Source organism: Oryzias latipes, chromosome 16 (genome assembly GCF_002234675.1).
Source record: "Oryzias latipes chromosome 16, ASM223467v1".
NCBI classification, from domain to species: domain Eukaryota; kingdom Metazoa; phylum Chordata; class Actinopteri; order Beloniformes; family Adrianichthyidae; genus Oryzias; species Oryzias latipes.
This window is the reverse complement of record NC_019874.2, coordinates 5,369,834-5,514,012: the sequence shown is the minus strand read 5'-3', so window position 1 is coordinate 5,514,012 and position 144,179 is coordinate 5,369,834. Positions and strand designations below refer to the sequence as shown.

The following is a 144,179-nucleotide window of genomic DNA, read 5'->3' as shown; positions in this document are numbered from 1 at the left end:
CACCAACGATCTTGCTTAAGATTAGGAAGTGGAATGACATCCAATATTATTAGACCTCATGTTCTTGATTTATCAGAGATAGTTACCAACAACGTTAGACTCTAGTGTCGGGGTCTGCAACTGGGAAAGAGCCTCTTGGGCTGATTTCTCTCTGATCAAAATCCTACAGGAGCCGCAGTTTTACTTCTCCTTTTAGGAAAAGATATCACAGCTCTGTATTTATGCTACTGTTGCTGTTGTGCTAAATATTAGGGGGTTAATGATTTATTTACTTAATTAATTAATCAATTTATATTCATCCAACCAAATCGATCTGTCTGAGGCACGTTGTTAATCGAATAGACTTACTATATTATTAAATAAAAATATTTCAAAATGAAATAAATTGATTTTTATCAATAATGGAAAATAAAATTTGGATTAAGGCATGGTAGTTTTGATCACTATAACTGAAAAAAGTGCACATGCCGTCATACCGGACAACACACACGTGATGGCATCAAAAAATAAAAATATTAAGTAACTAGTTTTTGTTATTATAAGGTGTGTGTGTGGGGGGGGGGGGGTATGAATACAATCAGAAATGCATCCATTGTCTAAACCCATAAAATCCCTTTCATGGTCATGGGGTTGCTGGAGCCTATCCCAGCTACTCATGGGCAAGAGCTGAACACACCCTGGTTAGGTTGCCAATCAGTTGCGGGGCAAAAACAGGAATGAAAATTTAAACCTAATTAAGTTGATTTTCTTGTTTTGACGAGTGACCAACAAAGGATCATCCCCCTGCAACACAAGCCAAAACGCCATTTTCTCATTTTAATTTTGTAGATGTGTCGACCTTCTTTTCTCTACTCATTACGCTGTCAACCTGAATAAAAAGAGGACAAGTGCTTTAGTTTTTTCCAATTATAAACAAAGTTTTGAAGAAGCATTTTACCAAGGTTTTGCTCAGTATTTGAAATCTATGCATTCTAATGATACACAAATCCTCTTGATTTAATGTCAACAGTGATGCACATAACTTTCATTTACTGTTATGGGAGCACCTCGGCCATAAACCCATAAACTTAACTAATACAAATTAAATGAATGCTAAATATAACTTTTACTTTTAAAAATGACCATTCTTTCATTTTTATTGTGCCAGAGAGCCACAGTGGAGGGGTAAAAGAAGCTCCAGAGCCTCAGGTTGCAGATCCGTCATTTAAGCTTACAGCAAGTTATACATTTTACTGCCTCTAGAGGGAGCCACACATCAGTAAAGGCTCACTTGGAGTTCACGAATGACAAAATGCATAGGAATAAAGTTGTTTCTCAGATGAATTGACTAATAAAAATGCATTACACCTTAAATCTATTCAAAATAACAAAAAATGCATGCTTATCCCGAGAAAGTGATTTAATCTCAACATTGCAGGTAACCATATTAGTGTCATATTTATTTCACAATTATTTTGCTGTTAGCAATGCTTTTACAATCAATCAAAAGATGATTGGAGTGGGATTTTAAAGAGATCAAAGTCATTCTACCCTTCCTCTCCTCTATTCTTGACCATAATTTATCATTTAGTTCTCCATGCCTCTGTTTGGTGCAGTGCGATTCATGTATTGTCACTCTTTCCCTCTCCCCTCCTGGGGAGTGGGAGTGCTTCCAGACTCCAGTTGGTTCATCCGTGCTCCAGTTCCTGACCGTTTACCTCGCCTTTGCTCCTGCTCCTACACCTGGCTGTGGATCCTGCCTCTGGCTCATCTCTGGCTCGTCTCTGCTCTGTACCTGACTGAGTACCTCGTCTTTGCTCCTGCTCCTACACCTGGCAGTGGATCCTGCCTCTGGCTCATCTCTGGCTCGTCTCTGCTCTGTACCTGACCGAGTACCTCGTCTTTGCTCCTGCTCCTACACCTGGCTGTGGTTCCTGTCTCCGGCTCGACTCGCACCCCTGACTGTCCCCCCAACCACGGCTGGATGAAGCTCGTCTGCTGGACTTTAAATGTGTAGTTGTAGATTTAGATAAGTAAATTCTTCTCTATGAGTTCTGGTAAATCGCCTGTCCGTCCTGGGGGAGGATCCCTCCTTCATGTGGGCACCCCTGAGGTTTCTTCGTTTTTCCGGAATCCGTGTTTTTGGGAGTTTTTTTTTTTAATATTGATTTACAAAAATGCATACAGTTTTTATACCTCAGGCATGTCTTCATGCATACAAACAGCCATGGCTACACCAACGTTAGTTGGCAGGTGTGTTGAGTCTGTGTTTGCTCAAATAGACCATGATGCTTCAAAGACAACATGTGAATCTTGAACCCCCTCAAACAGTGGGCAGCAGTGGGCAGCATTGCTGCTTTGAGTACTGCCTGTGTGACCCTGGTCTAAATGGGAGAAGATGGATGGATAGACTTTCTTAAACCTCTATTCAATTGTTTCCTTTTTTCTCTCCAAAGATGCTGCGCTCCCATTTGAGTATTGTCATCAGAGACACTTGATCAATATTGTGGTGACTCCTCTGACCTTAGGGTATGGAGTGACTTTTGTGCCATTGTTCCAAGTGCAACACTCACTGTTTTGAGTGTAAAACTTTAAAAACTGTGTGTGCTAAAAACGTTTTTGCGCTTGAAACAGAAAAATGCACTTCAAACTCAAAATACATTTATTTTATTTTATTTTTTATTTTCTGTATTTAATAAAGACCAAAACAAAACAATGGATCATTACATTTAGCATATCTGATGTCTGTATCACAGTGTTTAAAGCTTTTATGAGCTTTTACAGAGATAGTAAAATAGCAGTAAAAAGAGACCACCACAAGAAATAGATTTAAAAAATGACCATACAATGCACTCAACTCTACTTATTTACTTGCTTCACATGAACACATAGGAAATTTTTGCTGATCTTCTATTAACCAAGACTTTATTTGTTTTTTAAATGTGGACAGTTTGTTTAAGATTTCACATTAATAGGAAGACAGGTCCACAGATTGGCCCCTTTCACTGAAAAAGTATTCTGAGCAAAAGAGGTTTTATAAAACTGGACTTTGCAGTCTCCACTTGTAGTTGCTCTTGTTGATCGGGAAATTTCTACTCCATGGGTACCCAAAGTAGGGCCCACCAAAGGCTGTCTTTTGGCCCAACAAGTTGTGCCTGTAGAAGCTGCGGAGTGTTTAGTTAAAACCCCGTAACCTTTCCCATTCATTCATGGAGCGACAACGGCAGTGGCAAACGGATAAGAGGCATTTTAAACAAATGTGGGAGGAGGATTATTTTTCTCCTGATATCTCTTCTCAGGCTGTTTGTCTTTTTTGTCAGCAGTCCGTGGCTGTACTTAAAGAGTACAATATACACCGCCACTACGAGACTAAACACAGTTTTATCCAAACACAAAGGTGAGGCACAAAAAACAAATTCTATGGAGTTCCAATCTAAACTTCTGTCACAACAAGTCACCCTCATGATGTCCTCGGCAGCACAGGACAGCGTCACATTGGTCTAGCTACGAAAGTTCGGCGTTAATTGCCGAGAGTGGGAGATCGAGAGAAATTCAAAGAAAAATGTTACTAACTTTTTAGTCTCACTAATGTGTGTTACCTTGAAAAGTATTCCAAATGCAAATAAATAAACTAAACTAAATTCTTTATTCTGTACTTTTATTTCATGACATGCAAACAATTATTGTATTTGGCCCACGGACTGGGATCACATTTAGATTTTGGCCCTTTTAGCGGAAAATTTTGGTCACCCTGTTCTAGTTTACTAACAAATTTAGAGAGCGGCTGAGTTGCAAATCCAGTAAAAAAAAAATAAAAAACAGCTTTAAATGGCTGAAACAGATAACATTTATGATCCTATATTTACTTAAAATAAGACAGCAGATGAAGTCAAGCAGGGTTTTTAATTTATTTTTTAAGGCCTCTCAGTTTGCTTTTAGGTACTTTGACTGGTCAGAGACCAAACAGTGGTGCAGTAAGACAAGTGAGACAAATCATCTTAACAAAAATTGTACACAAACTTGATCCAGTCCGCAAGCTGGTTGAAATAAAACACCAATAGACAATGGACCATAGACCAATCAGCATCAACCCTCATGTTCATGTCTGTGATTGATTGCACACATTTTTGAGTTTGAAAAGCATTTTTCTGTTTCAAGTGCAAAATACTTTTGTGAGCATACAATCTTTTTAAAACTTTTTACACTCAAAACTATGGAAATTTTTTCAGTCATAATTCAAAGTAATATGAAATTCTCAATTGACAATTCAATTTGCAATTTGATCCTGCAATTTGAAAATGCACGATCAAAGAGAAAGCAGATTTATTAGAAATAGAAAAAAAAATCAAAACTCTGGAGGCTGCTGTTGCTGCTGCTGCACAGGAACACATAAAAAAAAATTAAAGCTAGTTAAAGCCAGTTCAATGACATCATCAATAAACAAACACAATTCCAAATACAAAGACTTCGACTTGAAAGACTTAAAAACGCAAAATAAATCTGGCCAATTTCTAGCTAATCAGCTTAAAATTAATTTAAAAAAATCAACCATCACAACTTTTATGGACCAGACAGAAAATGTCACCCATGGCCCAGTCAAGATGAATAATAAGATGAATTTATCAGAACAAAGCATCAACTAACTTCTTAATAATGTAACCCTACCCAGGTTAAATGAGGATCGAATCACAAATCTAGAATCACCGCTCTCATTGTATGAACTTAATGAAGCTCTGTTGCTTATGCCAAACAGCAAAGCTCCAGGCCCAGGTGGCTTTCCTTCTGAGTTTTATTAAGAACTCTGGGAACAGCTGGCACCAACGTTTTATAAAATGGTAACGTTTATCAAGGAGAGCCAATCAATGACACCTAACATGAATTCAGCCAACAGTCCTTCAAGCTATCGCCCCATTTCTTTAATCATTGCAAACGTATTTGCAAAGCACTGACACAGAGAATATATATAATTCACCTAAGGAAGACACTCAAGTGACAATGTCCGCAGACTTGTTAACATAATAGACTTTGCCGCCTCTAAAAGCCAGGAAATGACCATACTCTCATTGGATGCTGAAAAAACATTTGACAGAGTAAACTGGAAGTTCCTCATTGCTGTCCTCCATAAGTTTGGGTATGTGGAATTGTTCATTGACTGGATTAAAATTTTATATCACAACCCCAATGCATCAGTCAGAACTAACAAACAGACGTCCGACAGGTTTTTCCGTGGAAGAGGAACCAGACAGGATTGCCCACTCTCCCCCTCTCTTTTTGCTATATTTATTGAGCCTCTAGCTTTAGCTGCAGCAATAAGACAGCATGAGAGCATAAAGGGAATTAAAACCAAGCACAGCCATCATAAAATTAGTCTCTACGCAGATGACTTTAAATTTTTTTTTAAAGAAATTAACATTCTGTTAATGAAACAGCAGCAATTATTAATGAATTCTTTTCCATCTCAGACTACTCAATTAATTGGAATAAATCTGTTTTATTATCACTGAACAGTAATCCAGAGCAAAGACTCTCGATACCAGTCAAATCAGGCAATATCAAATATCTAGGTATTTATTTCTCCCCAAACTATCAGAACTGGTGCAGCTAAACTACACTCCATTACTGAAAAGAATACAGAACGATCTAACCTGCTGGGTCAGCTTTTGCCAAAAGTTAAATATCTCTTCTCAAGGATACCACACTAAAGTGGCTCAAAACATTAGACTCATCCATATCAAGCTTTTTATGGAACAATAAACCTGCAAGAATTAGTCTAAAAACTTTAAAATCTGCAAAAATCTGTGGAGGCTTAGAATTACCTAACTTCCACAAGTACTTTCTTGCAAATAGATTACAGTACATATTAAAATGGTTAAAAAAGACAACCCAGAAACCAACTCACGGTTGGATGTGGAACAGGCGTTATGTGGAAAGATCAACCTGTCAGATCTACCAATTATAAGCCAAGCAGTCAAAAAACAGGACTACTTTCCAAAGTAGTAATATAAACGCCACTTTAACAGCATGGTGGGAATTTCTTAAAGTGCCAAACTCCTCACTTTTACCGTACAAAATGACACCAATCTGGAACAACCCAGACATCCATATGAACAAACCAAACAATGTACACTTCCCAGCTTGGCAAGCAGGGGGCGAAACACTACTACAGCTCGTAACCCTTGTGCTATCCTAGACACTTTAACATTGGGAGTTGGGTCATCTAGACCCACTGGATAGTGCTCTGAACCTTTTTTCTTCAATGATTTGTGATCTTCACTGGTGTCCATGGATTACATGACATCTTTCCACCTTTATCCACCTTTGTCTTGGTAGGAATAACATGTCAATGTAAGGGTGGGGTCATAGGATAGCACAAGGCTTTTAATTAATAATGAAAAATTCCCAACACCCCAGGAACTACAAGAAAAACATGGAATAAGTAACTTAATAAGCTAAAATAACAGCAACTTAAATCTATACTTGCTAAAAAGTTCAATTACAAAGACAAGTTAGTTACCTCTTTGATTAATTTTTCAATGAATAAAACTCTCACCAAAATATACAAACTCTTATGCAACCTAAATAATAACATTTCAGTTCCGATAACAAAATGAGATGCAGACTAGAGCAGCAGCACAGATCATAGCTTCTGGTCAGAAATTTGTCTAAATAAAACACCTTAAAACTGACAAAAAGTCCAAACCTGCAGATAAACCATTTCAAAACTCTTCACAGGATTTACTACACTGGACAGAGGATGTTCAAGATGGGTCTCAGTAACTCAGACATACACTGAACAAAAATATAAACCCAACACTTTTGTTATTGCTCCCATTTTTTATGGTATGAACTCAAAGATGAGAAACATTTTCCACATACACAAAATAACCAGTTCTCTGAAATATTGTTCACAAATCTGTCTAAATCTGTGATAGTGAGCACTTCTCCTTTGCCAAGACAATCCATCCCACCTCACAGGTGTGCCATATCAAGATGCTGATTACACAGCATGATTATTGCACAGGTGTGCCTTAGACTGACCACAAGAAAAGACCACTCTGAAATCTTCAGTTTTGTTTTATTGAGGGGGTCAGGGGACTCAGACAACCAGTCAGTATCTGGTGTGACCACCATTTGCCTCATGAAGTGCGACACATCTCCTTCGCATAGAGTTGATCAGGTCGAATTATTGATGAAGGCGAATTATTTTGATTGATCACTCAACTACAAAAACCATCAGGACACATGTCCCATAATGCATTGTTTTGTAGTCATTTGGCGGCTTTCAGTCAGTTCAGTACTAAATTTCCAGCTGCGTTTGCTCAGGTTGGGGCCTTGCTCCCACCCCTTTCTCGTGATATTTTTGTGATGATTGACAGGTGATGTTGGAGCAAAAACAAAAATATACGTCACACACCAGGTGATCTGTGCAGCGTTGAGTTCACCTGGGTGATCTCAAACACGCTTATTGTGCATCTTGGCTGCACATATTTGGTGTCACCAACATAAATTTCCATCAGTTTTTTTATTATTTGTACTGTCATGACAGCGATGGTGCTGTCAGTTTACCTGTTGTTGCATCTTCAAAAGTGCAGAATAAAATGTGACACTGAATTAGAAACAGCACATTGTAATTTCTGCATCTATTATTAAAGTATTTATTAGTAATACAGTGGAAATTAGTAGATTTGGTTAGCATGTTGATTTACGGTATGCGCCCCTAAATTTTCTGGTTGTGCCCCTAAAATTTTCAGTTGGGGGCCACAGTGCTCCTAGTGAAAAAAGTTAGTCTGGAGCCCTGCATGCAAAAAGTGGGAAGGAATTTTGTATACATTTTGCTTTCATGCTTTTATCTCAGCAAAATTGGTTATTCTTGTGTCTTCCTATCTAATTTTAGCAGAAGAAAAAGCAATCCCTCAGTAGAGACCTTTATATGATGGCTTTTTTTAAATTAAAAACAAACTGCTAGCTGCGTTTCCATTATACATGTGCACAAAACTTTTTCAAAGTTCCAGAAATGCCATTAACAACCAAATTTAATTTCCAATAAATCATAATTATGTGAATAAACACAAACCAGATCACGCAATGAGTCAGTCAAAAACATGGCGACGGAGGTGAACAATACGTTAATTGACAGCAGATACATTCAGATTTCTGCCACGGCACTAGCGCTCATCATCATCTATCAAAGGAGATGTATTTTTTAGATCATTGAGCTGTGAGCTTATGTGGGAGCAGCTATGGATGAAACCATTTTGGGAAATGGTGGTTTGTGATTTTACAGAGGGATCCAACAATTCCACAAGACACGCTCAACTTTTGATAAGCTGTGAGATGCTGAGGAGCCTCTGGTAGCGCCCGCTGTGCAGTGCCGAAGGCAGCCAGTTCCTACAAAGAAATGTTGAATGTTGGTCACGTGACTCATTTAATTGGAAAAAAGTGGTTCTATTGCAGTTTTGCGAATAATGTCAACTTGGGTACGCCTCAAAAACACCTCCTCTAAGTGCAAACATTTTTTTTTTAGAGAAATGCTAGTTTTTTCTAGTTTCTCCAATTTCAATGGTCAATGTAAACACAGCTTTGACACACTTCTCAGCACTGACAAACACACACACACACACACACACAAACACAAAAAGATGTCAAAACAAAAAAAGGAAGAAATCACCCAAACCTTATCTACCTTCTTGAGCTGCCTCTTTGTGTCTTTTGGGAGACCTATCAGAATTAACACATTCGAATATTGACCTGTCTACGATTAAATTTACTCTTGTAGCAATAATAATAGCTAAAAAAACAATTTTCATGAGCTGGAAATCAAAGAACACTATAAACCTATCTTTATGGAAACATTTGTTTCTTGAATATATTTCTTTAGCCAGTTTATTACCTTCTCCCCCCGACACGACCAAACCACTATCAACATGGTCGGCCTTCATGGAGTTCCTAGACCAATATTAAGTTTCATCTGAGAATCAAATATGTGACTGTCATGTGCCTTCACCTTTTTCTCACCTTTATCACCCTGCTCTCTCTATAATGTCCTATTCACTTCATTTGCAGGCGTCGGTCTGATGGTTATGTGTAATCATTCTCAACTTTGTTTGTTTATTTGTTTTGTCTATTTCTTTATTTTTGAAACAATGACAAGATGATTATTTACAGAGTGGGTTCCAGGAGGGAGACCGTTATTGTTTTTTTTTTTTGTTTTGTTTTGTTTTTTCCAGTACCAAGAATACAATGAATGCATAATTATATATGTCTCGAGCCTTTCCGGTCTATCGATATGATTCTCTAATAATGTACCCCTAAATATGTATAGTTAACAGAATGTGTGACGGTTAGATCAAGCTTGGGGATGGAATTCTCTCTCGTTGCCCTTAGATCACACACACACACACTCACGCTAGCACACACACACACACACACACACACACCCACGCCCACACACACCCATGCACAGACACACGCACACTTTATGTGTTAGTATAGCTGTCTGTGTTTGTCAGATCTGTTTTTTCAAGTGTTCGCTGTTTTGTTTTGTGTTGTTTTGTTGTTCTGTTGTCTCACTTAAATAAATAAATAATAAAAACAAAATAAAAATGTAATTTCTGATTGGCAGGTAGTCCAGCATGCAACTCACATAAAAGCATAAAGGAAGTTTATGAAATGATTGTGAAATAAATGTTGGCAAATATGTTGGATTTAAGGAAACTTGACTGTCATATGCTGCCGGAAAAAGAGCATTTATTTGTCGAAATCTTATTTACCACATCAAAATAAAATAAAAATAAAAAAATAAAAAATAAAAAAAAGGGGAGAGATTGTGCAAGAAGTATGGGTTAGGTTTTTAGTTGACATGTAAAACTGTTACGATCTAATATCATGTGCAGTTCTGCTGGGATATTATTCTATAACTGAGGGAAGACCACGAAGAGCTTTAAAAACAAACACTAAACGTTTAAACATGCCGTTCTATCAGGAAACTAACATTCATTTTGAAGTGTATACATGAAAGTATATTCTTTCATGTTTGATAAGGCGTACCTCCAGACTGCAAACAACCTTTGAATGCCTCTGCCTAACACTGTAGTCATCAGTAAACAAATGCACTGATTGTGCCAGACCCCCACACACAGACATAGACGTGCCCACTCTGCACATCCCCACCAAAAAACAACAGTCTTTCATTTGATAATCTCGTTGGAACTCGTTTTCCTATTTGATTTCCTTTATGTCTGGGGCCAGTCTTGGTCATCTCTCATTAAATGAAGCCTGACTTAGTCAGGCTGGGATAAACACCTGCACATTCATGGAAGGATGAAGCCATAAAGATCTTTGTTTCTTATCTGTTTAGCCAGTTTTATTTTTATTTATGCTTCAAGTATCTGTTCTGCTGAGCCTGACTCAGACTTTCCACAGAAACCTGCCGTACAAGTGCAACAGTTCAAGAACATGGGGGATGAGTGGGGAGTGACTCGGCTGCTGCCACTCAGGGAGGTGGGCAGGGCTGTGAGGCAGAACCTGAGAGCAGCAGGTGAAGGAGGAAGTGGAGATATCTCTGACAGGAGCAAGGTGGAGGACATGGCCCAACCTTCTCTAACAGGAGCTCTGCTCATCCTGACACTGGTTCTGACTCTACAACCAGGACATCTTGTTGGGTCAGATTTTCTGCCAGTAGCATCGGCCCCTGGAGATTTTATTATCGGAGGACTGTTTCCCATCCATGAGGACGTGAACACTCAGAATAGATCCCTCAGCCCGCAGCCTCTGCGGTGCATCAGGTAAGAACTCCGTGTTTGGGGTAAACAAACATGAACAGTTTAGTAGATACACTTTGAACACAAAGACTCTTTCTTACAGAAAAGTTAACTCCACTGTTAACAGTTTGGATGAAGATAACAGTTTATGGATGAAGTGGGAAGGCTTCTTGATGGTCAGATAAATAGGACCACAGAAAAAACTTCGACACAATTTGTTTCCCAGTAATATACGGTTTGGGGATGAGGATTAGCTCCAGTGTTTGGGCTTTGGAAACTCTGAATTTTGTGTGACTGAATCCTTTAATGCTTGCAGAGCTCCAACACAGCTTTAGGAACATAGTCCTGTTCAGAAACTCTGGGGGTTCAGAAAGTCTCTCCTGTTCCTGCATTTCGACCTCCAACTAGGTTGTCATTCGGGTTACTGACAGCTGCAGATGGCACAAATTCTTTAAATTGATCCTACCTGGCAGTCCAGAAACAGTGGATTATTGGCCCAGTACTCAAGACCGTTCAGATCCTGGCCCCTCTTTCCTCTTTACTTGAACATGTTAGGATTCCTAGAAGACCTGCAGCTTTGGAAAATGAGAAACAGGATCCACATAAAGAAACGGAACCAGGAACGCTCTGTTCCACCCTGGTCTCTCATTTCAAAGCTGCAAGCAAAAGAGGTTCAGATGGAGCTTCCAGGGTGGCATCAGTGTCCCCTTTTTCAGTTGAGCAGTACAGCTAGCGGGGCTTCGATACTTGAATAAAAGATTGCTGTCCCCGCAGGTTTGAGGAGCGAGGCCTCACGTGGGCGTTGGCCATGGTCAATGCCATTGAAGTCGTGAACAGGTCTCCTCTTCTGACTGAAGCCAATGTCAGCCTGGGGTACCACATCCTGGACTCCTGCTCTGATGTTAGCACAGCTCTGAGGGCCACAGAGGACTTTCTCCAGCGGGGGGCTCCCCTGAAGCCTGTCACAGCTGTTGTTGGAGCCTCATTCTCTGAAACATCCATCGCTGTTGCCAGACTTCTCACACTCAACATGATTCCACAGGTAAGCAGTGAAAGGCATTGATGCAGCAGCTGATATACCACTGTGACACAACAATGCAAAGTACAAGCTGTTCTGATTCATGGAAGGCCCTCAGGTGCTCTGTTCCTGCACACATCTTACAAGGTTTCATGCTGTAACTCAATGCCGCTGTGACAAAGTAAATGTGGGCTCACGAAAGAACATGAAGGAGTTATGCTGATGTTGGCTTTATTGGAATAAAGCACAGTAATGGTCCAGAGGCTGCAGAGACCCCACTAATGCCCTGATGATGGCCTCTGAAAGTGTGGGTGGACGCTCTTCCTCAGAGTGCACACAAAGTCACATGAGGAAGCATTGCTTTCAACAGCCTGAGGATGCTCCAAAGTAGAGAACATAAGAAGGCTCTGATTTAGAGTGCACAATGACTGTGATTAGCAGTATATAGGGACGCAGAAAGTTTGGGTGCATATATTCAGCACAAGTTGACACTGATTTCAGAAGCATGAAAACCATGAGATTCAGGGATGTCCTGCTGTATGTTCTAGCTTAGAGCTCACCAGGACACTTGGATTTAAGGAGCACAAAGATACTCTGATCTGAAAGCATATAAAAACGGAAGTAGGAAAAAACAGGAGCCAATTAATTGAGCCACTGAGGAGGGAAACCGGAACTCAAATTCCTCTTTTCTCTATTTCTGGCTAGATTTACAGTGACTACACAAAGGGACCCAAGCCAGGTCCCATTACCTGCATTTCCACTGACTATGAAATTGCGCAAATTGGATTTGAGAAAAATAAATTTGCTCAATAGAAACACAAAAATTATTAAAAAAAACTCACTTTTATTGAAAAAAACTGTTTTTGAGGTGAATAGAAATTGATATTTTGTAAAAATTGCAATATGACTGGCTGCCTTGATATATATTGGGAACTAAAGCTGCTACACAAGGTCCCACAGCATCTCACAGCTCAAGTTTAGTGTGTCATGTGGAATTGATGGATCCACAGCTCCTCTGTAAAATCACCAAACACCATTTCCCAAAATGGTTTCATTCATAGCCTGAATAGTCTGAATAAGACGTCAATGTTTCCTTTGAGAGATGATGATGAGCGCTAGTGCCGTGACAGAAATCTGAATGTATCTGCTGTCAATCAAAGTATTGTTCACCTCCGTCGCCATGTTTTTGAGTGACTTATCGTGTGAGTTGGTTTGTGTTTAATCGCACATTTATGACTGAATGGAAACAGTATAATTACAACATTTTGTTTTTAGAATTTGGATAAGGTTTTGTTCATATGTGTCAAGGAAACACAGCTATTGTGCTGGTCCCAGGCCTGGGTAGAGAGGGTTGTGTCAGGGAGGGTAACCAATGCAAAATCTTTGCCAAACCAAAGATGGAAATTAGACCAATGATACAGAAGAGTGTCAGTTAAAATGAAAGAAAAAGGTGTACCAAACCGTGGTGAGACCAGCCATGTTGTTCGGCCTAGAGACAGTGGCACTGAGGAAAGGACAGATTGTGACATTTCTGTAAACTGGGCAGTATTTTACTGCAATGTCAGCAATAAAATATTGTACAAAGGCTATAAGGTAGTTTACTATAAACACCAAATAAATTGTGGGAATTTACTGTAAAATGCAATGGATTGTGGGAATTTCCCTTGTCCATTTTCTAATTTCACAGTTACCACGAATCCAAATATTTTAGAGAAAACGCCCACAAAAATATGGCCAATCACAAACAAGCATGCCAATATTCCTTCTGACCTACTTGGACTAAGGTTAACCTACTATAAGTACAAAGACTGTTTATTGTAAACAAGTTCCAAACATTGTTTAGATGTGGCATCACTCACAGTTAAAAAAATCAAGCTGACTGGACACATGCAATCTGATGGCCACATATTTTAGTAGTCTCTTTATCACTTCTTGTTGCTGTTTTCTTTTATGAAATTACCCATTTGATAATTTTATTAATTTGTGCACATACATATCTTCCTACTGAATATCAGTCTCACCTGCTGTCTACTAGCTAAAACGCTCTACAGACTATTTCCTATTCATTCTAAATTTCTACAGTAGTCCTGATCCACTGACCTCAACTTATTTGAACTACTGTCTTTTTTATTTATTTCTAGGTTGATTAGTTTCAGCTTCTGCTGTTTAGACATTACAAATACATCTAACAAGTTATAAAACAGAAAACAAGATACATTGTTCTGAAACCTTTAATTGTCAATTAAAGACTAGTATTAAAATACTCTAAATCAGCTGTGCTGTCCAAACTGGGTGGGTCACTCACTCATCATTGTAACAAATTTCTGTAAACTAAGCAGTATTTAATGTCTTAAAACAGCAATGAATCTGAAAAGGTCCAGTAAATGAAGGTGTTAGGGATTTTGGAAGAAGAGAATTCAGTTTGATCCTACTCAGAGATGGCATAGTGGTGCAGGGGTTAGTGAATTCCATTCTGGCTCCAAAAAATGAAGATCACAAGTTCAGTTCCTTACATAACTGAGTGTTTTACTTAACCAGTCTAAAAACATGCTTCACAAGGTTTGTACATTTGTCAAACATGTCTTAGTCCCATGTACTCTTACGGGGGATTGACCCTTATGCACTTATGATGTACAGGTGATGCTGTTGTAAGGTGCCTCTAGGTCAGGGGGCAGGTGGGCCGCAGTGGCTCAGGCAGTTGGCAGTTTGATCCCAGCTTTCCCCCAGTCAACTGTCGTTGTGTCCTTGGGCAAAACACCTCACCCTCCCTGCCACCAGTGTGGCCCCACTGGTGTGGGAATGTGCATGAAGTTCCCGGTGATGGTCAAGGCGCAAACTGGCAGCCACGCCTCTGTCATCATCAAGCTTGAATGAGGAGTAAAGAAATAATGGACACAGTGTAAGCACTTTGAGAGTCTGAAAATGTGCAGATAAATCAAATCCATTATTATGGGTCGTACTCTAGTCATTAGTGAGGCGCGAGTACTGGCTCATTCCCGGCTGCGGGCATTACCGCACGCATTGGGTAAGTATCTTCAGAACACAGTAGGACGTCCACACAAACTATGCTTTAATTGTTTGATTTCCAGTCAGGCTGCACACAGGAAGCACACACTCACTAATCACATAAACCACACTATGGGCCCCTTTCACAGGGTTCTGGGGGTTGAAGTAATGGAAAATCTGTATGACCTGCCTGTGACTCACCTGCTACACCCTTATTTACCCCTCTACTTCTATAAGTGTTCGCTATGACCTGTCGCCCGCAGCAGCCCCATAGAAAAATGTACAAGAACATCTTTGCTATAATGGTTCATCATAGAGCTACATTACAAGGTCTCTGAACTTGATATTGTATGTGAGCCACCTGTGTGCCCCATACAAGTTCGCCCCTTTTTCACCAGCAGACAGCCCATATTTACCTGTAAGGGAAAATGTGACTAAACTATTATCTGTGGTCATCTGGTTCAGAAGAGAGAGCTTCTGGACCTGCATGAGAGACATTTATTCATCCATGGAAGAAAACTCAGTTTAGGTTCTTAAGTCTGAAGGCCTCAAAAACCAAGATCAGGTAAGAATTAGAAAAGAACATTGAAGAGTAATAGAAGGCAGACTCTAAAAAATAAAAGAAAACATGCCATGTGCATTTCCAAAACATCTGCTAGATTAAGTTACCTTTGTAGCTTTTAAAAACATTTAATCTAGCTGTAGAGTCAATAAAATACATTGTGCATAAAATAAATATTCGACAAACAAGAATTAAAAAAATACACTAAGACATTTAACCCTTTACCTGTCTATTCAATCAAATAGTAGAGCACATTTTTATAACATTTTAAAAACATTAATTGTGTTGACAGCATGTTCCAGTTTATTATGCAAATTATATTTTTCTATGATTTTTCCAAAAACTCTATGCAAATGACAGGCAGTGTAATTTTAACATTTCACATAGTTCCACATTATTACGCACAACAGAGTTCCACAACATTTGATAGATTCGAAAGGACTAAAAATGGTCATTTGTTGCGTTTTCTGCATTAGGAGGTCACATTCACAGAAATCAATAGCTATTCTAATCAAAAACATCTTCATAGGTCAAGTTCTGTTTTAACATGGGACCCTTTATTTTGTAGCAGCTTCACAATTCGTGCCTTCAGGGAACTTGTGAGTTTTTGGAGAGTTTCTGCTTGAATTTCTTTGTGGATGTCAGAATGGCCTCCTTGTCATGGTTTGGGTTTCGTTTGTCTTGGTTTTTGCTTTATTTCTTGTTCTGTCATGTTTGGTTCTGTTTCCTGTTTTACTTTGAAAGGTGTTCTGTTTTGTCATGTTCCTGAGTTTTACTTCCTTGTCCTTATCTGTCCTGATCTTGTTCACCTGTGTCTTGTCTGCCCTGTCTGTATTTAACTGTCGTCTCTCCCTTCCTCTTGTGCTGGTCCATTAGCGTCTTAACGTCTTCATGTCGTAGCGTCATTTATGTCTTGGATGTTGCCATGTTTCCTGTTCTTGCCAAGCCACAGTGAGTCTAGTTCTAGTTTTGTTTCCTGCTCGGCAGCACTTTTTGTTCAATAAACCCTCTTGCCTTGGAACCGTGTGCCTCCTGCCTCTGCGCCTGGGTCCTACCTGCTCTCCAGCCCCCCCAACCCTGACACTCCTAGTGCTGCTGTTTGGATGTAAACGGCCTCCCACCCTCAAAAATATTTTGTTTGAGGATGCTCCAAAGGTTCTTAATAGGGTTGAGGTCAGGGGAGGATGGAGGCTACACCATCTGTTTCTCCTTTTACGCCCATAGCAGCCAATGATGCAGAGGTATTTCTTGCAGCATGAGATGGAGCACTGTCATGCATGAAGAGGATTTTGCTATGGAATGCATGGTTCTTCGTTTTGTACCACAGAAGAAAGTGGTCAGTCAGAACCCCCACATAAATGGTAAATGTTTTACACTCAGTGCTTTCTACCTTCCTCGAAGGCCCAAAGTGCTTTACAGTCACAAACCCATTCAACATTCACACGCTGGTGGCTCCGCTGCCAAACACTGGCGCCAACCTTCCAGAGGCAAGGTGGGGTTCAGGTGTCTTGCCCAAGGACACTTCGACTCATGGGTGTGCAAGGTGGGATCAATATTCCCATCTGAGGTCGACCAACCTACTGCTGCACCACGGCCACCCATACTGTTGTTTTCACACCTTCAGGGAGCCTGAAGGGATCGATCAGCTCCCTTCCCATAATTCCTTGGTATTGGTATTTTAGCAGCTACTCTCTAAATCCAATGAGTTTGTCTGACAGAAACCTTCCACACTCTGTCTTTACTTGCATGAACCCCTGTGTCCTCTGAATCTGCCACAAATCTCTTAATAGTACAATGATCACACTTACATTTTTGTAGAATATCCAAGATTCTCATACATTGTCCAAGGCATTTAACAAGTTAATGCTTTTCAGCAGCAGAGATCCTTTTTCTTCCCTATATTGCTTAAAAATGTTGGAACGACCTTCTTTAGTAGTTTTTTCTTTAATTGAACTCACCTGACAAACCAATTATCACACCCAGAGACACAATATCATCCATGACTTTAATTGAAAAACAAAGAATTTTATGTTTTTAACATTTCAATGCAATTTGCGTAGTAATTTGAAATGTACTATATTACTCAGTCATGGCAATAATCAATTGACAAATTTTAAATATATTTTCTTTCTTTGTGTTAAAGGGTTAAATGCTGTTTTATAAGTAAGTAGGGTGTTGGTTAGTAAGGTAAGAAGGGTCCAAGTCATGTGGTATATAATGAGACTGAACTGTAAACCTTAAAGATTAGGACGGCTGGGGAGTTCCTGAAAAATAAGAGCAGCGTGATTACAGGGACAGGTTAGGAGACAAGTGACGGAGTTCTTGATGATCTAAAGTTTCTTTGGGTTCTTTCATGGTGACGCATAGATGTGGCTATTGCAATAACCAATGTAAGATGAGACGAGTTTTAACAACAGAAGCCAATAAAAGCAAAACAGGTCATGTTTTTTAGAACAAACGCTGTCCTGGTTTTTTTGATAGATTTGTGAAAAAAAAAGTTTGTGTCATTAAAATGCAAATGTTGTGAAAAACGGAAGAAGTTGTCAATGTTAAAGCTAAAAGTTGTTAGGATTTTGTGACAGCTTGGAGAACAATTCAGATGAGCTCGTACTATCACATGTTAATGCTGAAAGTTCATTTGCAGCCAGGCAGTGGGTGAGTGTGGGGGGACTTGCAGCATTGATGGATCTGGTGCTAATGGTGAGCTGTGTGCAGTTTCCTTAGTGGTGATGAGAAACAGAAAAGAGCAGAAGACTGAGCTTTAAAGAACATTGTCATCCAGGTGTGCAGAGGAGGAGAAGAAGTTGCTAATATTGAAGAACTGTTTCCTGTTTATGGCTGGTGCTGAATAAGGATTTGAAGCAAGACAGAAAGATGGAGCAAATGCTCTGAAACGTGCAATGAAATCCAGACCATGGATTCCTGTAACTGATTTTTTTTAGTTTAAATGGACTTTATTTTGCAATCCATTCTGAAATGTCAAACTGCAAGGTCAGATAGAGGCCAGAGAGTTCCTAAGTTTTCAGATCAAGCACTAGTTTTTATAAAAATTCTAATGGGAGCCAGTTTATAAAAGGACGAAGCCAAATCTGAGAAAAGAGTGAATGAGGTGGGAAATGAAAGAAAGCCTTTGGCCAGTTATCATGGACTCTCAACGGCATGTGAACGTTTTAGTGTTTGAGGAGTTTTGGTAATGTGTGATGGCCTTTGAGACCGAGGAAAAACAAGTTGAATTTGTAAGCAATTTTATAATGAAGTCTGTGCAGGTCTGCAGATGCACACATTGTTTTTTGTCCAGTCTGGATTTTTTTTGTAACGTTTTGGACTGAACCATGGTGCTCCATGTGTGAATGAGACTGGGTTTGTCTGTGACCTAATTTGTTGAAGCTGGAGAAAAAAGAATTGTTGCAACAACTGAGACAGGTCAGAGAAATGATCAGACATTGATGGAGAGACCAATTGTTTGCCTGCATGGGGAGCAGATGAGAGAAGGATTTGAAGTTCAGAAGAAGAATACTTTTCATTTGGGCTTTGCAAGATAATCATGCCAGGAATAATCACTGGATAATCAGAGGAATCCAGATTGTGACTGTAAAGTTTGTGTGTTTACTTTACGTGTCGTCACTGAGCCCCAACTGATCTCAAAATGAAAATATTATTGAACCTTTATTGTGAGATTTTGATGAAATTTCTATTTCTGAGTTTAGCTGTTGAGCCATAGGATGAACAAGAAGCTCAAAAGTCTTTAGTCTGAAACACTGATATTGTCACATTGTCAACATTTATATATAAATAAATATTTTCCACTCCCCTCCATTAAACTCATGTTTATAAATCTGTCCCGGTTTTCCTATAATCAAAAGCATTTTTATTTTTAGTTTGGAAACATGGAAGTCCTGGGGTTCTCATCTGACCACTGAGTACTAAGTCCCAGCCTGTTTCTGCCCCCAGAGGGAGAATAAGAAAACCATGTCAGAGCTTTGGATCCGAAACCAAAAGTGGCAGGAAATCAGTCTGAGGTCCCAACATGGGTGTGGCCTGTCCTTTTTTTTGGTAAAAATGGAACAAAACATCTGAAAGCTCTTGACATCTCATTGACACAATACAAAAGAACTCTATGGTTGTAGTTTAGGCTGACAAGTATTTCCGTAGACTTTTAATTCTCCAGGAAGACATTAAATAGACGTAGACATTTAATCACATGTTTAGTTTTTTTTTGTTTTTTTTTTTATTTTAAAACCCAAAAAATAACATCCACACTTTTCTGTTCCAAAGATCAGCTATGCATCAACTGCTGTCATCCTGAGTGACAAGAGCCGCTTCCCTGCCTTCATGAGGACCGTCCCCAATGACGAGCACCAGATCGCAGCCATGGTCACTCTGCTCACCGCTTACAACTGGACCTGGGTGGGGGTGGTCACCACAGATGGAGATTATGGCAGATCTGCACTTGAGAACTTTGGTACTCTGGCTTCTGAGAATGGTATCTGTGTGGCTTTCAGGATTGTCCTACCCGAGTCTGTGACCAGCCATGACATCCAGTCTGCCATTCGTGACACAGCAAAAACTATTTACAACAACCCAAAAGTCCAGGTCATCGTGTCTTTTGCCAAACCCACTCACATGGTCTATCTTTATCAAGAGCTCAGGAATGAGATGCTGAGAGTGGGACAAGGCCCAAAGTCAATGAGGAGACTGTGGGTCGCTAGTGACAGCTGGGCATCCTCCAGTTCTGCAAGAGGAAACTTGAGTTTGGAGGAGATTGGTCAAGTTATTGGCTTCACCTTCAAAAAAGGAAACCTGACATCTTTTGAATCTTACTTGGACAGGCTGGGCTCAGGTGAACTGAGCTTTGATAGGAATGACCCCTTCATACAGGAGCTGTTTACACAACTCAATGGCAGCGGATACACAGACAGCGAACTGGCGTCCAAAGCAGCCGGCATTCTCAAACAGAACACACAAGCTGACACCATCTTCAGCATTGAACTGGCAGTGAGTGCCATCGCTGAGGCCGTGGCTTCCATCTGTCGAAGCAGAGAATGCAAAGGTCCTGGAGCTTTGCCACCCTGGGAGGTATTCCCGCTCACACTCACAAAAGTACCATTCACGTCTTAACACAGACAAGGCAACAGACACAAACAACATCAGCATTTAGGAATGGAAATCCTCACTTCATAACACTGAACTTACCATCCTTTGTAAATCAGATCATTTAGTGTTTCATGTAGTGGTTGCCAAAGTGTTTGCTCCAAACCAACTGGAATTAAAACTCAAACTGATCTGTGGCAGCTGATGGACATCATATCCACCTCCCAGCTGCCAGTTGGGAGGTCATCAGATAATCCAGCTAAAACATGTTCTTTGAATGAGCTGGCACTGTGGAAGATGATGCTGCAAGTAAATGAGGTAGGGCTGAAGATGAATGAATAAGAATCACACTACGAACACAGACATTTCTGTCAATTAGTCTAACAGTTTTGCTTTGACAATTCAGCCACAATGACCATAAATGCATTGGACTTATGTGTAGTTGTGTTGACTTGGTGTTATATCTTTAAATAAAGTGAAATAGATGCAAAATATTTTTTGTTGTATCAGCCAAGGCGTCTTCAAAAATATAAGCGCCATCTTATGATCATCATCCTATGATTATACATCTGCAATTAGTCAGAATATACGGAGACAGCTTTGATTGAAGGTTACTGGGGCATCAATGCCCACATGGAGCAGGTTTTCATCCTCACAACGACTTATATTCAGCTCACACAGAGCAGGTCTGAAGTCTCGCAAATGAACAGCTGACATCAGTTAGGATGTTCCACAGCTCGGTCTCCGTGAAGAATCTTGAGAGGAGAAGCTGACAGAAATGCGGAGAGTTGGCTGGTGCTTTTCTCAAATTCTGGAAATTTAGCAAACATGCCAAGGATTTTAAACCAGTAAACAGAAACGGCATGACAGGTGAATCGTGAAAACGATGACAACTGAAATCTCACAGAGATGATGAAGAAGTAACAGATTAAGGTCACTTAAACCAAGACCAGAAATGTTTCACTGTTGAAAACAAACAAGCAAAAAAAAAAACTACCAAACTGGCACATACCACCACAAAACAAGCTGAATTTTATTTAGACAAAAAAGAAACTGTCAACATGAAGATGTTTGCTTTTATCAGTTGATCATGAATTCATGTCTCTTCCTAAAGGTTCTGCAGGCTCTGTGGATGCAAGAGTTCACCCTCGACAACCATAGCTACAGGTTCAACAGCAGGGGAGACATCAACCTGGGCTATGATGTGAAGCTGTGGAGCTCGGACGGAGGCAACGATATTATCCTCAATCTCGTGTTAGAGTATCATGTGAAAAACAACAGCTTTACCAATGTCAACAACATCTTCATGCAGCTCCCAGTGCTCCAGGTAGGAGCCAGCTCTGTTCCTCCTCTGAGCGCAAAAACAGATGAAGTGGAATAATGTAATCAAAAGTTTTGTAAAGTCAATGAAGCAGGAACATTTTGAAAAGTAGCATAACTACAGTGTTTGTGTGCCTCTTCAGGACATTATCTCAAAATGTTCCAACAGCTGTGTTCCTGGAGAGTTCAAGAAAACTGCTGAGGGCCAGCACACCTGCTGCTATGAGTGTGTCAGCTGCACCGAAAACTACTACTCCAATGACACAGGTATGAGAGCCAAGTCACACTAGCTCATCTGTAGACATGTTTATAAGGTTTACTAACAACCAACCATATTGTGGGGCATAAAAGTATTTGTCAGACACCTAATCTGCAACTTGTCTTACTTGAAAAGATTAATTTGGTGATTAATGTTTATCATAGGCACACAAAAATCCTTCCAATCACATTATTTGATTCTAAAAAATCTATCTCCAAACAAACACAAATTCTGTCTGTGACAGACCTGTTACTTCTTCTTTAAGAAACTCTTCTATCCTCCACTGGTTACCTGTATAAAGACACCTGTCCACACCCTAAAACTGTCAGGAGAAAACCTCTCCACCATCACCAAGACCAAAGAGCTGTCCAAAGACACCAAGGACAAGATTGTTCACCTGAACAAGACTGGGAGGAACCAATAAGTAGCTGCGGTTACATTGACAAAATTGATTGCCATAAACGCCTGATCAGAGTAAAAATGCGTCATGTAAACACACCTTTCGGAATACTCTGTCCCGGTCAGACTCATTCGGATCAAAATTTCTCTCCAATCTATATAGTTGGATTATGCCGATAGTTGATCCGATCGTGGTGCATATGAACAGTTTATTCCGATTTTGGGTTTCCGGTATTTTAAAGAGTTCTGCGCATGTCAAAATAATTTATTCCAACCGAAAGTATGGTGAATGTAAACGTGTGTTATAATCGGGGAAAGTTTTTCTGGGTCCATGTACACAGTTCAATTCTAATCCGATATTTGATCCAATCAAAGATATTTTGCACACGTAACCGCAGCTTGTAACAGCACGCAGCTTGATGACAAGAGATCAACTGTTGGAACAAATATTACAACAGCTCCACTTGTCTCATATTAATGTCTTAACCGCCCTGTTTGAACTGAGCAGGAGGGTGGAAACTGGCAGAACCCCCAGGAGGTAGTTTAAAGGGCTTGTCAAAAAAGTTAGCCAGGAGTCATAAATGTGTAACTAACAACACAGTTGTACAAATAAAGCAACATGTTTAAAGTGTATTCAGCTCTGATATTTGTATCTCCTGCTCCCACAGACATGGACCTCTGTCTGAGCTGTGACCCCCGCACCCAGTGGTCTCCTGCGGGCAGCTCCACCTGCATCACCAAGGCCCTTCTCTTCTTCTCATGGAATGATGGCTTCGCCGTGGTGCTCCTAACCTTTTCTGCACTGGGCATTGTTCTGGTTCTGCTCGTTTCAGCTTTGTTCCTGTATCACCGTGACACACCGGTGGTGAAGGCTGCAGGGGGGCCACTAAGCCTCATCATGCTGTTCTCACTGATCCTCAGTTACATCAGCGCCATCTTGTTTGTGGGGCGACCGACCCACTTGCAGTGCAACGCTCGACAAGTGCTTTACAGCATCAGCTTCACTCTGTGTGTCTCCTGCATTTTGGTGAAGACACTGAAAATCCTGCTGGCCTTCCAATTCAACCTGGGGCCACAGGGGGTCCTGCGGCGGCTTTACCATCCTTACATCATAATCACCCTCTGCGTGGCTTTGCAGGCGGTTATCTGCATCTGCTGGTTGGTCTTCGCAAGTCCATTTATGCAAATTACCATTCAACCAACCACGCTGCTGGAGGACTGTCATGAAGGTTCATATCTTGCTTTTGGGGTTATGTTGGGCTACATAGCGGTGCTGGCATTTGTGTGTTTTATTTGTGCGTTCAAAGGACGCAAACTGCCCCATCAGTACAACGAGGCTAGGTTCATCACATTCAGCATGCTGCTTTACCTGATATCCTGGATGCTCTTTATTCCCATTTATGTCACCACCACAGGCCTCTATGTACCGGCTGTGGAGATGGTGGTCATTTTACTGTCCAACTATGGCATCCTCTGCTGCCACTTCTTCCCCAAGTGCTACATAATCCTGCTCAAGAAGGAGCAGAACACCAGCAGCGCCTTTAGGAAAAATCTCTATGAATATTCCAACAAAACCACAAATTCAGTAACTGAGAGTTCCAACTCCCAGTGTCACTTTAAACCTCCATTCATCCCTGAAATCACACCATCTTCTTTTCAGCCTGCTGTGACAGCAAACAACAAAGCGCCCCTGACCTCAAACCCCCAACACCAAGCAGGAAGAAGAAGCAGCATTTAAGGTCTGTTGGTATTGAAAAGGCTGTAGTAAAGGGACCTCTTAGAGTCTGTGGTCTTTCTGTTACCCTCTCTGTTTCTGTTTTCTCAGGAAAATCATTAGCTGTGTTGAAGTTGTGTCATCTTGGAACCCAACTCTTTGGCTAATTGTTCTAAGAATCTGACCATTCTTCTTAAAACTTATTAGTTTTTCCTGTAACCTGATTGTTTTTTCTTAGATCATGACTGGTCTTCTTAGAACATGTTAGTACTTTATAGAATGATCAACAGTGAAATGGAGGTTAAAGTCTAGGGCTTATTCGCCCCACAGACCCCAAACACCTCCCCCAGCCCATATGATACTTTACAAATAAACACATATTACACTTCACCAGCCCCTCCCTAGTCAGATGTGTCAAATGTCATTCAAATATGAACTCATGTAGGAGTTTAGGAGCAACCTATCTTCCACACCACACACTACACAGTAGTTTTGATGTTCTGAGAGTAGTTTATGTTTTGAGATGATATGGCTCACACCAAACAATGCAGCAAATTTATTTTGCAGAACACTAACTTAAGGTTGCCAAATCCGCATCAGTCAAATGTGGCATGCCAACAGGCACCTACTGACACTGTAGCAAGGCCCATCCTCAGAGGTGCTCATGAGACTTAACAAAAATGAACAAGCAAGCAAAAGTTTCCTTTAGTTTTCAAGTCCAGTTTAGAACAGGACAAAACCTGTGTGGTTGGCAGCTTTAACCCAATCATTTATATAACAGAAAAAGAATGACCACAGACTCTAATAATAAAAAGGCTATGATGTGTTACAGCTTTGATTAAATCACTGACCGAAGAGACTCAAAACTAGTAATCCGATGAAGAAATCACACTGTACAGTAAAAAACAATGCTGTGAAGGGCTGTGGCAAAGGAGGTCTTTCTTCCAGAAGATTTTGAAGGTTTGAACACCACATGATTTTTTTTAATGCACATTTGCACTTTAAAGTAAGTGTTTTTTTCTCTTGGCCATAGCAGCACAGTGAATCCCCATCTATTCTCTTGTGGGATTTGGCTTCATGCTCTATCTTGAGTAATATATGATTTTGTTTTGTTGCATTCAATCTTCCTATGGCTTGGAAATTATTTTACGTACAGCGGTGCTGATCATCTCAATTGATAGTCCGTTATTATAATTTGGAGAAGAGTATACTACAAAAAGGCCATCCATCCATCATCTGTACCCACTTAGTCCTGTACAGGGTCACAGGCGTTACTGGATCTTATACCAGCTGCCACAGGGCAAACAGGAGTGCCCAACTCCAGGCCTCAAGGGCCAGCCTCCTGCTGGTTTTCCAGAAACCCTGCCTTAGTTGCTGTTGATTACCTGGATCAGGTGTTTTTAGCCAATAAGGAGCTTCAATGGCAGGTTAGTTGGAAAACCTGTAGGACACCAGCTCTCAAAGGCTGGAATTGGACACCCCTACGGCCTAAACGGTTTCTCCAGTCCATCGTAAAGCCATACACAGACAATCAATTTCACACATATTGACTCAGGAGCCTATGAGGACAGGTGTTGAGGTGGGGGGGCAGAAAAACCCATGCATCCCCAGGAAGAACTGGCAATCTCCTTACAGAAAGGATTCAGATGGGTTTTTAATGGGAATTGTTGCTTTTGAAAATGCACAGGTTAATGGATCTGTTACTGCAATACCCCAGTGACATTTTGGAAATGAATTCTGTGTAATGGGTGTAGGTGTTGGTAGTGTCTCACTATTTCCTGGGTTTGTGTGTGCATGTGTGTTTCATTTAAAAATGATCTAAGTGTTAAAGGAGATGAAATGATTATCACACTTCACACTTCTGTGAATTGCTCATCATCAAAATATTTTTCAAGACTTTGAAATTAGTGTAATCTGTTTTTTAGTGTTATTACCAATCAAAGACACTCTGACACATCACCAACAACAATATAAGGTTGGTTATCCTCAAGTAACAGGGCTATAGTCAACCATTCAACTACTTACTGGATCGTTAATATTTACATCTGCTTACATGTCATCCAGTTTTGCCTCACATCTGGAGCTACCAGCACAAAATTAAGCGGTAATCTGCATCATCACTTAGAACTGAAGAATCTACTCAGATGAGTGGTATTCTTGATCAACTGGTATCTCTGCAGAACATGCATTTTTTGATAACATGACCTTATTTTTATATTTGAAAAAAATGCAAACATGAAAATGTTTTAAAATAACTAGTATTTGATGCACAATGAGATTTTACCCTGAGTAAAACTTTGATTGTTTTTTAATGTATTGTTTTGTACAGTGTCTGAAATATAATTTGAAATAAATTAAAACTAAATCCAAATGTCCAAGCGCTGGAAAGTTTTTGAAATATATTTTCTACTACAAAAATGTTTTACAAGTTAAGTTTTGTTCAAGTACAATTTGCTTCCACTGTCACCTCCACATGACCAGCTTGAGCAACAAAGTGACTGATGTAAAAACTTAGTGAAGCTTCTTATGGACTTATCATCCTGCACCTGAGTTGTTGAACTTTTGCAAAGATGGATGTGCATTTTGTGAATATAAAAGAAAAGCGTTTTGCCGATCACCACTAGGGGTGCGTATTGGCAAGAGTCTGGCGATACGATACGTATCCCAATACGCGCCCCGCGAAACGATGCGTATCCCGATATTTTACCAAAACACATTTTCTTTCTTTTTTTAAAAAAAATATGGCGTTGAAAAAACTCTACCAGAATTTCAATGTCTTCCACTGTAATAAAATGGTCAAATTCAACTTATTTAATGATCACAATGTTAAGCACTGCAACTGTATCTCATATATAAGTTGCGTTTACCAAAGCAAATTCATAGTGCTTTTATTTTGGTAACTTAAAATATGGAATAGGAACAGTCAACATTGTCTGATTTCCACTACAAAATATTTTTCAGTATAAGAAAAAACAAAGAATGAATGTGCCTTAACCAATAACTTTCTATGAGGCAGCATGACAGAATGAAGGAAAGTTGCTTTAATGTGGCAAAGGTACTTTGTTTACATATCACTCAGTCTGCTCTGCTGCATCTTTGCAGACACGCTTCTCACACGCGGAAGTAAACTAGTAACGCTCATCACCACGATGTCGGCCTTTTTTTCAAAGCGTTGTACACATCACTGTGGTCCATCAGGTCGCTAAACTAGAATCTATTGCTGGGAGGTTCTGCAGAACTTTAGCCTGCTTTGCAGATAGCATTTTAGCCGACACTAAGTGCATTAGCCTCTTACCCGCTGCCATGCTTCACTCGTAAACAATCCTTGTTTTTTTATGTTGCTGACAGCAACATGGCACAAAGTTTCTGTCTGGTATCCATGCCAAGTTAAAACGAAGTAGTTCATGTCTCATAACAATGAAACAAGCTGCCTCTGGCTGCAGCCTTCCTGTTGTCTTGTGCAGAGTAGTGCTGCTCAAAGAGGCTCCATGTTCTCTGCTGCCAACCAGCGGTCGGAGGGTGAAGTGGACAACAAGAGTCAGATGCTGAAGGACGCTCAGAAATAGTTAAATAAATATCGTCCTGGCAGCATTTTGAATCGATACAAGTATTGCCAAATGAACCATCGCGATATTTTGCCGAATCGATTTTATCTCACACCCCTAATCTAGCTCTATTGAGAAAGTGGGCATGTGTGTTAGCCCGGGGGTGGTGCTGACAGTGCAGACTCTTCCTGGAAGGGGCTGTTCTCATTTATCTTTGTCACAATTTGAGAACCCACTCATTTTTCGTTGGATTTTTCTGCGGCTTGGTCCTCCGAGGCCCACTCTGTAGTTTTGTTTGGACCTTTGTTTAAGTGAAGCTGTAGGGTTGAACTGCCATTTTCTTTAGTACTTGTTTTCTCCTGTTTATGTTAGTCCAGGGAGGTAAGAGTTTGTCTTAGTGAGATTTCACTAAGGTGGGGTTTTGTTTGTTATTTTGGCCTCGGTTAACCCTGAAGCCTTTTTGCTTCACTTTTAGTTATAGTTTTGTCACGGTACCCCCAGCCGGCTCCTCCTCCTCGTCAGGAGACCACAGCTCCTGCGGACACCAGCTGTGCCTCCTCATCCTCATCAGCGGCTGGACTCTTAAGGAGAACCAGGACCTGTACTCGACGCTAGTTCGTTGTACTCCACGGTGCTTCCCTGGCCAAATTCATGAAAGTCTCGTTCATGTTCTTGTTTTGTCGCCTAAACCTGCTTTGTCTTCTCACTACTCAGGATCCCGGTCCCTTCTGGAACACTCGGTCTGCTACTCACCTCTCCCGCTGGTTTCTCGTCCCGACGCTCCTCTGGCTCAACCTCTGGATTACAGTGTTCGCCCTCAAGAACCTCCAACCATCTACGACACATCCTTTCCTGAATACTCTGTTCTGTCTCATTAAAACCCTTACTAACTCACTTTATCGCCTGCCGAGTATCCTTCCGGGTTCCAGCATCTGGGTCTGCCACAGTCCGCTAGCCATGACAAGTTTGTTATTATTTTGTAAATCAAATAGGTATTTTTGTATGGAGTCATTCGTTTGATGTTTTTGTTAATTTAAGTGTGGTGAAAAAACATTAATTTTATGTTATGCCCCTCTAGATACCACTAGACCACAAATTGGGCGTAACAACTGTACAAGTACTCACCATTTACCATAATCAACAAAATACCTCGGGTTTTTTTTTTGTACCTCATCTTTTCACCAGTAATAATTAAGTAATTATTAAACATAAAATATGATCAAAGAACCTTGAAATACTTTTTACTTGCTTTTATTCGGATAATCAATTCAAACAGGTTTCATTAATACAGATTACGACCAGAGGACAGAAGAACTTCGTAACCCTTGTGCTATCCTAGGCACTTTAACATTGGGAGTTGGGTCATCTAGACCAGTGTTTTTCAACCAGTGTGCCGTGGCACACTAGTGTGCCGTGGGAGATGGTCAAGTGTGCCGTGGGAAATTGCCCTCATTAATCATTAACTGATCTAAAAACATTTTCCATCTCGAGGAAATCAGCTCTTTGTTCATCCAAACAGGCCCTGATAAAACACTGAGTATTTAGGAATATAAAAGATCTTAAAATTACTTTTTCTTTGTGTTAATTTAATTCTATTAAAGACATTTTGATAAGAATGACTGTACCACGATTTACCTGCAGCTATGACAGTTTGCGGAAAAGTCCCGCCCCTTTAACTGTCTCCGCCAATCATTATTGAAGGCTTAATCACATGTCATCAGTCTGACCAATCAGAAGTGCTTAAAGTCTTCCCTTCCTTGTTCTTAATTCTGCTGATAAAGTCTCTCAGTTCTAACATAAATACCAGCTAAAGCTCGTCTTTAGCGGTGTAGCTTTCCACAGAGTCCGGTGTCAGACCGTGGAACAAGTGAACAATACAATGAAGCTCAGAGACGCGAGTCTTTCTGCAAGTTTTCGGCAATTTTCACACTACATCTCCCATGATGCATTGGCTTAAAGGGCCAGTGTCCCAGCGCACGATGAGTTGTCCTTGTGAAACGTCTTGAAACCACAACAAACAAACAGTTTCTACATTTTCTAATTCAACTTTCATTTCATCTCTTAGAAAAAACAGCCGCAACTTCCTGCTTTTCCGGCCACAATTATCACAAAAATGCACGTGAGATTGCGGGCGGGGGGGGGGGGGGGGGGGGGGGGGGCTGTCGATCAATACAGACCATGAATTTCTGCTTTTTTTTTTTTTGGATGCTGGTGTGCCGCGGGATTTTTGTCAAGGTTAAAGTGTGCCGTAGCTCAAAAAAGGTTGAAAAACACTGATCTAGACCCACTAGACAGTGCTCTGAACCTTTTTTTCTTCAATGATTTGTGATCTTCACTGGTGTCCATGAAATCTTTCCACCTTTATCCACCTTTGTCATGGTAGGGAGAACACGTCAATGGAAGGGTGGGGTCATCTAAGATAGCATAAGGGTTAATGAAGTAAATTGTGAGAAACAGAAAAGTTGCCTGTTTGAAGAAGATAAATATTTGATTGTTTGCACCATTGTCCTCAAAAATTCTATAATTATTACATAATGTGATTTCCTGGATTCTTTTTTACATTCTGTCTCTCACAGTTGAAGTGTATCTTTGATGAACATTACAGACCTCTATTATCTTTTTAAGTAGGACAGCTGGCAGAAGCTGTAAGTTACAAACCCTTTTTTACATCCACTGTGCCAGGTGATCTTGCAATATGACGTCCAAGCCCAAGCATTCAGCAGGTAAACTCTCAGCATCATCTTTCTTTGACTTCCTGGAGACAATGCATTTTTTTGCTACATCATGCCTGTGTTGACTCCCCCAGAGTGACGGGGGAGTGTCTGTCGTTCTCTCAGAATGCTGACAAAAAGAGCTGTTGGCTGGTTTGTTTGCAGTAAACACTTTTAATCTGGGTTTGAATAAAAACTAACAAGGATGAGAAACAGTGCTGCGTTTCATCTATCATTGTTTCTGCCTTTATGACAACCAGACAGACTGGTTTGGAGCAGGGAATTTCAGATTGGACGAAATCTGAGAACACCTTTGTGTGCTCATGATGCAGATGAGCTGTTCACCTGCATGTTGTTGAGGCATTGGCTCAGTCTTTTGGGACACAAGGAAGCTGGACTTTACAATGAAAAAAGTATGGATTCAGAGAAAACAAAAGAGGGATGGACAAAACAGACAAAAAAACAAAACATCTGTTATTAGACAACAAGAGACATATTAGTAACGCTTTTAGGCGTTTTGAGAGGTCACATTTACTTTTTAAAGTAACAGAAATGCACCAAGTCAACAGTGATGAGAAGGGGTGTTAATGAGTAATTAATTAATCAATGAATCAATATATATTCCTAAATTCTAACCAGATCAATCTGTCTGATGCAAGATCTTAATCAAATAGAATTAAATTTACCCTTTTCCTTATAAAATTATTTCAAAATTAAATCAACGCTGTGAAAAACATTTTATGGCCAGCAGGCGCTACCCGCCCCCACAGTCCGCTTTTGACCTCACCTTACTTTCTAAGCAGCAGCTACACATCCCCATCCTCAGCCTTCCACCTCTAACCTACCTCCACCTGGGCCGCCCCGCTCGCTTGCTCTGCCAGACCCTGGGCATCGGAGCTCGCTCTGCCGACCGTGTGCCTGTCTAGCATAGCAAGTCAGCCCACTGAGTGCCCACTTGAGCCAATGTGGGCAAACACAGGTGGCGCCACCACGGAAACTGCGGACAAACCATTGGGGGCCCACTTTTTTTGCCCACTTTTAAACCAAATGGGGCCCGCTTGGCCTTGCTGGCAGGGTTTTGTGGCCAGAGAACCCTATAAAGAGTTATAAATACAACCATCATTCCAGTCCAATGTGTGGAAACACTTTGACTTTACCAGAGACATGTGACCATCCAGTGTGCTAGAATGTTCTAAGAATGTTCCCTTTGGATTCTTTGAGTGTGGAAAACAACAGTGGACTGAACTTTAGGAAACTAAAATGTGAATGGATTTGACATTCATTCTTGTTTACTTGTTTGTTTGGACACATTTAATTTACACTTGACTATCTTGAAGAAATCCCAGGAATCTGGAAACCTTCACCTGCACTGTTCAGTGACAGGTCCAGTACCATTCTCAGAGTCACACTGGCTGAAGTTTTGGCTAAAGATGTCCTGAAACCATTTGAGGTCAGTGAAACGGATCCATTCGTATTTTTCAAAATGAACCGATCTTAACTATGAATGGTATTGTCAATCACAAATTCTGATATAAATCATTGATCATTGTTAAAACGAATTGTTACACTCCTAATGATTAAGCCATGCAGCTAATCTTTTCTTTTATTTACCTTGGAGTAAAGTCTGCTAAGTAAAACACAGCACTTCCATTTTTTATGCAGACCAAGACCCACTATCTGTGCCTTGAATCAAAGCCAACTCTAAAGAATGACAGTACTCATAAGATGTGGATTTTGTTATTTAATTGATTTTTATTTGATATGATTTGATTTAAAATGGTTTATTTTAAGCAATCAAAGAAAGAATAATGCACAAAACAATGCAATCAGCAGTTATCCATTCATTCAAAGAAGTATCAAACAGGATAATTAATTTACAGTGCAATGCTTTTCTTATTTGGTATGTAATGAAATACGTTAAAGTTCCCTTCGATATTACAAATAATTGTTGAGTATCAACCCTATTTTCAATAGTTTGATATTTATTACCCAACAAATTAAAACAATAATTAATATAGCCTCAGATTCCATAAATAGATTGATAGTATTTCCATTTTTTGCTGCAGTGACAGCTGAACAGGGACTTCTCATGCTCCTCACTAGTATCTTGATGTTGTTCTGAGGCAATGTGTTCTGCTCTTCCACAAGTGCTACATGCAGTTCTGCCAGGTCACTTGGGGGTGGGGTACCATCATCCAAACTCTGGACTGAATGTTAATGCCTGTCCAGCCTGTTGCACCTCCTCCACCAAACCACGAGGACCATGTTGACCTCGACGTATCACTCACTTTGCCTTCTCCAGCAACGCTGACCTCCACCATTTCTATGCAAGGTGACCCGACACTCATCAGTAAACAGGATGGTCGACCAATGCTGCATTGTCCAAGCCACATGGTCTTGTGTCCACTACAAGCATTCACACCTTGGTGTCAGTGGAGTCACATGCAACGGTCGTCTGTCATTTCAATCAGTTGTATATGGTTTGTCTGGAAACCCTAGTACCCCTCACATCTGGTAATGGACCAGCAGCTGTGTGACATTTGCTAAATCATGTCTGAGTGCAGAGGTCCTCAGATTCTGGTCATGGTTGTCGTCTGTCACTGGCGGGGGCTCCACTCCTTGGTCTGATGCAAACTCTGCCTGCAGTTCTGTGTCTTGACACAAGTCTGCCGATGACACTTTGAGACTCACTAAGTTCATCTGAAACATCTGTCTACTTCCGACCTGAAGGAGCGCTTTTGGCCAGATGCTGCTGCTCGTCGGTTAAGCGATGTTGTGTGTTCATGGCTGTCAGAAGGATAAACATGGAATGACGTACTGGCAAAAATTAGCCTTTTATACCAACATGATGCTAAAATTGATGCCTTTTTTTTTTTTTTCTGGTTTTGACCCCAAGTAGGACACACCTAACCTGAAAATCTGTGAAGTGAAACAAACACTGTGTTTATGAAATCCACAGAGTTCTTTTTTTATAATGTCCCTAAATTCTTGTAAATAGTGTAAATGTTGCATTTCTTAAAATGACCACGGTCATTTTGTTTTTGTTTAATATGCAGAAATAGCACTGAACCAGAAGGAGTGGACACAAGCATATGAACAAACAGGTTAGAGCATGAGGCTCTGACATATTCATACAGACCTTTAGCTTCAGTTAGAGTGTTCCCGCACTATCATGAGTTCTTAACCAATCACAGGATTCATACATATCACAGGTAGTGTGAAGCATGAACTTATGGTTTAGGCCTCAGCGACACATACTGGAGATCTGATTTGGCTGCTGCAACTGCCTGTGCTTTGTTAAGAAAATGGAAGCCTTTTTAACAATTCAGAACATTTGAGGCTGATTTCAGACAGGCTGACAACACAAGCTGAAATGTGACTGGAAAAAGTTTTACTCTGACATCCAACACTGTTAGCAGCTGAACATATTAGATGATTTTATGCTTTATTTTTGTCAAAAAATATATTTAAAATTATTTTAATTGTACGTTTATTTAAACAACAATTACACATACATAAACAAACAAGGCCAGCATCTGATGGCCCACAATTGATTTATGAAAAACAAAAATAATAGTGGTTTGTAGATCAATTGGATGAGCCAAAATAAACAACAAATCGATAAAAACATTTGGAAACTTTGTGCGAAGGTAAACAAAAAAATTGATCATCGAGATGTATGTGTAATGTGTTATTTTTATATTGGAATTTTACAATAAATTGAAAATTTGTTCCTAAAACAATGTGTTGACAGTGCGTCAATAATATGAATTTTCTAGGGAGAAAAAACAACTAGTAGACAATAGGCCTCCTCAAAGGCAAAGCTAATGTTAAAGATGTTATTCATATTCAAAATGTATTAAAAAAAACTTTTTATGTTTCAATATACAAAATATAATAGGTTAGTTTGAGTAGAGCCCATTATTTTGATGAGATTATGTTTCTGGCACGCAGGTACTTTATTGTGAAGTTTTGTTTCGGAAGTTGGACCGGAAGTCCTTTTGGGTTTCGAAAATGAAAAATTGAAAGCTAAGCGGCAGAACCCGACCTGGAGCTAGACCTGAACTGGGGCCTGACCGCATGAGAGCAGCGGAACCGAGAGGGTGACCCCTAAAGAAGGTAACTTCGAGGGTTCGAGAGCGCTTACATTTGATTTACCGTCGGACGTTTTCCTCACCTGCCGGCGCGCCACTGCCGTCAAGCCAGCCGTCATTCAGATCTGCGGTGTCAACTGAGCCGCTCCTGAATTTTCACTGCTCTCGCAATATCAGCTTTACGGTAACAGAGCAACCACGGCTGAAATCCCTATTCGGTTTTCAAAATAATTTTACAACAGTGAAAAGTCAAATGAATGATTTTAAAAAAGTACACACTATTCTTATCAAATAAAATGTTTTTAAGAAAAAGGCTTTGATAAGATTGGGTGTTTATAAACATACTCCCAACCATATAGCCCATTCATTTATGTTAATGGTAAATGTAATATCAATTTTCACATGTGGACATGTTATGATGTAGGATTTTGTTATATTCAGTACAAACACTTCATAATGACGTATAGAAGTGTAAACTTGATCTAAATGTCAATGCTGTTTGATATTTGTCACAACATGGCATCTTATGACAGAGATGCAATGTTTGGGACACTGAAGTTGAATATTTTAACATAATCCCGGCAATCACCTCCTTTTTTTTCTCTTCAAAACTAAGTTAACTACACAGCCTGACATTTACAGACACTTTTACTGTGGAAATTTTGAGTAATTAATGTTTGAAATCCCGAATATTTTACGTTTTCACCAAGTCCAATCGTCTTTTTCTGACAAAGATGCAATGTTTGAGACATTGTAGCAAAATATTTTGCCATAATCCAGGCCATCAGCTCCTTTTATTCCCTTCAATACTATTTTAACAACACAGTCTGACATTTACATTCAACTGCAGTGTCTCAAACATTGCATCTTTGTCAGAAAAAGACGATTGGACTTTGTAAAAATGTAAAATATTTGGGATTTTAAACCTGAATTACTCAAAACTTCTACAGTAAAAGTGTCTGTAAATGTCAGCTGTGTAGTTAAAATAGTCTTGAAGATAATAAAAGGAGCTGATGGCCTGGATTATGGCTAAATTTTTTGTTACAGTGTCTCAAACATTGCATCTTTGTCAGAAAAAGACGATAGGACTTTTGTGAAAACGTAAAATATTTGGGATTTCAAACAAGAATAACTCAGAATTTCCACAGTAAAAGTGTCTGTAAATGTCAGTGAGTAGCCAACATAGTCCTAAAGTGGATAAAAGGAGCTGATGGCCTGGATTATGGGTAAATATTTTGCTACAATGTCTCAAACATTGCATCTTTGTCAGAAAAAGACGATTGTACTTGGTGAAAACGTAAAATATTCGGGATTTCAAACATTAATTACTCAAAATTTCTACAGTAAAAGTGTCTGAAAATGTCAGTATGTGTAGTTAAAATAGTCATGAAGATAAAAATAGGAGCTGATGGCCTGGATTATGTTAAAATATTCAACTACAGTGTCTCAAACATTGCATCTTTGTCAGAAAACGACGATAGGACTTTTGTGAAAACGTAAAATATTTGGGATTTCAAACAAGAATAACTCAGAATTTCTACAGTAAAAGTGTCTGTAAATGTCAGCTGTGTAGTTAAAATAGTCTTGAAGATAATAATAGGAGCTGATGGCCTGGATTATGGCTAAATTTTTTGTTACAGTGTCTCAAACATTGCATCTTTGTCAGAAAAAGAGGATAGGACTTTTGTGAGAACGTAAAATATTTGGGATTTCAAACAAGAATAACTCAGAATTTCTTTAGTAAAAGTGTCTGAAAATGTCAGTCTGAAGGGCCAACATAGTCCTAAAGTGGATAAAAGGAGCTGCTGGCCTGGATTATGGGTAAATATTTTGTTACAGTGTCTCAAACATTGCATCTTTGTTAGAAAAAGACGCTCAGTTCTTGTGAAAATGTAAAATATTTGGGATTTCAAACATGAATAACTCAAAATTTCCACAGTACAAATGTCTAGAAATATCAGTCTGTGTAGTTAATTTAGTCTTGAAGAGGATAAAAGGAGCTGCTGGCCTGGATTATGACTAAATATTTTGCTACAATGTCTCAAACATTGCATCTTTGTCACGTAAAATATTTGGGATTTCAAACATAAATAACTCAAAATTTCTACAGTAAAAGTGTCTGAAAATTGCAGTCTGTAGTTAAAATAGTCATGAAGATAACGATAGGAGCTGATGGCCTGGATTATGTCAAAATCTTAAACTACAGTGTTTTAAACATTGCATCTTTGTCAGAAAAAGACGATTGGACTTTGTAAAAATGTAAAATATTTGGGATTTTAAACCTGAATTACTCAAAATTTCTACAGTAAAAGTGTCTGTAAATGTCAGTCTGTGTAGTAAACTTAGTCTTGAAGAGGATAAAAGGAGCTGATGGCCTGGATTATGGCAAAATATTTTGCTACAATGTCTCAAACATTGCATCTTTGTCAGAAAAAGACGATTGGACTTGGTGAAAACGTAAAATATTTGGGATTTCAAACATAAATAACTCAAAATTAAAGTGGATAAAAGGAGCTGCTGGCCTGGATTATGGACAAAAATTTAAACTACAGTGTCTCAATCATTGCTTCTCTGATGCTATGTTATGACAAATATCAAACACTATTGACATTTAGATCAAGTCTACATATAACAAAATCCTACATCATACCATGTCCACATGTGAAAAATTAAATTACATGTACCATTAACATAAATGAATGGGCTATATGGTTGGGAGTATTTTTATAAACACCCAATCTTATAAAAGCCTTTTTCTTAAAAACATTTTTTTGATAAGAATAGTGTGTACTTTTTCTTCAATCATTCATTTGACTTTTCACTGTTGTAAAATTATTTTGAAAACCGAATAGGGATTTCAGCCGTGGTTGCTCTGTTACCGTAAAGCTGATATCGCGAGAGCAGTGAAAATTCAGGAGCGGCTCAGTTGACACCGCAGATCTGAATGACGGCTGGCTTGACGGCAGTGGCGCGCGCGGGGGGAATCTGTCAAGAAGAAAGCAAACAGAGACAGAGCCGTTTGTGTAGGTTCTAGCTATTTCATTTGTTAATATTTAAATTCATATTTTTACGGTAAAGCAGAGAAACAGAATAATTGTTTCATAATTGATCTCTTATTTTCTCAATTATTTTGAGGAGGGGGAGTGCAGCTGGGCTGTGCGTAACGGCCAGTTTTCCTGTGGCGTTCAGGAGTTTTGCAGAACCATAATATGCAGCAAGTCATCTCAAATGATCCATAATTCAATGATGCTGAATGTAAACGTTCAGAAAATGCAAATTAGCTGACAGTTTGGTCAGATTTAGCCAACTTCTCTGGCATAATTTGCAGTATTTTTTGCACCTTTAAGTCAAATTTACTACAAACAATGGTGTTATGTGCATCATCTAAAACCAGGTAGATTTAAATTCCAAATATATTTGTAAATGTTGAATCGAAATGTGTATTTCAAATGTTATTTTTTTGTATTAAAATACTAATATTAAAGACCCACTCTGATGAAAATTATGTTTTTTTATTTTTTATGTTTTTGTGGCATTTCTCTGATGATGGATTGTTTGCAGGATTTTTTTTTACTTAATTCGTTGTGAAAAAGCAGTTTGAAAAAGCGCATTTGTGACGTAGCCAAAAGGGGAGGGGCCCGGCCCTGCTCCAGAAAAAACAGGAGACTGCTGTGTGTCCATGTCATCTGGACAATAGGAGGTGATGAAAATGAAAAGTAATGCACTTGATCTGAACAGAACTGCATTATGACAAATAAGCAAATGTATAAAATAAAATAATTCAATACGAATTATGTACATTTGCTTCTTCCTACTCCTTTTCAAGCAGCACATCAAAGTCTACTTGAATGTAATTTATAATAATATTTAATGAATCTAAGTGTTTATTTTATGTATATTTTTTATAATTTCTTAAAATAAAACTGTCAATCTTCATGTGATGAGTTGATCTGATAGAAAAACATCTCTAAAGATAATGCTTTAGTGCAGTGTTTTTCAACCAGTGTGCGGTGGGAGATGGTCAGGTGTGCCGTGGCAAACTGGTTTAAAAACATTTCCCATCTCCAGGATATCAGCTCTGTGTTCATCCAAACAGGCCCTGATAAAACACTGAGTAGTTAGGAATATGAAAGATCATAAAATACCTTTTCTTTGTGTTTATTTGATTCTATTAAAGACACTTTGATGAGAATGACGGTACCGCGATTTAGCCACAGCTTCACCTCTGTTTTCAGAAACGTCCCGCCCCTTTAACTTTCTCCACCAATCATTCTTGGAGGCTTAATCACATGTCATGAGTGTGACCAATCAGAAGTGGTAAAAATCTTCACTTCCTTCTTCTAATTTAGTAAAAGTCTCTCAGTTCCAACAAAAATACCAGCTAAAGCTCGTCTTTAGCGGTGTGGCTTTCCGCTGGATCCGGTATCAGACCGTGGAAAAGGTGATCAAAATAATAAAGCTCAGAGACACGAGTCTGTCTGACACCACTACATCTCCCATGATGCAATGTGTTAAAGTGACAGCATCTCAGCGTACAATGAGTCTGCCCTGTGTAAACGTCTTGAAACCACAACGAACACACATCAAACAGTTTTTCAATCTTCTTGATGAAATCAGAGGTCAGAGGTCAACAGTTAAGTTCTCCTTCAAGGTTTGTGTTTATTAACATCCAAACATCCCAGAGTTTGGTCCAAGTCATCTTTCTGACTGAAAAACTTTTCTAATAACGTCTGGATTATTTTAGATGTTAAATTTAACAAGAAATAAAAACAACATTTAAGAAGCAGGATTAAGGTGAAGTGGCCAAAATACACATTAAACTAAATTGAAACAATTTAATAATCTAAAAAGAAATAAAACATTTTTGTTCAAGTTTTCAAAGACTATCTCTGATTAAGACAAAAGAAAAACTAATAAAACTTCAACATGTTCAGTTTTTGTGAAGCTACAGAAAACAAATATGTTTTTTTGTGTAAAATTTATCAAACATCTTGTGATCGATCATATTGTTCAAAAATTATAGTTGCCTTTGCACCAACATTTAAAAAAATATTTAAAAAAGAAATCACAATTTAGAAAGAATATATTTGTTTTTTTGTGAGGTTACCTAAAGTTGCATATTAATAAACTGAAGGGGAAAACAACTACCAGGGTAAAATGTCAGATAATTTAGTTGAAAATTATTACTGAAAACTAACTTAACTTTTATTACATCTTTTAGAAAAAAGAGCTGCAACTTCCAGCTTTTTCTGCCGCAATTTTCACAAAAATGCACGTGAGATTGTGGAGGGACTGTACATCAATACAGACTATGAGTTTCTCCTTTTTTTTTCTTTTTTTTTTGGATGCTGGTGTGCCGCTGGATTTTTGTCAAGGATAAATTGTGCCTTTAAGCAACAAAAACCAAATGTCTGAAGGACATAACAGCCTCAAACATTCAAATCTGTATTTCGTGTCTTTTCGATGCTTTTGTTCTTTGTGGTTAATAAAAGTTTGTCATATTTGTTTATTCAGGTATTGTTTGAAGTTGTGTTATATGTTTAGTAAACCCAACCCCTTTCACACTGTGGTTCACCTCCAGCCAATTGGGATTGACCTGACTTGGTGGAAGTAATTTTGTGTTTGGACGTCTTTTTGATGCATTACATATGGAGAAAAAGACAGTGAGACACAAAGACTGACAAAGTTGGCCAAAAACTGAATATTTACTTTCCGACTGATTGTTATACCTTTTTACCAACATGGGTTTTCAGCCAATACTGCTGTTACTCAATAATTGTTTTAATTTCTTTCAAATGCATCTCTCTTTTACATCCCTAACCGATACTGCTTTTTCTCTCTGTGCTTGGTTGATTTTGTGTATCTCTATCTTTTGCGTCCCTAGTTTTTCCATTGCATGATGTTGTTCTTGTGCTGCTGGTGCTGTTGTCACGGTACTGCCATGTTGTGTTTTCAGGCCTGTGTGTGACGATCATGCTGACGTGTGAGGTGTGTGGGGAGGAGCTTCTCCTGGAGGAGGACATGAAGACACACCTGCTGCTCGTCCATCTGGAGGCCGACCTGCACTGCCCCCTCTGCTTCCTGTCCGCCGTGTCCTACGATCAGCTCCACGCTCACATGTCAACGGCACATCCTGAGGAGCAGCACAACCACCCGAAACCTCTCAACAGCACTTTTGCCAGAACCAGTACCAGTAAAGTCCCAATGGGTCAGCCTGCTGGTACTCCAGCTGAAAAAGAGAAATCCATCAGAGCCTCTACTTTGGTGAACTTAAAACCTCAGGAGCAAGAAATCCCACCAGATCCGGAGCATGCTGGACCCCTCTCTGCAACTTTGTCTGCAGAGGAACCAGAAACCTCACAGGAGTCTGACAGGAACCAGGCCCGACAGCTGTGGAGTTCAGGAGGACGTCCTGGTACATTTCAAATGTTGGAGCACTCAGGAGAACCCAACCTGTCCTGCCCCATGTGTGCGCTGGTGTGCACGAGCCCCTTGGTTTTGCAGGAACACGTGGAGCTGCATTTGGAGGAGCAGCACCCAGAAAAAGGTCTGTTCTGAGCAGCTAACCCACCATGTTTGAAGATTTTCTTGCCATGCTGAAAACAATGTAGCAACATGGAGCTGTTCAGTGTGTCCCACAAGTACTGTTTCTATTTCCCACCAAGCAGTTCTGACTCAGAGCGTCCACCAACCATGTTAGATCTCTGAGGTGTTCAGAATCATCCTGAGACAAGATTGAGCTTAAATGAGCTCCTCTTATTAAAGAGAGGAGAGGAAGCTGCCCGGCTCCTTAGATACAAATATTCTGTTTATTTACAGGAAGACCTCTATTATCCATAATGATTTAATCCGAACAGAGCTGCAGGGTTTATGTCTGTAGTCAGACTGAATGTCACTGTCCTTTGGAGCCATGTGTTTCTTTGAATATCAGTGGGGACGACTTTAAGAGCTTCTTTAGAGAGAGAATTGCAGGTCAACCTCCCATCCACCTTCAGAAATAATTGTTGCTTTCTCGTCACTTTTGTCCTCTAGCTCTGACAATTGTTGTCTCTTAATGGAAATAAATATAAAAGAACAGCTAAAACATTCCATTTTCATTTTTGAAATTCTTTAGAAAAGCGTTACAAATCAATGATGTGACCATAGGAACAAAAACGTTCTCTTGGGTTTTATCTAAGATTTAGAGTTAAGTAAGCATTTAGAGTTTTTTTGTAAATAAGGAAACTTTCTCACACCTGAGTGTGTTTGGTCCATTCCTGTTAAAAGTTTACATGCTTTCTTTAGGCAACACATTCTGGCAGAAGTTTAACGTTATGCTGATGATTCTCAGCTAATACTTGTCTTAAAAACCAGGATATGTCTCCCAGTATACCAGGCTTCATGTATGTACTAAAGAGTTAAAGGCTTGAATGTTGGATTCCCTTGATTGCAGTAAAATCCCATTCAGTCTCCAGTTCTACTTTTTGAAAAAGGCTTGGGTCATAACCCTCAGATAAGTCATTCATATAGCGGGAATAAACGTTTCTAAAATGTCCCCCTTTTTATTTCTGTAATACGAAAGAATCAGGAACATTTGTCGTCAGGATAGCACAGAGAAACTTGTTCCTGCATGTGTTGCTTCAAGATACTGAATTCCTGATTGTTATTGTTCTACAATTTCACCAAAAAGCCACCCCCAAATTCTGCATTAAAGGTTTTCAATAAAAATGGCCAAACAAATCCTATTTCTCCCATTTCAGATTCCTTCATTTTGTCTGCCTGTTGCTGGCAAAAAATAATTCCAAGTAGGGCTGCACGATATGAGGAATACTCGCAATTTGCTATAGTAGTGATCAATATTGCGATGACAAAATAACTTGCGATACATGAACAAACAGCAAAACAACCAAAAACATAATTTCAGTTTCACTGGAATTGTTTTATATAAGAGTCAACATAACTTAAATCCTACTCCAAATGACCCTCATCTACATAGGAGGCGAGCATCTAACACAAAGGGCTTCATCCAATTGGTTAAATGACTCGTTAAAGAACATTTAACCATTTAGTACAATTGTCGCCGAATTTCGCAATATGCGTATTGCACAGCTTGATATGGCAATAACGATAAATCTGGGGTTTACTGTGCAGGGCTAATTCCAACCTTTTTTTTTTCAGACATAGAAGCTTTTACTGTTTAAACTTCACTGTATATTAACAAGCCCTGGGTTCCCTGGTTCACAAACCGAGCTTTCTTATCTCATAATCTTATCACAGGATTCCTGGTTGTTCTTAGAACTAAAATCCACTTTAAAGACTGACAGAAATAAGTATTTATCTCCTACAAACGAGAATTCTGTCTCTCCTGCTTATACATATTCAAAATATAAATCTTTGTAATGCACGGATATCGTTAACTTAGTGTTGGCCACGCCCCTACAGAAGCAGCTCAGGGCTCTGCATCTGTTTGCAGGACGGAGGCCGTGGGAGTGTCCCATGTGCTCAGCTGAATGCGCCGACAGTGCTGCGCTGCAGGAACATGTGGAGCTGCACCTGGACCCCTGCACAGGTGCATTTCTGTCATTACTGTGATACCTGTGTGAGTTTGATTGGTCCCTGAACCTTTAGCAAATCTGCATTTGTCTCCAGGACGCTCCAGCTCTGATCTAAGCCTGGCGGTCCAGCTGCAGCAGGAAGAGGAACAACACAGGAGGAGGGAAGAGGCGAGGCAGGAGGCGGAGCACTTCAAGAAGCTGCAGGTGACTTATGCAGAACCAAGCCTCTGGACCTTTGGTTCACGGATTTTTGATCACCGCGGTGATGAACCAGCAGGGGGCGCGGTGTTGCGGTTATTAACTGCAAACACCCCCCCCCCGCCAAAAACAAAATCCCTTGCGGACTCAGAACCGGGTCTAAAGTGTGTGTCTGAGCACAGCTCTGATCATCAGCACACACACACACACACAGCGGCGGTGTGAGCCTCAAAGCAGAAATGTCGCTCAGTCCTTAGAAACCGTTCAAACAATCACGTGGATTTGTGTTTCCAGTCGTGTCCCGACTAAATAAAGGCTGATGTTATTCCCACATGTTTACGTGCAGCCAGGATGCAGATTGCAGCACCACCCAAGCTAATGCTGTTAGCCCGTGTTAGCATACTGCTAATTCTGGCTTCTTTCCGGCTCCGCTCTTCAACAGAAAAAGCAATGACCACACGGATTACAATTAAAACAGGCGAACAGGCGCTTCATAATAATCGTAACATTACTAAAAGCACGTTTAGAAGATCGTCTCACTTATTACGGAGCTGACATGTCAACGTATATAGCCGCTCGGCGGAAGTCATATCCTCAGTCATTCCGGTTTTTCAAACCCTACTGCGCATGTGCGAAGGAATTTTTCCGACCGAAAGTGTGAGCCATGTGAACGTTTGTTATATTCTGAAAACATTTTTCTGTGCCATGTACACGGTTGGATTCTAATCCGACCATTGATCCCATCAAGATATTTTGCACATGTAACCGCGGCTTATGGTGTCTACTCGCAGCGTGGCGGGGGCGTGGCATCACGATGGTGTCTCTCCATCGGGATGTCAGTCACCCATCACGATGGACGATGGTATCGTCCATCGGCGCAACCCTAGATGGCGCTCCCCCTGGAGAGAGGGGGAGGAGCTCTGTCACCTGGAAGGATCTCAGAATGGAGTCACTGCTTGTACATCCTAGTTGAAGGAGGCCCCAGGAAAGCACCGGGACATGCTGAAGACTAGGGATGCCTCAATTCTTGATTTAAAACTGAGCCGTGGGGAATGTGAATAGTGCGTGTGTTTATGTTGAAAATGTTAAACACAAGTTGTGCACATTTTTTTTAGCGGGATTTACTATTTATTTATTTAATTAGGATACACCAGGCCTTAGTGTAAGAAAGTTTTTACTTCATAGTTACTTGCTTATTGGCAAATTAAAAGTATTTTTCTGATTTTGTTGTTGTTGTTTTGTAAAACACAAATCAAAGCAAAACAAAACCATGACCTAAAAATTGAGGTTTGAACTATGAGGAAAGCAGGTTGTTGCATCCCTACCGCTGGCCTGAAGAGGGAGATGTGGGCATTTTCTATTTGGCTGCTGCCGACCTCTGGGTAAGATAGATAACATGGATGATTCCTTTTTATGTCCTGGAGATTTCCTCCCTGGATCTGATCTTTTCCTAATTTCTGGCTTTATGACACATGAACATGCAACCCCCTGCAGGCTGATGCCTGTAGTCTTTGCTTGCAGCATCACGGAAATCAAGTAAAAGCTACAGCTTCTTTGAGCACGGTTGATTTAAAGTCTACATGGAGCGTCCTATTTTATAAAACCAAGCAAATTCTCTGTTTCCTGTCTCCTTCGAAGACCATCCAGATGATCCTGTGTTGATCTGTTGCACTGCAGCAATCGTGTCACAGTTTGGGCTTTCAGTTTCAGTCTCTGGTTCTGCTGACTCCCCAGAGGCGCTATGGTTTGGACGGGTCAGGGGGCTACCGCCGGCAGATGGAGAGGACCATGGAAAGGGAGGTTTCTCGTGGCCGGCTGGCACCCGCAGACTTTCACCGTAAAAAGGCTGACTTGATGGAGTCTCTGACCTCGGGCGTTGATGACGGCAGATCCAGAACCTGCGGTACGCTCCTGTGTTTAGCCGTATGTGTTTGGGGACGAGGGGCTTCTCCAGAAACCCTCTCCAGGGACGACATTTCATTTGGAAAGGAGAAGCATCTCACCACGGCTTTAGATGTGTGAGACGGAGCTCCCTCCGTGGCAGAAACGGCACAGACCTTTCCAGACATATGCAGAAAGATCTTTTTGCTGTTTAGTCCATCATGCAGACCATGACGGTCTCAGTTTGTAACAATTCATCCTCCACTCAGCGAGGGGAACGTCACAACGCCCCTCGCCCCTCGATGTCTGGGGCATCAAATATTAAGTCAATCTGCCCTCTAATATTAAGAAAAACTCATGTAACCGCTTGTTTGTGCAGCCCTCTATTGTGTGAGCGTGACAAATTATAAACTTACACGGATTAAACACTTCGCCCAACACTCAAACACCAAAAAACAGATTTCCTAAAATCCACAATATATGCAGAACCCAAAATTCAAACCCAAGTCCCGCAGTCTTGCTAACAAAAAGGAAATGTTCTGGAAGAAAATGAGTGTTCAACAGTCTGACATGTTTAGTGGGAGACCTCCGCCTCACTCGCTGGAACGCATTCCGACCGTCAATGAAGCTGCTGGTCGATCTGAGCTCTTGGGAAAATATACTCCATCAAAATTATGAGGAGAATAATCTGAGCTGGGAAAGATAATCCATCATACGAGATCGCTAGCTCCTTTGTGCTCCTGGTCCGCTGTCAGTTGTGCATTCTTTCTTTTTACCGCGCTCCCGCATCTCATTTAAAAAAAAAAAAAGGTGTGTCAGCCTGTCACCTGTCAGCTGGTCCCGTTCAACCAATGGGGTGACGACAAATACAACATGTGACCTCAAAAGTTCATTGACAAAAAACCTGTTAAATAAATCCACAAGTTTTTCCAGTTTCAGGTCATAATCAGAAACTGATTTGTAGTGGCAACCATTACAAGTTCCCCAGCCTAATGCACATGATCCATGTTCAAACTGGACTGAAGAGCCATTCCTGCTCTGCTACCTTTGTCTTAATGTGTTCTTGATAATCCTCTTTCTTCACTAATAACTTTACTTATTGTGAAAAAATGGCCACTGAATTGACTCATTTGGTTGGAGCCAGAAGTACGTCTTTTTCTATGGTGACATCACACTCACACAGTCCAGTTCTTCTATACAGTCAATGTATCAGGTTATAAGATTGATGGTGCGGGTCACATGACTGAACTGTGGGACGCTGTATGTGCAGGTGCAGTCGATGCCTTGACGGAGTATTATCGGACCCCGGCCTGTGACTGCGCCCACGTGTGGCTCTGTTCCGACACCGACCACTTTGGCGCATCGGCAGGAGACAAAGGCTGGGGCTGCGGCTACAGAAACTTCCAAATGCTGCTGTCCTCCCTGCACAGAACTGAGCCCTACGCCTCTTCACTTCAAGGTGCGAGTCGCCTTTGATGTCCTGACTGTCATGGTGCAGGAACAGTGGAGGTTGGACCGTGACTCCCCTTCACATTTCTGTCCCAAAGCCTCACAACATGCATCACAAATTAAAACCACGGAAGAAGTACGAACAGACCATGCAGAGAACACATAAATTGACACAGAACATGAACCGTGTGTGATTATTGGGCTGTGATTTGTGCGTCAGTTACGTAATTTGAATGCGAAACGTACGCCGTATACGGGAGATAAAAGTTATACATCGGTGGTTCATGCGTTAAAAGTCTGTTAGACATAGCCACAAATTTGTGTATCCCAAAAACCACACACAATTGCATAAGATTTACATAACAATTGCGGATAAACTACGTAAAACATGCATAACCTGCATAATTCTCAATAGACTAAAAGTCCGGAAATCATGTAAAGATCCTAAACCCTCGACAGACATCTGAGCACATCGACAGATAACTAACACAAGAAACACTTTTGAATTCCGTAAATCACGCAAGACTAAAATTTCATACGTGGAAAATGTACACAGTGGCTGAGTGACGTCACGTAGCCTTAAGATAACATTTCCTAAATGAGAGAAAGCACATAACTGACAACCTAAACCAATAAACTGAGGTTTTCATGTGTGCTAATAAATATTAATGTTATTGTTGAGTTTCTCCAAATCCACTGATGTCTTTTTGCTCGGCCAGAAAAGGCAGTTCCTTCTATCCCACAGGTCCAGAGAATGATAGAAGAGGCCTGGAAAGCAGGTGTGGATCCACAAGGAGCATCCCACTTCAACCACCGCCTGCAGGGAACACGGGCCTGGATCGGGGCCACAGAGATCTACGTGTTGCTCACCTGGCTGGGTGTCAGGTGGGACGGCAGCTCTTGCTCCATGTGTAGGCAATGAATTGTTGCTCATGAGCATCATCGCGGTGTTTACCTCCAGAGCACGCATCATTGACTTCCACCAGCCTACGGGCCCCGGGGACACCCATCCCCGGCTGTTTGACTGGGTCAGACAGTACTTCCTTCAGTCCAGCCAGAGCAACAGACTGCCCCCCAAGGTCATCCGAACCAGCCTGCCCCCACTTTACCTTCAGCACCAAGGTAAATGGATGGGGGAGTGTGTTCCAGCAGAGGCTTATTTACATAAAAAAAACTCCTTTGAAAATTTGTCACCACATTTGGTAATTCAGTTGTGAAGTCATGGTTGCCATGGTAACAGTGTTGTTCATACCTTTTATTTTAGCGTCTTTTTCCTCTGAACACCAGAGATGTTTGATGTTCACCAGAGCTCTTACACTTTAGGGTGGGGGCTTTATGCCCATATTGGGTAATTACAGCTGTTGGCTGGAGATCAGAACAACTCTGACTGTGGAATTCCTGTCAGCACGTCTGCTGCCGTGTGAAAAGTTAGTTGTCTACAGGTCAGGCTGTCTTCGTCTTTTGCTCGCGGTTGCCATCGGTGATCGCAAGAGATGCCGTCGTGGTTTCTCGAATTAATTGAGGAGTTTCGGTGTGTCCACTTTGGTGCTATATTTGGGTTAATTTGTCTGATTAGTGGTTCCATCCCTTCAGCTTCCTGCTCTGTCTGCAGGTCACAGCCGCTTGGTTGTCGGCGTGGAGCAGAGGAAAAGCGGCGCCCTGGCCCTTCTCGTTATGGATCCCGGATCGAAGCTGTCACTAAGCACTGATGCGGTTTCCGTGGCGATTCGCCACATCAGGAAGTTCCCCAGCAGCCTGAAGCACAAACAGTATCAGCTGCTGGCGGTGCAGGGGGTGCTGTCTGCAGAGGACAAACAGGTACGCTGGCAGCGCACATCCGCCATCACCTGTTTGATCCTGAAACTGCTCTGTCTCTGTCCAGGCTGCTGTCTTCAACTCCAGGACTCTCTGTGCAGAGAAGATCCCATGAGAGGCTCTCCAAGCATCTTTTTACTGATCACAGTCTTCATAATTTGGTTTTAGATGTTTTATAATAAATGCTTTCCATACAAAAGTGTCTGCTGTGTCATAAGGACCTTTAAAAGGATTTCCTTTTTTAACCCAAAAAATATCCGCAGTAAAGAGAAACTAAAAGACAAAAAAATTAAGTTTTATTTAGCAAACTTTGTTGCTCTAAAGACTATGTTCTAGCAGACAGACAAGGTTTTCAGGATTATAGATGAGCCGCATGTTTATCATGTAAAAAAAGTCAAATGCTTATAAATGTATCAAATTTCACAGTTTGCATCATTTCAGTAAGTTGCAATGAATAAATCCAAAAACTTTATTTCATAACTGTCAGACAACAAGAATAAATGCAACATGTTTTTACTCACACTTAGCAAAAACATAAACTTAACACTTTTGATTTTGCTCCAATTTGTCAAGAAATGAACTCAAAGATCTGAAACATTTTCTACAAACACAAAATAACCATTTTCCTCAAATATTGATCACAAATCTGTGACGGTGAGCACTTGTCCTTTGCTGACAAATTCCGGGTGTGGCATTAAAGATGCTGATTAGACGGCTTGATTTTTGCACAGGGGTCACAATGAATGGCCAATCTGAGATGTCCTGTTTAGTTCCATTAACCCTTGTGTTATCTTAGATGACCCCACCCTTACATTGACGTGTTCTCCCTACCATGACAAAGGTGGAAAGATTTCATGTAATCCATGGACACCAGTGAAGTTCACAAATCATTGAAGAAAAAAGGTTCAGAGCACTGTCTAGTGGGTCTAGATGACCCAACTCCCAATGGTAAAGTGCCTAGGATAGAAAGGGTTAACCTATGCTCTGGAGACTCAGAAAACCGGTCAGTGTCTGGTGCGACCACCATTTGCCTCATGTAGTGCTACACATCTCCGTAACCCTTGTGCTGTCCTAGGCACTTTAATATTGGGAGTAGGGTCATCTGAACGTTTTTTTTTCAGATTTGTGATCTTCACTGGTGTCCATGGATTAAATGAAATCTTTCCACCTTTATCCAACTTTGTCATGGTAGGAAGAACACGTCAATGTAAGGTTGGGGTCATCTAAGATAGCACAAGGGTCAACAGAGTTGTCGTTTGTGACCTGTGTAATGTTGGTCCACTCCTCTTCAATGGCTTTGTGAAGTTTCTGGATATTAGTATGCCCGCATCCAGAACATCCCAAACATGCTCAATGTCCGGTCAGTATGATGGGATGTTACCAGCCTCCAAGAATTGTCTACAGATCTTTGCAAATGGGGTCATGCATTATCATGCTTCTGCATTCTTGGATGTATGGCTCAACAATGGGTGTCAGGATCTCTTCACTGTAACTTTGTACATTCACAATGCCATAACTAACTTCTGTCTGCCCATACCATAACTCCACCGCCACCGTGGGCCACTTGATCCACAACACTGACAACGGAAAACCGTTCACACACGTTCTCTGCTCTCTGCCCTGAATAGCGTTAACCAGGATTCAAATATCTGTGAAGAAAACACTCAAGTCAGACATGACAGGAGTCGGGTCGAGACCCCCGTGAGGACGACGAGCATGCTGATGAGCTTCCCCTAGATGGTTTCTGGCAGTTTGTGCCAGCGGCTGTTCGAGTGGCTGGTCTCAGGCGATCTTGGAGGTGAACATGCTGGATGTGGAGATCCTGGGCTGATGTGGTTACACTTGATCTACGGCTGTGATGCTGGCTGGCTGTACTGCCAAATTCTCTAAAAACACCTGTAACCCTTGTGCTATCCTAGGCACTTTACCATTGGGAGTTGGGTCATCTAGACCCACTAGACAGTGCGCTGAACCTTTTTTCTTCAATGCTTTGTGAACCTCACCCTAGTCCATGGATTACATGAAATCTTTCCACCTTTGTCCAACTTTGTCATCTAAGATAGCACAAGGGTTAACCCTTGTGCTATCTTAGATGACCCCACCCTTACATTGACGTGTTCTCCCTACCATGACAAAAGTGGAAAGATTTCATGTAATCCATGGACACCAGTGAAGTTCACAAATCATTGAAGAAAAAAGGTTCAGTGCACTGTCTAGTGGGTCTAGATGACCCAACTCCCAATGGTAAAGTGCCTAGGATAGCACAAGGGTTCAAGATTGTCATTAGAGAAACCCCAGAACAGAAACCAAGTCACTGACGTGCTGGATTCTGAAAAGGTCACACAGAGCTGCAGTGAGAGCCACTTTCCACACATGGGGACAACCTGGAACAGTTTAGAACCTTGCCAGGAGTGACCCGCCGCCCAAAATACCCAAAGCCCATCTCTTTTTTGACAAAAAAACATCCAAAACTGTTAGACAAATATTCTGTGAACTGGGACAGAACAGGGAGTTTCTGGAAGGTGGGAGTCTGTTCCATCCGCACTAAAACTAACAGACGATTGAGTCAGACACAGATGTGGCGGTTTGATGTGTGGGCTCAAATGTCCTCCATCAGTTCATGAGAACTTTGGATTCTGAGGCAAGAATCAGGAGATCCAAGAATTCTGGTCCAAGTGTGGAGCTAACCCAGACGGAGATTCTGATTCTGAACCTTAACCCTTGTGCTATCCTAGGCACTTTACCATTGGGAGATGGGTCATCTAGACCCACTAGACAGTGCTCTGAACCTTTTTTCTTCAATGATTTATGATCTTCACTGGTGTCCATGGATTACATGAAATCTTTCCACCTTTATCCACCTTTGTCATGGTAGGGAGAACACGTCAATGTAAGGGTGGGGTCATCTAAGATAGCACAAGGGTTAAACTTTTTAGTACACGGAGTCTGAATTGAAACAAAAATGACACACATGAACTTTTCACTCAAATGAAATGACCGTTTTCATGGCGGCTGTCCGCTATGTGAGGCTCCAGGAGATCATTGACTGAAGCCTCTTCGTGGCACATCTGGACACTTCCCAAACATGGTTTCGACCACGTCAGAGACGGGGTAGGAATGGAGGAGCTGCAGCTCCATCCTCGGATGGTCATGATGAACTTCACATCTTCCTCAAGGTTGCTGGGAGTGTGTCCGCATAGCCCCCCCTTCCTGCAGGCAGCAGCACAGAGTTGAACCTGTGTGTGTGTTGGAGCATCTTCTGAGGGACTCATGTTCCCGGTGCATTGAACGCAGCATGCGGTTCAGGTTAGCTCCAAAACTTTATTGAGAAGACACAGCTTTCCAAAACAGCCAATCAAAACGCAGAGTTTCTTGAAGGCAGAAAATGGGTCTAAAGCGCCTGGGGTGGGGGGTGGGGGAGCGTGAGAGAGAGGGGGGGGTTTAACATGCATCATCCACATGGTCCCTGCAAACTGCCCCCTCTCCTCTTATGGGGGGGGGGTCTGAAACTGTCAGTGAATTCTGCAGCTAAAACACTTCTAACAGAGATCACAAACACCCCCCTCCCCATCTGGTAAAGGAGAGTAGAGGGTTGAGGGTTAAAAGCTGCAAATCTTTTCAGCATTAAAAAAAAAAGGTGACCCCCCCCCCCCCCCCCCCCCCCCCCCCCCCCCCCATGATTCTGACGGTTCATCAGACGGCCAACAAGATGCAGACAATCTTCAGGAAGCAGTCAGGGAACAAATAAACCGAGAACACAGTACTGGGCTGGTTCTGTCAGCCAACACAGGTCAATAAATACCAAATAAGAATAAATAAGGGGGGGGGGTTGGTCCTGCAGGGTTCTGACAACAGGAGGGTGGGTCAGCTTCACCAGCCGAACACAGTCATCTCTGTCGCACGCTGAAGCCGAGCAGTTGTCCAATCAGCAGATTACCAGAGTCTCTCCACAGCCTCCATGCGGGCGGGGCAGAGGTGGTGGGTGGGTGTGTGTGTGGGGGGTGGGGGGGGGGTCATCAGCTGTCCATACTGCAGCAGTCTGGGTAGGCAGAAAGAAGCGTATTCAGAACGTTCACTTCAAGCATCAGAGCCAAACACAAATGTTAGAAGGAATGAATGATGTCTCCATGGAAACCCAGTGAGCAGATGTTCACACAGTGCAGGAACTAACAGAGAAGATTTGCAATTAACAAAGGATCTATCATCATAGATGGTCAACAGAACCATCATTTCAGTATTGATAGGATAAAGCAGGAGCCAGGCTGCATCGTCTCTTTCAACAAAAAAATATTAAACCTTGAAGGCCCACTCTGATGAAAACTGTGTTTGTGTTGTTGCTTTTTTTACATGTTCTTGTGGCTTTTTCTCATAATGGAGGACATGTATGAAGAAAGTTCATCTTAAGATAGCATTTCTTAATATTTCTTTATTCAAACTGTGAACTGGGAGCAGACGAAAAAATGCTGTTGGAAAGAGAGTTGATTTATGACATGGCTTTGCTCTGCTGGCAGAAAAGCTGCCAACATATCATATATCTATTGCTTAGCATTTCTACTGACTCATATGAGAGGGTGATCATGCTCACACGACAAAGAACGTTCATAATTGGTTCAGAGACGGAACGTAAAACAAAGTATTACCTAAATATATAGAATACTTTTTAAATTCACACTGGGAAGGAATCGTTTCTCATAAATAGCATGTGAGTTTGGTTACCCCAAGTACCTCTTTCTTTCTTTCTTTCTTTCTTTCTTTCTTTCTTTGTTTGTTTCCCCCTCATCACTAGCTGAAGCTGTCCAACCAACAAATGTTCTTTTCCGAAATTCAGATAAAACACAGGTTGTTGTTTTGGTCTGGAAAACGTCAGAGATTCACTTGGGAACAATATGATCACATTGGATGAAATGAAACTTAAACACAGGCTAAACTAAATCTGTCGTTTCATGGGACAACCAGGAAGGCATCGAATCGGCTTGTTTATAACTTGAACAACTTGAAATAAATGTGATGAATTAATGAGGATTATCAAGGGTTTAGTTAAAAAAGGGTAGTAGAGCAAGACTGGTTATTCTGACAAATAGAATGACTGAGTAATAGCTGTTTATTTTTCTGTAGAAGTCAGAGATTTTAGCCTCTGATGTTGGCTGTTATTTGTTTGGAGTCATAGCTGGTCTGCTATGAAAGTCAAGATAGTAATGTTAATGTTTGATTTGTCTTAATTTGCTAAAAGATGCTCACACTGACACCTCAATGCATTTACCTGGAAATTCAGGCTGGAGCACTAAGACACAGGATTGCGCCCTCTTGTGCTTGCTTTTTTTTTTTCTATCGTCATGTCCATGGCCAACATCTCTTTGAATCCATCTCTTTACATCCAACAAAACAAGCAAATTTTGGACCAGAACCAAACAAAATACTGGAGTCTGGGAAACGACCTGCAGTGACCTGCTCACCTCTACAAACACACTCACTCCGACTGCACTCACTGATGTTCACGCTCGCATTGCCGAAGCCCTCCACCTCCTCCACATCCAGGAAGGGGGCGGGGCCCCAGATTCTGACGGTGCCGTCATCAGAGGCGCTGGCCAGCAGACCGGGCAGGATGGGGTTCCAGCTCACACAGTTGACGGTGCGAGTGTGGCCGGTCAGCTCTGCGATGGGAAGTTCGCTGCGGCGATGCCAGATGTAAACTTTATGGTCTGCCAAGAGACACACAGCTTACCGGCTGCTGCGTCGCTACAAGAAAAACCTAGTGGCTCCACTTGTAAACACCCACACGCATACAGATGTGCTCATAAGTTTACTTACCCTGGAAGAAAGGATTTCTTGGTCATTTTTCATAGAATATGAAAAACTTTGTTTCCACTCATAGTGATTGGGTGAAGCCAATTATTGTCCAAAAATTCTGTTTACCCTTTTTAAATCATAATGACAACAGAAATGTCCAATACGACCAGGTTCAAAAGTTTACTCACCCTGACGACTTTCTTCTGAAAACATGAACACAAGGCGATACAAAAGGATTTGAATGACACCTAAAGGTAACTATCCTCACCAGAGACTCGTTTGTTTGTAATCAGTGTATGTGCACATGCGGTCTCAGAGTTTCTGGGCATCCTTCACCCACTGCTGCACTGACATTTCTGGATCCTGAGCCATGATCCAGAAAGGAAAGAAAAGGAAAGGACAGGACAGGAAAGGACTCATGTTCCACTTCTTCATCAAAGTTTGTCCACTGCTTACTGGCGTTATCAGTTCATTGGATATCTTCTTGTTTCTTTCTCCTGTTTTGTACAGTTCACTTACCTTTTCCAAAAGATTTTTTGACGGCTGTTTAGTTTTCCTTTAGCTACCGTTCTAATCCTTTAATATCAGCTTGAGTTCATGTTTTCAGAAGAACGTCATCAGGGTATGGAAACTTCTAACCTGGAATATTTGGGAAGTTTCTGTTGTCATTATGATTTAAAAAGGGTAAACATAATTTTTTTTGACAATAAATGGATTTACCCAACCATTCACTATGAGTGGAAACAAAGTTTTGTGAGGTCATTCTTATTCTATAAAAAATGACAAAGAAATCGTTTTTTCCATTGTAAGTAAACTTATCAGCACAACTGTACATACACATGTGCACACAAATGCACAAACATCCATTCAAACACACAACACACACACGTGCACAGGCTGGAACCACAGTTCCAAGCTGCTCTTCTTCCTGTGCGCTTAATTGAAACTCATAACTGAACACAGTAGAAACTAAACGTGCTGTTGTCTTGCCTTCACTGCCACTCGCTATGAAGTCTTCATTGTGCCCTCCAAAGCAGGAATGGATGGTATAGAAGCCCTGAGTCACTCCCTGGTACTTCCTCACCAGCACCCTGTCCTGCAGGTCCCACAGATGGACTCCCTGCAGACAGGACCATCAGCTGTGCTGCCTCTGTGCCTGGTACAAGGGGGAGATTGTATAGAAGGTGCTCACCTGAGTTGCAACGTTGAGGAGAGCTAAGCTCCCAGTCTTGGAAATAGTGAAGGACATGATGGGATGGTCTTCCTGCACTCTGAAAAAAAAAGGTGCATCAAATCAGCACAGTAAGAACCAACACGGTGTTTTTGCTTGATGGATAATTCCATCAAGCAACTGTTCAGGTGCTTTGACTGCAGTCACAAAAGGTTTTCTTAAGCCTGATAACGCCGACAAAATTCTGTATTTGTCTGACGCATCAATATTCTGTTTAAAAGAAAACAAGTTCTGCTGCTGTATGACCTTTTCAGGTGTTTTCTCTGCCAGGGTTGATCCATAAAATTTTTTATAACCTTCACAAATCTTTAGAAACTAGATGTGAAAATGACTGATGCCCAAAGATTGTCCTCTATTGAATTTGCCTCGTACTTGTCCATTTACATTACTAATCACATCCAGTGATTAAGAGTGAGCAAAAGTCCATCATTTGACAGAGTGAGACCCTGAGGTTGAGCTGGACCTTTCTACATAGTTTTGTAAAAATCTTGGTTAAATGTGCTGGCTAACTTTACCATAAGACGTTTGTGAGTTGGTGCAACCTGACTCCAGGGTGAAGAGAACTCACATATTTCTGTCGGTCAGGTCCTCGAAGTTGTACCCTCGGATGCGCTGGTGAGTGTCGGATGCGAGAACGGTCCGGCCATCGCTCAGACAACCCAAACACTGCACTCGAACTCCCTCCCAGGAGTCCAGCAGGTTTCCATCAAGATCCTGGCAGTGACAGAATTAAGGATCCAGCATCATGGTCCTGACATCAGGCTCTGTATTTCTGTCTCCTGTTCTAATAGACTTATGCTAACCAAGGATTTGTACTTAGCTGAAACAACCAAATAAGGCAGAAGTTATTTTTCCATGTTGTTAGAACAGGGGTGGGCAAACTACGGCCCTTTTTAGAGCCATTATGCTGCTTTTTTAAAAACAGCGCACCCTGTTCTGTGTCCTGATTGGCTGGAGACCCTGTCCATCAATGTCCTCCGTGCCGGGTCTCCAGTAGAGAAACGCGGAGCTCTTCAGATCTACAGAAATCTGTGATCGATCAGATCTTTGTTTTCATTCTAAGATCCTGGACAAATTAGGTCCAGGTCTGTGAAGGTTTGAGAATTTAAACAGGAGACAAGGATGAAAATGTTCATGTCTGTGTGAGAAAAGTGTAGAAAGTGGTAATGAGGAGTTTTACTGCCATAAACATCTGTAATCAGACTGTGGATTTCACCGATCATGGTTATTTTTAGAATGTAACTCCTGCAATAAATGAGGAACTCTGTACTGCTGAAAAGGTAACACAGATATATGCTTAGCTGCAGCAGAAGTCGTAGAAATTTGCTTTTTTCATTATTACTGAATGAGAAACAGACGTGTAGGACACAGCAGCTCAGTTTTGGTGCAAACTGTGAGACTTTGAGGAGCTGCAGCCCTCAAAGTCTCAGTGGGAAAATGACGGGAGAGGATCCACTATTTATTGGTTTTTCTTTTTATTGGATCAGTATGTTTTTTCCTGCGGAGCCAGTTTAGCTCGTGCTGGTTTGCGGCGCTTTCCGTCCGTGAAACTAGGGTTGGAATCTGGGCTGCTCACTATTCCCTTCTCTGCTTCTGTGCTGGTCCCAAGCCCGGTTAAATTGAGAGGGTTGGGTCGGGAAGGGCATCCGGCATAAAACGATGCCAGGTTAACCATGCGACTCGTCCTCGAAAGAGAGGTTGTTTCGGTGTGGCGACCCCTGATGGGACAAGCCGGAAGAGGGAGAGTATATTTTCTTGACTTTTTGTCTTTGAGTTATTTGGTCTCTTTTTATTTCATAGTGTTATTTATTTTATTAAAAGGATCATGACTTATTAAAACTTTATTATAGGGCTTTACAATAAAAGAAAGATAAAAGAAGTTTAAAGAAATAGAGTTCTTGTGGCCTCACAAGAAAAAGTTTGGGGACTCTGCTCTAGCGTCTATGTGGTGTTTGAAGATTTGTTGTTTTTCCTTCTTCCTATTGTTGAAACTCCACATGAACGCAGCATTTCTCTAAGTTTTACATGAGGTAAATCAAGCCCTTGGGGCAATTGGCTCTAAATTGAGCCAAATTTTTAACCTAAAAACTCTAAAATGCTCTGGTCCGGCCCTTCTATCCAATTTTAGAACCCTATGTGGCCCGCCAGTCAAAATAATTGCCCACCCCTGTGTTAGACGAAGCTTCAAAGTAACACATTGTTTAAATACTTTAATTGTTTTGCATTTCTGTGGTCAACAAACTATTTTTCTAAAGTCTTGAACTACTAAGGTTCTGAGGAAATCAACACACAGAAATGTCCAAAAAAAGGTTTAACATTCACTTTCCCTGTGAGGGCTGAACTATGAAGAACTCATTTGAACACGAACCAACAGTGAGCTAGTGAGCGATGTGAGCTAGTGTGCGTGCTGCTCTGGAACACTCACACACTGGTAGAACTGGCCTCTCTGCCCACCGGTGACGAAGCGTTTGCCATCAGGGTTCCAGGCTACGCAGGTCAGGCTGTCCTCATGGGATTGGCTCATCTTTGTTCTTAACTCCCCCGTCTACCAAAGGAAAAACACACACAAAGGCTGCATGGAACTGAACAACTTTTATAGGCCATCAGCATTTCTCTTTCAGACCGCTGCAGATTGCACTTAGTTTCATTTGAAACACTTTTTCAGCTTCTTTGCCTCATTTACAACAAGGGAAGTACCATTTAATAAACTCCCTGTCTTGCATTGTTTTCATTATACACTGCTTGAAGACAGTTCCATGTCTGTTCTAAAGCCCTAGTCACATGCACTCGGACAGGGGTTGACCCGTACGGGTGCTGCAGGTTTTTGCGTTGTCTGGGCCCGTAGATGGTTGTGGAGAGGAGCGGCTGAAACGATCCACACGATCCCTTGAGAATCGTGTGGCCACCTTAACGGACATCATAATAACAGAACATACTTTTGTTGTGCGTGTGGGAAATATATTGAGACGTTTTTTTAAGGCAAATATAAGTTGAACCCACTTGTGACGTACAGGTGATGCTGTTGTAGAATGCCTTGGAGCCAGACTCTAGTTGTTGGTAAGTTGCGCGTACTGGCTCCATACTAACCGTGCAAATGCTGCATGCACAGGGTGTGTAGGTGAAACTTGAGAGCCCATAAGAATCCCGCAGGATGCTCACGCAAACAACACTGATTGGGTAATTTCCTAATTTCTAACAGTCAGGCTACACGCAAGGAGCCCACACTTATCCTAACTAACAGGCTCCTTGTTCCGCCCACAGGATTCGGGGGGGGATTGAAAAAAAATGAAAAATCTGGGACACACATGTGTCTCACCTACTTAACCCTTATGTGTCGTATTAGTGCTCACTGTGACCTGTTGCCTGTAAAACAAAAATGTGTACTAATATTTTAACTCTATGGGCTCACCGAGCGGTCTTGACCTAGATATTTCCTGCGGGCCACTTGCGTGCCCTATACAGGTTTGCCCATTTTTTGCCCACAGACAGCCCACAGGGCAGGTATAGCTAAGACTTAAAGCTTCTGCACAGGTGGATTGTACAGGAATTAGTTATATTTGAGTAGATCACCTTTTCTGTAATTTCCCCCTAAACCACGTACATACGTCAGTGCCTGCAACTTCCATTATCCTGACGTCACAATACATTTACCAGGCGCCCAAAATGGTCCAATCCATTTTAATGACACCCTTTAAGGTGGCCGGACAAGCCTCAAGGGAGCTGTAAGACTCACCTGCGCACCCTTTAAGGTCCAGCCGCTCTGGTCTATGACCCTGCTTGGGCCCAAGCAATCTAAGAAACCCGCAGCACCCATACGGGTCAACCCCTGTATGTATGCATGTGACTAAAGCTTAAATTGAAGTGGAAATCAGGAGAAACAGAAAGTGTGCTAAAATGCACCTGTACGTTCCATAGCCACAGCTCTGAGCAGTCATCAGGCCCACAGGCAATAAGGTAGGTGTCGTCAGGACTCCATGTCAGGTAGGACACACCGTAGGCATGGCCCTCCAGAGTCCTGATTTGCTTCAGCTGCTGTGTTTCCTGTGAGAGCACAGAGCCATAAGCTACACAGACATTTTACCCTCAAATTTGGGAAAGTCAGTTAGGGATCACTTACCATGTTGACCTGCCACACAATGACTGTAGTATCTTTGGAGCCTGTGGCCAGCTTTGTGCCATTGTTGGAGAACTTGCAGAACCAGACTTCATTGCAGTGTTCTGTCAGAATCTGCTGCGTGTAGCAGGGAAACTGTTTCCTACATACACAATGGCATGAGGTTACAATGGTTTCAACAGAAAAATTCAAAATATGTTCAAAGCAGAAAAGACACGTTAGACAACTGCTCTGAACATGCACACAAACCTGTGTGCATGAAGACTTAAGAGGGAGCTGGATGAATCTCAAAAATTGAAAAGACCGGAATAATAATCTACAAACTGTCTACTACCAGGAATATTGTTTTTTTCAAGTCAGATTATTATTATTACACCTGATTGAAGTGAGTGGTGGATCACAAAGCAAAGTTAGGACTGATGACTGACTGGACTAAGGGCCTCTTACATACTACTAGTACAACAAAAATCAGCTGATTCCAAGTCAGTTCTTAGTTGGTCAGACTCTGTGCTTCCAGATAACAGACCAACATTACGGGATCTAACCAGTGTTCACGCAGCTGATCACATCTTTCAAGAAAGGAAAAATGGAAAGTGTTCCGGCCAAACTCGTAAAAATCCTTTAATGTACTGTTCTTGTTCTCCTAAACTTGTCCCGACTCCCTCAGATGTCTGTTCATTAACAGGCAGAAAGAACTGTTTTGTATTAAAGGAAAATATTCAAATTCAGTTTATAAATTATTTAGCTGGGATCAACTACAGTGTGAGGCTCAACTTACCATTGATTTTCAGAGTAGCTATACACATGCAAAGGCATTTGTGATCATTTTAATGTTGGTGTGAGTGATGCCTGGTATTGGGCCACATTCACTGTCCCAAACCATCAATGTTCAGAGGGCCAAAGTTTGTGAACAGTGTTTTAGACCCAAAAGAGCTCTGGTACTTGTTAAAATCCAGTTTAGAACCACAAACTAGTGCTGAAACGGCTAATGGACAATTTTTGGTTCAGTATTAAACCCGCTGGGTCAGAAGGCATAAGAAGTCAGAGGAAACTAGACCTTGAAAGCCTCTGAATCTGAAGAAACCCAAAGGCGCTCCTCACCGACTGCAGCTGTGGTCCAGCAGCAGTGACACCGAGTCCAGCCCTCCATCCAGCCCTCCGTCCAGCTTAGTGTTATGGTACAGGCAGTGCTCTCTCTGCAGCTCCACAGCCTGCTTCAGCAGCGTGTGCAAGCGACGTGGAGGCAACATCACTGACGGTGGCAGGTACGCTGCACATACACAGAGTTTAGCAGATAACTCAACATGTGACCCTTATGTACTGCTGACTAACTGGATAGATTTTCACCATACAGAAGATGAATCCCCTACCCCACAGTGAGTCTGTTTTATTGGAAGGTCTTTCTATTAAAGCCTTAGTCACACACTCCCGCATGGGTCGGCCCATGTACAGGCTTTCGGGTTGTCCAGGCCCGTAGAGGGTTGAAGACCAGAGCAAATGCATCTTAGGGTGTATTCAGAAAATCCTTTTGTCTGTACCCAGTCTGCTTAATTTGGTCCCAATCGAGTCCTGAACCTTATGTTTGGCCCGTATTCAGACTGCCGTAAAGCAAACTTTCCTGTCCCCGACCACTGCTTTTTTACAAAACTCCTGACTTAAGGTCCCTTCAGTCATTGGCCAGGAATTACAAGGGCAGGGCAGTGCAACTAGAGGCAGAAGTTATAGAAGTCCTGCGCTTTGCAGTCCTTGATGGGATAATTCACTGATTCAAACTTCAACATTAGGTGCAACCCCTTTTACTTGCTTTTTTTTGGTACGGTTTAGTCATCCTGCAGGGCGGTTACCGGCAGGAAGAGCTGAGAAGGTACACTGATTAGTGTTTATGTCATATATTATCGGGAAAACAGTGAGAAACAATGTGGATCACATTCAGTTGTTTTAACGAGCCTGCATTCATCTGATCGTATTTCAATGAGTTGCTGTGTCTCATCGTTGTGGTGTTATGGCATTGTATTTAAAAGAGTTCTGTTGAGAAACTACAAGGTTGTTTTTAGGATGACGTCACAGCAGTGCTGGGCAGAAAAGCATGTAAGAAGCGTTTTCAGGTGTAGAAAAATAAAAGTTCTAACAAATGAACAGTTGAAACCCTTTTTTCTGTCTAAGAAAATGACAATCTTTGCTTTACATTTGTCGGCGGCTCCTTTTTGCTTCTTTCTTACTTTGCTTACATGTAAGAATGTAGCCATGAACACTGGCCACGGTGACCATTTTGGTTCAGTTGTTCCGCTCGGAGAATGGATTGTATTCAGACTGAGGAAACTCAGAGCAAACCGAAGCTCAGTCTGGTTGGAAACGAACCGAGAACACCTCTTAAAATGGGTCAGAGAGCGGTTGCTGGTCCCGGGCCAGGGTCCAGGTTCACTTGGCTGAATTCAGACTGAATATATATTTACTCCATGTTTGCGGATTCCCGGGTGTCTGGTCCCTAACCCCTACGACTACGGGGCAAAACTACATTTGCCACGACGAAATTAAAACGTTGTAATAATGACCCTGTGTTTTTGACACTGTTGCCGGTGAGATAACAGCTGGAGAAATGGGCAGCTGAGAGGATCATCGGTGCCCCCCTCCCCTCCCTCCAGGACATCTACAGCACCCGTCTCACCCAAAAAGCCCTCTGCATTGCAGATGACCCCACCCACCCATCCATCCCACAGCTCCTTCAGTCTGCTGCCATCCGGGAGGAGACTACGCAGTCTTCAGGCCAGGACCAGCAGACTCAAAGACAGTTTTCTCCACCAGGCTGTCAGTAAGCTGAACTCTCTCCCGGCCCTGCCCCCCTTCCCCACTTGTTGCCCCGTTGCCCCCCTGCTCTGCTGAACTCTGACACGCACACGTCATTCTACCTCATCAGCAATGAACTGCACCTTCCACCAGTTCACTGGTGCTGTAAAAAATGAAGGACAATACTACAGTCACTTTATTTTTTTCTCATTTTTAGTCATCACTTTATTTTTTTCTCATTTTTAGTCATCACTTTATTTCTTTATTCTATTTTATTCTGTAATTTGAAGTTAGATTCCCCGTTTAGACTGGAGTTTGAAGAGAAATGGAATTATGGAGATTGACAATAAAGTTTACTTTGACTTTACTTTGAATATGAGCGAGTGTCTGCTGAGCTTGTTAAGGAATCTTAATATCAAGTGTTACTGAACGTTTCTTACTTGATTTGAGCAGTGAGATTTAAAATTCTGTCTGGAGGTTTGGAACTCCTAAACGTTTCCAGGCTGTTCTCACATGACAGCTACAGTTGGATACGTGCCTTGCATTGTTTGGTGCGTAAATGTTATTCAGAGGGACAGCAGATGGAGATGAGCTCAGAAAACTCGAATCTAGTGCACAGCAGTGATGAATGCTGCTGCACAGGCTCCCTGTTCATAAGACTTTACCAACGTCACAAGTGTGTGTAGCTTACGTTACCCTTACAAGTACTGCCCAATGTACCGACCACACACATGACAATCATATGTTCCATTTTCATGACGTCATTTAAGGTGGCTGCAGGAGCCTTAAGAGAACTGCAAACCTTGCTCCCCTTAAGACTCCTCTGTACAACCCTCCACCGGCCCAGACAACCCAAATCAGCAACCCCGTCCAGGCCAACCATACGAATGCGTGGCTTTAGTAAATAAACTGAATTAAAGTTGGAAGACAGAGGTATAGATGTGGTCATGAGCGAATAATGCTTACGAAAAGATGCAAAAGGCTGGAAGGGGGCTGGGTTTGACAGACTGCACTCACTCTGCAGACGGTCCAGCAGTTTGGTTCTGGACGCCAAACCTTTCCCCTCCCACTCAGCTTTGGCCCGCAGGTCTTCTGCATGGCTGCACATCAGGTACCTACACAATACACAGACACATTAGTCTCACTGTGAGAAGCCCCCTCATTCATCCAGACCTTTCTAAGAAGTGATGATCTTGCCGATGGAGTTTGTGCACATTTGAGCGCCGGTAAAAGTTTTATATTTTTGTCCTATCCTGTTATTCAGGCTGTTTTTAAACAACTTTCAGTTGATCCATGATTTGGTAGAGACCAAACCTCTAACCATCTTACTGTCACGCATTCCTTAGAGCTTTTTAAGCTGATAAACATTTTAGATACACCTTAATTTACACCTTACTTTCTGTCTTTGTCCCTTCAACAAGAACAGAGCTCTGGTCAGTCCAGCAGGATTACACCCCCAAAGTATAGTAAAAATAAAATCAAAACTGATCTTTCAGACCATCTTTGCCTCCTTTGACATTAATTACAATTACGACACTGAGATACAGATTGTCATCTTTTCTGGACATTTAGTTTCATAAGAATCGTTATTCCAGTGTGCCAAAAAAATTCAGAACTTCTTGTTTTTATGTTCATGTTGCACTGAGACAGTCATACTTGTGATCGGGGAGATCCCTGAGTGTGAGATCACCTGATACAACGTTGTTCAGTAAGACAAATCTGCCATTCTCTGGTACCAAAAGAATATTTACACAGATTTTGACCTGAAAATGAAAACCTGACAAACACACAATCTCTCTTTGCTAGGGTCCACAGTCCAGGATCAGAGATACTTGTTAATTGCATCTGTTAAACATGCAAAATTATCTTTGTCCCACATAAAAACATTCCTAGCAGAAGGGGAAAAAAAGTTGGACTGTTTGCAACGACATGAGTATGAATGAACACAAGAAACCGGCTTGTGTGCATCTATTTTTAGCACGTCTGAAAAGCAGCTGGTAACTGACACAGCTTGATGCATAAATGGTTGAAGTCTTTTCTTCTTTGTTTTGCTCACACTTTACCCAGGGGGTAACCTGGCTAACAGGTTGAAGACTGGTGGACAATCTTTACGTTTACCAAATGAGCTGGTGGTCAACAGATTTTTAGAGTAGTTCCACAAAGCTGACAGTGTTCTTGTCCACTTTGTTTAATGTCGTGGTGATCTTAGTTTCTGTTCATGCAGACTCCAAACTCACCACTGCTTTGTTAGCAACGGTATTCTCAGCAATTCCTCAATGAAAAATGGATTTTTACTCCTGTTTTTAATTCAGTCAGCTTTCTTGGTTTATCACTTTCAAATACTAAACAACTAACTGCTTCTGCAGCCAATTCCACACTTTTTTACGAGGGATCTTAGTGTACATTTGAGATTTTAAACTAGATTCTGTCATGATTTTACATGTTTAATTTTGAAATTAAAACGGTTTCCTCCTCTGAGTTTACTGCTTTTATCTGTTGTGTGAAACAACAAGTGGCCTCCATTTCTGTGGACTGACCCGCTCAGGATGTGGATGCGTTCAGTGTTAAACTTCAGAGGCGTCAGCTCGGCTCGCAGCACCTGCAGAGCTTCCAGGACTTTCCCGTCTTCCAGAAACTCCAGGTACTTCTGCTGCAGGAGCAGAAACTTCATTCTCTGTGTGGACAGAGCAAAAGGAATTTGGAGGCAGCAGCAGGTAAATCTGTGGGAAACCAAATCATGCTTCTCAAAATGTGGCCATGTGCTTTCATTCAGGCCAATCCAACGTCCTAAAGATCAGTTCTAGAGAAAACAGATGGAGTTACAAAGGTGCATGTGCACACATTCTGTATCTGGGCACTAATCTGTTAGTAATGACAGCAGCTGCTCAACAATGCTTTAACCCAAACACACTCACCACAACGGCACTCGGAGAATGCATCAACGCCTTCAGCTCGTTCAGGTCACTGTCAGCCTGCAGAGGGCAAGAGCAGAGCTCAACACAACCAGTTCTGCTTCACACACAATCCAGAGCAAAACACAAACCCACAACAAACTTGCAAGCACAAATGGGTACCACAACAAAACACTATTTATGGTTTTAAATATGAGCATTAAGCTGCACTTTTAATTTTTCTTTAGTACTAGGTAAATGTAAAGATCTACTTTGTTACATTTAAATGCCTTAGACACAACTGCCCTTATGGGTGGGTATGGACAGTCTACAGGGCAAATCTTTACGGGGCACACAGGTGGCCCACACTAAAAAAATGGGAATTTGGTCCAGAAAGCTAACAGCAATTCAACATAGCTGACCAATTCACATCTGTATCTGCTGTCAGCTCTTCATTTGTTTGATAGAGTTAATGTTTAAACCTTCAGGCTTTTCTATAAACTTTAGTTTACTTTGATTTATCTGCTTTGATGTGTTACAGGTCATGACATTTTGAAGGAAGTCATTTAAACCTAAAATCTACAGTCTTTTGCTTCTTTCTGGCATTCACTAAAGGGACACCTACATATAAACATCTGACAGGATTACAAATATTATACCGTGTTCTACATTAATTTGGTCTTCTTCGATTGCTGGGCTTGACTGTTCTGTCAACCAGGAGTTGGTGTTTGGCTCCTCTGAAGTCTCTACCAATGCCCTTCTGTGTGTTGCTCATGAATTGACCCATGTGCCTATTTATCTTGGTTGCAATGATGCCTGACATGAGCTTCCATGTTGTGGACAGACAGGTTATTGGCCGGTAGTTGGATGGGACTGCACCCTTTGAGGGATCCTTCTGGATCAGGATCGTTCGCCCTTCCGTTAGCCATCGGGGTGAGTCCCATCCCTTAGCAGCTGGTTCATTTGTGCTGCCAGGCGCTCGTGGAGTGCGGTAAGCTTCTTTAGCCAGTAGGCCTGTATCATGTCAGGGCCCGGTGCTGTCCAGTTCTTCATACCTGAGACTCTTTCTTGGATATCTGCAACTGTGATGGTTACTGGATTCTGTTCAGGGAGGTTGCTATGTTCTTTTCTCAGAGAGACCAGCCACTGGGCATTGCTGTTATGTGCTGTCTCTTTCTCCCATATACTTTTCCAGGACTGTTCAGTTTCCAGCCTTGGTGGGTCTGCTCGGCTGTTCTGACCCTGCCACTGAGCGTACACTTTTGCAGGTTGAGTTGGGAAGAGCCTGTTTATCCGTCTGGCTTCATTGTCTCTTGTGTACCTCTTTAGGCAGCTGCTCAAAGCTAGGAGTCTTTGTTTGGCAGTTTCCAGTGCTTCAGGTATGGGCATCTGGCGGTATCTCTTAGGTACTTGCTTTCTCATTGTACCTCTTTGAGCCTCTGTCAGCTTACTCACATCCCTCTGAGCTTCCTTTATTTTGGCCTCTAACCATTGCTTCCATGGTGGGTATTGTTTCCTTCCATGGTTGCTCTTATAGCCAAGGATCTCAAGAATCACTGCTGCTGAAGTGTAAACCAGTTCATTGGTGTCTGTGATTGTTGTGGTAGGAATTGCCCTGTCATGAGTGTGAGAGGGGCGTTTTTATATATATATATATTTATATATAAATAAAATTTCAAATTCCATTAAATGTTTTTCCATATTCATTTTTGTACTTCTTGAACTCTCATATGTCTAAGTTTGAGGCTGCTAATATTTTCATTTTTATAGCATTGAAATGAATGATGCAGTGTGGACTTTTAAAATTTATTGTTAAATTGTTTAACATGACTCTGACTTTCACTTTAGTTAATGCAACAGTTTACTGCACTAGGGCTGCTAAATAACCTCGTCATACTCTCCCTCCCTCATGGTGCAGAAAGAATTAAACATAGTAGGACAAAATAACTCGGCAAAACACAGTTAAACAGCTAAACAACTAAACACATTTGGTCAAAAACCCACACTTAAACCCAGTTGTAGTTTTATTTACGCTTCCATAGAATTTATTAAACACAAAGAAATAGATATTAAAAAAGATTTTTTGTGAAATGCAGAATCCATGGTTTGTATTGACTGTCATATTTTGTAACGGTTATTTAAATGTGGGACTACAACAGCTGTAGTCTTAAAGCGAGGAGATAAGGACACGTCAAAACTTGCATTACTCAGAGAAAGAGTAATGATATGGGGGATTTCTGTGAAGTTTGTTTCATCAATAAGGAATTTTTGTCATGTTTTTTAGATTATTTAGGGTGAGTTTCTGAGAAACTGCTATTGTTTGTCTGAGGTGTTTGCTTGTATTTATTGACGGTCCCTGCCTGCATCTGCAGCTTGATATCAAGACAAAACTCCGGCTGGAACTCGTTTTCTGCATCACCTCAGACAAAAATAAACAGTTCTTCCTGGTCAATGGAACTACATCCAAGGTTTTTCTCTAAAATGTTTATGGATGAAGTGAGCAGGAAGAACAAAACAGACTGGTGATGTCGTGAAGAACACGTAAATAAAAGGGTTCACGTCTATGACAAGGACATGTTGTGGCTTCTCTACTTGTAGTTGCAGCTCATCTTAAAGTTCTTATGACCTGATGAGGTTAGTTAGTTTGAGATTCTTTGCTTTTCTGGTTCTTAAAAAAAACAAATAACAAAAATTACAGAAAAGATTTGAAAAAAGATCACCTGTGTTTTGTTCTTCTTCATAAACAAGATTTTTTTTTTAATTGAATGCAATGCGCTTCCATAGAATTAATTAAATACAAAGAAATAGATACTAAAAAATATTTTTTGTGAAATTCAGAATCCATGGTTTTGAATTGACTGCCATTTTTTTTCATTTAAATGTGGGTTAGAAGCAAGTTCAAATGATAAGAACTAAGTCTCGCGCAATTTTTATTTAATGATGCAACTCCAGAAAAACTTTAATGACTTATAATCGATCCCCCACCTTCCATTCCCAAATGTTATGCACACCAGTTAGTACCAAACAGTAGCCGCGGTTACATGTGCATAATATCTTTGATCAGATCAAAGATCGCATTAGATCGCATTACGAAAAACGTAATCCGATAGTAACAAACATTTACACGCGCCACACTTTCGGTCGGAACAAATCAAATCAGCAAATCAACAAATCAGCATGCGCAGAACTCTCTGAAAAACTGGAAACTACCATAGAAGAAGAAATATTGAGTTCTGTTGTAAACAAAGAAACCTGCACAATAGAGTGAGATGATCTAAACGTGATTTTTTCATTGCTGTCATTATTATTAAGGCTTAGGATTAGGCTAATACCTGCCAACAACCACATTTAGCCGTGGATGCTATCAAAATCCATGCGGCCAATGCCGAAGTCTGCATCTTGACTGAACATATGTCAGGAATAACATCAGCCTTTTTATATTTCTGGACACGATTGGGAACATGAATTCATGTTCATGTTTCCAATTCAATTGAAATTCAATTAAATTCAAATGACTGTTCACACGGTTTCTCAGGACTGTGCAGCATTTCTCCATTCAAAAGGCGCCTCCGTTAGCTCACACACCGTCCCAGAGGTGCCCCGCTGCTCGGAGACACGGTACTCCCGGGAGACAAGGGTCTCCTCAGTTCGGCAGCTCGCTCACGCAGAGCGGCGGGATGTAACACAGCGCCCTCCCCTGCCCGCGAACACAAAGCTCCGAGTCCACCTGCTCTTCTCAGAGACATGTTTTGCTCGCGTGGAGCAGGCGACCGGTCCAGTTTGCGCTCCAAATTCTCCACTGGAGCGCCAGACCGTCTATGCATGACGCAAAGCCAACGCAGTAGTGACCCACTATATGAATAAACTGTTTAAATGCACCACGATCGGATAGACCATCAGCATAACACACCTACCTCAATAGGAAAAGAAATTCTGATCCAAACGAGTCTGATCGGGGCAGAGTATTCCGAACGGCGTCTTTACATGACGCATTTTTGTTCTGATCAAGCGTTCATTCCAATTACTTTTGTCCATGTAAGCACAGCTAGTGCAGTTCCTCCAAAGAACACTGGGGGGCAGGTTGCAGCAGAAAGTTGAGTCCCATATTAAAAAGTCTAACTATGACCAAAAACACGATAGTTATAGTTACCTTCTCGGAGTTAGTTTCTTTGTTGATATTATTTTATTGATATTATATTACTGATTTAGGCTTGTCAGAAAGTAAGTGGTTGTCAAGCGGCTGATCGCTGGAAGATTTTTTTTGGCAAGTTGAGGGAACGCTCACTCACCTTGTCCCACTCTCCATCCAGAACGTGGTTCCGAAACTTGGTGGCAGAGGCATGCTCCAGGCGGCAGCCTGATTCCTTCATCAGTAGGTCCACGGTCTGACTGCAAACGCAGACACAGGTGAGGGTTACCCCCAACAGGTGACTATAGGAACAGAGGAACTCTGACTGAGGCAGAACCTCACTCCCAGTGGACAAAAGCAGGGACTGCACAAATACAAAAAAGTCTCTTCTTTTAAGTCCAACTCTGATTCTCTTTTGATCCACTGTAAAATTGTTCAGTGGTCTTTAAATTATGATGATGTTGTTTTTAGACAAAATATAAAACAATATGTTGTTTTCTAATACATAGTTTGTGGGCGTGACCATTGGCATGTAATTGGCATGTAGTGAGCCTTCCCTCATTTCCCATTAACCCTTTGTTTATGTGCTCTCCCGTAAGCTTACAGCCCCTCACCACCCTAAGCTAACATTAGCTGTGCAACAAAAATGGTGACCAATATTGCAGCTTTCCAGCCGTACAGTATTGATCCAGATTCCAGCTCAGACGAGGAAAACAAAGACATATTTGTTTGTCTGCAAGTGGATGCATCAGAATGGAGCAGAGCAGGGAGCTTGTGGCTCCAAGCGTTTTCAAATGTAGTAGCGGTTCTAGGCACGGGCCGTCCGGGCGGTGGCCTGGGGCGGAAAACTGAAGGGGGGCGGCACCGGCGGCTCAGCCCTTGTAAAATATTATATGCACCACTATTGGTTTACTTATGTCACAGTTTGTGAGTTTGTAACAGCCTGAACCTGGCCGCGCCGCCGCCCTCGCCCCGCAGCTGTGCGCTCTCCTGTCTTTGAGAAGTAGACACAAATGTGTGTGAAGAAGAAGGGAGGGGGCGCGGGGGGAGCACGGAGCGCCACCGCGTTTGCGCATGCGCAAAACCTGGCGGGCTCATCTTTCAGGGGAGGCGACGGTCGCGGGCTTGATGAAAAAAATAAAAGTAAAAACTGCGACTGCGCCGTCATGTAGCGAATCAGCGCCCCTGGCTATAGCTGCACGCGCTCCTGCTGGAAATGTGTGAAGAAAGGGGGGGGGGGGGGGGCTGCGGGGAATCGGTTCAATTGTGGGACGCTTCCAAATTAAGTGGCTAGGTGGGGACAAGGGCGGGGGTTTGAATCTACTTCATCAAACCTTTTTATAAGTCAGTCATAAGGTGACATTCTATAACCTACACTTTAATAAAGGTATAGAAAATATATTCTGCTTTTTGGGTTAATTTTGTGTGAAATGCCCAAATAAAAAAATGGCAACACAAAACAATGCTGTCACTAAGGTGACAGTTGGTTCAGTCGACGGACTTGATGTCTTCTTCGTGACGTGAGGACATTTATGCCAAACAAACGCCAAAAACATCTAAAATATGGAGAAAAAAAGGTCAAAGCCATCTGGTGCCCAATTTAGAAAGAAAAGAAAAGAAGAAGAGGAGAAAAGAGATAAAGAAAAGGGTAAGTCCTCACAGCTTGATGCATGTCTTTTCTAAATTCTAATGCTACCTGCCCTACAACAACGTTGCCGATGAAAACTTTATTTTGGTCGATGACCAACACTGAAGTAGGCCCAAATGTTGCAAATAGCGTCATTTTTTTTTTTTTTTTTGGATTTTATTCTTAAAAATTTGCTCTGCCTTAACTTGTAACATTAGTTATGATTCATGTGTCTGTCTGCTCTGCTGTAACACAACGGTTTTGTTGGGTTTTGCTGTTGTATACTAGTTCATAATGTTAAAAAAGCTGTGATGGTTACACAGCATGCTGCTGCTGCCATAAGATGCTAATGGGGCAAATAATTTGAGATTGGTCTTAAATTTAATAATCGTTTGTGGCAGCCTAAACGTTTTCCCAATGTTTTTTTGACATTTAACTGGGGATTTAGGGGTTAATTTTGAGCCTGCATATGAAGTTTATTTTTTATTTGTTTTACAAATGTGGGATTATATTTTTAGCCAATAGAATTTCCATAAATCTGAAGGTAGTTTTAAAAATGAATATTTACCATTTACTGCAAATCTATGGGGACAAAACATAATTCAACAGGTCATAACTGAAAATTTTCCAATCAAAGGATTGAAGACGGAAAATATGAGCTAATTTTTCTTCTCTGAAGTAGAGATCGATATAGAACATGACAATTTAAATTTCCAATTCATAAATGTTTTTAAAATATTTATTTTATATTATTTATTTAATATTGATTTAATATTTCTTAGCTAACTGTATTTTTGCCATGCTTATGGTCTTTTATTTTTGTGTTCTGATAACTATTATAATGCTGTTCAGAATTCTGACATCTTTTGTATCCACTTCTTAATTTCAATGACAATATAACATGTCAGTTGACAAAGACAAACAAAGTTCTGTTGTGACTATGGGGGGGGGGGGGCGCCTGGGGAGGGTCTCGCCCGGGGAGTAATTCAGGGTAGAACCGCCACTGTTCAAATGTATCAACTGCTCCTGATTCACAACAATTTGAAAAAAAGAGATATGCAGAAAAGCTCATTTAAGCTTGATTTTCCATACAAATGTGCTCCATTAAGTGAAATAAGCTACAAAAGCTTGAGAAAAACACCAATTTTTAAACACATTTTTAATGAAGTGGGTATTTAATTTGAAATAAATATGTTTGTATTTGTAATTTCCCTGATATAAATATAATTTTCTAATCCCAGTTTAAAACACAAAAATAAACTGGGGGAAACAACTTGGACGGGTTCAGAACCAGAGCAGAGACACTTTCTGATTGTGTTTTGTTTATTGTTGTTTTTCTACATCGACACTAAAAAGTGTCACCATCCACATCCAGCGTGTTTGGTTCTGCCGGGTGTTCAGTGGCTAGTTCGGGCCGCTGGTTCTGGTTCGGACAGGAGGACTCCGACCTTCCCCCGTCAGCGCTCAGACCTGCGGCGGGAGGCTGCGCTGCTCCTCCGCGCCGGTACTTACTTCAGCCCAAGGTCGTGCAGATGCTGCCCGATGAGCCGGATGACGTCCTCCTCGGACTGAGACAGGTGCTTCTTCTTCCTGGCGCCCGCGGCGCCCTCCGACGCGGCGCCGTTGTTGACGGCGGAGCCGCCGTTGTTGACGGCGGGCAGAGGTCCGTTGGAGTGAGCCGCTCCGCTGGAGGACGATTCCCCGTTCGGAGCGCCGTTTCTGCACGACACGTCAGACTCCCGGTTCTGGGCGGCCCCGTTGGCCTGCATGCTATCCGGCCCACACGGTGGGGAACCACACGAACGACAGACAAACCACCGGTTCCGACCCCGTAAGGCCCACTAACCCAGAAGCAGCAGCCGAGTCGACCCGCTCCCTGAGGCCGATTCTCCGGCGTCACCAGCGACGACAAACCGGTTTTCAGCACGGAGGACAAAGGAGCGCGGGTCGGTGTCACTTTCAGAGAGGCATCGTTCGGGTTCCGACGGGGGGCAGGCGCTGTCAGAACCGCCAGCTCCGGTTCCGCTTCGTCTCGTTGTTGTTGTTGTTGTTGTGTGACAGCTGCAGCCTGGTTAGCCGTGCGCACTGACGTCAGCGGAAACGTCTGTACGTACGGTGCACGTGCCGCTTGGCCAGCAGGGGGCGCAATTCAGTTAAAAACACAGTTCTTCCTCCAGAGTTCGTGTTGGAAAATAAAATTAAAGTAAAGTAAAGTAAAGTAAAGTAGTACAATACAACACAACACAATATGATATAGTATAATGTAAAGTAATATAAAATAAAAACCTAAACTGATTTTCCACCCCTTTCAAAAAGGTTTATTTCATTTTCTTTTAATTGAACAATTACAATACAAAAACATTGAACTCATTGAACATTACAAGACAAAGATTGACATCATAAATCTTTCAGAGAATGTTTTCAAACATGGGGAACAAATGCTGTGCATAAACAACATAAAACTAAACTAATAAAATAAAGATCAAACTGATCAGAAAGGGGCAAAAAGAATAATTTTTTCCTCACGTATGTAGAAACAATAAGGAGGTTTTACATCTATAATATACTGTTTTTATTATCGTAGTACATAAATGGGATTTAAGAAAAAAGGGGACAAACTGAACTAAAACACAACTGGAGAAAAAGGGAGAAAAAATTAGATGAACTAAAAAAAAGGTGGATGAACCTAAAAGTAAATACGATTTTTTTAAAAAAAAAACAGGATTAACTTATTATAAACTGAAATAAAACTAAAGTAAATTAGATAAAATAAAATGACCGAAAAAATATGATCAACCCCAAAAATGGAATGAATTGAAAAACAAAAACAAATTAACTAAAAATTAATCAAACAGACAAAAAGGGGACAAACTAAAAATCAACTCTGTCCTTTTAGTGGTTGGACTCTATAGAATATATATATATACACTATATACAATACTATAGTATTTTGAAGTTGCTTAAGGGGAGAGATGGTCAGCTGCAGATGCACCAGCTCCTCTGCCAAGTGTTGGAGTTCTCAGCGGTGGACAAGATGGACATTTCCCTTAACCTTTGGGCCAGATAGGTCTCAGACTGTGGTACTGCTTTACAGTCACAGTCCCCTTTGACACAGTCACATACTGATGGCGGCTCTGCTGCAGATCACTGGCACCAACCTTCCACCATGGACAAGGTGGGGTTCAGTGTCTTGCCCAAGGACACCTCAACACATGGGCGTGCAAGGCGGGAATTGAAAATGCAATATTATGATCAGGGGTCGACCGCTGCTCCGCAGCCACAGGATAGAAGAGCTTCTTACGGAAATACTGCATGAGGGATAGAACTGTTGCTTTTTTGTAGGAGAATACTTACTTCTTCACCACTGTACACATACATTCTTTAAAATCCTAACTTTCAGACATTTCTATTCATTATTTTTTTTAACGTTTTTGGCTCCCTTTGATCTGATCTAGCTCTAGCTTTGCAGTCTGGACCTCGGTACCTTCAGAAGCAGCTGATCAGCTGATCTGAGTCACCGGGCTGGCGAGTAAGGAGAGAGAAGTTCAGAGAGGTACAGTGGGGCAAGATCATGTAAAGATTTAAAAACAAGTAAAAGAATCTTAAAGTGAACTCTAAAATGCACAGGCAGCCAGTGGAGCGAAGCTAAAATTGGTGTGATGCGGTCTCTCTTACGTCCTCCAACCAGAAGACGGGCAGCTGCATTTTGAACACATTGAAGACGTGAAAGAGACGACTGGCTGAGTCCAACATACAGAGAATTACAGTAATCCAGCCGGGACGTGATGAACGCGTGGATTACTGTTTCAAAATGTGCAGCTGTTAAAAAAGGTTTTGCCTTAGCAAGTTGGCGAAGATGAAAAAAAGCTTCACTTCACCACTGAGCTTATCTGCTGATCCAGCTTAAAATGACTGTCTAGTTTAAAACCCAAGTTAGAGACAGTTGGTTTTAAAAAGGTAGTCAAGGGACCCAAATCAACTAGGGACGGTTCACTAAAATCATTCAGTCCAAAAACTAAAACTTCAGTTTTATTTTCATTAAAACTCAAAAAGCTTAGGGCCAACCAGTCCTTAATGTCCTGAAGACATGACCGGAGCTGCTTCATGGAGAGATTTTTTTTTTTTTTAACAGCAGATAGATCTGGCTGTCATCAGCGTACAAATGAAAAGAAATGCCGTTAATTCTGTTACCCTAAGGGTAACAGATAAAAAAGAAAACAAAAGTGGCCCTAGAACCGATCCTTGTGGAACCTCATAAGACACCTGAGTTGTGGTAAATTCAAAACCACCCAAACTGATACACATGGTTCTTTCTGCAAGGTAAAACTTAAACCGGTCCAGTGCAGTACCTCGAATCCCCACTGAGTTCTGGAGCCTAGATATTAAATTACTGTGGTCTACAGTGTTAGATCAAGCAGAACCCGCACAACATAGTCTCCAGCATCATTAGCCAGGTGAATGTCATACCTGACTGTTAGTAATGCCGACTCAGTACTGTACAAGGACCTAAAACCAGACTGGAAGACTTCAAGAATTTGATGTTGGTTTATGAAAGCCTCTAGCTGCGAATAGACCACTTTCTCCAATAGTTTTGAGATGTAAGGAATCTTGGAGATGGGTCTAAAATTAGCCAACACAGTACTGTCCAGGCTGGGTTTTTTAAGTAGAGGCTGAACTGCTGCATTTTTAAAAACATCAGGGGCGACACAAGCAGCCAGACCACTGTTGACGATTATAAGGGCTGTCTGTGCAACGCTGGGGAAAACCTCCTTGAAAAGCTTGGGAGGGATGGAATCTAGGGGAGAACCTGATGGTTTACTCTGACTGACCAACTCGTTTAAAAATTGAAGAGACACGGGCTCAAATTCCCTGAAAATGCCTGAGCAATAAACACAGGTCAAAGGGTCAGAAGAAGGGAGAATAATGCCAGCCCTTATGTTGGAAAATTTATGGAACATTAAGAGCAGAATCGATCATTTTAAAAAGCACCCGTGGGTTATGCCGATTAAAAATAATAATATTGGACAGGTACTCTTTTTTTTTTTAAGCCTGTTTTACAGTGTCCTGATGAAAGTTCCAACAGTTCTTCAGGATTTGTGGTGAGATTTGTAATTTGTCCTTCTTCCAGCAACGTTCTGCTTTTCTACAGGCCCTCATGAATATTAAAATCTCCAACAACAAGAACACGATCATAAAATGGGATAATTTCAGCTAAAAGAGAAATCCTTCACTAAGTGTTTGCTGGAATTTGGGAGGTCTGTAAACAACAGCGCACAGCACTGGGTCGGACCTTCCCACCTCAAATAAAGTCAGTTCAAAGCTGGAATATGATGATCACAGACAGCATTGGTTGCACTTAAAACCATTTATGAAAACAGACGCCGTTCCTCCTTCCTGTCCAGACTTCTGCGGGAAGCTTAAATAAGAACAACCTTCTGGTACAAGTTCTACTAAAGTACTGCACTCACCGGGACATGCCCAGGTCTCAGTCACAAAGAGGAAATCCAGCGAGAAGTACAAAAAAAACCAACCTAATACTGTGTCCAATCTGACATGTTTCCCAGTATTTTGCTATGTTGATGTCTGAGATTGTGACGTCCCCTCGTCCAGCCTTCTTGGAGTCTTGGAGTCCATTGTAAAAGTGCCAGCTTCTGTCTGTGCCCATCTGTGGGAAATGCAACCCAGTGATTTTGAGCACCCAGATGATGTGTTATGGCCACCAGCTCCAGCGGTTTGTGAACAGGACCTGGTCTGAGGTGGACTCTGTGCAGAAAATACAATAAAAATCCTCCTATTTCACATTTTCACAAATAAGACAAAAGTTTCACAAATCAGAAACTGTGTTTAATGCATTCTCTTCCATCTAACTCATAATTTAATGCTGGTTTGAGCAGTCCAGGTCCTGTGGTTTTGGAACAGGACCTGGTCCTAGGTGGTCTTAGTGTGAAAAATGCAGTGGAATGTTCCTTTAGTGAAGCGTCCTCCACTGGCTCCAGGCTGGCTGGAACTGAATGGAAAACAAGTAAAAACCCCAGAAGATGTGAAACACACTGCATACAGGAACCCAGAACCAGAACCACAGTCCCAGAGAACCCAGAGCTCCCAATGTCTGTAACAGAGGAACCACAATTTCAATTCACAACTGAACATCTATTGAAAACACTCCAAATGATGAGGAGAAAAATACCATTAAAAAATTCTGCCGAACCACCTGACCCAAGGGTGCTGCAGTCCCAAGCAGCTCCCACTGGAACCAGGGCCGCGCCTCCATCCGGTGATCCGTCGGTCCCGGACACCCGTCCGCCGAGCAGCGACGCCAGACAGAACCGAACCCTGGAAAACAAAGTGACGCAAAACAGCAGCTGGATCCCGTTTGGGAGAGAAGCGCTGCAGGTGGCAGAGCAGCACCGCACTGACAGAGAGATGTGCAGAAATGAATCTGAAGATGTCAGATTGAATCAGAGGCTGTGGAAGTGACTCTGTTCCGTCACACACCTGCAAATGCAGAAAAGAGGCCCAAAGCCCAATTCTGGACACACCTGGCACCTGTAGCTCCGAGCCACGCCCACACTGTGCTGCAGGCTCGGAATGAGAACTGCGGGAGGGGGCGGGGCTTAAGCACTTTTCTCCATTCTTATTTCAAATCCAAAACTAAGAAGAACATCGTTACGCAATGCAGTAAGAACTCATTTCAGAGCTTCCATTCTGCATGTTGTATTTAAAAACACTTTTAGAACATCCATCCCATCACTGACTGACCACATGCTGGAATATGAATCAACATCTTCTTAGCGGTGAAAAGCTCCGCGGAAACAATTAAGGACTGTTGGAACTGGACCAGACGAACCAGAACCTCAGACTGAGGCCCCTCCCCCTTTGCGGTAGTTCGGTTCCTTAAAGCATCTTTCAGAAGGAGCATCCTCCAGAGATTACATGCAAATAAGGAGGTAAAATAGAATTAAACAGCAGACACACACGCATGCGCATGAATCAAGGTCCAGGTTTGCGCATGCGCAAATCTCCAGGTTGTCATGGAAACCAAGTCTATGATATACATGACGTTTTTGTTGTGGAGTAACTGGCTCTGACCTAGGATTACACAAAATGATGTCATCAGAAAAAAAGCATAAATACCCCCCACATCTTAAACTCACCAGAACTTTCTAGAAGCACTCAGAGCCGTAAGGTCCTGCAGGTATTCTCTAAAGTTCAAAGCCCCCTTTGTGAAAACAAAGTTGGTATTTCTGTTTATTATTACACGACATCTTCAACACTAAATTATCACCACGAATCATGATGGATTCTTCTTTGTCGGATACTCCCTGTGAGGTGAGAGAGGGCTTCATTCTTCTCGGCCGCAAAGGAGTTTATAAGGTGGAAAAGTTTCTTGGTGAAGGCTCTTATGGAAAAGTGGCCAAATGTAAGAAACTGGGAACTGACCAAGTTGTGGCAATCAAAATCATTTGGGGTTCAGGCCAAATGGAAATCAATGCTCTGGAAGAGCTCAGCCAGATCAACGCCGACGATCACAACCTGGTCAAGTTTGTGGAGAGCTTTAAGTATAAAAAGTACACGTGCATCGCTTTTGAAGTGTTGGATCAGAGCCTTCTGGATTTCATGGAAAAAAGGGATTTCCATCCCCTGACTGTGGAGGAAATCAGGACCATTGCCTGGCAGTTGATTGTTGCCCTGAAAGGCCTGAAAAGCGTCAACTTGGTCCACTGTGACATTAAACTGGACAACATCATGCTGGTGGATCAAGTTTCAGAGCCTTTCAGGGTCAAACTCATAGATTTTGGTTTGGCTGAGAAAATTGGACACATGCGTACTGGAGCTATGATGCAGAACATTTGCTACAGGGCACCTGAAGTCATCCTGGGTCTGCCCTTAGACCAAAGTGTAGATTTGTGGACAGTTGGCTACATTCTCTTTGTGCTGTACACGGGGAGCTTCATCCATGGATGGGACGCTGAATACAACATCCTCCGAGCCATGGTGAAGATGCAAGGCATGCCTGAGGAGAAAGTTCTAAGCCAAGGGGTTTACACCACAAGATTTTTTACCAAGACCAAAGAAAACTCTCAGGATGTCTGGAAGCTGGACACACCACAACAGCAAAGCAAGAAAAAAGGGAGACTGGTCGAAGACAACATTCCGTTCTGGTCCTGTGACCAACTCATCCACAGCTGTTTGGACAAAACAAAAATCAAAGAAGTGCAACAGTTTGTGGACCTGCTGAAGCGGATGCTGATGGTGGATCCAAGCAAACGCATCTCTCCAAGTGAAGCACTACAACATCCATTCTTCACTATGGGGAGGGTGCAGCCCACTGCTGGCTCTCACACCACCAACCCAGAAGAGCCACCAGCATTGGAGGTCCACCCACAGCCTGAAGCAAAAGAGGTCACCAATACTCCTCAAAGACCAGCTGCTGTTTCCCAGGAATTTTCCAGCATGAAAAAGAAACCAGGCAGGATCCAACAACAAAGAGAGACAATTAGAGAACATCTGGCTAAATTAGAGGAACGCTGTAGTTCCAAAAAGAAACCAGGCAGGATCCAACAGCAAAGAGAGACAATTAGAGAACATCTGGCTAAATTAGAGGAACGCTGTAGTTTCAAAAAGAAACCAGGCAGGATCCAACAGCAAAGAGATGCCATCAATAACTATCAAGCTGCCTTACAAAAGAGGAATCCTGGAACCCAGCAAGATCACAACACTGACAAGAGTTTACAAAGTCAGGCAGCATTTAGAAGAAAAAGACACTTCTAAAGGCATCAGGTTACCCCCCTCAACCCCCCACCCCACCCCCAACCCCAACCCAATCCATCAGAAACTCATCTATCAATTTGGCCTCTGACTGCCAGGTCTGTACCTCCAAACCCAAGAAGAAAATCTTCTCTAAATATTCCTCTACACTGTGTGGAAACGTCTGTCACCAAAATCAGGTCAAAAACAGGGGCAGCACTTCAGTCTGTTGGTTAACATGGTTGGCTGACAGAACTGGGTCTGCGTGGGTTTTCTCCGAGCACTTCGGTTGCCCCCCACTTTTAAAAAATTGATTCTTTAAGAATTGGTGACCTTTACACAGATGTAGACCAAAAACCAATTATTGAGCTTCCAGCTTTTCAGTTTAGCTGTGAAGTTTCACTGAACAAAGAGGTACAGCCCAAATAACTACCCCCCCCCCCAAACCAAACCAAACGGAACCAGACCAAACCAAGCCAAACCAAACCAAACGGAACCAGACCAAACCAAGCCAAACCAAACGGAACTAGACCAGGCCAAACCAGACCAAACCAAGCCAAACCAAACCAAACCAAACCAAAACCAACCAGACCAGGCCAAATCAGACCAAAACCAACAATTATTAAATATCTTATAATAAATATACGAATACAAATAATACAAATAAAAAAATTAATAAAATACTAATAGAGTAAATAAAATAACATCAGTCACCTAAATTTGTAGGGAAATAACTCAAACAAATCCTGGCAGTCCTGTGGGTTTTTCTCCGAGATCGTCGGTTTCCCCACAGTAATTGTTAGTAATTGGCTCCCCTCCCTGAATCGCCACCTTATCGTGGTGGAGGGGTTTGCGTGCCCGAATGATCCCAGGATTGTGTTGCTAGAAGCATTTGCCCTGTTTGGCTGTTTCATGGCAAACTGGTCCTGGGGGACGAGCCAGACTAAGGGCGATTCAAACAAAAAACATTTGATTATATGACTGAAAGAACTAAGTCCCGGAACCAAAACAGCCAAAATGAAGAAGAAGTCAACCGGTACTTTTGCTGATGCGAGTTGGAATACAGCCTCCACCCACAAGGCTATTGCAGCCGCAACAGTGAAATTTATGTTGTATGTCTCTAAAGAGGAAACAGGCTTATTCATGAAATATGTGCAAAAAAGGACAAAAAAGTAACAAGGAGGGTGAGGATGAGGAACCTCTTGGTCTGCAGCAGAAACACTGGAGCATCTGGATGTATCAGTAGAAAAGTAGGCCAAACATTGCAGAACCACAGACAGAATGCAAGTTTTGTTTGACCTTTCATGTATGGTCAAAAACTACAGGCACTGGTAATGGTATGCCTGCTTTAGCAGGTTGGGGTTCGATTCCCTACGGTGTCCTACAGAAGATTTGGACTTTTATACATGAAATGTTGAGCACTGTGACAATAAAGTTTAAAAAGAAAAAGAGAAACTTGCTTATTAACCTAAAAGCTTTGGAGCCAATATAAATCTAAACATTACAATAAGTAAAAATAATGCAAGAAATGTTAGCATGATGCTAACATCCAGGCTAATGTTTGTTTTTCACTGTGATTCTGGAAAGGGCTGTTCATCGTTCATGTGTCATGTCCTTCTGCTATGAAGCTGCTAAAAATTCATTGTACTTCCTGTCAATGTGCTCTAGTTGAACACCTGAGGTGGATATGGGATCACTCTGATCACATTAGCCCACCCCACTCTTAAATACAGTTTAGCCACGCCCCCACTTCTCCTTCCAGAAAGACATTGAGCATTAGAAATCTGAAAATTCCCATTAAGTCCCATGAAAAGTCAACTACTCTATACCATGTTCTTGTTTTAGATATCTTTGGAATCCTGTGCTTATTGCTTTTTGTCCTTTATAGGAGGGTTGGTGGCTTTTACAGTTTTCCACAGATGATAGTTCAATGAGGTGCTAATGATCCTTAAGACAGGTAACTAACAAGTGGAGGATGGTAAATGGCGTGTACTTGTATTACGCTTTCTACCTATACCAAAGCCACCCACAGGCCAAACAGCACTTCAGGGAGCCCAGTCTTTTTGGTGTCTCTCAGGGGTTACTGAAAATCGTCTTGACAGGGGACCCCAATGTATTCCTGGGCAACTATAACACCCATGTGGGCTACAGCAGTTGCACTTGGAAAGGCGTGATTGGATGGAATGGCCCCCCTGATCAGTATTCTGTTGATAGTCTTCTGTGGTCATCACGATTTGTCCATAGGAAACTCAATGTTTGTTTCAGGTGACCTTCAGCCATGTATCTTGAATACGGCAGCAGAAATAAAAAGTCAGACCAGTCTTTTATTGTCCAGTTTGGGTGAGTTTATGTGAATTGTAGCCTCAGTTTCCTGTTCTTAGCTGACAGGAGTGGCGCTCGTTTTCTTCTGCTGCTGTTGTCCATCTGCCTCCGGGTTGGACGTGTTGTGCGTTCAGAGATGCTCTTCTGCTGCAGTGGTTCTTTGCATTCCTATTGTCTTGTTATCAGTTGGAATCAGTCTGGTCATTCTCCTCTGATCTCTGGCATCAACAAGACATATCTGCCCACAGAACTGCAGCTCACTGAATATTTTCTCTTTTTCTGACCATTCTCTGTAAACCCTAGAGATGGTTGTGGGTGAAAATCCCAGTAGATCAGCACTTTCTGAAATCCTCAGACCAGACCTGGCACCAACAACCATGCCACCTTCAATCGCCTTTCTTCCTCATTCTGATGCTCAGTTGGAACTGCAGCAGATCTTCTTGACCACGTCTACATGCCTAAATACATTGAGTTGCTCCCATGTGATTGGCTGATAAAAGATTTGCGTCATGAGCAGCTGGACAGGTGTGCCTAATAAAGTAGCTGGTGAGTGTATATTCACACAGGGGTCAGTGTTTGTAACGAAGTAGATAGGAAGAAAATGGTGGCGAAATCTTGTCAGCAAAAATTTTGAGACTCGGTGGGAATTGTCCAGAGGTCAAAAAGCTGAACTAGATTCAAGATTCAAGATTCCTTCGTCTTTTCACTCACTGTATTTGTGGAGAAATACAAAGGTGAGATGAGATGTTGTTCCTCACTGGTATGACAGTGCCAAGAAAAAAGTATTAAAATAGAATAAAATCAGAATAAAATAGCAATCAACTACAATAAAATAGAGACCAGCATTCAGTATTAAAAACCAGTCTTCAGTCGTTAAAGTGACTATGAACATTTAGTTAGCAGCAGTCTTTTATGAGCGGGGTTGGTTGTGGGAGTCTGTATGCATATATTGTGTCTTTAGGTGGTATGTGTGTGTGTGTATGTATGTGTGTGTGTGTGTGTGTGTGTGTGTGTGTGTAATCCATTGGGTATTATTGTGATGTGGAGTTTGTGAGAGCATGTATGCATGAGGAGGACAGTCCGTTCAACAGTCTCACATCTTGTGGAAAGAAGCTTTAAAACATCCTGCTGGATCTGCAGCTGATGTTCCTGAACCTCTTCCCAGATGGTATGAGGGAGAACAGTCCATGGGAGGGGTGCTGGGGGTCCCTGATGATGGAGGTTGCTCTGAGTATGCAGCGCTGCTCATGTAACTCCCCCAGGAATGGGAGAGGGGCACCAACATCTTTCTTGCAGACTGAACAAACTTGCTCAGGCGTTGTTTGTCCTGAACCTTGCAGCTGCCCAACCAGGATGTAAAGATATGTGTCCAAATGTTTTCAATGGTGCCCTTGTAGAAGATGATGAGGTGAGGTGTTGGAATTCCTGCCTAAACCTTGGTAGTGACGTGTAGATGATGTGATCAGTGGGTGAAGTCCAAAACCAACATGGAGAATGTGCTAATTGTTGATTGCTTTTTTGTGGTAGTCCCCAGTTTTATATTTGTTCATTTTCTTATCTAGACAAGTATAAAAAAAAAAGATCTTCTCCTTTTATTTCTTCCTTCTGTAGACTAATGTAGGACACCAAGTCATCAAACTGGGTCACAAAGAGACAGAAGTACCGCTGAAAGCAGCAGTCACGTAGATGCATCTCCTGCAGTAAATGGTAAACCTCACCTTACCTTGAGGGTCTGAGAATGATCACAATAATCCAGATGCAGTGAGAGGCTAAAAAAATAAAAATAAAAATAAACCCAAGCTACTCTCTCATCATCATCCACATATTCCATAAATTAGCAAAGAGGACAGACAGGCAGGAAATCAGATGGAGATGGTTTGGGTACAGCGAGAAGAGGAATAGTGAGGATTTAAAGGATAATGAGGTTGGAGCTACCATGAAAGAGGTCTAGAGGAAGACCAAAGAGGAGGTTCATGGATGTAGAGGACACGAGGAGAGTTGATATGAGGATAGAAAAGAAAAAAAAGAGGTTGAGTATGTCAGCAGAAGGGTGTCTGTTGTTGCTATAGAATTTCCCACACACACTAGTATTTGTTAGGACTTTTTTAATGAAATAATGTAATGACAATCAACTATAAAGAACGAGGGATCAGTCAAAAATCTTAAACTCCAAAACCAGAACAGGGACGATCTGTAGGAATGGCTGTGCACGTCAAATTCCACTTACTAAAAATCCTGTTAAAGCCTGAACAGAACCAGACTGACCGGCTTCGTGATGATTCCAGCCTCAGAATATTCTGTTCCAGCCAACAGCTTTAGTCAGCAACTGTTTGGGTTTTAAAGATTTAAAGTGCTCTCTGTCGTTCCCAATCCCAAGGCTGTGTTTTCTAATAGTTAACTCACATTTACAGATGCTCCATCCAAAAACCCCCCTTCAAGAGAACAGCTCAGTTCTCCCCTCTGTTTTTGAGCAGAACCAGGCCTCCCATTTTAAACACCTTAATGGCTTTGAGGGGGTTATGGGAGAGCACTGTTCCACTTTAGGACACAAACAGAGTGAGTAATTGTCTTTGTAGCGTCCTCCTCAGACTGCAGCTGCAGGTTGTTGTTCTCATGCCGTTTCTGACGTCTCAGATCTCAGCTGCCAAACTAAAACTATCAAATAGAAATCAGGAAAGTTGAAAGCTGGGACGATGGCCTAAGAAGATCGAGGCACATCTGCTCGTACGGAACATACCTGTCTTCTCCTTCCGTTCTCCACAAAGACAGTTATGTGTTGCAGCAGGTTAAATGGGAACAGCATCAACACTTCGATCAAAGCAGTTCTCCACACATTAGAGACACACTGTCCCCCTGCAGTCTGTCTTCACTCCATCCAGGTGAAGAGAACCCCAACTTCAGAACAGTTAGCCAGGTTTCAGGGTCTGAAAGCTCTTTTCAAACTGTGAGTCATCATTAGAACAAAGGCTTCACATCTTTCTGAAGATCCACAGGAAGGTCTGACTGAATGTCTTAGCTAAAGTCTAAAGGGATGACTAGAGGTTTCACTAATGTCTCTGTGAAGATCCTGGTTAGATTTCTATGAGGTCTTGCTGAGATCTGTAAGTCTTGCTGAAGTCTCTGTGAATGTCTCACTAAAGATGTGAGGCCTGCTGTCAGAGACCTCTGTGTCATCAGTCAGGTATATGCTTTTTCATTATTTGTGGTTTCTTCTCATCACGAATGTTTTACATCTGGTGGAGTCTGACAAAATCTACACACATCCTTGCATCCACAGAACCCTCAGCAAATCGGATGGTAGATGGGCCCTACAAAGGTGTGTATGAAGCATGTCCTTCAGGCGTAAGGTGTCAGCAGTGAGCAGAGCTCAGCTGTCCACCACCTGGTGAGGCAGGGTGACTGAGGAGCCGTTGATGAAGGAGCCCTGCTTGTCCCTTCCTTTGAGGAAGTAGGTGAGCAGCTCCCCTTTGCCTTTCACAAAGATGGGTCCTCTCTTCACGAAGCGGAAGCCGTATTCCTTCAGGATGTTGTAGCAGTCCTCCACCACCTGGAACAAGCACACAAAGCACACTCTGGGCTCAGTGTGAAACGCCTCACACAGACGCAGGTCTGACCTGAGGACACGTGCCAACATGACGCAGTGTTTGACAGTGGTCAAACAACCACTTTCTTCTGGGTGCTGAGGCTACACGTCGTACCTGGATGTTGCCCATCACCCCCGTAGACTCCATGCGGCTTGCAACATTCACGGTGTTGCCCCAGATGTCGTAGTGAGGTTTGCGTGCGCCGATCACCCCTGCCAGCACTCCTCCCTTATTCAGACCTGAGACCGGAGAGAGTCGTGCACATCAGCCGAGTGATTGGGACCATGTTCCAATAAAGGTCCAGTGTGTGTGGAGATGCAGGTATTAGGGGCGGTTTACTTAGCTGCTGAGTAAATCGCACATCAGCTTAAAACAAACCTTAACGTCCCACTCCAATCATCTTTTTATCTATTGTAAAAGTGTTCCCAGTGGTCTTTTAATTATGACGTTTTTAGCCAACATAAAAAACTGTGTCATTTGCTAGGACATAGTTTCAGGCAGGAGTTGATTCGAAATCCACCTCTGAGTTATGAGCGGGACCTTTGGCACCCACATAGAGGGCTCACATACAGTATGTAAGGGTTAATGGCCGACGAAGTGTGCGGTTACTACTTTTTAACGCACGCCGTGGAAGCCTGAACCGTCCGACGCGAAGCGGAGGACGGTTGCTTCCGCGAAGTGCGTTAAAAAGTAGTAACCGCACACTTCGAAGGCCATTAACCCGCTTATACCATGGTCACTTACAAAAGCAATACATATTAACCAGGTTTTAGTCCTTAATTCTTGTTTTTTTTTTCGATTTGGATCACTTTTCTCATAAACAGCGTACTATATGTTACGTGATGCGGCGCATCGCGCCGCATCACGTAGCATCGCGCTGCATCACGTTACATATAGTCCGCGTCGCGCAGCACCACCGCTGCAGTTAAGATTCGGCGATATATATATGCTGATCGTCCCGATAGGTTGAATAAAGCATCAATTCAGAGGGAAAGTTAATCGCTTACCGCTTGTTTTTGCCCAGATGATGAAGCAAAAGGTTGTTTTATAGAAGCCGGCGCAGTGATACAAATCATTTAAGCTAGCCGACCGGAACTTTTTTTTTCACCGTGCGGTTATCAGGTTTTAACGCATACCCAGTAGCCAATCAGAATCGAGTATTCAACCGAACCATGGTATAAAACTGGATAACTATAACTGAGAGCTCTCTGTTTATGAGCTCTCCCCCTAGCTTGCAGCCCTTCACACAACAAACCTAACATTAACAGCAATAAAAATGGCGAGCAATATTGGAGCTGTTCAGTTGTACCTTTTTTTTTAACTTGTCCTGTCCAACAGCTGAGCAAACAGATGAGAGCTGAAGACCCCTTGTGTTGGACAGACTTTTCAGGAGGTTAGGAATCTTCTGACACACAAGGTGTATATTTCAATAAGCCTCTTTTACAATTTAGAGTAAACTGTATTCATATTGATTACTTTTGTATCTTTTTTGTTGTTGGACTGGACGGAAAGGAAGAAGAGGAAAGAAGGGAGGGATGTTGGAGACAGGGGGTAAGGGCACAGAAGACAGGGGGAAAAGGGGAGTTAAGGAAATCTGGAGGATGATTACAGAGGTGGTGGTGGTGGGGGGGTGGGGGGTAGACTCATTGAGCGACTAGCTGCTGCACGTTTTTCATCATTACTGTCTGGTGTAAATGTTAGTCAAAAGGGGCGGGGCCTGTCCACACACACATACTCAAGTGTCACCATCACACATATTGGCTTCAAAACCTTCACATACAAGCATGTCAACACAACTCACACACATATACATACAAACAAACACATGTAAAGCACTTAATTCAGTCACACATACCATTTGTGCAAAGGTGAGCTAACACCTGTGCTCAGGTGGGTGTTTATGTTCTGCTCAGGTGGATGATTGGATGTAAAAAGAGGGAGAGGGCCCAGCCGTCCCCACACCAAGAACTCCGCCAAAGCAGTAGCGGTAGCCAGGGCCCCCCCAACATTGGCATTGTTTAGCAGATAAAGGGAATCTGCCCACCAGGGAATCCAGCCAGACACCAGACCAGGGCTAGCAGGGCCACCGCAGAAGCCCCCAACGCCAAAGAGCAGGGAGGTACAGGAACACGGAAAGTGCAGACCGCAGCCCAAAAAAGTGAGAACAGCCCCTTCCAGGAAGAGTCTGCTCTGCCAGCTCCGCCCCCAGACTAGCACATGGAGTTAGCGGTGTTTGGCAAAAACGCTTTCCCTTTATACAGAATGCACTACACGCACATCTATCTTCGCAAAGGTTTGGATGTTTGTTTTCGTGGGCGAGACGCAGACACGCTGCCGAGGCCGGCTCTGGGTTGACGTCATGAAATTAGGCGGCACCCACAAGAAGTGAAAGGCGGAGCCTCAGAGATCGAGTCGCCTTACTTCCGAGTAGGAAGAAGAGCTGCGAAAATAACTCACATTTAATAAAAAATTGTTCTTTTGTCTGCTAAAGGTAATATACATGGATTTTGTCTACTATAAAAAGCTTAAGAATAGCATTGTATAGGCCCTTTAAAAGAAAAAGCTAACAGAGCTAGTAGAAGACTAATCATTTCTTTAATTCAGGCTTTTACTTTACAGTCTTCTCTGATTGGACATCATCTGACTATAAAACTAGGATAACGAGACAATAGCCCCCATCACAAGTGGATCACAAGTGAATCCATATGAGTTTGTGCGATTCATAATATTATCATCACCGATCACAAGTATAAGAACAGAATAATAACCAGGTGAAAACTGGATTTTAGCTGCATTAAATGTGGAATTTTCCCGGATCAAACTGAGTCAGAAGTGGATCATACCCATAAAGAAAACAGTCAGGGATTTGACCTGAACTATCCAGTTCTACGTTGAAGCATAAGTGTGTTTTTGTATGCTTTTGTGTAGCAGTGAAAATGGTGCATACCTATGCGCAGCATGAAGTTATTGAACGACTGGTAGTTGATGTTCATGAGCGTGACCTTCATGGCCAGGGCAAAGTCTGCCAGGTCTGCAAGGTGCTGCCAGCGCTCCCTGTCAGACTGCTCCTCCTTCTGCAGGACACAAACCTTTCAATGTCAGCATGGCCCATCTGACCAGCGGTTGCAGGAAAACAAAAGAAGAAAAGCAAACAGAAAAACTGCAACAAACAACAGAGCTGAAAGTTCTCACCAGCAGCTCAACAAAGACCAGTCTTTATGTCATTAAGGTCATGTGACGTGCTGACCTTCACACAGTTGTAGCCGTTGGTGACGTCTGGCGTCACTCCTGATGCTGCCATGTAGGTGCTACCAATAGTCTTGATCTTTGTGATACAGCGAAACTGAATCTCATCCAGCAACTGAGAGGGGCAGAGGTAAACGGTCACTTAGATGGAGTTATCCAACAATGAAGCCCGAGTTATGACTCAGAAGAGATTTTTTTTTCTTTAAAACATGCACAAAGAACAGAGACTAGAGACCAGGGCGGGTGGGGTGCTGCTGAAGCCTACGTGCACCCCAACGGCTCACAAGCAGCTAATTTCTGTGCAGGTTGGGTCTGAGCGCTGACACCTTGATGTGCAGCTTCACAAGTGCAGCTGAAACTCAAATGTTTCAGCCGGAGGGTCAACAGTTTATGCAAATGAGAATATTGCTAGTTTAAATTACAGATAAATAGGACTGTTCCTGTCAAAACACTAAGTCTGTTTCATTTAGAATCAAAAATTCATATTTTGAGTCATGATTCCATTCTGAGATATTAATTCAAATTTTTGGATTCATAACAAAAAATATTAACAAAACAAATGATCAAAACTGAATAAAGGTGGATCTTTCATAAAAACTTAGAACTTAAATTAAAAATAAGCAGAAAATTCTCGGAGAAAACGTTTTGGTGGTTAAACTACTTTCAACTCAGCTTTCAACACATTTGTTCCAAGACTGCTCCTCCACAAAAAGAAACATTTCACAATCTTTTGACCTCTGGGAGCAAAACCTGAACTAAAAAGGTGAGAGAAAAAAGACAAATGCTGTGTCCCAATTCCTTCACTGCTCACTATAGTGCACTATATAGGGCATTCCCCATTTTCTAGTGCTGTCTAAATCTACAATTCCAAAATCAAGGGCCTTAGAAATTTCCCAGAAGTCTCTACAAAAAACAGGGGTGTGAATCGATGCTCACTAGATTGGTGAATATAGACCACAATGCATTGCGTTTAAACAATTTTTGCCAAATAAAGGTTTTTTTAATAAACCATCAACGTTTTTATCTTCAGAAGACAGTGGATTCAAAAATGATCATCGCAAAACGCTCCTATCAATTAGATTTTAACTTTGTGAAATCGATGATGTCATATTCCTCATTAAAAAAAAAAATAGTGAGCATGGTGCTTGAATTGCTTTTAAAATCCAGGGCACTACAAAGTCCCACACTATCTAGTTTTTAGTAGTAGTTAGGGGTTAGGGTGGGATTTCGGACAGAGAATCACTTTTGCACTGAACTGTTGTTCATTTCAAAGCATTACAGAGAAAAGAGGGGTGCTTTAAGGAAAAGAAAACAGAAAGAGGATGAACGTACGCTGTCAAAGTCTGAGATGATCTCGTTCAGGAAGCGTAAGCACTCGATGCCTCCGTTGTTGATGCTCTCCTCGGTGTAGAAGTCAGAAAAGTTTGGGATCGAGGCGAACATGACTCCAATTTCATCATAGGATTGGCTGTACAGCTCCTGAAACAGTGCAGTAGAAGTATCCATAGCATTTACTGTGTGGATGATCCCAGCAGCATCCAGGCCTCATTCCAAAGGCACAGATCCTCGTGAAAGTATTCGGCCACCTTGAACTTTTCAACCTTTAGCCACATTTCAGGCTGGAAACATAAAGATGTAAAACTTTAATTTTTTGTGAAGAATCAACAAGTGGGACACAATCATGAATTGGAATGAAATTTATTTGAAATTTCAACTTTTTTAACAAATTAAAAAACTGGAGTCTGTGTTGCTTCTACGCCAAACATAACGTTTTGGTTTCATCTGACCAGAGCACCTTCTTCCACATGTTTGGTGTGTCTCCCAGATGGTTTGTGGCAAACTTTAAACAACACTTTTTATGGATATGTTTAAGAAATGGCTTTCTTCTCGCCCCTCTTCCATAAAGGCCAGATTTGTGCAGTATACCACTGATTGTTGTCCTATGGACAGACACCCCAAAACTCAGCTGTAGATCTTTGCAGTTCGTCCAGAGTGATCATGGGCCTCTTGGCTGCATCCCTGATCAGTTTCTTCCTTGTTTGAGCTGATTGTTTAGACGGACAGCTGGGTCTTTGTAGATTTGCAGTGGTCTGATACTCTTTCTATTTCAATATTATCACTTCCACAGTGCTCTTTGGGATGTTTAAAGCTTGGGAAACCTTTTTGCATCCAAATCCAGCTTTAAACTTCTCCACAACAGCATCTCAGTCCTGCCTGGTGTTCCTTGTTCTTCATGATGCTCTCTGTGCTTTAAACAGACCTCTGAGACGATCACAGAGCAGGAGCATTTATACAGAGACTTGATGACATGTAGGTGGATTCTATTTATCATCATTAGTCATTAAGGTCAACATTGGATCATTCATAGATCCTCACTGAACACCTGGAGAGAGTTTGCTGCACTGAAAGTAAAGGGGCTGAATGATTTTGCACGCCCAATATTTCACTTTTTAATTTGTTAAACAAGTTGGAAATATCCAATAAATTTCGTTCCACTTCATGATTGTGTCCCACCTTTTGGTGATTCTTCACAGAAAATTACAGTTTTATCTCTTTATGCCTGAAATGTGGCAAAAAGTTTAAGAGTTCAAGGGAGCCGAATCCTTTCGCAAGGCTCTGTAATGTATGCTGCAGAAAACAGCCGTAAAGGTGTGCTTCCAAATGTCAGTGGTTTTGCGCTCAGATTCTTTCTGCCACAGAATGCTGCTTAAAACATAAGAAGGTTTTCCATGAGAGAAATAAAGTTAATTGAAGACTAGAAGAAGTATTACACCACATATTTGGACAAGTATGACAACACAATCCTGCACAGATGTGTTCATTTTTCTCCACCCTTTAGAAAATTATTAACCATTATGATTGAATGAAATTGACTGTGGATACATTATAGTCAGTATCTTATCAGTATGTCAGTCTCAGCAGATGTTTTTAACTTTTGAAGTTAAATTAAAACACAGATCAGCACTGGACGGTAGCATATTCACTACTCTGGTACACAGAAGTGTACACATGGTGTCCAGGTGAGCATGTGCACCTTCCTTCTGTCCGACAAAGGTGGATGTAGCCCTTTTAAAGGTGCACCGGTCTCTGTTGGATCTTAGATTTTCACCGTCAGCACTTCTCATGTCTAACTGCTTCAGCTCACCAGGCCTGCAGAGCAACTAGTCTTCATCACTAATGATGATGATGAAGGTTATAAAACATCCTTCTCTAGAGAGTAAGAGGAAAACAGACAAGTCAGTTTTTGGCTTTCCAGAAGGGTCAGAACATGACAAACCCAAGAGCTTCATTTCAGCTTGTGTTCATGCTGAAGTCCATCAATGAGATTCTGTTCTATGAACTTCAGGCTTCACAACAGCCACACCACGAGGCTTTTTGAGAAGAGGTGTGTTTATCCGGTCGTGTTCTGTCTGTACAGGCCCACGTGACTTTGGGGGAGGCCTGAAAGTGTCACAAACCCACGCAGCGCCGAAGATCTCACCTCATCCCTCTTCTTGGAGCCCAGGAAGTGTCGAGCCACGTGCTCCGGCAGCATGTTGGTCACAAGGGCTTCGTTCCAGCGCCGCATTTCGTAAACCTTCTCCTTCTGCTCGTGGACCTCAATCTTCCACAGGAAAAGAGTGCGAGCTAGCTTCTCCACCTTCAGCCAACAGGGACAAATGTTAGCATGTGCTTAGGAGAGGAGCAGGACACGTGGTCTATGCCTGAAGCAGGACTTGACCTGCAACACTGAGAATGTCAGTAAAAGTAAAATCCTGTCACTGTCTTCAGAGACGAGCCGAACCTAGCCTAAAGACTGGCTAAAACTCAAAGCAGAAAAATAAACATGTAGATAGAATAACAAATAAGCATATCAGATGTAAACAAGAATACTCCAGTAAGATATAAAAACCCTTGAAAGTGTCTGTTGTTTAATCTGGACGGTTTGGATACGGCACCTAACTGATGGTGTGTAGAGAAGAGTCAACAGGTAGAGGAAGAGCAACACCCTCAGGGTTCCTCTAGCACCAACAACACAACTACACAAGTGTCATCAGTGTGTGCTCCATCACTTACATGTCTGGAAAAATAATAGAAGCTGATCATCATGACGAAGATCATAACTGTAACACTGACTTTGGAGGGAACCAGGGCCGACCTGCAACGAATAACAGTAGCGTGTTGAAAGGTCTGCGGCGACTCCTGCTGCAGTCTCAAACTCTTCTGGTTCATGGCGGCACATTGATGCCCCACCAGAGCAGAAGGTCATCGTTTTGCAACCTTCTAGCTAGAGCAGAGCTCGTCACCTGTACTCCTTAAAGCGGACGGCATCGTAGCGGTCGAAGATGCTCCTCCAGCTGTAGATGTTCACAGCGCCCGTCGTCACTGTGATCAGCAGCATCAGGGTGAGCTTGACCATGTGGCTGACCTGAACCAGCATGGTGGTGGCCATCAGAGCCAGAACCGCCACATAGCTGTAGTATTTAGGATTGTTCCAGCAGCCTTCCAGGCTGGAGCGTCCAGAGGAGGAGGGAGGCGGCGTGGTGCTGCGAGGATCTGATTCTGGAGGTCCACAGCTCAGCTGCATGGATACAGTGTGACACCAGCACAATGAAATACATTGAAATGAATGACTGAAAAGTGCAAACTAAGTAAAAAATAAAAGCTAAATGGTCAGTTGCTCAAGGGGAGAGAAAAGTGTAAAAGAAAAAAAGTAAATAAGGAATAATACAATGAAATCCTGTGAATGCACTGCCTGTAATTTATATGTATGGCGTCACTATCAAAGGGACTGGTGATTGGTTGACATGGCAATGGGGAGGAAACCATAACGTTTTTGAATGGAGCTGAATGAGAGGAGCGGGAGAGAGAAATGGCGTGCCGGCGTCAGACGCACAAAGTCTGCAGCAGCTTCAGTTTGATTTCTCTTCATCACTGCCTAATTTTGAAGGACAGTGGGAGGCACTTCGCTTAGTTTCTTCAGCCTGTCGGAACGGTTTTGGCGTGGATCGGATTTCCCGGAGGTTGTTCTGGACGCGAGGAGCGCAGCCAAGGACGCGGTCGTCGTAAAACGCCTGGAAGCGGTGGGACCGACCCTTATTGTTTTTGTTTTTTTTAAGTCATGGTACCATGTGAAGATTGGGACTTCATTCATTTTTTTTGATGGATTGTTTTTTTCCTGACGGATCCTATTTTTTCTGACATCAGCTAAGGAGTGGACTGTAAAATTATTGACTGTGGGACTTGGATTTTAGGAAAACAGGCAATTCTCCTGGTTAATGAATACGTTGATATACATTATGTTTTTTTTTTATTTGTTGACCAAAACAGTCTTTTAAAGGTGATTTTTTTTGTTTCTGTTATATAATAATAGGAGCATTTCTGCTTCACCTACAGGTATTGACTTTGTGTGGTGTTTTCCCGTGTGAACGTTTTCTTTTGTTTTGTTGGTTGGCCTAACATGGTGAGTAAATGGTAAATGTAGCAATTGAAATGAAACCATTCATGTTCTTTTGAGCGTTACAACAGATGCACCGTCATCTTCAGTGCCTGCAGGCGCTGCACATCTTAAAGAACATCAGCTCACCATGTCAATGGTGTCAGCCGTGCTGAGGATGAAGATGGCCGCCATAGCCCAGGTGTTTCGAGCCCAGCGGGTGTGGTCAATCCAGGTGGAGAAAGTCACTAGCTTCTTGGGATATACCTGACACAGAGGTAGTTTGATTTTAAAACCTGTTGTCTGCTGGCATGATGACAAACTCTGTGCATTCAAAGGACTCCCTCTCTATACATTTACTCCTGCTTAATACAGACAGGACATACACACACACACACACACTCATTTGTACACAGAAAAGCCAGTTAAAGTGTTTGTCATACTTCAGAAAATTGACTTAATTCAAAACAGCTCAGCCTAAACCTTGATGAGAGTGCAAACCTGAAAATATCTCACCTGTCTAAAAACATTCACTGGCTTTCTTCCAAGGTTCAACCCTAAATGGATCTTTTTTAACCTTTGATTGCATTCACAGACGAGAAGCAAACACTCTCATAATCTTTGTTCTGTTTGTCACAACCTCCTGCAGATCACCAGAAGTGACCAAGCTTTTTGCTCTGCTGTTGCTGCTCTGTGGAAATGCTTCCAGAAAAGGAGCTTGAAGGTCCTTTTATTCATAAAAGCTTTTTCGTGCATTTGTTTAGATTTTTTAAGCTTTGCAGAACTTTGAGATAATATTGTCAAATAGGAAAACTGACAGTTTTGTGTTTGCACTCTTCTCTCATTAGCCTACTGGCTAAAGAAGCCAACTGCCCTCCAGGAGGGTTTGGCAGTGTAACTGATGAAACTGGGAATGAATGAGAGCTATCCTGAATGACTGGAGAAGGTTCAACAACCCTCATCAGCAAACAAGGGTTGCCCATCTGACTACCACCCAATAAGCTGCATTTGTAACATGAAAGCTCCCATCAGCCATCATACCTGCTAAGGTGAGTGGATCAGTGAAAGGATATGAACCTTGGGAGAACCTAGAGAAATCTAGGAGAACCTCAAAAACAACCTGCTGAGCCTTGCAGCCTCATCAGCCATCAACTGAACGGAAAAAAAAAATGTCAAATGGAAAAACATAAAATCTTCTTTGCCTATATATTAGGAACTAACAGCTTTCTCCAGCAAAAAGCTGAAGAAAGCCCCTCCAAACAGTTACTCCACTACAAAGTTAACATGATGACGTTAACCTGACCTTAAAACCGTCACCTCACAACGGTGAAAGACAAACATCGCTTTTGTCAAGAATACACAAAACACTTTATCCACTGGAGTGCATTCAATAATGTCTCAACACACCTGAAGGGCACCTGGATAAACCTAAGGAGACCCAGGAAAAACCTGAGGAGAACCTGGGAAGGATCACAGAGAACATGCAGAATGAACGTACTCGAGGGAAGATGGCAGCAAGTGAGCAGACGGTCAGGATGAGCAGCAGAACCTCCCCCACTGCAAACGTGACATAGTTGGCGATCATCCTGTAACAAAACAAGCAGAAACTCTTTAGCGAAGTTGGTCTAAATCTGTGATGCAGAGAAAATATGAGGTTCAAAATCCTGCAGAAGAGCTAACCATGGGTCAAGGAGAGCCTCCATGAAAGTAGTGCAGAGCAGAACCACACAGGAGCAGCAGAAGGCAGCTCCGCTCTGCTTCTCCTTCTCCACAGAGTAGCGGGTCTCAAGCTCTGGGTCCACAAACCTCAGCGACAGCCGGTTGGTGTTCTTCCCCTTCAGCCTGTTGACACAGAACCAGAGGACCCCTTTAAAGAGGGATGGATATTCAGCTAGATACGCACCAAAAGCCTCAGACCTGGTTTTGCTTCACCATGGAAGGCTCCTTGTGGGGTCTGTGTCCTAACTTCTCCCACTCCTGTAAGTTGATTCAAAAGCCAGTGGGTCTTCATTCCTGCTTAGTGTAGCCAGGAAATGCTACTGAGATTTGATGCCTGTTGTTCAGTGGTGTAGTGTTTTGCACTTTCATCTCACAGCAATAAGGCCATGGTTCAAATCCCGGCTTTCTGTGTGGAGTTCACATGTTCTTCCTGTGCACACATGGGTTCTCTTTGGACACCAGCTTCCTCCCACAGTCCAAAAACATGCTTGAAAGGCTCATTGGTGTCTCTAAAATTGCCCCTAGGTGTGCATGTAAATGCGTGGCCCTGGCGACCTGTTGAGGGTGTACTCCGCCTTCCCCCAACAGTAGATGGGGTAGGCTCCAGCAAACCTGTGCTCCCAAAAAGGATTCAGTGGGTTCTGACTTTTCAGACTTTTCACATTTCACCTGGGAGATGCCCAGTACCACCGACTTGCAGCCACTGACCATAACTGCTGTAGCAATTCGGGTGAGTTAACAAAGGTGGAGATAATCCTCCACCAATGTTTATTCATATTGGTACAGGGACTTCAACCTCCAACCCTCCAGGCAAAGATTTCTTTCAATAATCACCAGGCCACTAGTGTCCCTGCTGCTGCCCATTGAACTTTTTTCTTCTGCCCACGGCCAGTCAATGAGGCTCCACTGAGCACTGGTTCATAACCCCGATTTGTGGCATCTTACCATCTTACCATCCATCCATCCTACCATCCATCCATCAATACATCATCCATCCATCCTACGATCCATCCATCCATCCATCCTACCATCCATCTTACCATCCTACCATCCATCTTACCATCCATCCATCCATCCATCCATCCATCAATACATCATCCATCCATCCTACGATCCATCCATCCATCCATCCATCCATCCATCCATCCATCCTACCATCCATCCATCCATCCATCCATCCATCCATCCTACCATCCATCTTACCATCCATCCATCCATCCATCCATCTTACCATCCATCCATCCATCCATCCATCCATCCATCCTACCATCCATCTTACCATCCTACCATCCATCCTACCATCCATCCATCAATACATCATCCATCCATCCTACGATCCATCCATCCATCCATCCATCCTACCATCCATCCATCCATCCATCCATCCATCCATCCATCCATCCATCCATCCATCCATCCATCCTACCATCCATCTTACCATCCATCCATCCATCCATCCATCCATCCATCCATCCATCTTACCATCCATCCATCCATCCATCCATCCATCCATCCATCCATCCATCCATCCTACCATCCATCTTACCATCCTACCATCCATCCTACCATCCATCCATCAATACATCATCCATCCATCCTACGATCCATCCATCCATCCATCCTACCATCCATCTTACCATCCATCCATCCATCCATCCATCCTACCATCCATCCTACCATCCTACCATCCATCTTACCATCCTACCATCCATCCATCCACCCATCCACCCATCCATCTTACCATCCTACCATCCATCCTACTATCCATCCATCCATCCTACTATCCATCCATCCATCCATCTATCCATCTTACCATCCTACCATCCATCTTACCATCCTACCAACCTTCCTACCATCCATCCATCCATCCTACCATCTATCCATCCATCCTACCATCCACCCATAAATACATAATCCATCCATCCATCCATCCATCCATCCACATCTGCTGTAGTAAACTAACGGTGGGATTATCCGGACCTCAATGAACAGTAAAGCTTACTCACGCCTGGACCGTCTCTCTCTCCAGCAAAGCTTCGTTTAGAAGTTTGTTGAGCTCTGCTTCATTTTCCTGAGCATCAATTACTCGTTCAGCCAGGTCCCGCAGTCTCAGCCTCCTCCGAGGGTTTGGGAAAGACGGATTCACCACCTTCGCTCAAAAGGATGTCAAAAAACAAAGGCTGTGAGTCATCCACCCAAGAGATCGCTTCCATAGAAAATTATTCAATCAAGAGTGGCATCATGACAGTGAAAAATAATTCTGAATTTCTGCACGTCTTTTGGCAAAGTTCTTGTTAGCTTTTCTGATGATGTGTGCTTTTTGGAAGCATAAAACCTTTAAGTCAAGCCTGAAATTAGTCACACCCCTGTCATTTTCATTCAGCTGGAGATGGAAAGATGTCTCTCGGGAGGTAATAGTACAATGTAAAAGAGATATTCATGTGAATAAATATAAGCATATTTTTTTCTTTTCTTTACTAAATCGCACCTTTCAGGCTCTTGCCGCTGCATTAATTTTTTTTGTGCAATGGTGCATGTTTTTGTTCTGTGTTCTGATTGGCTGTCAATCAAGCTCCTCCATGCTGTGTCATTTGTAAAAGGCAATCATTTTACCATATTTACACAAATCCTTTTGTTATCGGATCTTTAGTTTTCATTCTTTGGCCACCTACAAACAAGAGGATTTCTGACTCTCACAGACCTGTAACTTCTTCTGTATGAGGATCCTCTGTCCGTCACTCGTTACCTTCATTAATGGCACCTGTTTGTACTGGTTATCTATAACAAAGACGCCTGTCCACAACCTCAGACAGTCACACTCCAAACTCCACTATGGCCAAGACCAAAGAGCTGTCTAAGTACACCAGAAACCAAATTGTTGACCTGCACCAGGCTGGAAGACTGAATCTGCATCAGGTAAGCAGCTTGGTGTGAAGAAATCAACTGTTGGAGCAGTTATAAGGAAATGAAAGACATACAAGACCACTGAGAATCTCCCTCCATCTGGGACTCCCCGCAAGTTCTCACCCCTTGGGGTCAACATGATCACAAGAACGGTGAGCCAAAATCCCAGAACCACACAGGGGGATCTAGTGAATGACCTGCAGAGAGCTGGGACCAAAGTAACAAAGGCCACCATCTGTAACACACTACACCACCAGGGACTCAAGCCCTGCAGTGCCAGACGCGTCCCCCTGCTAAGCCAGTAACCAGATCTCAATCCCATAAAAAATCTTAAGAGGAAGTTGAAAGTTTATGTTGCCCAGCAACAGCACCAAAACATCACTGCTCTAGAGGAGATCTGCATGGAGGAATGGGCCAAAATACCAGCAACAGTTGTGAAAACCTTGTAAAGATTTACAGAAAACATTTGACTACTGTTATTGCCAACAAAGCGTACATATCAAAGTATTGACTTGAAGGTTTGTTATTGTTACCAAATACTTTTTTCCACCATAATTTACAAATAAGTTCTGTGAAAATCAGACAATGTGATTTCTGGGTTTGTTTTTCCTCATCTTGTCTCTCATATTTGAGGTAAACCTATGATGAAAATTACAGGCCTCTCTCATCTTTTTCACTGGGAGAACTTGCACAGTTGGTGGATGACTACATACTTTTTTGACCCCACTGTATATTTATGTGAATTTTTGTTGCATTGTCTACAATCAATGCTTGAAATAAACCAATAAATTAAATCGTCATTGTGGCAGTTGTGTGCAAAGCCCAATTCTGTTGAAACCAATCAGTACCTGCACCCTCATACACAAATGGCCCCCAGCCTTTTGTGCCCTACAGGCTGGTTTAATGTCACACAGCAGTGTTGCAGGCCAGAGGTTGGGGAGCCTCACGCTCCTACAAGCAGGAACACTTCTCAAGCATTGAATCACATGTTTCCACATATGCTTCACTGTCTCTGTGGCCTGGCCTTTATTGATAATGCTAATGGGTTTTTGCTGCCAACTATTGCCAGCTGATGCACTTAAAAACAATGACTGAGGTACAAATGTCCTTCTGATCCCCTGAGGGCCCCCCATCCCTTATGGCATTACTCTACCTTGGTGTCCAGCTCCTCTGGTTCCTCTGGCGTGGTGCAGGCTGTGTTTGCGCTGCCGTTGCATTCTGTGGTGTTGATGAGCTGTGGGGAGTTTCCTCCAGAAGACGTCACAGACAGCTTCTGAAGTGAAACAAGCAGATCACCAGATACATGGAGGGAGCAGCAGGAGAGGTCTTCATCAAACCATCAAACAACAACTTCAGCAACCACATTCAAATCTGTCAGGCTGTTTCCTCCAGTTAGGTGCAGCCTTTCAAGCCCAACAGACTAGATCAGATCATGCTGAGTCTGGAAGTGTTCACTGACCACACCACTGATGCCATTCTTTCCCACCGCCCCTTTGGGAACAACCACCAGGTAGGTGTCAATGCCTCTCTCCCTCAGGTAGTCGCAGCGCTCGCCGCCGTTCCCAGGCTCCACGTCAAACTCGCCGTGAAGACACTCCATGGTGGTTTGAGAGATGTGAACACGGCTGTTGACGCAGACCAAGAGATGACAGGTCAGAGTTAGAGGCCTTCATTCATCATGACATCACACTGGGGATTGGAAAAGGCTTAAGAAAACACAGACACAGAATAACACAGACAAGGATAAAGACTTAGCAGAAAAATGGCAGCGGCTATGAAGACAGTGTTGAACAAAACAGACAAAATAAATCAGAGCGGTAACTACTTTGAGTCAGGAGCAGTTCTTGACATGGATAAAGGTCTTATGGCTTTGCGAGGAAGAATAGTTTTCTTACCCTGGAATGCCCCCAGCCTCCATCTTGTTGGCCACAGTGACGTCTGTAGACCACACATCATACTGCCAGCGCTTCTGCCCCAGCACGCCCCCCAGCACGGTCCCACTGTGCACCCCGACCCTCATGTCCACGTCGGTCTGGGTCTTCTCACGAACATACCTGTGGAGGACGGAAGCTCATCAATCCACAGCAGGAACTCCCCACATAGACACGGCAGGTCAAGGTTCAGCTGTGACTGGGACCCTTCCTGTTGAAAATGGCGAACATCAAAGCAGCAGCAGTGATTCCATGGAGACAAGGACCGCTGCATCAGAGCACGGATAGCAAGCTGTTTGAACGCAGTCATTTCCACTTGTTTCTTCACCCTTCTGCTGCAACAGTTCAGATTTACAAAGTATCATTAAACAGAGTGAGATGTGTCTTCATCTCTCTCTGGAGGGACCAGAAATAAGGAGTCAGGTCCAGATTAACAGGAGAGGTGGTCCTGAAGGCTATATGACATGCACTGCAAACTATTATATACTAACAATGCTCCACACCTTTCCAAACTTCTCTCAAAATCAGCACAGAGGAGATTTTTTCTGTTTCAAAGAGCTAGAATCTAGAAAGAAGGAAATTATATTAAACTGGGTTTTCATTCTTTTGCTCCATACTCTTGACTAGGGCTGTGACGATAACCGCATCACCGCACTTTTTTTTTACGCACTTTTTTTTTACGTTTTGCATATGGTGCGTGTTTGGAACTATAATAAACACATTAAACGCATTCATCTTTGCTGATAATTTCCTTTTTCTGCTAGTCCTGTGTTCAGACTTTCCTTCTTTCTTTCAGACTGTTCTCTCCTTTTCTCCCACCGCGCCTGTCACTCTCTCAGGAGAGAGTGACATTACTGATTACTGCATTCTAATTATTAATTTCTATTGTACTCATTTCCATTACAAGTTGCGTGCGTTTTTAAGTGCGCGACACAGCCGCCCACTGGAGGATTTTGTGTTGGAGGTGGTGGTGGTGGGGGGGGGGGGGGGTATTACTGTTCTCCTTCACTCCGTAACACCAAACATGAACTGTTAGATTTCCATGAATTATCACTACATTTTTTGTTTGGGAACTATTTTTTGCAGCGTAACGTTACGTTACGTGTCTGTATAACCAATGGCGGAGCCTCCTGCCCCGCGTTCTTCATGGGTGTCAGGCTTCACGGCTACTGAAAAGGTGACAAAGTGTCTGCAGTCTGTTTATTACTGGGCAATAAATAATATTCTGAGAAGATGTCTGTATCAGAGAGCACAGGTGAAACTTGCGTGCAGCTCCAGAGCGGTCCGCTGCAGAAGAATCAACACGCACCCCCAACACACGTGTGCGCACCTTCCTACTATAACTACACAAGACGCTCCGCGCTCACACACACACAGTCAATCTACAACACCTATAGTTAGTTCACAAGTTAGATAGGTAGTTGTTAGTTGTTACTGTTATTTGTTAATAAAGAATAGTACGTTGTAATTGGATTTATTTCCGATGCGGCCGCCAGGGGATTTTGTGTAATTTTTTGGGGGGGGGGGCTGCGGTTGACCGCGCCACCGCGCCCCCTGGTGGTTCATCACCGCGGTGATGAAAAATTCGACACCGTCACAGCTCTACTCTTGACTCAAAAAAACTGAAATTGCTTGATTTAAGAAATGTTTACAAGACATACGAATGCATTTCATTAAACAGAATTACTTCAAAACATGAGAATTTGTAGATTTTAAAGTGTAGATTTATGGTCTAAGAATAAGCGCTAGTTTTAGATTTTATGAGGACGTATTAAGATGGGCCAACTTGTCCTACAATGCCCATGTTCTTCTAAATGGAATCATTTCCAATTATTACCCAAGTTTTTTACAATTAGGAATATAAAAACTCCAAAAACTACATTTGCTAGCAGAAAATACTTGCTGTATAACATGTTAGAAATAATTTGTCCAATTGTTTATTTTTTTAGTTTATTTTATTACTACTTTTTTCAAAGTTTGACTGGAACTTCTTTTTTTAGAGTTTGATATCTAATAAGATAAGTACAAATGTCTTTCTGCATGGACAGATCATTTTACTACTTTCTCATGATTCTCTTCCTAAGATCAGTGTTCTGGTTCTATTTAGGCTTCCTCTTTTTGCAGCATCAGCTCAGCACTGAGCACCATCTTCACTTTCTGTTTCAGCAAAATACAAATTTTTTTTTCTTACATTAAATACATCTTTGATTTTTCAGAAAAGTTATGTATGTCGGCTTAGAGTTCTGCACTCACGATATGGCCTCCACCATTGCCAGGCCCATCATGATGGAGCAGGCGGCGTGGTCCTCCCTGTAGTCTGGAAGCCCGCAGATGCAGTAGTAACAGTCTCCCAAGATCTTGATTCTCAGCTGGTGATATTTCTGACAGCAGAAACCAGGTTTGTTCAGAGTTCACCAACATCCCTGTATGGCTGCTACATGTACAGCTATTTCTAAAGTCCTGATGCTGCGAAGACAAGAGGAGTAATTTCACAGCTGAAACGTCAGACTTTTCTGCACTCCCTACTGTCTGCTGGGAAACCACTTGATGATGATATCAGCTCCAGCAAGATGGAGATTTCCTCAGGTATAAGAGTGAACAGCAGAGGTTCTGTCTGCAGGGATCAGCTGCCTAACTGCATCTGTCCCGTCTTGTCTGTTTCCAGTTCCACCAAGGTTTTTCAAGAGTTCCCTTTCTTGGTGAATGCTTTTGTGAGAATCTACCAGGTTTTGATGGGTCTGGTTGATCCAGTCAGTGAGACGTTCAGCAGTTGGCCGTCATGGCCTCATTCTTTGGCTTCAGCTTCACAAATTTCTTGTCCTAAAAGGATTTTGTTGACGTCCCCCACCTTAGGTACGACACTGTACCCAAACCTCCCTTTGAACTCCAAAACCCTGTGGTACTTTGTGCTGCGTTCAGCTGGACCCCAAGGATGAAGGTCCAGCTGCAGACTTGATACAGTATCACAGATTCAGAAAGTTCTCTGCTTGAAAACAGGACTCCACCCTAACGCCGAGCTGGCCAACTCTGGTCCTCAAAAGCCACAATTCTGCCTGGTTTCCAGCTCTCCTTGACCACTTATCTGCCGATTGGCTGACTCAAGCGATTCCACATCCTGATTGACTGAACCCACCTGGTTTAGGTTTTCAGCATCGAGCAGTCCAGGGAGAGCTGGAAACCAGGTAGGGTTGAGACTCTCGAGGAGCAGGGTTAGCCAGCCCTGCCCTAATGAATACCCGTGTTCCCTTTTGGAGCTAGAAACAGATGTTTGAACAGAAACCTTTAGGTGACGTCTCATGAGACTGCTGTGAAACTCACTGCAGCTAGCTTGTCAAAGCGGGCGAAGAGCTCATTCAGCAGTTTGACCAACTCCTGGGCGCTGCAGGACGACGATAACTGGGTGAAGCCAACAATGTCTGCAAACAGGATGCTGCACAACCGTGGAGACACAAACAGGACAACACATCACTAAAGTGCTCGCTGCAGTCCTTTAAGATTTCCCTCCCAGCGCATAGTAACCCCCTCCCCCATTATCTTTTTGTGTCGTCTTTACTCAAATGTCCAACAAATGAAGCACGTATGTCATTTCAGGAATCAAGGAAATGATTCAGAATTTAGTATTAATCTTGTATCTAATCACACAAGTGGAATCAATAAAAACAGTATGATTTTCCATGAAACGTTCAAAAGTAACAATAAATTAAAATTTATCAAAAATTAAATAATCAAAATCAGCCATTACTTTTGAGTTGTTGAATAACAGAATTATTTGAAAAAACAAACTAATAAAACCAGGCTGGACAACAATGACGGTACCTCCATAAAGGCTGAGAACTAATTGTCCAGGGGGTCATGATGAACTCAGGTATGTCCTTTAATTGAAATCACAGCTGTTTTCAAACCCATAATCAGTCAGTCTGCCTATTTGAAGGGAGACAAATAGTCACGTTGCTGTTTGGCGAAAAAGTGTGTACCACACTGAACATGGACAACAGTCTTATATCGGTGCAAACCCGGAAAGAAAAGCCGTTTTTCTCCTCGTCAGAATCACGGTGATCGTGTGAACGGTTGAAGATTCATGATATGTCCAAAAGCCCGTGTTATTAAGTGTTGATGTGACATTATTGGTGTTAAAGGGTTAACTATGGTGGCCCTGAAGTCCAAATCACATCAACAAATCACTCAACGCAAAAACATCACAAAGATCACAACAATTAAAAAAAGCAAAACAAATAATAAAAAGACAACATCACGTCTTAGAAATCAATTATTTAAAACAAAAAAAGCATCAAAATAACAAAATAAAACATTTAAAAAAAAGTAATTTTCAGAAATCAAATTGTTAAATATGAGACAAAGAAGAAACTGGAATAAGTATAGGTGGTCGATCTCACCCTGTGGGGTCAGTTATTTGGCACGAAGCGCCTTAAACCACAAACATGAATGCTACTGGTGATTGAAACATAGCTGTTGCTGTCAGTCAAAGAATATTTTAATTCAGGACATACCTATAAAGAGATTCTGGATATGCTCTGTACTAATCCCAAAACCTTTATGAGCTTCTTTTTCTTTAACTTAAATTTCAGCTCAGTGAAGTAATTTAAAGTCGCATTAGAAAACATTTGTTTTCTAGGAAAGCTTCTGTTGAGCGGCAGGAGTTCATTAGAAATGATCTATGAGTTGTGGGTCAGGACTATCTGTGCGGGAGTAACTCTCTGCTGGTATCTCATGAAATCTTTGTTAACACTCTTTTGATACTTACAGCCCCTAACGATTACAGCCCAACATTACTGGAGCAACAATAATGGCGAGCAATATCAGAGCTATCCAGTTTTGAATTGTATTCCAGCTCAGACGAGGAAAACAAAGACATACATGAATCAATTGGTTTGCATGTGGATTCAACAGAATGGAGCGGAGCTGGGAGACTCAGGGAGTAAAATGGGTCCACCCATTTCAGTTTCTTTTTTAAGTTGACGGTATCAGGTTTTTCAGTCTTCTTTCGTGAAGAAGCTGTTTTTGTGGGAAGGGTCTGAATTGGGCCTGTTGATTTTTGTAGACCTTACCCTGTGAGGAAAGCTCACACCTAATGTGTGCGACCAGCTTACCTGACATTCTCGTGCCTGTACATGTACATGGTGTTAAACTGCTGCATCTCCTTTTGACTCGGCTCCTTCTTCATGTCCTGAAGCATCTCATCTGCAATGTGCTTTGGAAGGATTGAGAGAAGTAGACGTTCCTGCAGAGGATATACAAGCAAATGCTAACACCAAAAATCACACCATTTACTCAACACCTCACCACTTGCACCCAATCAAAAGGTGAGAACCTGTTGAGACAAATCGTTACACTCAATTTCTGATCAACCCTTATGTGAAAAAAACATCTCCAAGTTTAGGTTTCTACAGCCTCAGGAAAACACATCAGCAAAACTCTAAGGCACATTCTTCTAAGCAGCTTGTGTTCTTATTGGAACACTCTTCTGTATGGTTTGTTTGGGATTTTGGTTGTCTGGCTTTGGTTTTCTTTTTTCTTTTTTCTTTGTCCTGTTCAACAACGAAGCAAACAGATGACAGCTGAAGGTCTTTTGTGTTGGACAGGTTTTACTATTACAATAAGGGGTTCTGCATCTTCAAATACCACAGGGTGTACATTTGCATTAGCCCCTTTTATCATTTTGATGTAATTATTTAATGTATCTATTACATTTTGTGTTTTAAGTATATCTATCTATGTATATATATTTTATAGGGGAGGGAGAGGGGAAAAGTGTATGTGTGTGTGGGGGGGGAATAAAAAAAGAGAGAGGAGGGGCACATGTGCCGAGTTGCTCATTTGAATTGGTTAAGATTTTGAGCTTCGTAACATTTATGTTAGATCTGCTGGAAAGACAAATATTACATCCAAGAAGTTTAATTCTGACACGACGATAAACAAAAGATCTCTGTCCATCAACACACTGTGGGTTAGGAGGAGGGATAAAGCAGACAGGGAGCAGTGTGGTAGTGTGCTCGTGGGGGTGGAGATGCATGCATGCTGCCAAAGTGAACCATGAGTTTATTTGGGGAACCAGATCCTTCCCAGCCAGACCAGGAGAGACGGGGCAGGAGATCCCTAGACCAGGAGCACCCCCGTCGACAGGACCCACAATGCCCGGGCAGGAGAGGAACACCCACCCACCCACCCACCCACCCAGGTGCAGAGGAGGCCCCCCTACGGCGGCCCATCCAGCAACGGGGAGCATGGACGACCCTGGTGTCAGGACCCCACACCACAGGACAGGCGAGCTCCGCCGTACCAGGCGGCAGCCATTCGGGATCTGCTGGGCGCCGGACACCGAGGTGCAGGCCAAGGATGGGGGCTAGGACCCAGAGAACCCAGGAGCCCCCACCACCCAGTCGGAGCCTCATCCCCACAGGCCAGCCACTGCGCCTGACCCAAGCAGCCCAAGGACCATGACGCAACCACAGCTCCACCCTTACCCCCCCCCCCCCCCCCCCACACACACACACACACACTACACTATCCTCTCCCACCCCCTCACCAAACACCTTCCTCGACTCCTCCTCCCCAATGCCCTCCTCACTCTGCCAAAGAGACGGTGAGCCCCAGTGGGCCCTGGTGGGGTAGCCCCCAGGTCTGTCCACACCCATCCACTCTCACACACAAACATGCTTCTGGTTGCCCCCCGCCGCCACACCCCCGCTGGTCGACCGACCCCCCAGAACCACAGGCCCGGCCACCGACCGGGCCACCATAATTTGCAAATAAATTCTTTAAAAATCAGACAATGTTTGATTCGATTTTCTGGATTTTTCCCCCTCATTTTGTCTCTCATAGTTAACCTATGAGGAAAGTTACAGGTCTTTCTAATATTTTTAAGGGGTAGAACTTGTAAAGTTGTAGCTGACTAAATACTTTTTTGCCCCACTGTAAGTATATGTTACCCACAGCAGTTTTCCATTTGTCATTTTACCCTCATCTGCATTAAGAGTCCGGTTTAGGATCTTCTCGTCAAGTCTCCTGTTTGGCCACGCTTTACCTTGAGTCAGACTTTTTGTGATTAAGTTTTGTCATGTTTAGGTTTTCCAAACTGTGATCTTTAGGTTGGTTAAGTCATTTTAGTTCCCGCTCATGAAATGTTGTTCACCTTTCAACATATGCCGTGGGGGTGGTCACAGCAAATCAGCAGGAAACGTTATGCCGAACGTCCGTCCTGACACAACCCTGTATTTTATCCGGCCTGGGGACTAAGGCGCCACACTTGATGAAGCTCTTCATGCACCATGGAAAACGACACCTGGTTTCCAAAGCCCCAGTCCTACATGCAGACAACTGAGCTACTAGTCCTCCTCTGAATACTTCACATACAAAAAACAGTTTGCCTATCAGACAGAATCACTTTATGTGTGATGCACAGAAGCCGATTAACAAAATAAAACTGTATAAAAGTAAACGTGTTACAAAACAAATAACAAAAAGAAGTTGCTAAATTCAAACAACTGTAAATATGAACTGATCCTCACTGACATCACCCATAGGATTCGGAACAGTAAAAAGCCTGTTCCACCCAAAACAACAATGTTCTGAAAAATTTGGAGAGACAAAGTAAAGGGAGAAGTTTCTTAAGTTCACTCATTGGTCAATGATCCACCTGCTAATTAATTTGAAAGCATTTTCCATGAATGCTTTTAAATCTAGATTACAAGCACTTGAGACTGCTTCTTTAAATTGTTTAAATTGTTTTTACTTATTCATTTCTATGTTTACTCAGTTTAATCAATTGTCACTCTATTCTAATCGTTTAACATTCATTGTATCTTTGATGATTCTTGTCCAGGGGTCCCTTGAAACAGAGGTTTTAACCCCCCTTAAATAAAGGTTATATAAAGGAATAAAGAAATTAAAAAACACTCTAAATAATGCCCACATTGGAGTTGGTTTTACGAACAGAAAACAAAGCGGGAACATCAAAAAGGTCATTATTACAAGGTTGTTTATTTTTGGCCTGAAATGTAACATTTTATTTGGGAACCAATCACTCCCAAATTTGAGAACAGAAATCCCCACTTTATCTAAAATACCAATGACAACCCTGATCCCAATATCTATATGACTAAACGGATGTCTTAATTATTCACCCCAATTTTAATCATCCATGTTTTCAATGAATTGTTGCAGTCATAAGTCACACAGTTAAACAAGTCAAACAGAATTAAATACAGTCAACCATAGCTGCACAAAGTTCCATTTACAGTTCTAAATGTGTGAAGTCAGCTGTGGAAAATTCTGCTCTAAAGCAGTGGTCCCAGCCCCCTGGACCACAGACAAGTACCAGTCCATGGGCCAAACAGACAAAAACAAATAACTTACATTTTATTCTCTTATTTACCATCTTATTTTGAAGAAAATATTATTTTGTACATGCGTCTGAATCTCGTGACGCACGCATCAAGTTGCTCGTCTCGGTCTCAGGTCAGAAATACATCCTGTACTTGATAAAAGGCCGCTCTGACCGTTAAATAGAAATCCCCAAGTTGGCTAAGTCAACAAAAAGCAGAGGAAACAAAAGAAAGGAAAGAACTCCTGTGTGTTAAAGCTAAATACACAATGGGTCAAGATTTCTTTAAAAAAATTGTGACAGATACACTGAACCTTAATTGAATTGCATCAGTGCCACAAAGGCATTGTATGAAAAATACTGTTATTTTTGCTTTCATACATTTTCAAAAATCTGAAACAACTTTAACTTTTGTATTATTTTTACCTTAATCTGCTGTAAAATATTTTCAACCATTTTTTCCACTAGACCAAGTGAAAACAAAGCTCATACAGGGCGGTCCATGTAAATGTTGTCTGACATGACAGCGGTCTGTGGCCTTAAAAACAGATGGAAACCAAAGCTCTAAAGAGCAAAGACTATTTGGACGTTTCAAGAGCCCAATCAAAACCTGACTGAGAGCCAAATTTCTGAGTGGGCTCTCTCCAGGATTACAGCATGACAATTTCATGAGGCCTGTTGCCATAGTAATTAGCAGCTATCAGATGCTACTTGACTAGCTAGTTGCCCTTGTCAACCAGCATCTCGAGCCCTTTATTAGTATTCTGGGAGTTTGTTCTACTCCTTTGTTACTCCTTTGACGTCCTCCTACAACTCAAGACTTTTGATTTTATTTACATAACCCCACAAACTCTCTTCTCATTTCGTCTTACACTCAGACTTTCTTTACTAAAACTAGAATGACAACATGGCTGTTCAAAGTGACCACAGACAAAAAAACGTTTTTCACGTTTACCACTGTAAGCAAAATTACCAATGGGTGGTACTCCTAATTACACGTGTACAAATGGATGCTAGGATCCACCAGTATCATGATCCTCTATCTTATGTCTTCAACTGCTTCATTCTCTTCAAGTAACAATGACTAAAGTGTACACTGAAAAAACGGGAAAAGTGGGGTTGTTCAATTTACAAATAGTAAACATGTTTGTTTAATATGAACAAATTATGTTTACCTTCGAAACATAATATAATCTTGAAAATCACACATAATTTCTTGCTGTGTTACTTTTATATATTTAAATCATGTTGACAAAACATGAAATAGTTCTGCTTGATCCTTTGCCCCTTAATTTTGGATAAGTAAACCCCATCGGTGAAGAAGAATTCCAGGAGGGGAAACTTTGCAGTCAGCCATTTTAGAGAAGCTACAAGCACCTGCTGGCTGGAGGAGCTTAAAAAAGGTAAGTTAATTTACTCTAACAAATTAATTTAAGAAAGTGGAAGGCCTAAATGTATCATTAGTGTTATTTTTTCCACGGGGAAGAGCTTTGTAATCCACTTTTGTCGTAGTTATCAAAGTTAAGGCTCTGCGCGCCACTTTTGTCCCTGCCGGCCGCAGCCCTCGGACGGCAGGTAGGGGGAGGTGTGTGTGCGCGGTAAATTGTACTTTCACGTTGCAGGCAGATTCAGCTGTAAACGCGGTGATTTCAAATGATGTACGGGGAAGAGTGGTGAGTAGTTATGCCGTAGGAATTCGCTTTTGACAGAGGGCAGTGGGCGCTTGCGGGCACGGCGTTTTTTTTTCCACAGTCAGAAACTCTGCCAGGGGAATTTTCATCGTCACTAAGTGGATTTCTTTTTGCTAAATTCTGCGTTGTGGAGACCGAAATTGAAAGAAAATGTGAAAAGCTATCATTACTATTGTCATTATTTAGTTTTTCCATACCGTTCCACCATGAGCTAGTTTAAGGACAGCATTATTTGACCAGCAAACAGCACCGCACTTCTGTCTCAGTCAGCTGTCAATCATTCTCCGTGCGCGTCTCGTGCACAGAATGCGTTCGGTGTGTCCAGTTTACATAAATCTTTGGTTTCAATCAGAGCTTTGTTTTCATTCTATGATGCTGAACATATTTTTATTTTAGCTTTGAGAGTTTAATGGAGTGAAAATATTCATGTCCTTTTGGAACAAGTGTATAATGTGTAGTAAAAAGTTTACAGCCTTAGTTATATTAATGTCTGTAATACTACTTCACAGATTCCCCCTATTTGATAAATTAATATGGGAATCCTTTATGGGTGGGGGGATTATCTACTCCCGATCTGCTAGTTTAGTTTTGCAGTTTCCATCTCAAAATTCGCGGGTTCTCATTAAGCGTGGTTTGAATCCTGTGGGGGGAGGGGGGTGTCTAATGTTCTTTCTGGTCTAATTTCTTAAGAATATTTTTGCAGCTATTGATTTCAAACCAATGCATATTTAGTTAGTAAAATTATACAACAAAGCTGTGGAAGTGTCACTATATTTATTTCCTGATTAATTTACAGAGCTCATCACACAACACTTCCAACTGCTCCTCCCTGATCATGCTGGGCTCCATGCTCCAGTCTTCACTGAGTCAGGTGGGTCACCATGCATTTACTATATATTATTGGAATTATTGTCTCCTGGATTGTCATCGAATCGGGAGGTAATCAAGATTGCCAGCCCTACTCTTTACACGCACCTTTTATGCAGAGAGATACATACATAATAAATAATGAAATTGATGGTTATCCCACTACCTCTGTTAACATGACACTAAGTATATAATGATTTTGTTAACCCAGTAACTATAACATTTATTGATGAGCCAAGGGTAAGAATTGTATTTTTCCAAAGTTTTCATGTGAATTAAAATTTTTTTGACTCTTTGTATTTCAGACTGCTGACCTTCTCGCCAATATAAGCAAGTTCAGGGGTTTATTCAAAGTACAGGTGAGTTGTGTAATCTAGACGCTTTAACTAAACTTCAAATGTGAACTGTGCACACAAATATCTTCTGTGTTCTTTAGAATGAAGACCATGCAGCACTCCAGGAGGCAATCGAGGACACCACGGTGGAAATTTCCCTCCTAATGGAAACTGGCAGTGGTGAGGAAGAGGACATCCTCGTGGTCCACATCTCCCAGGCTGTGGGGGTCGACCCACCAAGTGTCTGAGTGGCAGTTGCCAAGGCTTTTTTGGCCTTATTTACAGCACAAATCTGATTACCATCTTCATCTCAGAAACACCTTGTCATGGGGCCGTGACTTTGCTCCTGCTATGATCTCCTGGAGGCCCTTCCCTTCTTGAGCTCTCCCGCTGGTCACAGGTGTTCTGTATTATGTTGATTGGTTTGTCTATTTATGCAGTGTCTGATCTTGTTTCTGTGTCGGAGCATCTTCGTTCTACGCTCTGTGTTCTCTGGCATTAAAGCCCCTTCGAGTGAACTATTGGATTTGGGTCGTTCTTCCTGCTCTTGGGTTCTCTCCCTTGGACATTCCGTCACACACCTTTGAGGTAATCCAAAAAAAACTGTATTAGAGTTGTAAGGCAAAGTGGTGTCTAAGGTTTCAGGCTTAAAGATCCGACTCTTTGAATAAAATGACCTTTAAATAGTTTAACTTTTTCCTAAGAAGGGATTCCAGCTGTTTGCTTTGGCTCTGTTATCTTCTGTTTAATAAAAATAGTAAGCCCAATTTATTGTGATTTGTCATTTTATGCTACACTGTAAACATATTTTTCAAGTTTAGATAATAAAAAAGTTAAATCTGAAATTTGTGTTCAGTGTCATATGTTCATTGGATTTTCATAATGCACAAGAAAGTATTTGCTTTAAATAATAATCTGCAATTTTATTTTTTAATTTAAATTTTATTAAAATAATTTATAAATTAAATGAACTATGTAATTTCAAACAAATAATAGTGTTTTAAATGTTTGAAAAAATTATGGTAAATGACATAATAAAATCTTGTTTGTTAATGTAAAATTATTAGGTGCAGAAACAAAGAAGCATTCATTACAGTAGAACATGATTTTATTATGAGCAATAATTATATTGGTTCAACATGATTTTTTTGCGCGCAACCGATGTCCATGATTTTTTATGTCAATCCAACAGGTCTTTTTTTTCAGTGTATCCGAGAGGCCCTGACATGAGAGGTGGAACTTTTCAGACAGACCTCCAGTTAATGGCAGGAACACACTATTGAAGGAGAAAAACAGCTGACTGTAAATGCTAACTATACAAAAACCAACAGTCAGCATGCATAAGTACTGGCTAAGAAGATCTTAAAATCCTGGGGGTAAAGCCAAAGAGAACCTACGGCTGAGATCACATACAGACAGAGCTCAGCTCCAGCCACAGAACAGCCTGATAGTACAGAATTACAGCAGCCTAAGCTACTGTCTGCATTCAATTCTCTGGATCATTCTGAGACAGGATGTTTCTGATTTTAGACATTTATGGGGGATGAAAAATGAATCTACTAGACCAGTGTGCCGTGGGAAATTGCCCTCATTAACTGATCTAAAAACATTTAGCATCTCCAGGATGTCAGCTCTGTGTTCATCCAAACAGGCCCTGATAAAACACTAAGTAGTTAGGAATATAAAAGATTGTAAAAGACTTTTTTCTTTTCTTTTTGGGAATAAATTAAAGATGTTTTTATAAGAATGACGGTACCACGATTTAGCCGTAGCGTCAGCTGTATTAGGAAAAGTCCCGCCCCTTTAACTGTCTCCACCAATCATTCTTGGAGTCTTAATCACATGTCATCAGTCTGACCAATCAGGTGGTTAAAGTCTTCACTTCCTTGTTCAGATTCTGCTCATAAAGTCTCTCAGTTCTAACAAAAATACCAGCTAAAGCTCGTCTTTAACTCAGAGAAGCGAGTCTGCGTTCGGCGGCTGTTTGCACTACATCTCCCATGATGCATTGGGTCAAAGTGACAGGGTCTCAGCGCACAATGAGTCTCTCCTCTTAAATGTCTTAAAACCACAACGAACACACATCAAACAGTTTTTAGATCTTCTAACTTAACTTTTATTACATCTTTTAGAAAAAACAGCTGCAACTTCCAGCTTTTTCTGCCACAATTATCACAAAAATGCACGTGAGATTGTGGAGGGACTGTACATCAATACAGACTATGAGCTTTTCCTTTTTTTTTTGTTTTTTGAATGGTGGTGTGCCGCGGGATTTTTGACAAGGTTACAGTGTGCCGTGGCTCAAAAACGTCTGAAAAACACTGATCTAGACGAGGGGTCTGTGGATCAGTTTCCCACAGAAAGGAAAACACAGGGAGCCACAACAGCCTTTGAAAATCCCACTGTTTCCAGTGAACAGCCTAATTTCACTCATTTTTAAAGTATGCACTCGTCATTCAACCTCATTCAACACATACTGTCTTCAGAGGCAGTACTGTTTAGTTCGACACCCTGGGCGAAACAAAATATCATTTATTTTACTTTATTGTTAAACATACGTAAAGCATACTTGTATAGTTGAATTCACAATTAAGATACAGTGTATAGTTAGTTCATATTTAACACTCAACAGTTTTTTGTTTTTTTTTAAGGCTGGAATCTGGTAAAAATTGTTACATTTTTGTGGTTTTTTTTATTTTCTTGAGCTGAATACAACCCTGACACCAATTATGAATGAATAAATTGCGGTCATTTCCGTTGGATTCATGAATGAACATCAATGGAAACTAAAGAACAAATTCATCAGTTTTTGTGCTATAGTGTCACATAAAACTGAACAAAAAAAGACAAAAGATTGTGTGCATTGCATCTGAAGCATCGACTGTAGATGAGAACGGCAGAGAAGCTTAGATTAAATCCACCAATAAGCCAAATAACAAGACTACCGTAGTCTAATTAAGTGCAAACCTTCATTAGCCATTTGGCAAATGTTGCTCCAAATGTCTCTCATCCAACCTTAAATTTGGTCGTATTTGGCTCCTAGCTAGTGTAACCGGGACAGCCTTTATCTTATTTTATAATAGCACAAAATCTGTTCAAGGGTTACCATACCTGAGGGATCTCCAACAAACTACTGCATTACACTACTAGTCATAGCCCCTCCTTCCTTTCTTCTTCTTCTTCTACTTCTTTTGACTCCCCTATATATTCCAAAGGCTACTGTTCCCCACCCCCTTTTGTATGACCTCCTGTCAGAGAGGTGGGTGCCATCATCCTAAAATCATTTTATAATCCCAATACATCCTATTGTTTATTGCCCTTTTGGGTTTAATTTTTATTTGTATAACTACAGCAATGTTTGTTTCTAACTTGTGATGTGATGATTAAAAGGGATTGATGGTTCAGGAGAGATATTTTGGGGATTCACTGTTAAAGCTTAAATGTCGATTTGTTTTGTTTGTATAGGAACTGGAGTGGGCAGGATCACACAGTGTATTGTTTTCTGTTTGTTTTATTACCAGGTATGTATGAGAAAAATGTGAGTGTAAAATGTGTTACAGAGCCTGTATAAGGTTTTAAGCTAGCATGCCGCGTGCGGCATAGCCCCTTTTGTATGACCTCCTGTCAGAGAGGAACTGGAGTGGGCAGGATCACACAGTGTATTGTTTTCTGTTTGTTTTATTACCAGAATAAAGGGAGGCTTCTCTCCAAGAGGTAACACTGTGTCACACCATATATTAACCAGCACAACGCAGAAAGCGACCGGTTACACTTGGTGCCGTTTGACCCGTCACATCGCGGAGGAGTGGACGTCTGACCCGCCGCTGCTACCCCTCCGCTGGCCTTGCAGCTCTGAGTTCGCGCCAACGCCTGACACCTGCTCTGTCGCTCTCGGATACACTGTGCCCTGTGTATTGTTTTGCAGGTGCTGTGAGCGTGCGCATTCTGCTCCTTTAGGTTGGATCGTTAATCCCTGCGTGGGGACTTGCAGGTTAACTTTGAGGGATTTTCCGACTTTTTTTTTTTACTGATTTTGACTTTCTATATTGTTTAAGTTTGCTTAACACTAACTAGAACTGTTTCACCAGCTATTTTATTTTATTTTGGTTTTATTGTGAGATTTTTGAGTGCTGTTTTTACCACTGACATGGCTGAACACAATTCCCTGGGTCGTCAGGTTTCTTTCAGTATGGGAAGGGGTCAACATTTTGTTTCATTTGGGAGGGGCAGGACAGTTACCTCATGTGATTTTGAGAGCTCTGTTGACCAGTCACTAATGAACCCCACCATTCCTGCTGCTAGTTCCACGCCAGTTGTGACACCACAGACTCAGCCCAGTCAGGTTGTCTTAAATGACGCTCTCAGTAACATGATTACTGATTTGGCAAAGCAGATTGGTGATAATATTACAGCGAATCTCACTGCTATGCACCAGCCCAGCCAACCCCAGCCTGCTGACAGCCAATCCCAGCACTGTAGTCACAATGACTTATCGCAGCTGCGGGTGGTTGTTCAGTCCGATGTGAAGGCTCCCCCATACTTTAGAGGTGATCGGTCTGATGCGTTCTCGATCCAGGAATGGGAGGATATAATGAAATGTTACATGTCCAGGGTGAAATGTGTGACCCCTGCAGAAATGTTTGACATTGTCATGTCCCGGCTGGCTGGTAAAGCCAGGGATGTAGTTAAAGTGTCACTTCGGTCTCGGCCCGCGCTGAGTCCCACTGAAATGTTTATAGCCGTCTTTGATATTCTCAAACACAATTTCAGTGAACTGACATTTTCTGCTCTTCCGATGAGAGACTTTTATAACACTTTGCCGCGGGTTGATGAGGACGCAATGGATTACTGGATTCGTCTAAACAAATCTATTGATGCTGTAGATGAGTGTCTCCAGAGGCGAGGGAAGCGGGTGGAAGACCCAGGAGCAGAGGTGGTTACAATGTTCATTAATCATTGTCCCGATCCCGCTCTTGCACTGTTGTTTCACGTCAAGTCTCCCGAGGAATGGACAGCAGCTGAGGTGCAGAAGCGCCTGGATGGGCATGTCAGGAAGATTAGGGGGATGCGGGTTCACACACAACAGGTCGGGGGTGCCCATGTCCACACTCAATGCCAGACTGTTGGTCTTCCCACTGTCAGTCCAGTTAATGTTTCATCATCCACCCCCGTAGTTTTGGTAGAACCAAGCTCAGGGTATTCAGCCCCTGTGTGTCATCTGCAATCCTCTCCTGCTCACTCTTTGCCTCCTTTACACGCTGCACCTGTAACATCTGCTCCATCTCCACCTGAAGTTGGCCTCCCTTCTCAACAGATGGTGGATATGTTTGATAAAGTCCTCTCCTTATGTTCTGCGTCTCTTACAACTAGCCAACGGGGGCGACGTCAGTCTGGAAATTTTCCAGCCTCGCAGAGATTTCAGCCAACCCAATGCAGGGTTTGTGGTTCAGATGAACACTCGACCCATTCTCACTGCAGGTTGTTCAGACTGTGTCTCAACTGCCATGGCTCTGGCCACATGAAGCGTGATTGTCCGAGAACTGTCTCACCTGTATCAATGCCAGTAGCTTCCACCTCCAGCCCTGCTTTAAACTAGGATGTCCATGTGATGAGAGGGTCAGCATGGACCATAATGACCAAACCCTCACATCTGCTCCAGATTCTCGCTCTGTGTACATTGACACTTGTCAAAGTTTTTCTGAAGAAAAAAAAGTGGTTTATGTTGGGTCTCAGAGAGTTGAGGGTGCTAGTGAACTTTTTTTTGCCACAGTGTCTGTTGGTGGCCAGTCTGCTTTGAGGGGGATGCTTGATTCGGGGAGCATGTCATGCACACTGAGTGAGTCAGCAGAGCTTAGGCTGAAGGATGCTGGTGTTGTTTTGAATCCCAAGGCCATTCCTGAAAACGTGGTGCTTGTCGGTTGTGGAGGGCTCGTCACTCAACCAAAATGTATTTATGATTTGGACATTGAGATTTACGGACTCAGGTTTAATGTGCCCACACTCGTGGTGCCTGGACAGAGGGATGACTTGATCATTGGGAGCAACGTGCTTCGGCCCATCATTCAGAAAATGAAGTCTAATCAAACATATTGGGAGATCGTGACTTCCACTAATGAAAACCCAGAATGTGAACAGTTTCTCCAGTTACTAAGTTGCATTTCTAGGTGGTCAGGTCCTCAATTACCTGATAAGATTGGGACGGTGAGGTTGAGACAGGCGGTGACTTTGTTGCCTCACCAAGAATATGTAGTGTGGGGGAAGTTACCCCCCTCTTCTTCTGTGTCGCCCGGCAGCACTGTGATTGTGGAGCCTTCATCTGCCCGCTCCACTCCAAAAAACATCCTGGTAGGTCGTGTCATAACACCTATGTGGGGCGATCGCTGGGTTCCACTCAAGGTCCTCAATCCCACACAAGCAACGGTGACGTTGCGACGCAATGCTAAAATTGCTGATGTCTTTCCTTGTGTTGCTGTTGAAGATCTGTATTTTACTCAAGCCACATGTGAAATGCAGCATGGTCAGGCTACTGCTTCGCTGACCTCATTGTTTCCAGGAGGTGATCCTTTCCAACAACTTAGGGATTGTGGTTTGGAGGACATTGACATTGATGGATGTGAGGTGGCTGATGTGTGGAAAAGGAAACTGGCTGAACTCGTGTTTAACTATCAGGATGTCTTCTCTAGAGACAAGCTAGACTGTGGTGAGGTGAAGGATTTTGTTCATCGTATTCATTTAACCGATGACCACCCCTTTCGTCTGCCCTATCGACGAGTGCCCCCAGCACACTATCGGAAGCTGCGGGAAGTCTTATCTGACATGGAACTGAGAGGCATCATAAGCAAGTCAGTCAGTGAGTATGCTTCACCCCTTGTTATGGTTTGGAAGAAGTCAGGAGACTTAAGAATATGCACTGACTTCCGTTGGCTTAATGCTAAGACCGTTAAGGATGCTCATCCACTGCCCCACCAGTCTGACTGTCTTGCTGCCCTGGGTGGTAACGCCCTTTTCAGTACCATGGACTTGACGTCTGGGTTTTACAACATTCCCCTGCATGAGTCTGACAGACACTACACGGCTTTCACAACACCTTTGGGCCTCTATGAGTACAACCGCCTCCCACAGGGTCTTTGTAACAGTCCAGCTTCCTTTATGAGGATGATGCTCAGCATTTTTGGTGACTTGAACTTTTCCAGTCTTCTCTGTTATCTTGATGATCTTCTGGTGTTTGCACCTTCAGAGGTTGAGGCATTGCAGAGACTAGAGATTGTTTTCCGTCGTCTGAGAGCCAATAACCTAAAGCTTGCACAGAAGAAATGTCACTTTCTTCGAAGATCTGTGAGGTTCTTAGGACATGTGATTGAGGCTTCTGGGGTTTCTGTTGATCAGGATAAAGTGCAGGTTATTTCCAGTTTCCAGAAGCAAGACCTCATGAACCCTGATGGTTGCACACCATCTCAACAGAAAGTGAGGTCCTTCCTTGGTATGGTTTTATTTTACCAACACTTTATTCCAGAGTGCTCACGCATTGCTAAGCCACTCTTCACTCTTACTGCAGGCCAGAAGAGAAGACTTAGAGGTAATGCAGGTGGGAGGGCAGGGACCTACAGAGTATTGACCCCTCAGGATTGGACTCCAGCATGTGAGAGTGCATTTGAGAACCTGAAAGCTGCACTTCTCAATTGTGTGATGCTAGCCCATCCAGATTTTGAGAGGCCCTTCATTCTCTCCACAGATGCTTCTATGGATGGTTTGGGTGCTGTCTTGTCGCAAGTTCCTATCGGTGAGGACAAGGCAAGACCTGTGGCTTTTGCGAGCAAAACTCTCAGTCGCAGTCAGTCAAAGTATCCTGCTCACAGGCTCGAGTTTTTGGCTCTAAAGTGGGGTGTATGTGATAAATTCAGTCATTGGCTTAAAGGTCAAAAGTTTACTGTTTGGACTGACAACAACCCCCTCACATACATCCTGACTAAACCAAGGCTTGACGCCTGTGAGCAGCGCTGGGTCTCCAAGCTTGCGCCATACTGCTTTGAGATCAAGTATGTCCCTGGCAGGCTGAATGTTGTGGCCGACGCACTGAGCAGGAGCCCATTTGTAAAACCTGTCGCTCAACGCCTTTTGACAGAGCCATACTGTAGGCTGCTCGATCAGGTTTGTGACATCACAGATGACACAGTACAGGAGGCTTTCCATTTGACCTGTCAACCACAGACATTGGATGGCACCCACCTCTCAACTGCTGTCAATGTCTCCATGTCAGAAAGAGAGGTTTCTTCTATTTTGTCTGCCGCCTGTGACTGGGACTCTGCCTCTAGGCTGCGAGCAACATCTCTTGCTGACTATCTGGCGTCTGTAGCCCCACCTGCTGCGGATGCTCCTGCTACCTTGTCACAGTCTAGTCTTGTTTCTCACCAGCAGCATGACCCTGTCATATCAAGAGTCGTCGTTTATGTTGAGCGGAAGCGCAGACCATCAAGACGTGAACGCTGTAATGAGGGCCTGCAGACACTGAGGATTTTAAAGCAGTGGGACAAACTCACACTTCTGAATGGTGTACTCTACCGAGTCTCTAAAGATCCCCTGACCAAACACAAGAGGTTTCAGTTTGTTGTGCCTGACTCCTTGAGATCTGCTGTTCTTTCCGGTGTGCATGACTATGCGGGTCATCAGGGTCAGCCACGTACACTCTCTTTAGCTCGTCATCGCTTCTTCTGGTTTGACATGGAGAGGGATGTGCGTGATTATGTGAAGAACTGCCCTAGATGTGTCCTCAGTAAGACCCCAGAGCCTGCTGCAAGAGCTCCTTTGGAGAACATTAAGACTTCTGCGCCATTGGAACTCGTATGCATTGACTTCTGGTCAGCTGAGGACAAAAACAACAAGTCTGTTGATGTTCTTGTGGTCACAGATCATTTCACAAAGTTAGCACATGCATTTCGGTGTCATGATCAGACAGCTAAGACAGTGGCAAAGAAGTTATGGGATGGATTTTTCTGTATCTATGGGTTTCCTCAGCGCATACACTCTGACCAAGGAGCAAATTTTGAGAGTGAGCTTTTTGCAGAGCTTCTGGAACTTAGTGGTGTGGGGAAATCACACTCATCCCCTTACCATCCAATGGGTAATGGGACCACAGAAAGGTTTAACCGCACTTTGGGCAATATGTTGAGGTCTCTCCCCTCTCAGTCAAAGCAGAACTGGCCACAAATGCTTCAGTCCTTGACTTTTGCCTACAACTGTACTGCGCATGAAACCACAGGCTTTGCCCCATTCTACCTTATGTTTGGGAGGGTCCCCCGACTGCCAGTTGACCTAATGTTCAAAAATGTCCTACAAGATGACATCATATGTGACTATGACTCCTATGTCAAGTCGCTGGCAAACGACTTTCGCTCCGCCATGCTTTTGGCCCAGCAGCATAGTAGCAGGGAGCAGAAACATCAGCGTGACCAGTATGACAAGAGATCCAAGGGTCTACCGCTTTCCCTTGGTGATCAGGTGCTGGTGGCAAATAAGAGAGCAAAGGGGAAACGAAAGCTTTCAGATAAATGGGAGTCAGTAGTTTACACAGTGGTGGCTTCCAAACCTGCTCTTCACATATACCGTATCAGGGACCGAGCAGGGAATGAGCGTGTGGTGCATCGTAACCTTTTGCTGAACGTGAACTTCTTGCCACTAGATGTACGCTTGGCTGGTGATGCTGTCTGTTCTGGTGGCAGTGTCATTAGTACCTTTTCAGTTCCTGACCTGTGCGACACTGGCACATCAGCTGTGGAGGCAGTACATGCAGAGCACCCCCTCATCAGCTCTCTTTCATGCAGCGAAGAAAATGTACTTGACCGCACCACATCCTGGGTTAGGCAACAATCATCTGCCTCATTTGATGGTGAATCTGCCCTGGGTCTTGTCCTGCCCCCACCAGAGCCCAGTGGGTCGATTGGAGCTGGTGCTACGGATAATTCCCTCAGTGAGTCTCACATTGTCTCTCCCATCACTTCCGTCCTTGACGGGGAAAGTTTGGATATGGGTCATCGGCTTACTTCCCGGTTTGGTAGGATTATAAAACCAGTTTGCCGTTTGATTGAATCTATGGCCCAAGTTGAAGCATTGTTTGATACACGGTATGTTCATACAAGTACTGTAAATGTGTAATTGTTTTTTTTCTACTACTGCTTCCTATTTTTTTTGTGATGGAAGTTTATTTGGTTTGATTTCTTTTACTCTCTACCTGGTATTGTCAATATGGTTCAATCTATGTGAGGTGTAAATGGCACCTCACGTTGTTTGTAGAGTATCTGGACCGTGTAGCTGGGTAGCTATTTTCCTGGCATTTTGACCATTTTGTTGATGGTATTTTTTTTGGAACATGTATTGTTTCTGGTTTAAGGCAAATGTGCTGACATGAGTTTTTGTGATTTTGTGCTATTCTAGAGGGGTGAGTGTAACCGGGACAGCCTTTATCTTATTTTATAATAGCACAAAATCTGTTCAAGGGTTACCATACCTGAGGGATCTCCAACAAACTACTGCATTACACTACTAGTCATAGCCCCTCCTTCCTTTCTTCTTCTTCTACTTCTTTTGACTCCCCTATATATTCCAAAGGCTACTGTTCCCCACCCCCTTTTGTATGACCTCCTGTCAGAGAGGTGGGTGCCATCATCCTAAAATCATTTTATAATCCCAATACATCCTATTGTTTATTGCCCTTTTGGGTTTAATTTTTATTTGTATAACTACAGCAATGTTTGTTTCTAACTTGTGATGTGATGATTAAAAGGGATTGATGGTTCAGGAGAGATATTTTGGGGATTCACTGTTAAAGCTTAAATGTCGATTTGTTTTGTTTGTATAGGAACTGGAGTGGGCAGGATCACACAGTGTATTGTTTTCTGTTTGTTTTATTACCAGGTATGCATGAGAAAAATGTGAGTGTAAAATGTGTTACAGAGCCTGTATAAGGTTTTAAGCTAGCATGCCGCGTGCGGCATAGCCCCTTTTGTATGACCTCCTGTCAGAGAGGAACTGGAGTGGGCAGGATCACACAGTGTATTGTTTTCTGTTTGTTTTATTACCAGAATAAAGGGAGGCTTCTCTCCAAGAGGTAACACTGTGTCACACCATATATTAACCAGCACAACGCAGAAAGCGACCGGTTACACTAGTTTTGATTTTGGACACCTTTATCATTGGAGTATTTTTCTTTGTCTTCTTTCTAAACTTGACGCTGATGTTTCCTTTGATTTTTGTCCATTTTTCACAACCTTGAATAGACTTTTCTGTCTGTCAAACTCGCAGAGTTAAGATGAGTGAGGGGATGGAAGCAAATTCACTTTGATGCAGACTTGTTTCCAATCTTTTTTTCTTCAATTTTTTTGAAAATTCAGTAAACCTAATAAAGTATTAATAAAGTAAACTAGTTTTTATTAGGAAGCAGCTGTTTTTAAATTGTTCTTTAGTGTGCCAATGATTATATATTATCATATGCATGGATATAGCTTACTCTGGAAGGCTTTAGAAGAGCATGAAAAAAGACCTATAAAGTCAAGTCTTCCCCAAAACTGACACCAGAGTTCGTCATGGTTGGACTGGACAACAATGAAATGCATCCGGTGAGATTACATTGTTGCAGAGTAAATCCTTGAAACATAAGGTCTAAAAACAACACCCTCTTTATTATCTAAGTTTAGAAAAGAAAATCAAAATTCATTCACATGTATGCATCTGTAAAACTTGCTGGAAGTCTTGTAAACTGCGAGCCATCTCCTGGTTCAATAGACAAGTATAGTTGAGAATCACCAGCATAACAATAGAAATACATGCATGTTTGGACTGAACAGGATTGGGCCAACCACAGAGCCCTGTGGAACACCAAGGCTGACTGCAGTGAGAGGAAGACTTATCCTTTACACAGACAAACTGGACTCTAGGAAAAGACTACAGTCAGGGGTGCAACGGATCATCCATGATCCATCCGGATCACTAGCCACGGTTCGGCGTGCATGTGTATGTTATTTAAAACAGTAGTCTGTTCACAAATAACGCAATTCGCATGTCATATTCCCGAACTCCATCGTTGTTTCAACATGCGTCAAAAGTGTGTTTTGGATGCGTGTGGGAGTGGCTACTGTCAAAGGTTTCTCTTGACATCATCATGGAGAGCGCAAATGCTCAGGGATCTGTTTTATTTATTTTGAAGAGTTCTACAAAAGGATCTATGAACAGCACATGTCTGGGTTCATGACATGACAGTGAAGAGGAGCTGCAGCACCGTCTGAGTGACAGCAGAAGGCCGCTGCTCTGTCGCTTTCCTTGAAGGAGGGGCTTTATGGCAGCAGGGAAACAGTGCAATAATTCAAAGTTGTATATTCTGAAATCCTCTGCTTTTTATAAAAACTTTTTTTCTTTGAATATGCTTTTGTTTTTTCCAAGATAAAATACACAACAATGCACTTTGTTTGAATGGACCTCTTTAGTATTTGTATATATTTATATTGGAATATCTTGAGTCAAAATATGTCATTAATGTTTTGATATATGAAAATATGTATATTTATATATTTAAAGTAATTTATGTATGTTTTATTAAACACATGCTTTGAAGCTTTTCAAAATTAAATTGTAGGCTTTTATCTTGTACTTTTCCTGTTGTTTTTACTTTTTGTTGATGAGAAAAATGATCTGAACCGTTACTGTCAAGCCGTGACAACATCCCAACATTCAGTTTTTGTGATCCGTTGCTCCCCTACTTAGAGCAAGTTAACCCTTGTGCTATCTTAGATGACCCCCCCCCCCCCCCCCCCCCTTACATTGACGTGTTCTCCCTACCATGACAAAGGTGGATAAAGGTGGAAAGCTTTCATGTAATCCATGGACACCAGTGAAGATCACAAATCATTGAAGAAAAAAGGTTCAGAGCACTGTCTAGTGGGTCTAGATGACCCACTAGACACTAGACTCCCAATGTTAAAGTGCCTAGGATAGCACAAGGGATACCATGTTCTTGCATTACTGATGACATGTTCCAGTCTCTGCATTAAAATGTTCTCATCAGCTGGACTGAGGTTCTAAGGACTAAGAACAGACAAGTCCACTGTCTGCAGCCTGGATTGTGACCTTAAGAGATGTTTAAGTTCTTTGATGATAAATCCTGACAGAAACTCCTGCTGAAGATGAGGTTCAAACTACAAATACAGCTAGGACTTTATGTTTGTATGCTTGGGTGGACCCTTTATGGTTATTGTGTCAGCCTTTAGGATTTTGTTCTCATGGATGTGGTTCCTGATGTGTTTAGGTGTGTGTGTGGGGGGGGGGTGAAGTCCACCTGATTCTGAACCTTCTGAAAAAAGTGTTACTGCTGCTTGAAATGTCACTGTAGATTACCTGCTGCTGGCTCTGCTCCTCCAGGTTCAGCTTCACTTCCAGAGACTGTCTGGCCTCGAGAAAAGCTTTTCGATGCTTCCGGTCAGCCATGTAGTAGGACATGACACCCACGGTGATGGCACATACATAGATGAAGGCGTTGGCCAGGAGCTTGAAAACAGATGAGGATGACAGGCCGTAGGTGAAGCTGTGACAGTTCAACCGTTCCTGATTAGCAGATAAGGATCACAGTGGACCCTGATTCATGAGGTTTTCTCCGTCGGGTGATAGACGTGAATTTCACTTAAAACAAGTGCTGTTTGTCTGGATCAGCAGTCGGCGCAATGCCTGGACTGGAGGCAGTCATGCTTTATTCCAGAAATCTACTGCATTTACAAGGGAGGCCCTGCTCCAGGACACCGTGGAGCTCTGCGATGACATGAACCTAGATTAGGACTACACAAACCAAACCATTGGTTTCTACAAGACCACAATACTTAAAGTTTCACTCCAATCATCTTTTGATCTATTCTAAAAGTATTCGCAGTGCTCTTTTAATTATGATTAAGCAGTTTTCAGCCAAAACCAAGATCATTTTCTAGGACATAGTTTCTGCAGAGCGGTAAGAGCTCATTAGAAATTCACCTCCAAATTGTGGGCGGGACAGTTGGCATGGAGGTAAGCCTCTGCTGATATCCCAATAACCCTTTGTTTTCACGCTCTCCCGCTAGCTTCCAGCTGCTCACAACCCCAAGTTCAAATCACCGGTTCAACAAAAATGGTGAGTCATACTGCAACTATCCAGCCGTACAGTTTAAATCCAGATTCCAGCTCAGACGAGGAAAAAAAAAGACATATATGGATCGATTTGTCTGCAAGTGGATGCATCAGAATGGAGCGGAGCGGGAAACCTATTTCAGATCCTGCGTCACAAAAGAGAGCGTTTTGAGACGGCGAGTTTTAGTTAGAGGCCAACTAAATGTGTTTCTAATTCATCCTTGTCTTTTTTCCCCCACTTGACTGTAAAGTCAAAGTTAGGAAAACTCTCTTTGTGACTAAATTTAGATATCCATTTGTTGCATATACCAGTCAGATTTACATTGCCGTGTCTCCTGATGACCTTGAACCTGTTAACAGCATTTTAAACCATATTTTAGAGATAAAGTCATGGATAACAGAAAATTTCCTACAGCTCAACCAGGACAAAACGGAAGTATTAATGATCGGTTCTGAAGACAAGAGAGAGATGATTTTACCACATCTTCATCGTTTTAAACCTTCTCAATGTGTGAGAAACCTGGGCGTACTTTCTGACTCTGAGCTAGATTTTATCCCACACATTAAAAATGTGGTTAAGACAGGATTTTATCATCTGAAAAACATTGCCAGAGTCCGCCTGTTCCTCTCTCTTGCCAGCACAGAGGTGCCGATGCTTTTATTTTCAGTCGTTTAGATTATTGTAATGCCCGCTCTCTGGTTTACCCAAAAAGTCTCTTTCAAATCTACAACTATTGCAGAACTCTGCGGCACAAGTTCTGATGAGGACCAGAGGGCGGGAACACATGACACTGGTTTTAAAATCGCTGCATTGGCTCCCTGTGCGTTTCAGGATTGATTTTAAAATTCTTTTAATGGTTTATAAATGTTTTTATGGTCTTGGGCCTTCTTATTTAAATGAGTATGAGCCCCGCGGACCCTGAGGTCCTCCGGTGCTGGCCTCTTAGTTGTTCCTAAGGTGAGGATCAAAACTTATGGTAAGGCTTCGTTCTGCCATTACGGTCCTCGTCTGTGGAACAGCCTGCCAGAGAACCTCAGGGCCGCAGAGACTGTAGAAGTTTTTAAGAAGAGGCTCAAGACCCACCTTTTTGAATTTAGCTTTTAGTTGACACTAACTGCTAATTTATTCTATTGGTTTGAGTATAGGCTATTTTATGTATTTATTTTCCTTTTACACATATTATTCTCAATTTTACGTTTTTATATATATCTTTTGTCTTTAATTTTAGTATCTCATCATTTCAGCCCCAGTGTCTCTTGTGGGGATCTTTTCCTCCAGGGCTTGCCGGCTTGGTTAGTGGTTGTTGCTGCAGTTGTCGCCCTTGCTGGGGAAGCTGGAGTCTAACTTTGCAGCCTCACGGCTGTGAAGTGGACCCCGTTGTTGTCCCAGTCTGGGTGGGGGCTGTGGCGATGCTCCCATGGCCAGGCTGGCTCCTGGTAGGAAAGGATTCCCAAATACTGTTTCCTCACAGCAGAGCCAAGCCATACTTTTTTGTTTTTTTCTGTCTTTATTTTTATTTATTTTTACAGTTACATAGTCAATATGTATTGTACGTGGGGGCCATGGGTTATATGTTTTAACAGAGGGGAGTGGGAAGGGTGGGTAGGGTTTTAACCGTATTATTGTGTGTTCTCTGTTTTTAATGTTAAAGCACTCTGAGCTGCACAAATGCATGAGATGCGCTATTTTATAAATAAAGTTTGATTTGATTTGATAATAATAGCTAGCCTAAAGCAGAGGATGCCCCCCACCACCACCCACCCACTGTGCCCTGGGTCATAATGCGACTTCTCTCAGTACTTATTGATTTAATATGGAATGACCCAGATGATTATTGACAAGCAAAGGCTGTAAAACCTCATCAAATGTCAATGTCCAATAGGAGCACGGCCTGCTGCCAGCAACCCCCTCCCTCCCTCCCCCTGATGTAGCACTGCTGTTGGTTCCTCTGACACATGCTGTATCATCAAAGCCATTAAAAGTGCCACAGTTCCAGCCTTTACCCACAAGCAAGGCAGTGTTTTCAATGCAAACAGCCCACCTGCCACAGCGCCCCCCCCTTCCCATTTTACCTGTCTTCCAAGAGCTGCTCCCTGGATGTTGTCCTGCTGCTGCTGAGCAATGGTGACCCCCAAGACCAGGGTGTGGACGCCGCACGACACAGTGGTGATGAGCACAATGGGGGTCAGCCTCAGAGGCAGAGTCAGGAAGAATGAGAAGCTAAAGAAGGCCTGCCAGCCCACCGTGTCACTGGCCTGGTGGAAGTGGGCGTAGTTCAGACCCAGGTGGCAGAACACCTGAGCCGCTATGAGCACCCACAATGCGTAGGGCACCACCCGTCTGGAGATGCGGTCCGGGAGAAGCCCAAAACGACACAGCAGATAGAGGATGATGTCCCCTGCAAGTCCAGCCGACGCCACCAAGACAGAGGCCAGCTTGTCTGAGGTGTAGACCACTGCACACATGACGATGACATAGGAGTCAAAGAGGGCGGCAAACACCACCAGCACCAGCAGAGTCTCGTGTCGCTGCCGTCTGAAGTAGGTCTGGTACAAATTCTCCAGGGACTCTGGCGCAAAGGTTAGGCGCATGAAGCGAGGAAGGCAGAGGCAGCATCCTGAGCTTCGCACGGTTACCTCATGTGTTCGCCCCACAGCCTGCCCCGGGTCAGAGGGCAGGGTCACGGAGTAGTCCGCAGAGTACTCTGCAGAGTACTCTGGTTCCGCAAAAGCTTGGTTCCGAGGCATGGTCCTCACCTAGAGCAGTTGCTGTCCCTGACTCAAAAATCTGCTAATAAGTGCCTGTGGTCTTGTGGGGGGGTTACATAAAGCAATAGAAGTCAGCCTTGCATCATCTGCAGCGTTCTCACCAAGTCTGAAATCATCTGCTTCTCTCCCCAGCTTCACATGTGGACAGAACCACAGCAGTGGGTCGACTGTCAGGACCTGTTCTTTTACATCACTGGTTTCCTGCTCACTCAGTCCAACACAATCCGATGTCATTGACCCAGTGGTTTCTACGCCGCAGGCCCACAGCGAGCATGCTCACTCTTCAGAGGGAGGGTCCAGTCATGTTCTGTGTCCCATGCTCAGCTGCTGACCTCAGGGCGAGCGCTTCCGTTTCCTCCATCGCCACTTTGAACTGGACAGGTCTTTACGTCTCCATCTCACCCAACTTGACTGAGGAGAGAAACAAGAACACAGTCAGGGTCAAATGTTTGCAGCTCTTCATCTGAGGCAGAATCCTTCAGTTCCCTGTTCTTCATTGTTCTATGTAACACACATCGATCACATACTGGAAACAAACGTTTCCCATAAAACCTTCAGCAAATTCAGCAAGACGAATATTCCTGAAACAAAGAGAGACTGTGCGCTTAATTAGTCTGCAAGGACATCAGCAGCTTTTTCCCCGAACTTTTCGTCTGCTTCCCTTCGATCTATTTGAACACATAAACACACATTCACACAATGGTGTCGGGGCAGTTATGCTGTTTACCCAAACCCATCATAGAAAATCCAGGGTTTATCTGTATTATCTGCAGATACTCTGACTGGGGCAGCCAGGAGTTAAAGCACCTGCACACCTGCTATCAGCGTTCGAAATAGGCGGTTATCCGGTTGTCGGAGACAACCAGATTTCACGGAGGACAACCAAAAATGAACCTGATGGTTGTCCGTGTGACAACCAGGGGCCTCATTTATAAACGTTGCGTACGCACAAAAGAAGGCGTACGCCACTCTCTACGCAATAGTTGAGATTTATAAAAAGCAAACTTGACGGGAAAATGTGCGGTCCTTCACGCAAGCTCTGACCCAGGCGTACGCACAAAAACGGGTGAAATGAGAAACGGCGACACCGTCGGCAGATGGAAGAAACACGTGAAAGTGAAAATGACAATACTGCCTCTCAGAAAATACAAGAAGACTTCACAAAGCAAGTCCTACAATTAACAGCCTACACGAACACCCGTTGGACCGATCAGCAGTGAAACAAACTAAAAAAAAATCAAACGAAAATTACAACAGAAATTCAAATGAACACATATTTGCAAAAAGAAAAGTGAAATATTTTCTGCAATATTGGCATGTTGTGCAATTCATCCTCATAAATAATATAGTTAACAGAATGAAATAATGTACAAAACTGATATTCTCGTTAATGTGTCCGTCTGGCGGAGCAGATATAGGTGCAATTAGACAGACAGATGGATAGATAGAGAGAGATGCATTAATTGTCCACTGGGGAAAGTTGTTTTCATGTTAAAACATTTCTTCATAAGCTACAGAATTATGGTATTCATGCATATGCCTTTAGTTTGTTTTATTTTTGATGAAACAATGTATGGCGTATGTCTCGACCATTCACAAAGCAACAAGAAATTACATTTGCGCTGATCAATTTCCCATTTCCACGTCGATTATTACCGACATCTGTAGCTTGTCAGATGCAATAAATGGATGGAAATAAAATGCCCCATCACAATGCGTAATGACGCACAATGGCTGATCTTGCACTCTTAGAAGATGTGGCAAATGGAAGAATTCGGAGTGAACGCATCTTTAGACAGCAAGAAGACGTGCTGGCAAACGAGGATGAGTGGCCTATGAGCCGGTTCCGACTTCCTCTGCGGGCTTTTGGGGGTGTGTCACCCGGTGCACCCGTGGCAGACACGGGTGTGTGTGTGGGGGGGGGAGGGGGGGGGTCAGCGCTAGACGTTTTTTTGCCTTGACTTTGATGTCCGACCTTTTCTTTTTTATTTCGGCCACGGTCCGAGGTTGTGAGGCTGCAGCATTTAATGCGTCTGCCGCCGTCTGCCACTCAAGTGCCTCTTTGGCATTAGTAATGCCCACACTGTGCCCTCCAAACAACATTATTCTCCTCTTTTCCACCTCGCCAACGATAACTTCAACTTCACATTGAGTGAAGTTACGTTTTTTTGATTTTCTCTCCGTGTTTGGCATGGTTTCGCAATCAATGAATATTCATTTGTGGGCGTTTCACGGACTATTTATGGGCAACTATAGGCGTGTCATGAGGCCGCAAAAGCTGCGCAGCATTTAGAACTGGTTGTGATTTATTAAGAGAAAGATGCGTAGGATGTACGTGCGCACGGTTTTATAACTCCGAATATTTCTGTGCATACGCACATCTTATGTTTCATCCGTACGCCACTTCTGACGCAAATCCTACGCCAAATTTTATAAATGAGGCCCCTGGTCTTTTATTCAACATGTCGGTATTTTTTGACTATTTTTCAAAGTTTTTGGGAAACCGACGCCCGACTTTTTAAGACAAAACCGAGTGTACACGAACGATGTCACGTGACTTCCGAACGAACCGAGTACGCCCGAAGACATCGCAAAATGACAACATTGCACCTGCATGTCCTGTTTAAAAGATCAGGGATATTAGTCTTTCCTGCTACTGCAGCGCACAATGTAAACATGGTATCATTTCCACATGTGTTCATTTGAAAAAGATGTTATATCATATTATAACTTTTCATCACATATAAATATTACTTTATATTTAGAATGCTGTACTAGTCCCAGTCCATACAAGTGTTCTAAATTTTAAAAATACTCATTAGGTTACAGTGTTGGTTAATGTAATCAATTTTCTGATATATCATAGGGTAAGATAAAGTATTTTCATTTGACTGTAACAGTATTTGATTTACATGGCAATACTTTGCATAACATGATGCTTCAATCTTTAGTAAAATGTTTGTTTTCAATATTTAAAGAGTTTTTAAAATGTCCATCATCAGAGGCAGTTGATTTTAGATGTATAGAATAAATAAAGATGTAGGTACTGACATCTGAGTAGTTTTCGTTGCTGTTTAATATTGGTATCGAAGGACAACCAAAAATTGGGGAGAACAAACAAATATTACTTGCCTCCAGACAACCTTTTTTTTTCTTTTTCTCTTTTCTAACGCTGGCTATGATGTCTCTACAAAGATGCAGCAGTCTGACAGCGCTAAACAATCTGAGAGTCACAAGGGGACACTAGACTGACCCAGGCTGAAGTGAGCTACTATGAGTAAGGTATTTTTACTCTTCCACTACCTCCATCTCTTCTCCTGTGATGGATATGTTTATCAATGCACCTCCTAAAACCCAGCCTTGAGGAAGAGGAGGGAGGTGAGCCAATTAGTTTGTATTTGAATCTTCATGAGCTTTTTTTATTTTAAGAGTAAAGGCCTGTACACACCGGGACGAATATTCGCCAGGCGTTATTCGCCAGCGTTTTTCGCCACGTTTTTTGTGTTCACTCCCAGGTGATTTTCGCTGACGATGAGCCGAGCGAACATACAATTTCATTCCCTGACTTTAGATGGCGCTTAATATAAAACAGAAATACTCCTGTACACAAGGTGGCGCTGCGGAACTTTACGCTTCTTAAAGTTGCTTTTCACTCAGAAGAAGAGAGCAAGTATTTACGCGCTTGTCAGAATCATACAAAGAAAACATGAATATTTCAAGCACCAGTAGCTCCAACTGGTGCTTGGTTCGGGGATATTTTAGAATGTCCGTCATTATTTCTTCGCGGCAGTGTAGACGCTACTTGACGTCTATCTTCTTCGCTGGTATGTGTGCTCAGCAAGGCAGTTTTGTGTTTGAGCGCCCCCAAGTTGTGTTTTACTGTAACTTCAGAAGCTCCAGACACGTGTGCAAAAGTGCCATTCTCATTGGTCGAATAGATTTCGACGCGACGCGTCAAAAAAAAAAAAACGAACCCGAGGCGTTTTTTTTTTTTGACGCTTTGACGCGTGGCGTTTTTTCGCGTCGGTGTGCACACTCACATTGGTGCCCTTTGTTTAGTCACGAGGCGTTAAACATCGGCGAAAATCGCGCGCGAAATTCGTCCCGGTGTGTACGGGCCTTAACAGTAACAACTAGTCTCAATATCTCTAAAAGAAACATGTTTGCCCTGAGGGGCTGTATGGTGGTGCTTTGGCTGGTGCTCTCTCGCCTCACAGGGAGAAGGCCCTGGTTTGAATCCTGGGTAGATTCTTTTTGTGTGGAGTTTGCAGGTTCCTATTGTTCATGTGTGTTTTTTTTTTTTTTTTTTTGAGAACTCCAGCTTCCTCCCACAGTCCAAATATATGCTTCTTTGGTTAAATTGTCCCAGGATGTCCATGTGGAAGTGTGTGGCCCTCCAATAGACCCTGTCTAGGGTGTACTCTGCCTTTGCCCGATGGTAGCTGCATTGGCTCCAACAGCCCTGTGACCCCGAGAAAGTATTCAGCAGGTTCTGAAGATGGACTTTTTCGCGATTTGTGGCATCCCCAGAAGGTACAACCTTGGTTTTTGTCTACATTGCTCAAAGGCCAAGCTGGCTCTGAGTGGCCTGGGGCCTCATTTATAAAACTTGGCGTAGGATTTGCGTCAGAAGTGGCGTACGGATGAAACATAGGACGTGCGTACGCACAGAAATATTCGGATTTATAAAACCGTGCGCACGCACATCCTACGCATCTTTCCCTTAATAAATCACAACCAATTCTAAATGCAGCGCAGCTTTTGCGGCTTCATGACACGCCCATAGTTGCCCATAAATAGTCCGCGAAACGCCCACAAATTAATATTCATGGCTTGCGAAATCATGGCAAACACAGAGAGGAAATGAAAAAAACCTAACTTCACTCAATGCAAAGTCGAAGTTATCGTTGGCGAGGTGGAAAAGAGGAGAAAATGTTGTTTGGAGGGCACAGTGTGGGCATTACTAATGCCTAAAAGCCACGTGAGCGGCAAACGGTGGCAGACGCCGTAAATGCTGTAGCCTCACAACCTCGGACTGTGGCCGAAATAAAAAAGAAATGGTCAGACATCAAAGTCGAGGCAAAAAAACGTTTAGCGCTCCATCGGGGAGGGGGGCACCGGTGCGCCAGGTGCATGCACTGGGTGACACGCGTGGTTCCTCCGAGTGCTCTTCTGTAACGCCGGGCCCAAAAGCCCGCAGAGGTCCAACAGTACGGCTCGAGGAAGTCAGAAGCGGCTCATAAGCCACTCATCCTCGTTTTCCAGCAAGTCTTCTTGCTGTCTAAAGATGCGTTCACTCCGAATTCTTCCATTTGCCACATCTTCTAAGAGTGCAAGATCAGCCATTGTGCGTCATTACGCATTGTGATGGGGCATTTTATTTCCATCCATTTAATTACATCTGACAAGCTACAGATGTCGGTAATAATCGACGTGGAAATGGGAAATTGATCAGCAAATGTAATTTCTTGTTGCTTTGTGAATGGTTGAGACATACGCCATACATTGTTTTATCAAAAATAAAACAAACTAAAGGCATATGCATGAATACCATACTTCCATAGCTTATGAAGAAATGTTTTAATATGAAAACAACTTTCCCCAGTGGACAATTAGTGCGTCTGTCCGTCCGTCCGCACGCCCGCACCTATATCTGCTCCGCCAGACGGACACACTGACGAGAATATCAGTTTTGTACATTATTTCATTCTGTTAACTATATTATTTATGAGGATGAATTGCACAACATGCCAATATTGCAGAACATATTTCACTTTTCTTTTTGCAAATATGTGTTCATTTGAATTTCTGTTGTAATTTTCTTTTGATTTTTTTTGTTTGTTTCACTGCTGATCGATCAAACGGGTGTTCGTGTAGGCTGTTAATTGTAAGACTTGCTTTGTGAAGTCTTCATGTTATTTCTGAGAGGCAGTATTGTCATTTTCATGTGTTTCTTCCATCTGCCGACGGCGTCGCCGTTTCTCATTTCACCCGTTTTTGTGCGTACGCCTGGGTCAGAGCTTGCGTGAAGGACCGCACATTTTCCCGTCAAGTTTGCTTTTTATAAACATCAACTATTGCGTAGAGAGTGGCGTACGCCTTCTTTTGTGCGTACGCAACGTTTATAAATGAGGCCCCTGGAGTCTAATAATGTTGCACGGATGGAACGGCAGCTTCATATGTTTGAAGAAACTATGGCACAATACAAAACACCACAAAAAGGGATAAACCACATATCAGTGTGGTTAATCCACCTAATTTACAACCAACATGTCACTGGAGCGTTACAGAAGCAGGTTGTTGGTTCACACACGTCTTTTCAAGAGCAAAACCGTCAGATCTGCGTTGGGGTCTTTGGATTCTCTGGCTGTGTTCAGGTATGATGTCCATGGTGTTAATTGAGGTATTGATCCATTCAAATGAAAAGTTCATCCCTGCTGCTTTGGTGTGAATTGGGGTTTATGGGACAGTAGTTAATGGTGATGAAGGCAGCTGTGGACTGAAATAGGCTGATGAGGGCTGATTCAGGGGGATGTTGGATTATTGTAATGCCTTGCTCTCTGGTCTTCCCAGAACACGGATATCGAACCTTCAACTGCTGCAAAATTCAGCCGCACATGTGCTGACGAGGACCAGGGGGCGGGAACACATTACACCCATTTTAAAATCGCTACATTGGCTCCCTGTGCAATTTAGAATTGATTTTAAAGTTATTTTATTGGTTTACAAATTTTTTTTTGGTCTTGGGCCTTCATATTTATCTGATATGATTTTAAAGTATGAACCCTGCGGACCCTGAGGTCCTCTGACACAGGACTTTGGGAACTAAAACATATGGCGAGGCCTCATTCAGTTTTTATGGACCTAGCCTGTAGAACAGCATCCCAGCATGCCACAGTACCGCAGAGACAGTTCATGTATTTAAAGGAAGGCTCAAAACCTACCTTTTTAATCGTGCTTTGAATTGAAATTTAGAAATTTATTGGATATATTTATTTTCTCTTTTTATCAATTTGATATGTGTATGTGTATATAAGTATTTTCATTTACTTATTTATTTTTTAATCAATCTATTTATTCATTTTAATGTATTAAGTCACTTTTACCATTTAAATGTCCACTAAGGTTTATTTATGTACCTATTTTCCTTTTTAATTTATTTTATATTTTATTTCACTCCTTTTACATTTTAGCTGTAATTCCAGTTATTTTCCTCTGAGGGATCCTCCACATCGGTGATGGACCCTTCTTAGTGAGCGGGGTCGCTGCAATGGGATCTCTCAGGTCTGGCTCTTTGTCTAGATCTGGGGGGTCCTGTGGTAATGGACTCTGTGAGCCTTGTGTTTTAAAGGTGCTTTACAAATAAACTTTGATTTCATTTGATTTGATTTGGGGGCTAATGTGGGCTGGTGCAGGAGAGTGTGGAGTGGTGTAAGAGCATGTGGTTGATGTATGATGAGGCGGCTGTAGTGCTGTGGTAGAGTGGTCGACCTCTGATTGGAAAATTGCAGGTTCGATTCCAGCCTTGCCTGCTCATGTGTTGGGCAAGACACTGAACCTCACCTTGCCTCTGGTGGAAGGGTCGTGCCATTGTTCAGAAGCGGAGCTGCCGTCAGTGTGTGAATGGAACTGTGACTGTAAACTGCTTTGGGCCTTCAAAGAAGGTGGAAAGCGCTTTATAAGTATACGCAAATTTTAAGTTGTTGTGGGCCGAAGTTGGTCAATATAATCCAGAGTGGGCTGTATGTTTGAGCAGGCTGATGTTGGCTGCTGAGGACTACTTTAGCCTGAAGAGGGAGGCCAGGGGGGTATTCCAGAAAGCAGGTTATGCTAGCTCCCACGATAAGTTTGAGGCTAAGGAAGTTGATAACCTCAGCTTTCGGTTCCAGAAATGGAGGTATGTTTCAGGGTAGGTCAAGTTACCATGGCAACTCATGCTCTGAACATAACCTGGTCCGGAGCAGGTTTAGTTGAAGGTTAGTTTGTTTACAGAGAGGTGAAACAGCATGGCGTGTCCATTTGAAGATGATTTAGTAGATGAAAAAGCTCAGATATTACTTTTTCCACCATGAGAGGGTGATAAGACCACATATGGATGTTGGAAAGATAAACTTTTTTACTTTGATCTAACTTAATTATTTGCTTCAGTTAAGATAAATCATTTTTTTGTTAGGTTACCTTAAAAATAACACATAGTTTTCAGACAATTATTTTCCTTTCGTTCAAATTAATTCAATTAAGTAGGTGTAACTTTGATGCTGCTGTTAGATCGGCACCGCAAGGGATTCTGGGATATCATTCCCTTTGCCTGTCTGGACGGATTTGGGTTTAAGTGTGGGTTTTTTACAAAATGTGTTTAGTTGTATAGCTGTTTTACCGTGTTTCACCGTGTTTTGCCGAGCTATTTTGTCCTACTATGCTTAAGTCTCTGCACCATGAGTGAGAGTAAAGTAGAGGATGATGAGTTTATATAGCACCCCTACCACCCAAGCCTGTTATGACGGTGATGGAATATTCTGTGATGAATTTTTGCACTCCGTGCATTTTTTTCCGTTCTTTTTATTGTTAAAAAATGAGCATATCTGCCGGCTCAAACTTAGACATATGAAAGTTCAAGAAATATAAGTAATTAAGATGGAAAAAAGATTAATGAAGTAATGTGACATTTAGTTAGATAAATACGTAAATTTGAGTTGTATAAACAATTATTGAGTTTGAATAAATTTAACTAAATTCTCTTTCAGCCGTGTTACTTTTTTGATGGACTTATAATTTCTATCCGCCGTCATTAAAATCTCAGACTCCGTCTCACTTCCGTCTCAAGTGTCGCGCTTTCTTTTTTTTTTTCTCTCCACGCGTTTCCATGGTGACTCCAGAAATCGGCGATCTATTGAGAATGTCTTTATGTACCGTGCGTTAACCCAGGGTTACCAAGTCGAGCGTAATTACGCCAACTCATATCCGGTCTTTTGGAACTGACATACCCAGAGTAAGCAAGTTCAGGCGGATTTCAGCCAGAGTTCAGGCTCAAAGTCAGGCTAGTTTAAACATGCTTCCTGGAATACCCCCCTGATGCCAATGCAAACTGATGTAACATGGTATAGACTGGTGGGAAATAATGAAACCTGGGAAAGGCTGGTGTGAGCTCATGACACCTGGTTTAGGTTAGTGCGAGCTAAAGAATCCGTGTTTATTTTTTTTTATTTTTTAACTTGTCCTGTCCAACAGCTGGGCAGACAGACGAGAGCTGAGGGCCTCTTGTGTTGGACATATTTTGCTTTAACAAGAGGGGTTATTAATCTTCTGACAAACCAAAGGTATGTCTGAATAAACCCCTTTTGTAATTGAGGCCAAACTTTATTAATTTCAATCATGTCTGAAAATCTTTGGTGTTGGACCGGACGGAAAAGGAAAGAGGGGAAGAAGAGAGAGGGACGCTAGAGAGAGGGGGGGGTAGGGGGTGATAATAGGAGGGGAAGGGGGATAAGACCATGAAGCAGCATACAGAAAAAAAAAAAAAAAAGAATCCGTGTTTAGGCTGGTGTCAAATAAAGAAACCTGGTATATTTGGTATATGCTGGTGTAAACTCATCAAACCTGAGTTAGGCTGGTGTGGTCTAAGGAAACCTGGTTTAGGCTGGTGTGACCTATTGAAACCTTGTATAGGCTGGTGTTGACTGATAAAACCTGGTTTAGGAATGGTTTGAATTGATGAAACCTGGGGGGTATTCCAGGAAGCATGTTTAAACTAGCCTGACTTTAAGCCTGAACTCTGGCTGAAATCCGCCTGAACTCGCTTACTCTGGGTATGTCGGTTCCAGAAGACCGGATATGAGTTGGCGTAATAATTACGCTCGACTTGGTAACCCTGGGTTAATGCTCGTGCATGGAAGGTACATAAAGACATTCTCAATAGATCGCCGATTTCCGGAGTCACCATGGAAACGCGTGGAGAACCAAAGAGAGCCCAATACTTTAGTGAGACAGAGTATGAGATTTTAATGACGGCGTATGAAGATTATACGTCCATCAAAAAAGTAACACAGCTGCATCGTCAAAAGAAAGAGTTTCTGCTTGTAGTAGAAGAACAGACAAAGTAAACGCACAAGTTTCTGATCTTATTTCCATTTTCCTTGTGACGCATACATATATATAACTTATCCAATTTTGCCACCTTAAATGAATTACTTCTATTGGTAACAAATAATTGAGTTAAATTTAATCAACCTAATTTCTTACGTCTATAAAACCCAATAATTGTTTATACAACTCAAATTTATGTATTTATCAAACTAAATGTCATATTACTCCAATTCAATTAATATTTTTTCCATCTTAATTAATTATATTTCTTGATCTCTCATATGTCTAAGTATGAGCCGGCAGATATGCTCATTTTTACAACAATAAAAAGGACGAAGAAAAATTCACATTGCGCTCAAATTCATTAAAGAATTCTCCATCTTTGTCATTACACTAATGCTCGGTAGGGGTGCTATAAAACTCATCATCCTCTCCTTCACTCTCACTCATGGTGCAGAGACATAAGCACAGTAGGACAAAATAACTCAGCAAAACATGGCAAAACACAGTAAAACAGCTAAACAACTAAAAAAATTTGGTCAAAAACCAACACTTAAATCAAAATCCGTCCAGACTGGCAAAGGAAATGGTATCCCACAATCCCTTGCGGTGCCAATCTAACAGCAGCATCAAAGTTACACCTACTTAATTAAATTAATTTGAATGAAAGTAAAATAACTGTCTGATAACTACGTGTTATTTTTAAACTGAATTAACAAAAAAAATAATTTATCTTAACTGAAACAAATAACTAAGTTAGATCAAAGTAAAAAAGTTGAATTTTCCAACATCCATATATGGTCTTATCACCCTCTCACGGTGGAAAAAGTATTATCTGAGCTTCTTCATCCACTAAATCATCTTCAAATGGACACGCCATGCTGCTTCACCTCTCTGTAAACAAACTAACCTTCAACTAAACCTGCTCCGGACCAGGTTATGTTCAGAGCATGAGTTTCTATGGCAACTTGACATACCCTGAAACATACCTCCATTTCTGGAACCGAAAACTGAGGTTATCAACTTCCTTAGCCTCAAACTTACCGTGGGAGCTAGCATAACCTGCTTCCTGGAATACCCCCCTGGTATAGGCTGGTGGGAACTAAAGAAACCTGGTTTAGGGTGGCTTGAACTATAAAAACCTGGTTTAGGCTAGTGTTGACTGATAAAATCTGGTTTAGGAAGGTTTGAACTGATGAAACCTGGTTTAGGATGGTTTAAACTGATTTAACCTGGTTTAGGATGGTTTAAACTGATGAAACCTGGTTAAGGGTGGTTTAAACTGATGAAACCTGGTTAAGGGTGGTTTAAACTGATGAAACCTGGTTTAGGATTGTTTAAACTGATGTAACCTGGTTAAGGGTGGTTTAAACTGATAAAACCTGGTTTAGGAATGGTTTGAATTGATGAGACCTGGTATAGGCTGGTGTTGACTGATGAAACCTGGTTTAGGATGGTTTAAACCGGGGCTCGTTGACCTGCGGCTCAGGAGCCGCAAGCGGCTTTTTAGTGCTGCCCTAGTAGCTCCCTGGAGTATTTTCAAAAATGTTTGAAAATGTAAAAAGATGGGGGAGAGAAATATATTTTTTGTTTTAATATGGTTTCTGTAGTAGGAAAAACAAGACACCAACATTCTTAAGCAGGTACGTTACTTGCAGAGGGCAAAACGAGAGCCAAGCTGTCTGGAAGTTGAGCTGTCAATTAATTGGCTGCACTGGAGAAATGTTCGTGTCCCATACAAGGCACATATCCAAACAGTTTCAGAGAGGAGCAGGCAGTAAGCTTAGCTGAGGGCGCAGTCTCCTTTCTAGCATTACAAGCTCCTTGACTAAAAACACGCACCTCATTGAACATTGCACAGGAGTCATCAACCACTCCCCCTCCCACACTTATGGTGCAACATAAAGAAACAACATAAGAGGAAGAATGAACCAAGATGGAACAACAAAACTGCCATATGAAAAGAAAAGTGGGAAAACAGAAATGCTCATGCTGAGCCCTAATTAGATCAAGAGACCGCATCCCACAATCCCCTGCTGCTAACAGACCTAAAATGCACATGACCGCCACTACAATATTACTTTTTTTAACTTTATTGTACAAAACGAAAGTACAATACAAAACACAAATTTACAAATTAAACTTCAGAAATGCCAGTGGAGCATTCTTTTGTTCGAATCCTCAAAATAAAAATGACATCAAAAATCGGATTTCTTGTTTACATTTCTTTAATTTTATCAAAGCAATGAAACATAATTCCTTGATATTTTAGCGACCTGGGGGTTAGCCCCGCCTTCAGCCCCTAAGGCTCATGGGAAGTGGGGAGTTTTGGGGTAAAACCTTGAGTGAGAGTGTTGTGAATTGAAATCACGTGCATGCCGTTTTGTCTGTTTATGTGTGCTTGAATTAACAAGCTTGAGACTGAAGTGGAATTTCTATGCTCTTCATGTTAATTTCTGTGTGAGTCTATCCGGGATATATGCTGTATGAGGCACGGACTGCTCTCCAATAAAGCCAAAACTGTATCTTTCCCACTAAAGTGATGTCCTGGCTGGGTTGTTATAATGTAATGGAGTAAAACTTTCACAACAGAGCAGTAACGTGACGCGTCGTTCACCGCAGAATGCACTGCTGGGCAAATAAACATTTAATCGTTAATATTGCTTTGAAGCGTTGAAATGCTATTTGAAGCAACTTAGTCATTTTGATAGCAGGCTAATATAGATACATATAGATACACATTGCATGTGTTGAATTCATTATAAGGCTTAAATAGGGCTTTTAATATTTTGCGGCTCGAGACATATTTGTTTTTTGTTTTTTTCGTCCAATTTGGCTCTTTCAACATTTTGGGTTGCCGACCCCTGGTTTAAACTGATGTAACCTGGTTTAGGATGGTTTAAACTGATGTAACCTGGTTTAGGATGGTTTAAACTCATGTAACCTGGTTTAGGATGGTTTAAACTGATGAAACCTGGTTAAGGGGGGTTTAAACTGATAAAACCTGGTTTAGGAATGGTTTGAATTGATGAAACCTGGTATAGGCTGGTGGGAACTAAAGAAACCTGGTTTAGGGTGGCTTGAACTATTAAACCTGGTATAGGCTGGTGTTAACTGATAAAATCTGGTTTAGGATGGTTTAAACTGATGAAACCTGGTTTAGGATGGTTTAAACTGATGTAACCTGGTTTAGGATGGTTTAAACTGATGTAACCTGGTTTAGGATGGTTTAAACTCATGTACCCTGGTTTAGGATGGTTTAAACTGATGAAACCTGGTTAAGGGGGGTTTAAACTGATAAAACCTGGTTTAGGAATGGTTTGAATTGATGAAACCTGGTATAGGCTGGTGGGAACTAAAGAAACCTGGTTTAGGGTGGCTTGAACTATTAAACCTGGTATAGGCTGGTGTTAACTGATAAAATCTGGTTTAGGATGGTTTAAACTGATGAAACCTGGTTTAGGATGGTTTAAACTGATGTAACCTGGTTTAGGATGGTTTAAACTGATGTAACCTGGTTTAGGATGGTTTAAACTCATGTACCCTGGTTTAGGATGGTTTAAACTGATGAAACCTGGTTAAGGGGGGTTTAAACTGATAAAACCTGGTTTAGGAATGGTTTGAATTGATGAAACCTGGTATAGGCTGGTGGGAACTAAAGAAACCTGGTTTAGGGTGGCTTGAACTATTAAACCTGGTATAGGCTGGTGTTAACTGATAAAATCTGGTTTAGGATGGTTTAAACTGATGAAACCTGGTTTAGGATGGTTTAAACTGATGTAACCTGGTTTAGGATGGTTTAAACTGATGAAACCTGGTTTAGGATGGTTTAAACTGATGAAACCTGGTTAAGGGTGGTTTAAACTGATGAAACCTGGTTTAGGAATGGTTTGAATTGATGAAACCTGGTATAGGCTGGTGGGAACTAAAGAAACCTGGTTTAGGGTGGCTTGAACTATTAAACCTGGTATAGGCTGGTGTTAACTGATAAAATCTGGTTTAGGATGGTTTAAACTGATGAAACCTGGTTTAGGATGGTTTAAACTGATGTAACCTGGTTTAGGATGGTTTAAACTGATGAAACCTGGTTTAGGATGGTTTAAACTGATGAAACCTGGTTAAGGGTGGTTTAAACTGATGAAACCTGGTTTAGGAATGGTTTGAATTGATGAAACCTGGTATAGGCTGGTGGGAACTAAAGAAACCTGGTTTAGGGTGGCTTGAACTATTAAACCTGGTATAGGCTGGTGTTAACTGATAAAATCTGGTTTAGGATGGTTTAAACTGATGAAACCTGGTTCAGGATGGTTTAAACTGATGCAGGATGGTGATGAGGGCTGCTGGTGATGCTGAGCACCAGTAGACTGGTGAACCAGAGCTCCTAGTCTGGGCCTGGTACACGTTGGCAGTTTCATCTTGCGTAAGCAGATCCATCTATACGTGATGGACGCCTGAGTGAATCTGATCCCCACAGACGGACGTGGTGCGGTTTATCTGCTCTAAAACGCTACCGAGGACTTGGCTGGACGGCTGTGATGATGGATCTTACCGGGGCTCACTCTGGATCCGACCGTCTTAGGCTAACGCGGCTTCTGTGGGGGGGCGGCACCGGGAGACCTGCAGCTTCCAAACATCCACCCGTCAAACCACCGTCAACTGCGCGTGCACGCAGACCCGAGCAGAAGAGGACCTAGAAAAGACTGCATCTGCCTCTCGGCTTCTTTTTTCCTGAAAACATGGAATGTCGTCACGTTAAGTTTGCGTGCGGCACACCAGCTTCCGGTATCCTTCAAGATAAGAGCACCACTTCACAGACTCATTTACTACCCGGAAGTTCACGAGGAGGTTCAACATCTTCTTTCTTTTTGTTCTTTTTTTTTGCTGTTTATTTATTTTTGGCTGTTTATTTATTTAATTTATTTTAATTGAATCTCATTAGGATGTTACAAACAATCAGGGAATGTCCCTCTTTAACATTATTATCATATGATGTTAAACAACAGCAGTATACACAACAAATCAACAATTTTAAGTCTTACATACATACATACATACATACATACATACATACATACATACATACATACATACATACATACATACATACATACATACATACATACATACATACATACATACATACACCTTTAAGAATTTGCAATCATAGATAAAATATTTTGTGATCAAAA

The 144,179-nt window shown here is 42.2% G+C and overlaps 5 protein-coding genes and 1 long non-coding RNA gene across 10 annotated transcripts; 3 read left to right on the top strand and 3 right to left on the bottom strand.

The window, feature by feature from the left end:
- The first annotated feature begins 10,372 nt into the window (after positions 1-10,372).
- LOC101162627 (G-protein coupled receptor family C group 6 member A) lies at positions 10,373-26,467 on the top strand. The gene is made up of 6 exons (XM_011484994.3): positions 10,373-10,763; positions 11,514-11,781; positions 19,601-20,401; positions 21,531-21,743; positions 21,880-22,003; positions 23,063-26,467. The coding sequence occupies exons 1-6, from the start codon at positions 10,435-10,437 to the stop codon at positions 24,130-24,132; spliced, it is 2,805 nt and encodes a 934-aa protein (XP_011483296.1). The 5' UTR covers positions 10,373-10,434; the 3' UTR covers positions 24,133-26,467.
- A 7,873-nt stretch (positions 26,468-34,340) lies between these two features.
- Positions 34,341-48,536, top strand: zufsp (zinc finger with UFM1 specific peptidase domain). The gene is made up of 10 exons (XM_011484875.3): positions 34,341-34,483; positions 40,415-41,005; positions 42,911-43,006; positions 43,087-43,196; positions 44,925-45,093; positions 46,342-46,530; positions 47,240-47,405; positions 47,482-47,642; positions 48,133-48,338; positions 48,403-48,536. Exons 2-10 carry the CDS (start codon positions 40,432-40,434, stop codon positions 48,448-48,450), a joined length of 1,719 nt encoding a protein of 572 aa, XP_011483177.1. The 5' UTR covers positions 34,341-34,483; positions 40,415-40,431; the 3' UTR covers positions 48,451-48,536.
- A 3,475-nt stretch (positions 48,537-52,011) lies between these two features.
- Positions 52,012-72,997, bottom strand: LOC101164206 (WD repeat-containing protein 26). 4 transcript variants are annotated; one of them, XM_023964316.1, is made up of 14 exons: positions 72,411-72,996; positions 69,432-69,531; positions 65,167-65,223; positions 64,789-64,925; positions 63,218-63,366; positions 60,569-60,737; positions 59,471-59,609; positions 59,254-59,394; positions 57,779-57,898; positions 55,922-56,067; positions 55,315-55,393; positions 55,113-55,242; positions 53,822-54,034; positions 52,012-52,374 (listed from the first exon to the last, which is right to left on the bottom strand). In XM_023964316.1, the coding sequence occupies exons 1-14, from the start codon at positions 72,665-72,667 to the stop codon at positions 52,352-52,354; spliced, it is 1,860 nt and encodes a 619-aa protein (XP_023820084.1). In that variant the 5' UTR covers positions 72,668-72,996; the 3' UTR covers positions 52,012-52,351. The 4 variants fall into 4 exon arrangements, with proteins under 4 accessions (XP_023820084.1, XP_023820083.1, XP_023820081.1 ...); XM_023964315.1 differs by having other exon boundaries at positions 52,351-52,374; positions 53,789-54,034; XM_023964313.1 differs by lacking the exon at positions 52,012-52,374 and having other exon boundaries at positions 53,062-54,034; positions 72,411-72,997.
- A 3,723-nt stretch (positions 72,998-76,720) lies between these two features.
- Positions 76,721-77,881, bottom strand: LOC110013815. The gene is made up of 2 exons (XR_002288950.2): positions 77,086-77,881; positions 76,721-77,007 (listed from the first exon to the last, which is right to left on the bottom strand). It is a non-coding gene; the product is annotated as an uncharacterized LOC110013815 (long non-coding RNA).
- An 81-nt stretch (positions 77,882-77,962) lies between these two features.
- On the top strand, positions 77,963-79,679 carry LOC111949005 (homeodomain-interacting protein kinase 2-like). Its single transcript, XM_023964666.1, has one exon. The coding sequence runs from the start codon at positions 78,192-78,194 to the stop codon at positions 79,668-79,670; it is 1,479 nt and encodes a 492-aa protein (XP_023820434.1). The 5' UTR covers positions 77,963-78,191; the 3' UTR covers positions 79,671-79,679.
- Positions 79,680-84,056: 4,377 nt separating this feature from the next.
- adcy3 (adenylate cyclase 3) lies at positions 84,057-143,787 on the bottom strand. 2 transcript variants are annotated; one of them, XR_002874888.1, is made up of 22 exons: positions 143,540-143,787; positions 128,212-129,318; positions 125,383-125,532; positions 105,877-106,007; positions 104,087-104,198; positions 103,022-103,149; positions 100,733-100,891; positions 100,297-100,462; positions 99,991-100,110; positions 97,940-98,082; positions 95,895-96,056; positions 95,713-95,800; positions 94,365-94,481; positions 93,085-93,359; positions 92,855-92,936; positions 92,280-92,438; positions 90,131-90,277; positions 88,800-88,913; positions 88,500-88,626; positions 85,667-85,791; positions 84,706-85,515; positions 84,057-84,623 (listed from the first exon to the last, which is right to left on the bottom strand). XR_002874888.1 is itself a non-coding variant. In XM_023963944.1 (21 exons), exons 2-21 carry the CDS (start codon positions 128,884-128,886, stop codon positions 85,336-85,338), a joined length of 3,360 nt encoding a protein of 1,119 aa, XP_023819712.1. In that variant the 5' UTR covers positions 128,887-129,318; positions 143,540-143,787; the 3' UTR covers positions 84,057-85,335. The 2 variants fall into 2 exon arrangements, 1 of the variants encoding a protein (XP_023819712.1); XM_023963944.1 differs by having other exon boundaries at positions 84,057-85,515.
- Between the last annotated feature and the right edge of the window lie 392 nt (positions 143,788-144,179).

Bases quoted from the DNA above. Each gene is read 5' to 3' on its own strand.
- adcy3 (XM_023963944.1), bottom strand. From the start codon at position 128,886: ATGCCTCGGAACCAAGCTTTTGCGGAACCAGAGTACTCTGCAGAGTAC. The intron at 92,937-93,084 runs GTGACGAGCTCT...TATTCGTTGCAG, and splicing joins GTCCGCTTTAAGGAGTACAG to GTCGGCCCTGGTTCCCTCCA. The intron at 90,278-92,279 runs GTGAGATCTTCG...GCACTGTTTCAG, and splicing joins GCTCCAAGAAGAGGGATGAG to GAGCTGTACAGCCAATCCTA.
- LOC101162627 (XM_011484994.3), top strand. From the start codon at position 10,435: ATGGGGGATGAGTGGGGAGTGACTCGGCTGCTGCCACTCAGGGAGGTG. The intron at 11,782-19,600 runs GTAAGCAGTGAA...TCTGTTCCAAAG, and splicing joins CACTCAACATGATTCCACAG to ATCAGCTATGCATCAACTGC. The intron at 21,744-21,879 runs GTAGGAGCCAGC...GTGCCTCTTCAG, and splicing joins TGCAGCTCCCAGTGCTCCAG to GACATTATCTCAAAATGTTC.
- zufsp (XM_011484875.3), top strand. From the start codon at position 40,432: ATGCTGACGTGTGAGGTGTGTGGGGAGGAGCTTCTCCTGGAGGAGGAC. The intron at 45,094-46,341 runs GTACGCTCCTGT...CTGTATGTGCAG, and splicing joins CGGCAGATCCAGAACCTGCG to GTGCAGTCGATGCCTTGACG. The intron at 47,406-47,481 runs GTGGGACGGCAG...GTTTACCTCCAG, and splicing joins CTCACCTGGCTGGGTGTCAG to AGCACGCATCATTGACTTCC.
- LOC101164206 (XM_023964313.1), bottom strand. From the start codon at position 72,667: ATGCAGGCCAACGGGGCCGCCCAGAACCGGGAGTCTGACGTGTCGTGC. The intron at 65,224-69,431 runs GTGAGTGAGCGT...TGCCCTCTGCAG, and splicing joins TGGATGGAGAGTGGGACAAG to GCTGACAGTGACCTGAACGA. The intron at 56,068-57,778 runs GTGAGTGTTCCA...TGTCACTGCCAG, and splicing joins GAGGCCAGTTCTACCAGTGT to GATCTTGATGGAAACCTGCT.
- LOC111949005 (XM_023964666.1), top strand. From the start codon at position 78,192: ATGATGGATTCTTCTTTGTCGGATACTCCCTGTGAGGTGAGAGAGGGC.